The 144,179-nt window shown below is 42.3% G+C and overlaps 1 non-coding gene and 1 pseudogene across 1 annotated transcript; both read right to left on the bottom strand.

The window, feature by feature from the left end:
* Positions 1 to 40,905: 40,905 nt before the first annotated feature.
* On the bottom strand, positions 40,906 to 137,491 carry LOC125344474 (annotated as a pseudogene).
* Positions 41,479 to 41,585, bottom strand: LOC125347500. The gene has a single exon (XR_007210251.1). It is a non-coding gene; the product is annotated as a U6 spliceosomal RNA (small nuclear RNA).
* Positions 137,492 to 144,179: the final 6,688 nt, after the last annotated feature.

The raw sequence follows: 144,179 nt of genomic DNA, 5'->3' as shown, positions 1-144,179 counted from the left end.
TTTTTTCAAATTTATGTCTCTTCTGTTTTGGTGGAGTTTCGGTACATGTTGTTTCTTGGGTTTCAGGGCTTTTATTTGTAGAAGTTTAATATTTGGGGTGGTCTATTCTCTTGTTTCTAGACATTCTATTGGGATATTATGGGATGGAAATATGTAAAAAATAACAGCCCATTTTGATTTAGAATTACGAAATGGAGGGATCTTCAGAACTGAAGTTCAGAACGTTCTGTGGTCCTTCATTTAAGGTCAAGAAGGCATTGTCTCCATGACAGGCTTGAGGAAGCAGAATGAATACACATTTTTGCCAGATGAGATGGATTTAAGGCTTCCATTTTCAGAGAAACTATTTGTACTCAAGAGATGAGTCTGGAAGTAAATGTAAATCTGTCACTTAGGGGAAGGATAACTGACAAAAGAAGGTCATTTCTCTGAGCTGCAGTTCTTTCTTCCATCTACAAAAATAGAGATCATAAAATTAAATTATAAAGCTAGACTCAGAATAGCCAATACAAAATTAAAGAAGAACAAAATGACTGAATTGATAGAACCCACTTGAAGACTTACTATGAACCTCTAGTAGTGAAGACAGTGTAGAGCTGGCAGAAAGAAAGAAAGAAAGAAAGAAAGAAAGAAAGAAAGAAAGAAAGAAAGAAAGAAAGAAAGAAAGAAAGAAAGAAAGGAAGGAAGGAAGAGAAAGAATGAAGAAAGGAAGGAAGGAAGGAAGGAAGGAAGGGAGGGAGGGAAAGAGAGAAAGAAAGAAAGGAAGAAAGAAAGAGAGAGAAAGAAAGAAAGGAAGAAAGAGAAAGAAAGAAGAAAAATGGGTAAGTAGACAGACACTAAATCATGAGAAGATAACCAGTTTGCATATCCTATCTTGTCAGATCTACTGGAAAACTGCTTCCATAGGGACTCAGAGCAGCACTTTGCCCCTGCCAGGTGTGACAAGGGAGTCTCGGGTCCCACTCACTGGGTCTGGACTCTGAGGCCATGCTGGGAGCAGAAGTGCCCCTTGCTACTGCTGGGTGGGGTGGAAGTCAGGTCTTCCAAGGTGACATCCACTGACACTGTGAGGGAGGAAAGTCCTTGTGCTCGCCTTGTCTTTCTCTGCTCCCCATAAAGAAAATGTTGTGCCTCCTGTTTCAGCTTTGCAGGGTTGCAGGTCTAGAGTTCCACTGACCACCTGTGCAGGTGGGGCTGCAGTCAGGCTTTCATTGTGTGAAGACTTCTGGCCTTCTGGGCTTCTGCTTTATATGCCCTTTTAGACACAGGAGGTGTCCACTGCTGTCTATGCCCGCAGCGTTTGCAAGTTCTTCATTTCTGGAGCTCCGAGACCTGCGGGCAGCGTGGAAATCCAAGGAGCTCACCACCACACTGTTCCTGGGCCCTGAGCTTCCTCGGCCTGCTTGTCTACTGTTTCCTGCCATGAGGGGTTTCTCTGCTTAAAAAAAAAGTATATTTATATATTTATATATAATTTATATATTTATAATATATATTTATATAATATACATTTATGTAATATATACTTATAAATATATTATATATAAATTTATATATAATACATATTTATATATACATATATAAATATATATTTATATATATTCTTTATTGTCAAGGTGAAGTACAGAGGGATTACAGTTTCACACGTAAGGCAATGAGTACATTTCTTGTTCAATTTGTTACCCTTCTCATTCCCCCTTTCCCTCTCCCCCCCATGAGTTGTACAGTTGTTTACACCAAATGGTTTTGTGAGTATTGCTTTTGGAATCGTTTGTCTTTTTGTCCTTTGTCTCTCAATTTTGGTATTCCATAACCTGGGATCTTCACTGTATTTAGTGGTAGAAACACAAGAAACCGTGCCTGTTCCATGTATGTAGAAGGCAGAAACCTGCATCTGGCTCCACATGTCAGTGTATCTTTTCATCTTCCCTGAGTGTAGGGTCCATACCCGGGCCCTGAGAGTGATTAGAATCGGGACTCTGGGTGGCTGGAGACTGCATGTGTGAAAGATGGCTGGGCACCCATAAGAGGAAGAGTTGGGTGCTTCTGATAAGTGTGTGAGGCACCCCGTCCAAAGCCTAGGCCAAAGCCTCCAAGAGCAGGGTGCTCCCTACACAGGTGTCTGTGCCTTGGAAGTTCCGTGTTTGAGAAGCATCCTGGGTCAGACGTAGGCTACATGCATGGAGATGGGTAGGGTGAGGTAGTGTGTGTGTGTGTGTGTGTGTGTGTGTGCACATACATGTGCATGCATGCATTCATGGCTTCATGTGTGTGTGCATGTGTAAAGAATAGCTGGGTAAGTAAAAGGATACCCATCCCTGGGTGAATGTGTATGTGCGTGTTTGTGAGGGTTGGTGCATCTGAGCATGTGCAGGCAATATGAGTGATCATGTGGGGTTCAGTGTGAAGCCAGGAGTCTTAGGAAGATGAAAGCAAGAAAAAGGGTTTGAGGGCCTAAGAATTTCTGCCCCTGGTAGAGAAGCTAGCTGGAGGAGCACAGCCTGGGGTGTGTGGGCTGCTGTGAAAGTCCACGAGGGCATTTCAAAGCATGCGGGTATGTGTGCAGACACACAGGGGAACGTGGAGAGTTGGCAGTATGCATAGTGAGTTTAAAATCCATGCCAATACCACAGGAGAGGCTGGAAGAAGGAAAAGGAGAAAGAGGAGAAATGGAGAGAGGGAGACAGAGACTGAGACCGAGACAAAGAGACAGGGAGAGAGAATGTGAGACAATGAGAAGAGTTGAGTCTGTGCCCAGCAGATGGTGGTGACAAGTGTGCCTTGGCTGTGTATTGGGTGTCTTGAGTCAGGTGTCTGTGCCAGCCCATGAGTGATTGTGTATGCCCTGCGGAGCTGTCTACCTGTGAGTATGAGGCTGTTGTGCATGCGGGTGTGGCTGTTGGGAGGATGACCAGTGTGTGTATGTGTGTGTGTGTGTGTGTGTCTCTGCACGCATGCATGCACGCCAAGGCTTGACTAGATGCATGGGGCTGTACCTGTGTGCATAATTATGGAATCAGGGTGCACATACAGGTAAAAATTTACAATATATTATTTTTAACTCACAAGGACTTAGAGTTTCTGCATAGCAGTAATGATGCATATGGGGTCTCTGAGGGTCAGGTGATCTCCATTTATTATCAAAGGTATGTGTGGCACTCCAGGCAAGCCAACAGGTTTCTGTTGATATGTACTCCATCTCCTCTGTTTGTTGCTGTTGTTCCAGTACTAGGGATTGAACTAAAAGTCTCATGCTCATTTTCACTCATGGCTAGAGCTCTACCCCTTGAGTCACACTTCTATCTACTTTCAGCTTTTTTGATAGTTAGTTGGAATTGAGTCTTTTATGAACTTTTCTGTCCAAGCTGGCTTTGAGCCATGCTCCTCAGGTCTCACTCTTCTGGGTAGCTAGAATTACAGGCATGTTCACGTACATTTTCTAGAAATACTCTCAAAGGAATAGCTAGGAACCTGTTGCGTGAACCTTGTTAAAGAACCTCTAGAGCATTTTGAACTTTGAAGGACAGCACTTCTCAGGCTACAAGGACACGTAGCATTGACAGGACACACTGTAGCTGTCACAGCATGTGGAGAAGGACATGAGGTAGCCATTGGTACCTAGTGGGCAGAAGCCATGGATGCTATGACACCATTGACCCCCAGTGTGTGCTGAGATTGAGAAGGAATGCAAGAAAAAGTGGCAAAGCCCATTGCGTGTCTTCTCTTTGTACAATAAAGACAATTAAAATAGAGGAAAGTGAAGCGGGATAAAAGAGACGTTGCACTTGGGTGTGACAGTCAGATGGGGAATGAGACCGAAGTGGAAAAGCCTTTCCGTCCCTGGGCAGGGTGCAGGAAAGATGCTGAGGCAAGAAGGGCACTGGGTGAGCGCTGGGCCTTCTGTCTCCACTACTGAGTGAACCAGCTCTGAGGCACAGAGGCCTTTGCTTCAAATGGAAACAGTGGTAGCCCTTCAGATTGGGGTTCTGAGATTTAGACAAAGTGAGCAAAGGAAAAAGGATTTGCCAAAGCTCAGATTCCTGTATTGTTAACCTCAGATCAGAAGCAAAGTCGAAAGCTGAAAAGGAGTCAAGGAAAGGAAACAAAGAAGAGCAGTCCAGATGAATGTATGATCAGGTAGGGGGTGGGGAAGAGAATGGAAGAGTCAGACATTGAGCAGAATTACAAAGAATGTGGAGACTCACATGACTTAGGGAAGTGGGAGGACTCAGGACAGATTGGACAAGAGGAGAAAAAGCGAAGGACTCCAGAGAGTCTAGGTTCAGAAGACACAGGGAAGGGGGAGCCCAGAAAGAAGAGGACAGAGGCTGGGAATATGGCCTAGTGGTAGAGTGTCTGCTTCGTATACATGAAGCCCTGGGTTCGATTCTTCAGCACCAAATATATACAAAAAGCCAGAAGTAGTGCTTGGCTCAAGTGGTAGAGTGCTAGCCTTGAGCAAAAAGAAGCCAAGGACAGTGCTCAGGCCCTGAGTCTAAGCCCCAGGACTAGCAAGAAGGAAGGAAGGAAGGAAGGAAGGAAGGAAGGAAGGAAGGAAGGAAGGAAGGAAGAAAGGAAGAAAGAAAGAAAGAAAGAAAGAAAGAAAGAGAAAGAGAAAGAGAAAGAGAAAGAAAGAAAGAAAAAAAGAACAGGACATGTGGGTCAATGAAATTCCAAAGCTTAGCTCTGAAACCACACATGGCCAGCAAGACAGGGCTGGCTGCTCTGGAGGAGAGCAATGCCCTTGGAGGGGTACTCAGCACTCAGAAAGAACGGACAAAGAGGGCACTGGTGAGCAGGGAGCTGCAGAGTGGAAGGGCCTATGAATAGGAGAGGCTGTGGGTGGGTGGTTGGCAGGGAACAGGGATGAGCTCAGGCTCCCTGGCACAGAAGACACGCTTTCCCAGAGGAAGAATTACCTAAACAAGTCATTAACTGCTGTGGCGCGGGCCCAGCAGATAGCAGGCCTTCTGTAATTGGCCTTCACACCCGTGAGTAATGATGGGGCCTCATCCTACCATAGCTCATGAGATGGACATTCCGTCACCTTAATCTTTCCGGTTACATCCTTCCAAGAGGAAACTTAAACCAATGGAATCTTCTCTAATCTGTTTTTTTTTTTTTTCCTGAAAGGAAAACATCTCATTACAATGTTTTGTGTTTCCTCCCAATGCCTGCAAAGAACTTACCAGGAGGATGTCAGGGTTGGATTTTGGAGAGCTTTTCCTGTCAGATGGTTTTATCACGTGTCATGTCATTCACAAGCAACATGGAGCATCTTTTCCCTGGCCCAGGAAAATGGGAGTACCCTACAATGGTGAGTCACACAGCCTCGAAGCAGATGCTTTTTCCTAGAAAAAGGATAAGCTTGAAGGGTGTGGTGGGGATGGAAAAATGTTCTGGAAAGTCAGGTGCTTAGGAAAATTCCTGTGGTTCAGATGTAGAATATTTTGGGTAGAGTCTCTTTTCACATGCCTGCATACTTGTTCTAATCATTGGTGTGTCTTCTATCAAAAGTTACCTATAAAAACTTTTGGCGATGTTTAAATTGAATTATTTGTTTTGTTGTTGCCATTGACTTTTATTTTTATGACTTTTCCACACATGTGTACAATGTATCTTGATTTTACTCACCCTCCTGAACACACACACACACACACACACACACACACACACACACACACACACACACCCTTTGACCTCTCTTTCTGGTTTTTCCTTGAATCACATGATTTTTCTTATATCGTTTGAGTGTTAATTTTTCAACCAGATATATAGCTTATAAATATTGTTTTTTATTCTGCAGATGGCCTTAACACTGCAAAATCAGTTTTGCCTGATAAAGTGTCATCTGTCTATTTCTGCACACATGCAGAAATTTCTGTGTATTGGGGTCATTTTAATGAAATTATTTCCAACAAGAAAGCTATAAAGACTTTCCCTGATGTTTTCATTTAGGGAAGTTACAGGGTCAGATCTTATATTTAATTATATAATACACTTTGTATTGTTTTGTATGTATTTTGTTAAGCATGGGTCCAATTTCATTGTGTGTGTGTGTGTGTGTGTGTGTGTGTGTGTGTGTGTGTGTGTACTGAGCTTGAACTCAGGTCTCTCACTCTTCTTGCTTTCCTTTTTCAGGTAAGGCTGGTGCTCTACCACGTCAGCCACAGCTCCACTTCCAGCCTTTTGTTGATTATTTGGATATGACTCTCATGAGTTCCCTTCCCCAAGCTGGCTTCAAATTTCCATCCTCAAGTATAAGCTTCCTGAGTGACTATGGTTACAAGAATGACCCTTTACCTGGCAACCAATCTCATTCTTTTTCATGCAACTATGCAGTTTTGCCAGTACCACTCTTGGAAGAGATTTTGTTTTTCTTACTATTTTTGGCACACTTGTCAAAGACCAGTTAACCAGGTATGCATAGATTGATTTCTGGTCTCTGTTTGGTTCCATTGGTTATATGTCTGCCTTATATTTGAATTACTGTAACTTTGTAATATATTTTGAGATGGCCAAGTGTGATGCCTCTTGCTTTGTTCTTCTTCACAACATTTTTTTGGCTGTTCAGGGTTTTCTGTGGTTTCTATGAGTTTTGTTCCTGTGAGAAATGTCTCTGGAACTCTTGACAAGGATCACATTGAATCTGCGCTGAGGTAACACAACTCAAAACTAAATGGGATGCTACCCAATGCCTGTTAAATAAAGATAAAAAACCAACAACTGTGATGTGGAATTTAAATCTTTGAAAGTAGGATCTTGATGAGATATTTAATTGATAGCAACATTATTCATAATAGATGTGAAAAAAAACCTAAGAGTCTATCAGTGAATGCACAGAGAAGTATGGTATGTGCCTTTATAAAAAGAAATTCTGGGGCTGGGGATATAGCCTAGTGGCAAGAGTGCCTGCCTCGGATACACGAGGCCCTAGGTTCGATTCCCCAGCACCACATATACAGAAAACGGCCAGAAGTGGCGCTGTGGCTCAAGTGGCAGAGTGCTTCCTTGAGCGGGAAGAAGCCAGGGACAGTGCTCAGGCCCTGAGTCCAAGGCTCAGGACTGGCCAAAAAAAAAAAAAAAAAAAAAAAGAAATTCTGCCACTCATCAAAATGCTGATAAACCAGGAGGGCATTATGCCAAGTGAAGCAAGCCAGCCATGGAAGAACAAATGCCACACATGTAAAAATTGAAAATAGTCAAATTCATGATCAGAGAATGGTTGCCAAAGGCTGAAGAGAAGACTGGGAGTTTCTATTTACAAGTCACAAAATTTCAATTAGCAAGATAAGTTCTAAAGATCTGTATACAACATTATATTTGCAGTTAATCATGTCATACTGTGCACCTAAAATGTATTGACAGTCCATCTCCTATCAAATGCTCTGGCCACAATAAAGACACTTGGCATAACTTCAGAGGTGCAGTTTAAATAGGGATATTTTAACCCATGCCAGGCTGGCTCTAATTTTGTTCACAAGTGAGAAATATGGACACTTGCATTAGTTGCTACTATCAGAGACTGCTTGTCATGATCTGTCTCCTCTCATGGGCAGACATGGAAGCCAGCACATATCCTCTAGTACCTTAACTGTGGATGCAGGGCCATAGGCCTCTGAAAGCCAATGTGGGTGTCTGTGAAGGATGCTTCAGGCAGCACATACTTAGAGATCTGGGGAGAGTGCAGGGTAGAGAGAGGGCTGGCTCCCTGATTCACAGACTCACTTGGTCTGACAAGATGGTCAAGGCTGACCTAACATTCTTCATAGGTGTTAGTTTGCGGAACTGTACAACTTACTTGCCATTTGCTAGGCATTTTTCCAGGTTCTAAAGAGAGGTAAAAAATTTACTGAATCTAATGAAGGAAGAAGTTACCGGAGTGTCTTAAGTGGAGAATAGAAGAGAAGTGTGCATCTAACCCAGAGAGAAGCATTGGCTTTCTGACTTGTTGGGTTGGATGGGCTCTCAGGGGGCCATGTTCAGTGACCTGAGTCAATTGGCAAGTACATTCCAGGTGCCCTCCATTAATCATTTAGATCAAATCTCTCTAAACTAGACCATTTATCTCTTGTTTTATTTTATTTTTATCTATTTTTGTCCGTCCAAGGGCTTGAACTCAGGGCCTAGGTGCTGTCTCTCAGCTTTTGTGCTCAAGGCTAACACTCTAACCATAGCTCCACTTCCAGCCTTTTGTGGTTAACTGGAGATCCCTCTCATGGACTTTTCCTGCCTGGGCTGACTTTGAACCAAGATCCTCAGATCTCAGACCCCTGAATAGCTAGGATTACAGATGTGTTCCACCAGCACCTGACTATGTCTCATTTTATTAAAGAGAAGACTACCTTAAGAAAGTTGAGCAACTTATCCACTAGGATGATTCGCATGTATCCCCCCAGCGTTCACCTGTTGGGAATTTAATCTCTGAATTTACATCATAATAATATTTGCAAATGAGGCCATTAGAAGGTGCTAGTGATTAGATGAGATTATGAGGGTGCCCCTCCCTCCAAAGCTCAATAAGAAGAGGAAGGGAGACCTGAGTCAGTACATTTGCCCGTTCAAAGCCTTCTGCCATGTTATGATGTCAAAGAAACTCATGTAAGATGCTGAGACAATGTTGGTGCTATGCACATTGCAGCATCCCAAGCCATAACCAAAGGAACTTCTAGATTTTATCAAGTGCCTACTCTCTGGAAGTTTTTAATAGCAATAACAATCAGACTAAGACCTTACCCTAGATGAAGAGTTGGTGAGTGCCAGGTCTGTGACAAGGACCCAGGCCAGCTGAGGACAATGCTGGCACCTCTTCTTATATGTCCAAAGTCACGCTGATCCACAGAGAACCCTGGCCTAAATAGGGTGAATTCATAAATCCCTGGCTGGCGTCAGAATGCAAATGTGAACCTTTTTGCTTAAAATTGTTTTTTATTTCTTCATTTTAGAAATATTTGTATGATATTTAGTTATACGAAGGAGTTGTTATTCAACATGAGGCAGCTTATGACTGTATATCTCGATCAATATCACTTTGTCCAGCATTCTCACCCATCCCTTCCCTCACTTTTCTTAATTTTGTAGGATATACACTGAATTTTGACTGAATTCACCACCTTCTCTTTATTATCTTTAAGTAGTTGCATCATTTTTATGTATTCCTTATTGTTTATAAAGTTGATATTCATAGGAGTTACAGTTTTGTGAGTCAGGTAAAGAGTACATTTGTTTTTGGACAGTGTTACCCTTCCCTTGCTATCTCCTAGTTTTTCCTTCTTGTATCCATCTACAAGTTGTATAGTTAATTTTCACATAATGTCTAGTGAGTACCACTGCTGTATCTATTTACCTTTTGTCCCTCCATTTCTGTGCCCCCTTCCTCCCATAGGCAAATGAATGAACAAGACAAAAAGAAAAGAATGAAAATGGTGACAAAGAAAAATACCTTTTGTTTCCATTTCCTGGCGTTCATCTTGATAAATATTATTTTATGTGATCAGAGGCATATAGTCATTGTGCCTTCAGGTTCTTCCCCTATGAGCCTCCTCCTCTGGTCTCACCCTGTGTCTAGAGTCTTGTATCATTTATCATGTGCATTTTAGGTTTAGCTTCTGCATATGAGAGAAAACATGTGTCGTTTGTTTCTCTGGGCTTGGCTTACCTCACTTAATATGATTTGTTCTAGGTCCATCCATTTCCCTGCAAATGACATAATGCTATTCTTCCTCATGGCTGTGTACAATTCCATTGTGTATAGGTAGCACACACTTTTGCATCCACTTATCTATTGTTGGGCATCTGGGAACAGTTGCACCTTTGAAGGAGAAAAGTGAACTTGTCTGGGGTGTTGTGTGCTGTTGGTGCAGGAAGGAGTTCCTCCCAGTAATGGAAAAGTGCAGATTTTCCTCAAGGAAGCACAAGGACCTCAGGGTACCTAATGTAAACCTGCTGCTGTGGGGACATGATGGGAGGCTGATGGGAGGGTGTCCACCATTACTATCTGATGCAGTCAGCCTCAGAAGCTTCTTGCTAGACACTGAGTCATGTAGCCGAGACCTTTCTTATGCTAGGGACTGCCCTCCTCACCTCCAAACTGTTATTAAATGGGAGGAAAATGGTAGTGAGCTCTACTCAAATGTTTGATTCATTCATTCACAGAGCCCAGAATCCTTCAGAAGAAAGATCATAAAATTAGTGGACTTTTGAATTGTAGCACATCACCGAAGGACAGGGGCTCAGATGCTGCCCATTTGTAGAATGCAGTGAATTTTCACATGACAGCAGCTATATAAAATCACAAGCCATCAGAAAACTGACTGTTGTAACCACGCCAACCTGAAGATACTATTTTCAGAAAGCACTGATGGTTCTGTATAGGGAAATTACCTCTTCTTAAGGAAGCACTGGCTATTTGTTGACATTGTTCTTTGGGAAGCTTTCATATCCAGCTCCTTGGCAGTCTAGGATAGAATTGGGCATGTGGATCTTCCTGAGACATTGGGTAGATGTGGGAGGGGCTGGAGAAAAGGTCATGGAGGTCATCGGGAGGAATGGGTTCAAGTGCTGCTAGGCATCAAGATTTATGTGGGATATTTTGCAAGAACAAGCTTTCTGCCATTGCTTTCCATGGTAGCAAGGAAACAAGATTCATTTTAGAATTTTATTATTTTTAGTTCTTTTTTTAAAAAGTGAAAATAGAGTGGCAACTTTGATGGAGAAAAATAAAATAGTCTATTCTCTCCACATTTTCTTGTGATTGTCACACTCTCTCTCCTGGAGAAAGAAGGAAAAAAGAAAGAAGGAAAGGGAGAAAGAAAGAAAAGAAGAAAGAAAGAGAGAGAAGGGAGAGTGGGAAGGAGGGAGGAACAAGGAAAGAAAAGGAAAGGTAGGGAGGGAGAAAGGGAGGGAGGGAGGGAGGAAGACAGGCAAGCTTAAAATCCATGAAAGTTTTAGAATCTAGAGAGAGTTTCCATTCTAAAGGCTATAAATGACTTAGAGATCTATTAAGGTTTTGGAACATGTGTGTTGTCTTGCTTATATTTCTAATAGAAAGTTTTAATTCTAAAATGTGTTATAAGATGTAGGGGTGAATGTGTAACATTTTCACCATGCCCTAACACTAAGTATCCCCAGTCCATCCCGTCTTTTTGGCAGAAGAAACTAGGGGATCAGTGAGACAATAGTGGTGCCCATTGGGAGCCAGGTCTCTCCTGGGGGGTTGGGACTCACTACTCCCTGTCGGTGGTCTTATGAGGCAAGCATCAGTCTTCAGCAATATTCGCACTCTTGCTTTGCAGTAAAAAGCTTAAAAAACAACAGGCAATACTTTTCCCCTAAAATAGAGGATACTAATTTTTTCATGGTCCATCTTTTCCTAAATTCAAATTCTGTCCCAATTCTTGCTATCTTAGCAACTGACATCCCCATGGAAAGGAAAGGCCTTTAATAGTCAGATTGGTAGACAGCCCATTCTGTGGAGAAGAACCAGTCTCTTTCCCTAAAGGCCCCGTCACCATCCAATGGGCTTATGTACACAGGTAGACCATAAATAAAGTTTGTATCCATGCTCCTGGAATGCACTGGTCCTACTCTGCCTCCACCATCTGGAAGTAGCTGGCCTTATGGAATGGTGGAACGGCCTTGGGAGGACACCATGATGGCATCAGCTAGGTGGTAGGTGGCAGTACTTTTCAAGGCTGGGCAGGGCTTTCCAGGAGACAGTGTAGTTTGATACAGCATCTAATTTATCATCCAGTATATAGTACCACTTTCCCCACAGCCAAGATTCAAGCATCCAGGCATCAAGGGATAGACATGGCAGTGGCTCTGGTCACATTGCCCCTAGTAGCTCACTTGTGTTTGCTTCCTATTCCCATGATCTGAACTGATGACACAGTGGCATTCATTCCAGGAGGGAGGATGCTCCTTCCCAAATAAATAACCAGGACTCTTTGGAATTGTATATAAAGACTGCCACCCAGCCACTATGGAGTGGTTCAAGCTTAGAAGTGGTGAACCAGCAGGGTGGTTACAGTTACGGCTAGGGTGGCTGATTCAAGGAGACTCGAAATGCTCCCCTGAGTCTGGCTGGCATTGCAACATGTTTGTGACAATATCAAATGTGATGGAAATGGTGCAAACCTTTTGGGAGGAGTCCTGAGTATGCCACATGAGGGGCCAATGCTGAGGAGCCCTAAATGCAGACAGTGCAGGAATGGGTGCTTCTAGTGACAATCTCAGTTTTGAGTTCTTTCTGGTCCAGGCACTGCACATGGTAAATACAGGAGCCTGCAGATGTCTCTGGCTCCCAGCCATTGGTTTCCTCTTAGGTTGGGGTCATCCCATTGAGCCCTCAGCCACAAACCCATCACAGAGCATGGGCCAGTCATGTCGTCTGCTGTTATCTGTGTTCCTGCCTACAAATTCACCTGTGGGAGCAAACCCGCTGTTTCACATATGTAAGCTTTAGATTGATTGTTATACCACAATAGTTATGTGTCATGGACAGAGAAAGCATTTTGAAGCCTTAGAGTCAAGAAATTAGTTTATTTCTGTTTCCTCAAGCGTAGTCTTTGACCACAGCAGACCCTTTTCTCTCATGAAGCATTAATTAATATCCCAGAAAACCATTCATCTTTAAAATCATCTTAGAAAATGTTACTCCCATCTATGGGACATGGTAATTTTCAAGTGTTGAGTAAGAACCTGAATTCAACATGTATTTTCAACTACATACTGGCGGACATTGTGGGTATTTGAAATAGCTAAATATAGTTGAAGCTACTGAGGCAGAAGCCCCAGTAGGTCGAATTAAGGATTATTATGGAGGAATTGCTTGAATTACTTTTTTTGTGTGTGTGGTGTGGGGCTTAAACTGTGGGCCTTGAGCTCTTGCTTGGCTTTTTATGCTCAAGGCTGGCACACCTACTTGAGCCTTTCTTTCACTTTTGTTTTTTTTGGCTAATAGGATGTAAGAGTCTCAGAGACTTCTGCTCTCACTGGCCTCTCCTGAATAGTTCGCATTCTAGCCATGAACTACCAGTGCCTGGCTTGACCTACATTTTTTTTTTTTTATATTTTGCCAGTCCTGGGGCTTGAACTCTGGGCTTAGACACTGTCCCTGAGCTTCTTTTGCTCAAGGTTAGCAGTCTACCACTTGAGCTACACGGTTAGCAGTCTACCACTTGAGCTACACACAGCTCCACTTCCAGCTTTTTCTTAGTATTTCATTGGACCTAAGTATTTCATTTCTGCCCAGGCTGGCTTTGAACCACAATCCTTAGATCTCAGCTTCCTGAATAGGTAGGATTACAGGCATGAGCCACCAACACCCAACCCAGCTTGACTTATATTTTTATATTTAAAGTTTTGCTCCTATTTAGAAGGATGACTTTCAATGCAGTTGGGAATTTAAAAGACCATTTAAATTTCCCCAACTGTGAAATAAGGCTCAGTCCAGATTCTAACTTAAAGAACTCTTATTAAGCCAAGTGCTTAATCACTCATGCCTGTAATCCTAGCTAGACAGCAGGCTGACTGGGTGAACATCTTATCTAGCAAAAGAACGACAAGTGGCCAGGTGCCAGTGGCTCACACCTGTAATCCTAGCTACTCAAGAGGCTGAAATCTGAGGATCACATTTCAAAGCCAGCCCAGGCAGGAAAGTCCATGAGACTCTTGTCACCAATTAATCACCAGAAAACCAGAAGTGGAGCTGTGGTTCAAAGTGGTAGAGCACTAGCCTTGAGCTAAAGAGCCTAGGGACAGCATCCAGGCCCTGAGCAACCAACAAAACAAAAACAAAAACAAAAACAACTCATCAAAATTTAATGCAAAGTTTGCCAAAGAGCTTGACACAATACCTGGTATACAGTGGCCACTGAACACATTATCATTTGCTGTTAGCTGCTAAAGATCAGTGAAAGCCAAACTAGTGATTGTAGTGTCAATTTATTGGGATAATAGCATTGGATGGATGACAGTCATCTTGTGGAAAACAGGATGGAGAAAAGAAAACAAAATAGGGAACAGACAACAAAATAGAGAGCAGAAAACAGAACAGAGAATAGAAAACAAGCACAAGGAATTTTAAAAAATGAACAGAAAAGAGTGAAATCCTGTCATCAGAACTAAAGCAAATTTAGCTCATACTTTCAGAGAGAAATAGGGAGTAGAACAAAATTAGCAAGCATCAGTGCTCTCAAAGTCCAAGCATGAAATATGTGGAGATGTTTTCAAATTGTCTTTATAATTGCTTTTCACATCGACAAGGGTACCATCCAGATGGAGCTCTGGGTTCTGAAGTTTCTAGAAACTGCTTTCCTCTTTAGTATATAAACCAAGGCATCTATGTTTTTGCTTATTTTCAAGTATGACCACGAATAAGAAGGAAGTTTACAATTTCCTTCCAAGCGGTTATAAGCGTCCTTAAGATCAACAGAATGAGCTGCAGCGTCATCTGATTGCAGGGTGCTGTAGACACAGGAACAGACTCCAGGGCCTTGGCTTGATACACTTTTCCTTGTGACATGCAGTGGGGGAAACCCACTTTTTTTTTGGCAATTGTTCACTAAACTTAAATTTGTGGTTCAATAAAGGGTCTTGAAAGATCATTATAATTGCTAGTAAGTAGTGTCACATTGAGGGGCACATCTGGCTTAAATTTCTTTTACTTGGCCATAATTTGGAGAGTGCCAAGTGGTTCCCTCAGAGCTTCAGACAGTGGTCATCACCCACACCTGTCACCTTAGGCATCCATTGGGTGGAGCCCAGAGAGGGAGTGCCCCCCCCTCCCCTCCCCTTCTCCTCCCCTCACCTGGAAGAGCAGTACAACTTTGGTGAATGAAGCTATGGAAGTCTCAGCTCAATCTGAATTTCATTGTAGAATGAATAACTCTTAGTATTTGTATAACCTGCATAAGATATTTAGGAAATATTTGTGTATTTTCCCTGAAATACAACCAAGTGCCCTATGTTTTGTTTAGCAGTCCTATTTTTATGAGTGAGGTGAAACAAATACTAAGGCAAACACAAATCAGAGATTGAGGCTCAGTGTCTGGTTTCCTCATGAGTATCTAGAAAAATGTGAATAATATTGGACCCTATTCTGGGCTCCCAGGAGCCTTCCAGGATAGACTAGTTTGAGTTCTTAAATCCAGAGCTTCTTATCTGTGGTGCATGTGTGTACATACATTTGCATGTCTACAGATGAGAATGGAGCCATGGAGGCTCCACACTCTGTGTGATGCAGCTTGCCCTCACTGAGTCACTCTGGGCCGGGCCCTGCCTGGATCACCATGATGCCATGCTGCAGGACCCAGAGCAGTTCTGGAAGGGAGTTTTGGTAATGAAAACTAAAGAAGCAACCTGAGTGCCAGGGGCACCCACCTGCAAATCCTAGCTACTCAGGCTAAGACATGAAGATCATGGTTCAAAACCAGCTCAGGCAGAATGTTCAGTGAAATTTTGAACCTTCAGTTAACCAGGAAAGAATCAGAAGGGCTGGCTCAAGTAGTAGAGTAGAAAAGCTAAAAATGAGAGTGGGAGGCTCTGAGTTCAAACCCCAGGAACAGCACCGAAAATAAAGGGGTGAGAGTACTAACTGATAGGTTAGAGTCTGCTGCCAAGAATATAAGTGTGCCACAAGCAGTCCCTATAAATGTGTAAATTTCTAAAATACTATTCAGGGTGTAGGAGGCTGGCTAGATTGTACTTTCCCTTTCCCTCCCTGTCCAGGCTGGCAGACACTTACTTAAGAAGGACATGTTTCTATTCTTGTTGCAGATTACCTGACCAGAGGTTTTGCGAATCCTCTGATCTCCAAGGAGCTCAGGCCTTCAGGCATTTTTATCAAGAATCTCACACTTCCATCTTCCCTGTAATATCTCATGAAAGTTATAATGTGCAATGTAGTCGGTGGTTTTAGAGCAGCATAGGCCTGTTGCTTGTGGGTCCTGCTGTGAGCCAGCTCCTTTTCTGCACAATCAGGCCAGATAGCTTTGCCTTCTCCTTCAGTCAGTGTGGGGACTGAGTCACAGTGCTTAGAGCAAGGCCTGATGTCTGGAAAGATCTTTCTGTGAACTGAGATCTCTCTGCCAGACTGCAGAAGACAAGCAAGGCCAATGTCAGGTGCATGTCCTTTGATCCTAGTTCTTTATGTCCTCTGCTGCGGTGCTGTCTGCTGGTGCTGAGAGTGTTTCCAGACTATACAACAATTCTGATTCAATAGTTTTAGCATGGATTGAAAGTTCTGCTGTATTCTTCATGAGAAATACAAGGGTAGAAAATGTTTCTATGTAGGAGCAGCACATTCTGTATGCACACTAAAATAGAAATGATGCTCTCACACTTTTGTATCCACACAATTCGCCCCCTCCTGCCTCCCCCCCCACCCCACTGCCAATCCTTCTCCACCGTGGATCGACCTTTGATTCATCTTTCTCCCAGCTAAGACCCCTAAGGAGATGGTTTTAATGGAAAATTCTTATGAAACGATTTGGAATTTGCCCCCTCATAGTCTCATTAGACTTTGATCTACAAAAGACATATACCCATAAGACCCACTGTGCCAGGTGCCAATGGCTTATGCCTGTAATCCTAGCTACTCAGGAGGACTGAGATCTGAAGATCATGGTTCAAAGCCAGCCAAGGCAGGAAAGTCCATGTGACTCTTATCTTCAATGAACCACCAGAAAACCAGAAGTGAAACTGTAGCTCAAAGTGGTAGAGAGCTAGCCTTGAGAAAATAAAAGAGCTCAGGGACAGCACCTAGGTCCTGAGTTCAAGCCCCATGACTGACAAAAACAAAACAAAACAAAACAAACTCCACTGTGTTTGTCTTGATCTGATCCCAATGAGTGAGCAAGAAGCTTCTGCAATTTGCCTGGCAGAGCTGTTGAGGGATTGCATAGGGTCCTTTGCAGAACCACAGCTTGTCTTCTTCATACAGCAGTAAAGTCCTGGGATAGTTTGACACACAAGGTGCTTTCTAGCTGCAGTTTACCTCTCCCATTCCTGAAGAGCCAAGGTACAGAGAGGCCAGAATGGGATAGAAAGGTCAGAATTAGAGCAATACAATGAAGCAGAGCAGGCCCCAGCAGCTGCTATGGCATGGACAGTGTCTCTCCTACAGAGGTTGTGTGCTCAGTGCAGTGGGGTGAAGGTGCTGGGATTTTTGCCAGTTGCTGCATGGTGGGGTGTGATGAAGTCACCAGAAGGGCTGCCCTTCAAAGGCACCAGTCTAAGTTATGGGACCCAGAGTTAGCACTTAGCAGAGATTGTTATAAAACAGAAAGAGTGACTCCACTTCCCTGGCTCCTGTCGTGCTGTGTGGTCTCCCTGCCTTGGGTGTTCTGCCACTACCATGATGCCATTACCCATGGGTGCCTCACAGAGCAGAGTTTATGGTAGTACCACGATTTTGACCTTCCAGAACTTTGAGCTGAGAGGCCTCTTTATAAAGTTACCCACTTCAGCAATCTCATTACAGTCACAGCAAACAGATGAAGACAGCAGCGTTCCCTGAGAAGGAATTTACCCACGGACACGGGACCGCCTAGCAAGCCCCTTTGTGCTTGCCCAGGCTCCATTCAGGGAACATGGCATATTTAGAGAAGGTTACATTCCTTTTAGTTCCAGCAAATGTTTCCACTAGAAAAGTGGCAGAAGGGATCAATCACTTTTAACTTTTTCACATAAACTTATTTATAGCTAATTAAAAACATATGCTTTAAATAGTTAAGACAAACCCAGCAAAGTAGTTTCAGCAGAAACTATATTAACTAGACAAACACAAAACCAGAGTTTGTTATGACTTACCAAAAAAGAAAGGATGAAAAAAAAACACCTCATAAAAATTAAACTTATTAATCTTTTTTTTGTACTGGGGTTGGAATTCCAGGCCTCATACTTCCTAAGCAAGTTCTGTACAATTTGCATCATACCCCTAGCCCTGCACTTGGCTACTTTTAAATCAACACCACCAACCCAGTATTTGAATTATCAAAGCCAACCCACTTGTTTAGGACTCTATCTTTGTGCTAATGGCTGTGATGCCCCAAGGAAGGAAGTTGGGTACAGGAAGAGGGAAATATTATGGAGGTCTGAATGGGGTGGAGTTAGAGGAGATTATATCCAGAGGGGAGATTTTCAATGATGTCCTGAGACCTAGCCAAGCTGTACATCAGATCTAGATAAGACCCAATATTTTGCGGTCATTTAAAATGCACAAACATTTGGCATGCAATAGACTATACTTTTTTTGTGTGGGAAATTTAGTCTTGATTCTTCCTTGGTTTTTAAAAATGCCATTTCTGAAGGCTCATTAACCCAGGGCTGCTCAAATATTTGCTCTTTCCCTTTCATTTTCAGGACAAGGCTGTACAAGAGAAAGATAACACAGTTTGTCACCCTTCAGTGTGTATGTATGTGTGTGTGTGCGTATGTGCGTATGTGCACACACGCACGTGCCAATACTGGGGCTTGAACTTGAGGCCTGGGTGCTGTCTCTGAGCTCTTTTGTTCAAGGCTAATGCTCTATCACTGCAGCCAGAGCTCCACTTCTAGCTTTATGTGATTAACTGGAGATAAGAGCCTTATGAATTTTCCTGTCAGGGCTGGTTTCAAACTTTGACCCTCAGATCTCAGCCTCCTGAATAACTAGGATTACAGGCATGAGTCACCTTGCCCAGCTTTGAAGTGTCATTTTTGACAGAAAGATTACAATCAGCTGAGGATATAAGGAAGCACATTTGAAGACATTTTCTCATCACAAAGATGCCCGCTGCCCACCCTCTGTGCCAGGAAGGGCAACCCCTGATTACCTGAGACAACTATGTCCTTATCAGCCCAGGGATTCCAGAGGAATCTGCATCAAGAACTTCAGTCAGTAGCTGGCCTTTCCTACAAGTTTCTTATACATTTGTTCTGCAGTTTTCTAGTCCTAGTTCTTTGTGGAAGGTGCCCAAGCTATCTCTTAAGGTCTCTTCCTTGAGTTGTGCTTCTCATTTCTCTCTCTCTCTCTCTCTCTGTGTGTCTCTGTCTGTCTGTCTGTCTGTCTGTCTGTCTGTCTGTCTCTCTCTATATAGGCCTACTTATATCTAGATAGATAGATGTAGGTATATGAACTATGCATTTTAATGGTTGTTTTTTCCCCCCTTACTAGTCTTTCCCTTGTTATAGGAGTTCCAGCTGAGAATGTAGACAGATGGAAGAGAAATTGTTTTTTTCCTTCCTTCTGGTTTCAGGCATTGTGCACAGAGCGCCTCTTGTGTGACCCACATTCATGCATCCTGGGCCAGATGATGAGAATAAAACCCATGGGAGAAATACACAGGTCTATCTAAGAATTCCAGGCAGGTGTAATCCTAGCTACTAAGGAGGCTGAGATCTGAGGATCACGGTTCAAAGCCAGCCCAGTCAAGAAAGTCCATGATACTTTTATCTCCAATTAACCACCAGAAAACCAGAAGTGGTACTGTGGCTCAAGTGGTAGAGCACTAGCCTTGAGCTGAAGAACTCAGGGACAAGGTGAGGCCCAGAGTTCAAACCCCACTACTGACAAAAAAAGTTATAGTCGCAAGCAGGGCCAGAAAATCATCAGAAACACGGAGAAAGACCAGAAGCTGAGCCTTCCTGTGTGTGTCTTTCTGAGGGAATATAGCCCTTCAGATAGCTTGATTTTGGACTTCCAATCTCCAGATTCCCAACACAATAAGCACCTGTATTCATCATGCCTAGTTTGTGGTGTTTTGTCACTGAAGCCCAGGCACATGCATGCATGCAGATGAGGAGACAGTTCTGCCGGAAGCTGGTCACTCACAGCCTGGACTCTGGTCTCCAGTACAGCTTGGACCTCCGTGGTATCACAGTAGCACGGAGCCCATTTGTCTGCTAGTCAGAAGGCAGGGGAGACCCATGGGTGGATGACTTTCACAAATGCAGATAAAGGGGGGCCTTCTTTGATGCCTGCCTGCATATGACATTAAGATTTGCTTTTTCTTTTGTTGGTCATGAGGCTTGAACTCAGGGATTGGGCATGTCCCTGAACTTTTCTGCTGAAAGTTGGTGCTCTATCACTTTGAACCACAGCTCCACTTCTAGTTTTCTGGTGGTTAATTAGGGATAAGAATCTTATGGCCTTTTCTGCCCAGGTTGGCTTTGAGTCCTCAGATCTCAGCCTCCTGAGTAGCTAGGATTAGAGGTGTGAGCCAGGAGTGCACAGCTTCTGGTATGCTTTAGAGCTCTAAGAAGCTGCATATGTGGGCCCTGCACCATCCTCTGCCTCACTGAGTTATAGCTGGATGTGAGGCACTTCTTTAACAATCATCTTTTATACATTTGAAAATTGCCTTTGCATTTGTGATCAAACTTAGGACCTTTGGGAAGGTGTCATATGATAAGTTATCTTTAGAATTAAATTATTCTTTGGGAATTACCACATTGCCCTTTTGTAGATGTTGACATGCCCCACGGCTCTTACTTGAATGCCCTCATCAGAGAAACTATAGCCAAAGTGAACCTTCCCTCATGATAATTGGTGACTTTGCCCCTCTCTGTGCCCTGGTGTGGCTTTTATATGTCCTTCTTGTTGAAAAGCTTTAGGATTGCTATGTGGCTTATTCAAAAGCACCTTGAAGATCACATTTAAACACTGACATTAGTGACTTACTATTTCTAGAATGTACTGAGATGACTTAGCAAACCTTCACTTTTCCATACCTTTCATGTTATGTCATGTCCTAAGAGGATTTGTGACTTTTGTCGCTATCCTAGCTGTCATGCAGATCAGTATTGTCCTTCAGAAGGAACTCAGAACCAACCCTACTTTAAATCCTAGTAAGTTTCTGATTTTTCTCTTTCTGTCCATCTATCCATCCCTTATTCATTCTATATAAATACAGTATAATAGGTAAGTATATTGTGTGATCTTTCATTTTCCTTTTAGGACCCTGTCTAGAAGCATGAGACTAAGCAGCAGTTTGGTAAAACAAGAGAAATTTTAGATTTACACCAAGGGGAGGCTGAGAACAGTCAAGCACAGTCTAAGGTCCTTCTGATCAGCCCAAGATTAATAAAGTAGCAAGAACATACATTTTAATGGATTTATCAACTGTGCACATTTTCCCTTGTAAGCATGTTGCCCAGTTTCTAGTCAGCCAGCTTGGTGAAGCTGTGTGTCCTCAGCTACAACAGTAGTGGGTATGTCTACTAATGGGTGACAAGTCCTTCATTTGGCCGAAGACCCCATGGAGCACTGGGAGAAGAGCAGTGGCTTTGCTGGGGTTCCACAGACCGCCACTCAGTGCTGGCCATTCACTGTGGTGGGTATAGGAGGCCTTGGGGAGCACCTCAAAGGGTCAGATCTCAAATCTCCTGGGATCTGGCCCATGTCCAGGACTTTCCAGACTTGTTTCCAAGTGAGGGTTTTATAAGCACCAGGTGACATGTGGCTGCTCACAACTCCTGTCCCTGCATGACACCCACTCATCACCCTCTGGCCTCCTCTTTCAGCAGTGATGAGCTCCCTTCCATCGGATTGGTGCAAGCCAGGAGCAGGAGCTTCATGTCTGTTTCCTCTGTGGTAAGTGGGAGGCAGGACCCCACTTCTTCAGTCATCACGATCATGCAGGTGTCCATCTGCCTGGCTTGTGAAATGACCCTGCAGGTGTCCATCCACCTGGCTACTGGACCAACCCTGACTTGTTGCTGACCCTGGAACTTTGCAGCATTTTTCTGAAAATGTTCTCCTGTGCCTCCATTCACCCACAAGTGAAGGGAGAGGAACATGAACCTGGTGATTCAGTGACATAGAATCTTGCCTTGTACCTGGCCTCATTCTGCAAACATTTTATAAACACCTTCAGGAAGATTCCTCTCTCTAGGATCTCTACTGCCCACTGAGCAGGGGTGGGGCATCACTAATTGTGTGCAGATTTGACTTTTTTCCACCTGTGTACAGATGCCAAGCCTCTTACTAATATTCTTCTATCCCAGGAGTAGGCATGGCTGGGTTTGTGCCAATGTGCCATCCAAGATCTTCTACATAACAGGAAAAGGCTGGTCCAGGAGGCCTGCCCCCAATGAGCTGTGTTCTGAGACTCATCAGTCTGGCGTGATCACCAATTACCCATTTCTGGAAAACGGTCACTGTGATGTACCTGCTGTCCTACAAGTCACACTTGGCTGCTCTCTGTATTGAGTACAGACAGCTAGCTGTGGAGTGTGTCTCGGGCTTCATTGTCCACCTCAGCATTACCTGTGTGTTTTTGGGAATATTAAACCAAGTTGATTTTCCCCCCCTCCCCTCCCTTCCCCCTCTCCTCCCCTTCCCACACTTATTTCTTTTGCTACTACTGTGGCTTGATCTCAGGCTTTCATGATCAGTCTCTTGTGTTCTCGCCCACCATTTTCCATCACGGCTGGTGCTGTACCACTTGAGCCATGACTCCAATTTTTGTTTTCCAGTTCAGTCTAGCAGTTCAGACCTTTCAGATCTTAGCCTTCTGAGTAGCTAGAATTCCAGTCATGAGCCATCAGTGCCCAGCTCATAAGTAGATCTTAAATAACTTACAGTCTTATCAAGAGTTAGCTCTTCAGAATGGCTCATTTTATTCACTGACTCTCTTTTTTAAGCTTTTCTTTTTGTGACAATTGTAGAATTGTAGGAGATTGAAAAAACAGCACAGAAACATGTAGCCATCCTTCCGCATTTCCCCCATGGCACAACCTCAGAGCTGGAAACTTGACTTGGTGCATTATGTGTGTGCCACTCAAGATCATTGTTAGATGTTGCTGGACCACAAAACCCACATCCTGCTGCCTCTTCAGAATCCTCCATTCCCTTCCCCAGTTGCCTTCCCTCCCTAGAATTGTACTTTCTGGGACTGTTGTATCAAGGAGATCACATCCCATTTAGCCTTTTAAGATCAGCTTCATGTTGACCCAGAAGAATGCTTTTGCGAAGAATAAAGATCAATTGCCTAGACCAACAGTTCACCTGGCTAGTACTGAATGCTAAACATTTACCAACTGAAAAAACAGCTTCTGTCGTTCCCATTTTGTTGACATTACAAATAAAATAGCAGTTAAAGATAAACTTCAGGTTTTTATGTGGGCACAAATTTTATTTCTGTAAGTTAAACATTCAAGAGTGTAGTCAGTGGGTCTCTTGGTAACTACATGTTTAGTTTTGTAAAAGAATGGCAAACTATTTTGCAGGGTATCTTGTTCTGTTTTATATTCCATTCGAGAATTAAATAGTTTCTAGATATTTCTGCTATTCTTTGGCATTGTTGGTAGTTTAAAATGTAGCTGCTCTGTGAGTGTGTGTGTGTGTGTGTGTGTGTGTGTGTGTGTGTCACCAGTATGGGAGTTGGGCTCAGGTTCTCTTGCTCTTACTTGGCTTTTTCACACAGGACTGTCATTCTACCACTTGAGCTATGATGCCAGTTTCCACTTTCTGCTTGTAAATTGGAGATGAAGACTTTCAGACTGGCTTTGAACTGCAGTCCTCAGACCTTAGCCTTGCAAAGTAGCTAAGATTACAGGCATGCGCCTCTGGTGCCTAGCTTAACTTTCGCCTGTCTGATAGATATAGTGTAACATTCTATAGTCATTTTAATTTGCCTTTTCTAATAGTTACTATGTCCAGATATCTTTAATGTGATTATTTACACTCACTTCTACTCATGAAATGCTTTTCACAGAATTTGCACAATTTCCTAAGAGGATTGCTTGTTCATCTGATTTTTTTAAGTCATTAAAATTTGGAGTTTACTTATATAGTCTACACATGAGAAATTTATCAGACATATAGCTTACAAAATACTTTCTCCATATCTATAATTTATCTTTTACAAATTTTTGGAGCAAACTTCAATTTACATAAAAATGATGAAAAACTATAAAGTTCTCATGCATCCAAGCCTAGGTTTGCTTATTATTAATGCTTACAATAGCATAGTACATTCATTATAATAACAGGACATTATTATTATTAAAACTTACTGCATTATGTAGGTTTGCTCAGTTTTTGACAGATGTCTGTCAATCTCATAGCATCCCATTCATTATGTTATGTTGTATTCAACTGTCAGGTTTCCTGAGGCAACTCTGATTTATTATTAATGAATGAATGAATGAATGAATTTATTGTACAAGTACCAGGGCTTGAATTTAGGGCTTAGGTATTCTCCCTTAGTGTTTTCATTCAAGGTTGGTGTGCTACCACTTGAGTCACACTTTTACTTCCAGCTTTTTGGTGGCTAAATAGAGAAGAGTCTCACAGACTTTCTTGCCTGGGCTGGCTTTGAAACAGGAACCTCAGTACTCAGCCTCCTGAGTAGCTAGGATTACAGATGTGAGCCTCTAGTGCCAGCTTCGAGGCATGTCCTATAAAGGTTTCAGACTTTCATCATTTCTTATGTCCTCGATGATTTTGAGAACTGGTCCAGTGTTTTCTAGAAAATGTTTCTGTTGGAATTTCTTCCATTCCTCTGCTGCTTAGGCAGAAGGCACATTTTGGAAAGGAGATTGCCACAGTAAGGAGTCCATGCCAACACTGTCCACAAACAGGACTCAAACTTCACAGATTAGGTGTACAGCTTTCCTCAGGCCTCTGCTTGCTTCAGACACTGTCTTCAAGGTTGGGGGTAAGTTGGGGCAGCCCAGGCTAGCCTTATTGTTGACCTCTTGGCCTACAAATTGAGATTTTGTGAATTCTGTAGTAATTCAGTAGAATGGCTTATAGAACTCAAGAAACTGTTACAGTTCTGCTGTTACAGTTCTGCTGTATGGGCATTGGAGAGGGCCCAGTGAGGAGAAGGGACTCATAATTTTTTGTCAACAGGCTCTTGTGTGGTATTGACTCAGCTATATACTCCCTCTCACCATATCAGCTTAGTTTTTATAATCGCATGTTGGTTTTGTGTGGGTTATTCTTTTCATATGTTAACTCAAAAATATGAAAATAAAGCCATGTGGATTTTCTCCTACATTTTCTGCAAATGTTAAAGATTTACACTTTGCATTGAGGTCAGTGGCCCACTTTGTGCTAATCTATAAAACCTATACATAAGTTTGTCTGTTGATTTACTTAACTAGCAGGTAGACAACCCAGTAGATCTATCAATTTCTATAAGAAATGTTGAAGTCCTCAACTACAACTATAGCTTGACTGTCTTTGAAATGTCACCAGGTTTCCACCCATGTTTTAACATTCTAGGTATACATACATTAAGAACTCAGTCTTTTTGGAGACTTGGCCTTTTTATCATTATATACTGACCTTTAAATGTTTAATAACTTCCTTTTTCTGATTCTTTTTAAATGAATCTACCCATGGGTTCTCTCTTACTCGTGTTAAAACATTAGTGCTAAAATTAGGATAAATATAAATCCAGATTCTTTGGCTTTGGTATCTATTTGTCTCCTTTAACTTGAATATCTATACTCAAAATAGATTTCTTATAGAAAGCATGTAAATATACCTTTTAAAGAATACATGTAATTGGATCTTTCTTTAAAAAAATCACCTCTTGCAATCCTTAAGCTTTAGCTATGGATTTAGATCATTCATATTTAATATGACTTTTGATATGGCTCAACCAGGATGCCCCTTACGGCCCATATCTCTTCTGATACACTTTACCTTTTGCATTTTATCTTTTTCCAAAAAAATCTGTGAAATTTAAGTACCATCACTATACATTTCCTGTCTGATAAAATTTGTGTCGCAGTTAAATTGCCTTCTACATTTTCCTTTGTCCTTTTAGGCTATTTATTTTTGTTTTGGTTTATCTTGTCATTTTTTTGTGTTGAAGCCTAAGGAATTAAGCCAAAGGTTCATGTTTGTCTGCAAGAGCAGGGATGCATATAACATTTACTGCCAGCATTCCCCAATTTACCTAGGGGTATTGGATCTTCTCTTTGTTTGCTTTTACTTTTCTTGCCTTTGTTGTTGTTGTTTTTTTTTCTGGGGGGTGGGTCCTGCCCTCCTTCCAGGGAAACAGTCTTGCAGCTCTAATACTCTTATTACACTGGAGCCCTGCTGGTGGTGTGGTTATTTGTTGGGTGAGGAGGAGCCTTTTATAGCATTACCAGTAAATCTCCATGTTTTCAAGATATGCACTTTGTGCTGGACCCTAGCAAGTATCTGTTAGCTACTGTCCAGTTACATGGGACAGGAAAACTAGAAGAGCTCAGAATCAGGGAAATACCCTTCTCCCCCACTGACAAAGCTATGGCAGGAAGTTTTGTTGTGGACTGCAGGCCTGTGTCATGGAAAATGTTCTGGGTATCTCGTGTCACAGTTTTTCCTGTTTGACAATGCCTATGGGAAATCTTGGCCATTCACAGTGAAGCCTTGCAGGGATCTTGGACTTAAATTCCACAGGAGTTAGGGGTGTAGCTCAGTGGGACAGAACCTGCCTAGCAAGAACATGCCCTGGGTTTGATATCGGTGCTGCAAAAAATAAAGCATAGTGAATACAACCATGAATCTGTTATAAGATCTGCAGAGGTGTGAAGACGGATCAGACTACAGCATCAGAAGCTTCCTGTTTTCAGGTGAAGTCTGACTCAGCCCGCAGGAAATAGGTCAAAATGATCCTGGGGTCCACCTTTCAGCTTGGGGCTCCTCAACGGACCTCCATGGCCTCCATTGCTGGGCCACAGCCACAGTTCCAGCTCTAGGAAGGCACTGCTAATGCTGTCTTTCCTTACCCCCAAAGCAGGACTGCCCTTACTGCCACATGGGTGGCCTTTTCAGACCCTGTGTGTGATGGAGATCCTACCTGAGTCTCCATTAGCCCCTGAGAAAGGACAGCAACAGCTCCTTACCACACAGTGGGAAAGGAATTCTAGTCTCCTTAAGTATCTGGATCTTTGCCTTGGTAGGCAAAGCACAGGAGCAGGGAGCTGATCCTTCCAGACCCTGACCTCCCTATGAGCCTGTCTTCTGGGGCTGAGGACAGGAATGAAATTTGTTCCCTGGTGATGGGTTGGAAGAGAAAGAACATTCTTGCCTATCTGGCTAGGCTGCCCCTTTCTCATACATTTGGGAAGATATAGAAGGCTGGCTAGATCTTTGGGTGTTTTCTATTTGCTTCTGTTGGGGTTTCTCCATTTCCAACACAATCTGGAATAGGTGAGGCAAAAATGAAGCCCAGGGGACTGTTGTGTGTTTCTTTGGTAGAATTTTGTTTCTGTATCTGCTTTTCCTCCCCTATTATACTCTTCTCACAGTACTTACTTTTTTAGAATGTGCTCATGTTTTGTTTTGGTTTTTAGCTCTGCTTTGCAGGAGGAATAGAAAAAGTACAACTACTTCATTTTTCTAGAGGCAGAAAAATACCTTCTGTAACATAACTGTCTTGCTGTATTTACTATGTACAGATAATCTTTCTTTAAGTAGACTTTTTGTCTTCTTTTCACCTTGGGCATTTGTTTTTAGATTTAGGGAGAATTATGTAACAGATTTTGTTTGTTTATCAATTAGTTGGCTGCTTCTTGCAGGATCTTCTGGCTTTTAAAATAAGGGCTTCCTCCAAATAGAGACCATGATAGAGGGAACCAAAAGCAGCCCTCAGCTAATGGGTGGGGGTGCATGGGTGAATACTTCAGCTTGACTCTTAGGAAAAGTTGCTGCAGGAGCCAGCTGGGGCAGGCTCAGAACTGCTTGCAACCTCACCCTAACACACTATTGAGCACCTTGTGCCTTGGTATCATTCCCTTCTGTTATTATTTCCCCCTCTCCTGGGAGATTTTCTTGGGAGTGCATTCTGCAAGACTACTAACCACTTTCCAGTCTGGACTCATACACAGTGGCCTGGGTGGGTGGGAAGCCATGCTGAGGAGGGCAGACCTCTATAACAGGAGGTTATAATAGTCCACTGGTCACTGTGCAGCTTTCCACGCTGAGCAATTGTGGATTGTGGTGATGCGTGTACCTTCACTGAAACTTCTTTCCTGCTTTCTATTGCTTTCCATGTTGGCTAATGCTGTTTGTTAAGTAAATCAAGGAGCCTGTATTGCTTTCAGCATAGCCTCCTTACTCTCCTTTTATTTCTGTTCATTGCATTTCATATTACTAATGCATGCTACATTATAGTACTTGCTCACCAAAAGGACTCATGAGAAAAAGTAAGTAATAATTTCCATGCATTTTTAATATATTTGTTTGAAAACTTTAGGAATTAAATACTTTTTGCCATTTGGTAGAATCTATGTGTATATTTTACTTCCTTTGGCATATTCAACCTATTTCCAGATTATTTCTGCTGAAAAAAGTTGTTGAAATGTCTGGCTTTATTTTCCATTACTTTATGATAGGGTGACCTTTAATTTGTTGTCTAATCTAAGATGTTTGAGAAGGCCAAAGTGAATGCTGTCAATAATAACAATGCGGCAATGGCTTTTTCCCTTGAAATGAATGTATTTTTGTATATAACATGTATAATATATAAATGCAAACACATATATGCGCACACATACATACATGTCATCATTTTACTAGGCTCATTGCATGAAAATTTGTAGAGACACTTGGACTGTCCCTTTGTCTATTGATTTATGTTGATAAGTATTTTTTTCATGAAAACTTTCTTGAGGGCTGGGAATATGGCCTAGTGGAAAGAGTGCTTGCCTCATATACATGAAGCCCTGGATTCGCTTCCTCAGCACCACATATATAGAAAACGGCTAGAAGTGGCACGGTGGCTCAAGTGTCAGAGTGCTAGCCTTGAGCAAAAACAAGCCAGGGACAGTGCTCAGGCCCTGAATCCAAGCCCCAGGACTGGCAAAAAAAAAAAAAAAAAAAAAAAAGCTTTCTTGAATTATAGTTTTGAGCACTTGTTCTATTTCAATGGTTTGGCTTTTCCATTGAGACCACCAAATAAATGTTTCTTAGATGTATCTTTCCAGTCTTCGCTCTCAAGTAGGCTGACATTTCTGTAAACTGCAGATCACAGATTGGTTCTTCTCTTCCACATTATTACCACCCCCCACTCCATTCTCCACCCTCTTTCTCTTAGGCTTTCTTTCCTTATAATTCTTCAAAATGTACAAAATTAGTATATGGTTAGATGACATGCAAAAATAAGTCACAAACTAAAGTTGACCTGTATGTGTAATGTGCTGAGCTCTCTCTTGTACTTATCAATTCTTTGGAAACACTTTTAAACTTTCTCTTTTGTTTAGGGTTACTTTCTTTTCTGTCTTTACTTTGTTGCACTGTGCTCCCCATGGTGTCTTAGTCAGCTGTGGCTGCCATGTTAAATTATAAGAGAATATGAGGCTTAAATCTGGGGAGGCTGAAATAAGGTGCCAGGAAGGTAGATTATCCTAGGGTTTCTGCTTATGGCTGGTAGGTGGCTACCATCTGGCTGGATGCTCACATGCTCTCTTCTTTTCATGCTCACTGAGAGGAAGGGAGGGAGTGGTAGAGAGAAGGAGGGGTGGAGAAAGGAAGGGGAAGGAAGAGAGAGAGAGAGAGAGGGAGGGAGAGAGAGGGAGTCCCTTCTTATAAGGGACCTAGCTCTAGTCCACCGTCATGACCTTATTTAACCTTCATTGTTTTTCAAAAGGCCTGTCTCCAAATACCATGACATTAGATACCGTAATACCCAGGATGAGACTTCAGCATCAAGGAAATTTTGGTGGGAAACAAAAATAAACATTTACTCAATAAGGACTGCTACTTATTTACTCTTGAGATTTTTCTAATTTAATGTTCATTTCTGAACATTGTTTTCCTAGCCAGTGGCATTGCCTGTCAGTTTTCTATGAAATTCATGTCTAAATAATTTTTCTCTTTTGTATCCACAGAATCTCAATTTCAGCTTCTGACTGTCTATCTTCATAGTTTTTATGCAATGTTTGGAAGACCTCCAAATCTTATGTCCCTGTACTGTTGGTTCTCAGTCTTTTTAGGCAGTATTGTGCAGTTGGGTCTTCCTGTTCAAGATGTGATTTTCACAGTTGCTTCTATGGAGGGAGCTCCTAGGACACAAATAAGGCAAACCCTTTGTGCTTTGCATGGGGGAGCAGCCCAGGTTCCCAGGAAGCCTTCATCACATCCAAACTCAAGCTTGGCCTCTTCCTTATTCCATACAGGATTCTTTCTGAGGTTCTCATCTCCCTACTCGAATTCTGGTATCTTTTTCTTGTTTATGTCAAGTTGTTTATCCATTTAGCCTCCTGATTTCCTAAACAGCAAGCACTACCACCCCCAGCTTTTTGAGGGAGGGTTGCAGGGTACAGAGCCAAGGTGAAGGGAAAGAGGTACCTCACCACTAAGTGACATGTCTCCCCATGGTACCTCTGCCAGGGGACTGGAAACACAGGGCCCCAAAGACTATCAAAACCACTGGCACCAAGCCAGGAGACCTAAGGACAAATTCCACTCCATACTGCTACATGGATCCCTTGCAATCACAGAAAGACACCACTGCCTGGTCTCCAGCTACCCCTTCCCTTGCCTATAACAGAAAGAGAAAGATAAATAGTCTGTTGGAAAGAATGGAGTTGCTCCTTCATCTGGTGTGTGTGTGTGTGTGTGTGTGTGTGTGTGTGTGTGTGTGTGTGTGTGTGTCCTAGGCAAGTAGCTTAAGGAGCAATATTCCTTTGCTTTTGTCTTATTTATTTATTTATTTATTTGTTATCATTAATTCACCTGGCAGTACTAGGGATTGAACTCAAGGCCTCATGGTTACATGGAAAGTCCTCTACCACTTTACATTTTTCTTTTTTTGTTTGTTTGCTTGGTTTTCCCTTCAGGATTTTAAAATTTTTAGCATGGGGTCTTCTGCATTTGCCTGGCAGTCTTTGAACCTGGACTCTCCTACCTTAGCGTCCTGAGTAGCTAGGGCTATAGTAATGTACCGCCATGCCTGGCTTCCTTTCCCTTTTAAAAACAAACTTCTATTTAAAAGTGCCTTTTCCAAAAGCATAAAATTAAACTAGAACAACAGTCTTATCGATTTCCCTGCTCAGGGGAGGAGCTGCGGCGCTAAGGATAATCACAGAAAAGCACTCCCATCTCCCAGTGCTGTGTGATGCTTGCTCAGGGCAGTGCGCCTCAGTCCACACCAGCCCCTATCCTTCTCCCTAAAACTCCCACCACTATGAATCACTTCCATCTACAGTGGAGACGCAAAGCGATCATCCTTCGAAGTCAGGCTATAAAAACAAAGTCAACTACTGATAGCAAGGGACACATGTAGAAGGCTTCTTTCTGGCTTGGTCGAAATGCTAACATTTCTTTGGCTGTTTTCAGCTTAGATTCAAGAGATTTCCCAACATCTTGTTTTTTCTTTAAGTCCAGTGTAGTTCGGGCCGCTCACCTTTCTCATTGAATGCATGTGAGCTTTTACCATGTGGATGTGTCAGCAAGGTGATGCTTCTCTCCTCTTCCGCCCCTTGTCTCCGTACATGAGGCACATGAGCTCTGGGTTCCACTTTTTAGAGATGCTCCGGGCTTTTACTAACTGAAGTTTCTGTCATTATCAGGAACACAATGACAACGTGATAGTATGCTCTGTGTGCTGTCTCCACAGAAGCTTAAGTCAGGAGGACAGACCTGCTCTCACCACAGACCTCCTCCCCCTCCTAGTGACTCAGCGCTCATCCTGGGCAAGGGGCTCCAAGGACCACACCATTAATCTGCTCTGTGGATCTGTGCTGTGAGTCAGCCTTAGTCAGGCTGCCTTATGACTTTTAATTAGGGTGAAACTGAATGCAGCCTAAATCCCAGCTCTTCCCACCACAGCCCTCCCTGAACAAAAGGAGAGCTGTGGGTGGTGAGGGGAGAGCTCAGCCCACTTCTCAGTTGGGTTGTCTCCAGCTTCTTTGTTGGGAAGATTTGGGAACCACAGCTGGCCCATCTCTCCCTGCTCTACCTGGGTGATGTCCTCTTCAGTACCCTACATTTCCAGACCAGGTTGATCTCTATTATTAGCATGCCCAAGCTCCCAGCCAACTGGCCTAGTCCCCTTTGTTTTACACTCCCATAAATAGGCTTAATTACTCATGCTCTTTCTGTTGGCTTTCTCAACAAGCAGTTTTATTATCTAACATTCTGGCCGTAGTGGTTTTGAGGCAAGAAATGAGGTGGAGACTGGTGGGTGGGGCAACCACGGCCTTCTCACTGGACAAAGGTGAACAGGACCAGATGGACTCAAGGAGGGAAAGCTGGTTGGCTTATGTGAAGGGATGCTTGCTTACCAGGAGGTCTGACTACATCAGAATTGCAGGCTCTACAGAAAATGGCATCTAGACTCTGAGCTGCCCTGGGTAGGACCACAAGGCATCATTTGACAGCTTTTTCCTGGTAACCTTCCCTACACTACCTAGGCCATGTGGAGTCTCACTCATTCTCATCTCATTCTCCTGTTTTCTCTTAATGCCTCTCTCCCTCCCACCCTCCTTCCCTTCTCCAATCCTTCCTTTTCCCCTCCCTCTTTAGCCAAGAGCTAAGAACAGGATTCCAGGAAACGGCAGAAATTCTTCAGTGTCTGTAGGTACCTATATATGTGGAGAATCAATTTCTCTTATCTAATCTTTGCTCAACCTTTCAAAAAGCGCCTTTGACCACTATTAGGTATGCAATTTTTTTTCAAAAGCAGTATCCAGAAATCCTTGGGGGGAAATCATGGCAGAATTATTTGTTGAAATATGAAAGAGAACCCTTGAAAACTAAATCACCAACTCTGATGGTGATTTTTTTATATTTAGGCCCCATTTCTGGCTACGTGGATCCCTGTGAGGTGTGCCGCATCCTGAAGTCAGACTATAAAATCAAAGTCAACTGCTGATAGCAAGGGACACATGTGGAAGGCTTCCCCACTCCCAGCTGGAGGGGGATTCATCCTGAGGCTGCCTTTCCTCCCAGTGGAGGAATCCAGGACAGGACTGGTGGGATATATCAAGTTGTACAGCCCAAGGGAATGCCGTGTGTGTGTGTGTGTGTGTGTGTGTGTGTGTGTGGTGTGGTGTGTGTGTGTGTGTGTGTGTGTGTGTGTGTGTGTGTGTGTGTGTGTGTGGTGTGCATGTACTGGCTAGTCCTAGGACTAAAACTCTGGGCCTTGGCACTGTCCCTAAGCTTCTTTTGCTCAAGGCTAGTAGCACTCTACCACTTGAGCCACAGCTCCACTTCCAGCTTTTTCTGAGTAGTTCATTGGAGATGATTCTCACAGACTTTCCTGCCTGGGCTGGCTTCAAACCATGATCCTCAGATGTCAGCCTCCAGGGTGGCTAGGATTACAGCATGAGCCACCTGTGCCCAGTTCGGAATGGATTTTGAATGAAAGAAAGATAGTTTTCCCCTCAGGGAATCTTGAAAAGGTTGCTGTCCTTTCAAGTAAGACTATTTTTTCTTGATATAATGTTTCTTGTGTACTGCAGTCACCAGACAAACCGTGAGAAAAAGAAAAACAATAGGTTTGGCTAGGGTGGGAGGTGACAGTATCCGATCACAATGGCTGAGTGAGTCTCTTGGCCTGCAGCATGTGGAGAAGGTGGGGTGTGAGAGTGGATACCAGCAGCCCTGGACACAACATCTTAACATTCCTCACAATGACTTTGTCATTGGTTGCATATGCTACCTAGTATTTCTGTGCCAACTGATTAAAAGATAAATCCTTTTGGGACATCTGGAGAGGTAAAGAGAAAAGGTAAAATGACTGAGACAGACAGAGAGAAAGAGAGACAGAGAGAGGGAGGAGGAGGAGAGAAGGAGGGAGGGAGGGAGAGAGAAATAGGCAGAAGATCATAGAGGGGAAGAAATTGGGGAGAGAAAGGGGAGGCTGAGGGGTAGACTGGGGAAAGAACAAGGGACCAAGTGTCACTGTAGATGATCCTTTCCCTTCCCGTTCACGTGGGAATGGGGGATGGAAGCACTGGCCTTACCCAGTGTGACTCTCGCTGCCTTTATCTCTCTTTGGGCCCCTCCACTGATCTCCACCATGTTTTCCTGCTTACAGCCCTGAGCAGCACTCTGCGTCTCCTTGTCCTTCTACCAGTGAGGACTCAGTAAAGATACCAAACATCTCCCAAGGACATCAACCTAAGCGTTGACTTGACACTGTATTTTGATTATCTTTTGGCTTCCTCCCATCCTCCTCTTCATTGAGAACAAGTTGAGAACAGGGGTAGGTTGTTCCTGCTCTGGCTAGATTCAGTGTCTAGAATATTTCCTGGCTGTCAGAAAATAATCAACAGACACTTTTGGGAAAGAGACTGAAGATGTTATTTAGTAGTTTGATTCTACCATGAACAGTTGGTCCATATTTTACCATGTATAAAATTAAGCTTTTTTTTTTGGCCAGTCCTGGGGCTTGGACTCAGGGCCTGAGCACTGTCCCTGGCTTCTTTTTGCTCAAGGCTAGCACTCTGCCACTTGAGCCACAGCGCCACTTCTGGCCATATTCTGTATATGTGGTGCTGGGGAATTGAACCCAGGGCCTCATGTATACAAGGCAAGCACTCTTGCCACTAGGCCATATCCCCAGCCCCAAAAATTAAGCTGTTTTGAAAGATAATTGTTAGGAATATTTAATGCACATGTGATTCTTTTATTTTTTGAAGAGCTGATGATACTTTGAAATCAATCAACTATAACCCTCTTGTAAAGAAGGCACCAGTGGCTCATGCCTGTAGTCCTAGATATTCAGGAGCCTGAGATCTGAGAATCATGGTTAAAAGCCAGACTGGATAAATTTCTTATTTCTTAACTGACTAGCAAAAAATCACAAAGAGGTATGATGGTAGAGTGACAGCCTTGACTCAAAAAAACTAAGCAAGAGCAGAAGGCCTAGAATTCAAGCCCCAGTACTAACACACACACACACACACACACACACACACACACACACACGAAAATGTCCCAGATAACTGCTTCTCCTGTGAGTACATATAAAATTATATTCATGACCAAGACATTATGACTCATTCTGAATTTCCAGAAAAATAATTAGAATTTTCTTCCCCTTAGGACAAAATTCTAAAATGGATTATTGGCCTTAATCAGACAAAAATATTGTTTCAGGAGATATAAATAATGGAATGAATTGCATGTCCAATAGTCCATTCACAAACTTATTGCTTAATTGAATAAAGAGGATCGCCAATTGTTTTCAAACATGTATAAACACTGAATTGACTTTGAGATTTACAGTGTTAAATGCCCCAGCCTGCTGGTCTGGCATCTGGAAGAAATGATGAAGAAACTGGGACCAATGGGTAAATGTGAAATGAAAGCATTGTTAGGCATTTGGGAAGAGCTAGGAACGAAGGCCAAGGAGCAAGCATACTGCAGAATGGTGAGAAATACTCACTATGGGGACAAAGAAGAAATGTGCTGGGTGGGGCTGGAGGACTGGGGGTGTGGGGTGGGAAGAAACCACAGCAAAATGTGTGATGTAAGAAAAAGAAGTTCAAAACTGGAAGAGGCAGGGAGGCAACAACAATAACCACATGTGTAGAGCTTGACAGGATTTCCAGTACTCATCCAGAAAGAAATAATGATGTCAAGTTGTCCCCAGGGAAAACAGGACAGGAAACAACCCAGGGAGCCAATGTGTGGAGCAAGGTGCCGCAGGGAGTCAGTGTGCTTTGCCCACAAAAACTCAGATGTACTGAAAATGTGAAGTGTTTGCTGTTTAAATACTGGAATTATTTGGCACTCAGTAAATGGCACTCCTAGGAGAATAAAATCGAATGTCCAGTTAAATCTGACTCAGTGTTAACATGGTTTATGTGTACTATCTTAGAATATTCAGTTCATTGTTGAAGCAACTATGCTGATCAGTATTATCCTAGCACTACAACCAGGTAAAGGCATTAAGAGAAAGGCAAACTATATAGACCACTTTTTTCAAGATAAATTAAATAACATTAAGTACACATTTGAAGGAGTATCTTCAAGGCTGATGGATCCCAGAATTGAAGGCAAATTGTAACAAAAAAAATCTAAGTGTAGATGCATAAAATAATTTCGCTGATTATGTTTGGACTTAAGTAACTTTAGTGATGAAGAAAGTTTGCCAGATTGAAGTAAGGAAACCTCTATGGTGCACTGCAATGTAGTTAGTAAACGTGAATCTTAAGCAGCACCAGTGGCTCATGCCTGCAATCCTAGCTACTCAGGGAACAGAGTTTTGAGGATCTCAGTTCAGAGCTAACCTGGGCAGGAAAGTCAGTGAGACTCATCTCCAATGATCAATACCACCACCACCACCACCACCCCCCACCCCCTGCCACCACCTGACAAAAAAGCCAGATGTGGAGGTATGGCTCAAGTGGTAGTGCACTAGCTTTGAACAAAAAAGCTGAGTGACAGTACCTAGGCCCCGAGCTCAAGCCCCAGGACACACACAGACACAGAGTGAATCTCATTGGTGGGGGGAGGAGGGGATGATTAACTCCAAGTCATGTGAGCATGCATCCTAATTAGAACTGGGCAAATAAGTGAGTGGATGGCAGGCACTGGGAGCCAGCCTCAAAGAGAGAGTTCACCTGTTAGCCTGGGAGGAGCATTTAGGTTCCTGTGGCAATGAGTTGGTTGACACTGGGAGAAACTCATGTTTAACTTCAAAGTATATTTTTTACATAGCTTGATCCTTATATGCTTATAAAGGGTAGGCTTCTCACATCTAGTTTTTGCTCCCTTGCCTTAGAGAACATAAATGCTGTGTATGTCCACATGCCCCAGCATCCACCAGCTCTCTAGCTCAGTTCCCACATCCTAACACTTCATCCAGATGCCTGAACAGAGGTGCCCTTGAGGCATGGCTGATGGCAGAACTGGGAGAAGAAATCAATAGGATGAGCCTGGAGCACATCAAGTGCAAAGTAGAGAGACCTGGAAAAAATTAGACTTGCTGAAGTGCATCAGGCCCAGAGAAACAAAGCGTGTGTTTCCTCTCCCATGTGGAAGTTAGATCTAATTTATAGATATTCACGCAGACACATATGGACACAAGGAGAATTCCAATGGTGGGATGACTCAGAACAACAAACTCACAATCTAACAAAATGAATACTAGGAAGCTGGTACTTGAGCAGGGGAAAATACACTTATATTATTTAATGCATATCTATGAAACCAGGAAAATTGAGAGGATGGGTAGTGTTGGGAGGGATGAGGAGAATAATGGAAAGGGTGATTTTGATAAAGATGCATTGTACCCATAAACTGACATGTTGAGATGAAACCCCTTTGTACAACTAAAGATAAAAAAATTTAAAAATTAAAACATTAAAGAAAGTGAAGAAGTGCTCCAAATACAGCTATACCATGACTGGAGGTGTCAAATGTCAGAGGACTAATTACCTAACAGGAGCAAGTTGAACAAGAGAAGGAGATATTCTCTAATAACCCAAAGTGTTAGAAAACAAGAGGATAAAATAAAGATCTATGAGTCCATAGTATTTGAATCCATAGGGGGAAAAAACACCAGTATCAGTAGCACAGAAAGTTCTAGAAATTATCTAGGCACTGGTGGCTCATGCCTGTCATCCTAGCTATTCAGAAGGCAGAGAACTGAGGATGGCAGTTCAAAGCCCATCTGGGCAGGAAAGTATGTGAGACTCATATCTCCAATGAACCACCAGAAAACCAGTAGTGGTGCTGTGGCTCAAGTGGTAGAGCACTGGCCTTGAGAAAAAGAATTCAAAGACAGTGCCCAGTTCAAGCCCCAGAACCACCACCACCAAAAAAATGAAAGTCCTAGAAATTTAGGTAGATTCTCCAGTCTCAAGGACAGATGTATCTTCCATGTCATGAGGCCCCTGGACTGCCTGACACCTTTAGGTCATCCTCACAGTGTTCGTGGTGGACACAGGTTCCCTATAGCCTGTTTTCTTCCAAGTCCCATGCGACCCTGTCTTGTCTTCACCAACCTGGTTTGTGCTTCTTTCCTCTTCTTGGGCTAGCTTTCTTGTGTCTCTTCTTCCATCTTTTAGTATTTGTTCCTATTGAATGAGAATTCAATTCAATCTCTGCAATAAAACCCTTTGATGTTTCTCTTTTACCTAGGTTTAGGGCAATGATTGCCTTGTTTGAATTCTGTCTTCATATCCCATGCCAACAATAAATACATGGATTCCCAAATCAAGATCAAAAAGTCATATCTGGAGATGAGACTCATCCAGAATCTGCACAGGAATTCACAGGCTAAAGCTCGATGGTCAGCTGCATCAGCCAGAATATCCAAAAATCCTGGAAAAAATACTCTTTTTAAATGAACTTATTCCTTGTAATTTTTGTTACCCTTATTTTCACACATAAGAGCAAACATAGGACAGAAAATCAGACCAGAAATCTGTGTAATTAATTGTGCATGTGTGCATGTGCATGAATGTGTGTGTGTGTGTGCATGCGTGCATGTTGCTCTGTACCGTATAATGCTGCAGTTGTTGGCCAGCTGTGCGATTTGTCACATTTGGTCATTTTTTTTTTTTTTGCCAGTCTTGGGGCTTGAACTCAGGGCCTGAGCACCACCCCTGGCTCTTTTTGCTCAAGGCTAGCACTTTGCCACTTGAGCCACAGCACCACTTCCGGCTTTTTCTATACATGTGGTGCTGAGGAATCAAACCCAGGGCTTTATGCATACGAGACGTGCACTTTACCACTAGGCCATATTCCCAGTCCACATTTCGTCTTGTGTTTACTCCAAAGGCTGTTGTCTGTCTGCTGCTTCCTTCTTTCTAGTGGACAAATACCTTGCAGACATCTGTACACATTCACAAGTTGTAGTTTTTAGCAGCATCGAGGTTTGAACTCAGGGCTTTGCATTTGCAAGAGCAGGAACTCTACTGCTTGAGCCAGGCCTCCAGTCCTATTTTCCTCTGGTTATTTTTGTCCTGGCTTGTCTGGACTGGGATATTCTTATTTGTGCTTCTGGCTGTAGCTGGGATAATAGGCACAGACCATTCACACCCAGGTATTGGTTAACATGAGGTCTCATAAAATTTGTTTTTAATTTGAGCAGGCTAGCCTTGAACCATGATTCACCTCATCTCTGGTGTAGCTGGGATTACAGGTGTAAGACCCCACTTTTTAACATTTGCATGAGAACATTAGCAAGTGTGTCATGGATTTCTAATTCTCAGATGGTTGTGGATGATTTAACTGCTGGTTTTGCAACACCAGATTTGTTCTGTGTCTTTGGCTAACCACATTGCTGAGTCAGGCATGTTCCTTCCTGGTTTGTCCTCCCTGTAAAACCTCCTGGTATGGGTAGCAAGAAAGGTTGTTTTCAGATGTGAATATGGCTGGGCACATGACCATTTCTTAGAGCCGGTTAACAGAAACAGAAACGTTTTTATTAGAGATCACCTTTGGGGCTTGCTTTCTTCATGTGGATTGTGAAAACAACAACTACACTGATGTTGGTTGTGGGTTAGGATGAGGATATTCCTAATGTCTCCCACCCCATGTTGCATTGTGAAAATAACCAAACAAGGGAGGCTATTTCTACTGTATTTATTACTAAACAAACAAACATAAAACCCCAGGAAATGTTCATGATCATGTCTCTTTGTAGATTCCAGTTCAATAAAAGGAAATGGTGCAATGCTATAATCTGATAAGCGGGATAAATTCTGGTGTTTTATGCCTTATCTGGGTGAATGTAACTAAAATTATGCATTATATATATCAACATAACTAGAAGAGAGGACTTTGAGCATACTTTCCATAAGGAAATGACTAACAGTAAAAGCAGATGGATATGCTAGTGACCCTCAACTGCTCACTGGTTGGTGACTTCATGAATCAAGTATCCTCTTATATCTCGCAAGGATGTCCAAGTAGCACATGTCAATCAAAAAATTTAAGGAGAGAATGGGAAGAGAACCACTTTATGTGGGCATTGACATACTTATTCTGAGAACTCAACATCTTCTGGCTCAAATCCAGTAGCCAACAAAATTGGTCTTAAGATCATTCAGACCAATGAGAAAAATGTTAGCAGTGGAAGCCATTTTTGCTAGGCCTATGCAAATGCATTGGATAAAATTGCCTTCATGGGGAACTGACTTTAACAATCCTTCAAAATTAGGGTGGTGGGGGGAGTAACAGTGGCATAAAACGTAAAACATTGCTTTGCAGTCTTGTAGCAAATATAATTTATCAGATACTTTTAAATTTTAATTCTTACAACATTCAATTGAGGTGTGTGTCTGTGCATGTGTGTGTGTATGTGTATGTGTGTATGGTTTCATATAGCACAAAAGGCATGTAGACAGGCATGTAGACGTATGAGCTTTGTCAAGGCTACAGCCAATCAGTGAAGAAACCATAATTTAAGCTCAGTTCCGGTCGACTCCAAACTCATGCTCTGAAGCAGGTTATGTTTTCCTTTCCAAGGTCAGTTAACTGCATATGTTTCCAATTATTTTAACGCTTGACGTTCTATGCTTTATGAGATGCCTAGCACAGAACCTGGTGACTGAAATTCTGGCATTTGTCAACCCATGGTGCAAAGTAATCAACTCCCTTGGGGTCAGATTTCAGATTGGGGATGTTCAGGAAACCAAATTCCAAGCTCATTTGCAGGTAACTGGTTCTGGTGAGTAACTCACAGTCACAGGGTTTATAGGATCTGAGTCACACATCCCAAACCAATGCATTACTGGGTAATGAGCAATCTTTCTGCTGTGAGCACAAAATCCCTTTCTTTGTAATAGCACATTTCCTGTAATGTGAGTGTGTGCATGTGTGTGTGTGTGTGCATGCATGTGTGTGCATGTGGTCTGTATCTGTGTGTCTGCGCACCTGTGTATGTCTGTGTGCAAGTATTCATGAGAGAGGTCATGAGTGTTTAAAAGTGTGACTTGAGGGCCTTTAAAAATCTCCTCCCAGCAATTTTCTTTTTTTTTTTTAATAAAAAGATGTAGATATTTATTTTGATGGAAGGTTCTCCGCTTGCTTTACAGTATGCGTCCCTGATCACATGCTGCCACTCAGCCCACCGCAGGGCCTACACAAAAAATGTGAGGTAGGGACAGGGTAAGATCAATTCAAACAACACAGGGCGCTTTTAAGTCCAGTTTTTCTTCTTATTAAGTCTAGTCAAATCTGGCCAGTCAAATATCGAGGTCATCATCTGGGTCTTCTTGGTCCAGATCATCATAAACATCTGGCTCATAGAAGATACGGCAGACTGACTTGGTCCAGATCGAAGCAAGGCCTTCTGCTTTTCAGAGCTGAATTGGAAAGGCAGAGTCAGGTTATCTTTGGCTTCTCTTTCTTTCTTGGACAGGTGAAAGTTAAAAGTCAAGTGAGTTGTGGGATCCATCAGAGGTATGTGGGCACTCTGCTGCTGGTGGGACCCTACAGGCCGCTCTTGTAGCTCCAGGCTGAAGTCAGGAAGGATGGAGAACGGCTGAGACTGGTAAGCAGGGCGATGTTGGGGTCTTCGATAGAGGATGTAGACTGAAGCCTGGCCCATTTTACCATCCATGGTCATCTCTGTTTGAACAAAAAATATGGAATGCTTCACGAATTTGCGTGTCATCCTTGCGCAGGGGCCATGCTAATCTTCTCTGTATCGTTCCAATTTTAGTATATGTGCTGCCGAAGCGAGCACCCTCCCAGCAATTTTCAAGTATCCAATTTATGTCTTTTTCTTATATTCACAATTTCATGCACTATTTCTCATAGATTATTCCTTCTGGATTCTACATAACTGAACATTTGTATCTGTTAGCCAACCCTCCCCATAACTACTCTTCTGTTTTCCGATTGCACCTGTTAGGTGAGTGAGGTCCTGCATGGTAGTTGCCTTTCCTGGGCCTGGCTTGTTGCATGGAGGATGATGTCTTTCAGGTTCATCATTGATGTTAAACGTGGCAGGATTCCCTTCATTTCCATGGCTGAGTGCACCTATATATGCACCCACAGATTCTATATGTGAGTATATGCATTCATCCATTGATAGACGCTTGCACTGATTCTCTACCTTGGCTGCTACAACTGCTGCTGCTTTGGACATGGACAGCCTCTGTCTCTCCCACATATTGCTGCTGTTGCATATCCAGAGTGGGATTTCTGTATCACAGCCCACTTCTATTTCCAACAGTTTGAGGAATCTCTAGCCTATTTCCCATAATGATGGCACATTTGCCTTCCTTTAGCCATAGGAATTACGTTTGGTAGATTCTGTCTTTTTCCTAATAGCCATTCAACTGGGGTAAAGTGGTACTGTATTGTGGTTTTGATTTGTACTTTTATGATAGTTAGGGGTTAAAAGAGGCAAACAAAGATTTATGTGGGAGGAAGTTACATTTTATGAGAAATCATAACATATCACAACATGAAGATACCTAATACACCATCTTGTTTTGCTATGAATGAAGTAAAAGTTGCCTAGATGGTATAGGGCAGTAGAAGGTCAGGAGAGAGTGATTGGAGGAGGTGATTTTTGAGCAACAGATCAGTAGTAACTCCCTGAAATTTGGAGAGATGCATTAAAGGATGAAGCACTTAAAGGGGTGAGCACTTGAGACAAGAGCAGTAGATGATAGGGTTGGCTTGGGGCAGCCTCAGGAAGAAGTGGGGTGGTGGCCTTGACAGGTAAGACCAGAGGTGAGCAGACACTGGCTGTGTGGGCCCAGTGGTCATGGGAGACACTGCTGTCTTGTTCTGTGTCAGTGACATGGAAGGATTTAACAAGAAGAGTAAAGTGACTCGTGTTTTGTTTTAGCAGCACCATGCTGGGCACTGGGACTGTGATCTCCCCGGAAGTTGGGTCCAGCATGTTTTCTCTCATAGTTAGATCTAAAATATAAACATACATGAAAGTTAGACCTAAAACGTACAGAAGTTTGGAAGTTAGATCTAAATTATACACATATATGAAAACACATATAGGGCCACGTGCATATATACACGACCAAAATGAGGAAAGTATAGTGTCTATGCAGGGGCGGCTTTCCACTCTGTAACCCTTTCAAGCAATGAACAGAAATACCAGGAAACTGGGCCTCTAATCTGGAGGGGTGCGGGAAGTAAGGGGCAAGCAGATGAGTGGATATTGGGTGAATACAGTATTGACACACATATGTGCATAGCCCCAGGAAAGCCAGGGGAATTGGTGGGGTTGAGCACAGTGGAAGCAGGGAGAAGAATGGAAGGTGTGACATTGATCAAGATGTATTGTATGTATTGTACACACAAACTGATATTGAATTGAAACCCCTTTGTACAAGTATCTGAATATAATAAAAACTAAATAAGTCTCCCTATTACAAACAAAAGAAAAACCAGTTACACAGGGTGATTTTTCTCTATTATAATAATAGACATTTTGATATTTATTTTTAGTTAATAATCTGCTTACCTTTTACAATTTAAAATGTTTCTATCGTTTAAAAAGTCACATAGATAAATTTTCTTTTTTTGTAATTTATTTATTAATTAAACACAAATTTTTTTGACAAGGTGTTGTGCAAAAAAGGGTACAGTTACATAGTAGGGCAGTGTGTACATTTCTTGTGATATCTTACACCCTGTTTTTCTTTCCCTTCCCTAGGTCAGGTAGACATATGTACAATTCACAATGTACCAAGAACATATACAGTAGCCATGTGGCCTACGCCCAAGAAAATTCGCTTAGGGCTTTAAATGTAATGTTGACATTAGACAATATGTTGACAGTAGTCTTATATGAACGTACATACATGGCTTTTGAGCTATTGTATTCCACTGAGAGGTCAATTTTTGACCTTTATATGTTGAGTAGTTGTTTGGTTTTAGTTACATACTGTTGGGTCTCTGCCCCAATTCTGTGGGAAATACCATTTGACAAGCAGTTGTTTTTTTTCACAGACCTGGTCTCTACTGTCTCTTCGTCACCCCATCTTAGCAGTCATATATCAGGGAGATCATGCTGCTTTGTTTTCTGTGTTCTAGGCTTGTCTCGCTCAACATTATTTGTTCAAGTCATAGACAAATTTTCAAAGAGCAATATTTGAAATAATTACAAGCAAGATATTTCTCTGGTTAGCAGTTTTTCCATAAACATATACTTTTGAAAAAATACCTGCCATAAGGCAAAGACCTAAGTATTGGAAGCTAACTTGTCTTAGGCAGAGGCTCTGCCAAAGATGAAATTAAGGGCAGAGAGATGGCTGGTGGCTGGAAGGTGCTAGATTAGTAGATGGATGAATGGATAGACAGAGTCAAACATACTTGGTGGCAAATGGATGTGGGAGTCAAGAATGTGGAAAGGAAGGATCACCTTTCTAAGTACTTTCTGCCGAACAACTGAACAATAGGCATCCATACTTTGTTACTGAAATAAAATTGATTAATAGAATAGAAATTTCAAGAAGAAATCAAGAACTCAGTGGTGGAAGGATTTGTTTTGAAGTTGGCCTGTCCAGGCTAGCCTCAAACTCAATATTCTCCTGAGTACTGAGATTACAGGCTGTGTCTCTATGTCTGGCTTAGAAGGGTTTGCTGTGAGATGTTTATTGAGTATTTAAGTAGAATGAAGATAATCGTAGAACAGGTATATAATTAGGAGTCACCATTATGGTCTATGTAAAGAACAGTAACTATATATTTCTCACAATAAAATTTCTAAAATTCCAATTCTATGAAATGTTAACCTAAAAAAGAGACTCTCACTGAGGAATAAGTAAGGAAAAGAATTGATTTGAGTCCGAGTGAAGGTGGCCACCGGGGAACCTCAAATTTCAGTTGCCCAGCATAAATACTCTGACACCCCACTGGGGGGGATGTGGGTGGGTGGTTGGTAAGGAGGACTTGCAGGGAGCTGCTGCACTGCTGGCTCAGTTACTTTGACCGACAAGAACAGCACCGGTCTGCTCTCGTGCCTCCCTGGCTTACCATAGCACTGCAGGAGAGACATGGCACTGAGCAAGAGGAAGACGCTCTCCAGGTTACCACGACTCTCTGGGCAACAGGGCATTTGTGGGGAGCCCTGCTGAAACGACTGGAGGATAAACTTCATGGGATCAGGAGATTCCAGAATTCATGAGGACTGCGGTCCCACGTCCATGCCTGCCAGGCTGCGTGGGAACTTGCCCTATTTTATTTTTAATTTAGGTCTTCACAGAGAAACAAGGTTGTTGTTGAAAGTTATGAGATACAGGTACACATCAACAGAAAAGGTAAAGGAGGTAAAATCTGGTTGATATTTTTCAAAGCTCTATGTTTGGAAAAATGACCATCTTGTAATTATTTGGCCTATTATTAATAGTATAAATATCATCTTAAATTTAGCTTATTTCTTTGATTATAGAAAAATTTAAACCTTGAACAGTCAGCTAATTATCAACTAAAATAGGTATAAAAATATCAACTAAATATGTCTTGCCTATTATTATGATTCTTCAAACATGGTTCAGTAATTTTTTAAATTACAGAATATTTGAAACTGCAAAAAGTAAATAGTGTAAGATAATACGATCATATATACTTTTCACCCAGCGTCAACAAGTAGGAACCTTCTCCCAAATTCCCCCTCCTCCCCTTCCTCCTCCTTCTCCTCCCCATCCCTCTCCCCCTCCTCCTCCCCCTCCTCCTCCTCTTCCTCATCCTTCTGTCAGTCATGGGGCTTAAACTCAGGGCCTAGGCACTGTCCCTGAGTTCTGCTCAAGGCTATCCCTCTACCATTTTGAGACACAGCTCTACTTTTGGTTTTCTGGTGGCTTTGGAGATAAGAGTCTCACAGACTTTCATGTCCCAGCTGGCTTTGAACTGTGATCCTCAGCTCTCAGTCTCCTCAAGTAGCTAGGCTGACAGGGGTGAGCCACTGGTGCCTGACCCAAACTCCCTCTTCTTAAGCCTAAATTCTTTTGGGCTTCAAAGACATGAAATGCATACAGTAAAACCTCCCACACTAGGTATATAATTCTGTAAGCTGAAAAATAAATTTGACCTCAGATAATTTATACCATATTCAAGGTATGAATGAATTCCATCCCCGTTCAGGTTTTCTAATGTTTATTTGTGATTAACTCTACACCATCCCCAGGTTCTAGAACGCATTGGTCTGTCTCTCATCACTACAGGGTTTTACACTGTCTCATAAGTCACGAACAAAATCATGTATGATGCAGCTTTGAGACCTGACTTCGTCCACTTCAGAAATATGCCTTTCAACATCATCAGTGCTCATACATGAATGTTGCGTATTAGTTGGTTGTTGTGTTTTGTTTTGCTGTACATTCTGCATTGTGTGGTTGCAGTACAAACTGCTAGCCACCCCCTAGAACAGGGCTATCTGGAAGAGTCCCAATTTTTGTGTGTTATCCTAGGAGCACACAGGTTTAGTTGTTGAGTGTACATTGTTTTTTCTTAGTTAGTAAACTGACTTGTAGTGGAATTGTCTGGTTGCAGTTAACAACGTTAGATATTCCTGAAAAGCAATTTTCCAGCCGTACCGTTTTCCATTCCTGCCCACAATGGAGTTCCAGGGGTCTTGAATTTCAAATTTGTTTCTGTTTTTAGCCTGACCATTGTAGTGGGCATTTAATGATGGCTTATTGTGGTTGTAAGTTCCATTCTCTTCATGTTGATCTGTTTTCATGCACTTTTTTTTTAACCAAATGTGCGTGTCTAAGCTATACAGATTTAGTGAACACTCTTCAAGTCCTTTGCAAAGTGTATTGGTTTCTCATAATTGCATTTTGAGAATTTTTTTAATTTAATCAAGATACAAATGCAGAGATGATTTGGAACATTTTCTTTTAATCTTTTGTTGGTCTTCTAATTTTTTAAATTATGTCTTTTGAGAAGCTGAAATTAATAATTACTACTAGTAATTATTAATAAGTTAATTATCTTTAAGTATTTGTAAAAATGGATTTCAATTCAATGTATCAGTCTATGAGTAAAATCATCTTAATCAGTGTCACCTCTTCCATGAACTAGTTTATCATATTTTTGTTTTATGGATTGTGCTTTGTATTGTATCTTAAAAATATTAGTTTAACCCTAATTCCCAAATATTTCCCTTTGTTTTCTCTTAGATCTTTTTGTTTGTCAGTGTGGGGATTGAACTCAGGGCCTGAGCTCTGTCCCTGAGCTCTTTTGCTCAAGGCTAGTGCTCTACTATTTTGAGCCATAACTCCACTTTTGGTTTTCTTTCCTGCCTGGGCTGGCTTTGAACCATGATCCTCAGATCTCAGCCTCCTGTGTAGCTAGGATTATAGACAAGAGTCATCAGCATCCAGCTGATGTTTTATACTTTTCGGTTTAATATTGAGGTCTAAGATCCACTCTGTGTCAATTCCTGAAGGATTCAGTGGTAAGGATTCAGTGTCTGCACATTTATATTCCATTGTTCAAGTGACATTTGCTTTGTGACAAATGGATTTTTAAACCCCACTTACTCCAAAGAAAACCTTTGCATTTCTGTTGGAAACCAACCAATTATGAATATGTAGGCCTATTAGTTCATTTCTTATTACTTCCATTTTTCCATAGGCCTCTTCTTTATCTAATGCCACAATATAATGATGATTATAATTTATATGCCACTAAGATGATAAAAGCAAATTTGTAAAAGAGTAAAATGGGTAAGACAGAATGAGTTCTTCAACTTTGTTTTTCAGAATTGTTTTGGATAGTTTAGTCCTTTAAAACTTCCACAATGATTTTAGAGTGAGTTGGCTGCTTTCTTGCGAGCTCTCTGTGATGTTGCTTTGTATGACATCCAATCTATAGAACAACTGAGCAAATGAACATTTTTGACAATATTGAGGCTTCCCACCCATAAACAGTATATGTCTCTCCATTTTTCAGGCTTTCTCTATTTTCTTCTATCAGTGATTTGTCATTTTTATGGTCTTTTTAAGTATCACTTATGATTGATTTATTTCTAAAAGCATCTGAGAAAGTCTTTGGATAATTCATTATTTAAACAAAATTGTAAACATTTATTGCATAGCTCAGAGTACAGTTAGTCTATTTTGGTGAAAATTGAATATAATGCATCCAGGATAAAATAATATGTATATGTTAACATTGCTTAGCTGGGTTTTCTAAAAATAAGAGTCAGGCCAAGTTGGCTGTTACTGTGTTCAGTCTTTTTTATGTTTAATGACTTATTTCTTCACTTTTTCCCAATTACTAAGAGATGAGTGTTGAAATCTCCAACTACTATCATGGAGTTATCAATTATTCCTTTAAGTTCTACTATATTATTTAGAATATTTCAAGTTTGTGTTATCAAATGTGTAGACCCTTACAGTTGCTATGTATTCTGAAAAATTTATCCTTTACCACTTAGTAATAATCTTGGATGTATAGTCTACTTTGCTTCCTGTTTATGTGTCTAAATATATGTTTTTACAACATGTATGACAAATTTCCAGAATTTTTAAAATCTATGTAAAATAAGTTAAAAATAAAAAAGTACAAAGTAGGATCATGTGCTTTTATCCAACCTGGAAATTTATTTTTGTGTTGTGGTTGTGCCCATACTGGGGCTTGAGCTCAGGACTTTGTACTCTCATCTGGCTCTTTTTGCTCAAGGTTGGTGTTCTACCATTTGAGCCACAAATACATTTCTGGATTTTTCTGGTTAATTGGATATATATATATATATATATGTATATATATATATATATATATGTCTCATAAACTTTTCTATCTGATCTAGCTTCAAACCTTCTAAGTAGCTAGGATTACAGGTGTGGACCATTATAGCGTGGCTTGGAAAATTCTGAATTTAACCAATTTCATTGCTATTTCATGTAATCATGAAAATACTTGTATTAAATCTATTGTGTTATTATGCTTTCATTTTAGTTACACAGTTTTGACAAATGTGTAGTCCCAATCTATACTCCTAATGTGACAGAACATTTCTAAATCTCCAGAAATTTCCTCAAGTGCTTTGAGTCAGTCTCTCCCTATTCTTCATCAGGCAATGTCTGCTTCATATTACTACAGATTAGTTTGTTCTAAAACTTCAGTTACATGGAATTGTTTTTGGTCTGGCATATTTTCATTTTTCATCTATCTAAATTTTGTTATTTTGAAACAATCTCAAAATTATCCAAAAATAGTAAGAATCATGTATTTTCCCCAAAATCATCTGAGGATACATTTCTGTATGCCTTCCTTTATAGTTCTTCCAAAAAATATTCCTGAACCTACAGGAAATGCCATAATAGAAATGGTGAAAGCACAGCCACCTGACCACCAAACCCTCACATCATTTTCATGAGCTGTCCAATGAAATTGTTCATAACAGAAAGATGTAATTAAAATCATATAGAGAATTAGCTGTCCCACACCTTTGTTCTCCTGTGCCTTAGCCCACTTCCTCCATTGTTCATTGTCTGCGTAACCTCAAGGACCAGAGGCAAGTTGCTTTGTAGAATATTCTCAAAGGTGTCCCTCAGTCCAGAACCAGTGTGTGTATCTTGCAGAAATATTTAAGAAGAATGAGTGTATACTCTCTTCATATCAAATGGTGCTTGAATCAGTTTGCCCAGTAATTGAGAAGTCTAACTTTAATCTTCTATTAGGGTTACACCTGCCCAGAGCTTTCCACTAATTGGTGTGTGTGTGCTCACATGCATGCGTGTATGTGTGTGTGTGTGTGTGTGTGTGTGTGTGCGCTTGTATGGAGGCTTAACTCAGCTTCAAGCTCTTCTTGGCTATTTTGCTCTAGCAAGCCATCTACCACTTGAACCACACCTCCACTTCTGACACTTTTCTGGTTAATTGGAAATAAGAGTTTTGTGGACTTTTCTGCCCAGCCTGGCATTGACCCATGAGCCTCTGATCTCAGACTTCTGAGGAGCTAGGATTGTAGATGTGAGCCACTAGCACCTGGCTGTTGTTACTGTATGAATGTATGAAAATCATAGTTTGGATCTATCGTGTGTGTGTGTGTGTGTGTGTGTGTGTGTGTGTGTGTGTGTGTGTGTGTGTGAATTCTGGGGCTTGCTCTCAGGACCTGGATGTTTTTTGTCCCTGAGCCTTTTTGTTCAATGTTAGCGCTCTACCACTTGAGCCACTGAGCCACTTCCAGCTGTTTTGGTTGTGTCTTACAGACTTTCCTTGCCTGTGTGGCTTTGAACTGTGATCTTCAGGTATGAGCCTCCTGCTTAGTTAGAATCACTGGAGAGAGCTACGGGCACCTAGAGGATGACCATCGTTTCATGTTTTGTTTTGTTTTTAAAATTTAGCTTACATTAATTGTATGGGGGGCAGATATCAATGCCACTATTCCATTGATGATGATCATTTTTCATACAGGCTTCCTAGATGAGACCACTTGTAGACTTCCAGGGCTTATTGGAATTTAAAAAAGGAATTGGGCATACAATAAGAATTTCACAATTTGATAAAAAAAAAAATTAGTCCACTTCAGATGAACACACAATGTAATGAAGTTGCTTTCTGTTAACATGTCAATTTCTGGAACAAACTTAGGACTGACACAATTGAAAAAATGGAAAAAACACAACACCCAAATTTTAGAGTTTGCCAGTGATTGCTCAAAAGAAGAAAAGATCATAATTATGAGAGTGGTTGCTCTTTCATAAACATCCCTGTTTTAGTAGCATCCAGTTAATGCTCACAGAAAATAGAGGATACTGCATGGGAGGAGGGCTCAGGGCCCAGGCAAGCAAATGGCTAGCACATCACACATAGGAACAAGTTGTTCCCTTCTGATGTTTCCAGTAGCTTCTCTTACTCCAGTGAATAAAGGGGAAATAGAACTAGGACAGAGTGTATAGCCAGGGACAGGGAGCTCATTAGCCAGGCAGAAAGAGGAGTTGTGTAATGCAGCGATGACAGTGTGGTTTTATGTCCACCTCGGGATACATCTGTGCAGCCACTCAGAGATCACAAGAGAACCACAGCGTCACAGCCAAGTGAGTGTGTGAGTCTCTGTCAGTGTGAACAACGTGATCAAAAGGTGTAAAACTGCCTGGGGCCCAGAGTCTCGGGAAAGAGCATCGGTGTGGATAAATCATAAATTTAATTATTTTTGCAAATTATTTTTCTTTGTACTTTTTATTGTCCTTATGTTGTAAGTGAGATAGATAAAACAGAGGATTAAAGATGTACCAGGGTTGTATTCTGCTCACTAAAATGAGGATAAAAGACCTATAGAAGTTTTGTATATTTCACTATTGAGAAAAATAAGGGTGTATAAGAACAAATGTGTTCTTTGCACTTTTGTTTCTTCCAGCTATCTTCCAGGGAACTGACATACTTTGAAGTCTTTCATCACCCTTTGGACTGGATTTTTGGATAGATTTATCAGCATAAATATTTGTTACCACAATTCCCCATTGCTCTTGAGCAGACTGTCTCTCTGTTGTCATCTTCAGATACACTGAATGCTGGATTGGTTTGTGCAGAAGCCTCCCCGTGCCCTCTGGAAGTCTCGTCTTGTCTCCTGAGCCTTTCCAGTGGCAGAGCATGTCTGCTGGGCCGATGGCTTTCCTGGGCCTTCAGGAACCTTCTTTGTCCCAGCCACCTCCTAATCTTAAGACCCGTCCTTCAGACATGTCCACTGGTAGCTCTGTTGGTGGGATTGCAGATAGTACAGCCCTTGTGGAAAGCATTGCAAATAGTACAGCCCTTGTGGAAAGCAGAACTACAACTGCCTGAAGGTCCAGCAATCCCACGACTGGGTATACATTCCAAGGGACTGAAATAATCTAGCAAAGATAACATTCACAATTGTCAAGATAGGGATGAACCTAGGAGTTAATGGGTGAATTGATAGCATAAAATATTCTTTTGTGTATATCTACCATACAGCAACATTTTCTAATTTATGGCAATGTGGGTGGGACCAGAAGAGAACATTGTAGTAGGTCAAATAAGCCAGACACAGAAAGACAAGGGCTGCACATTGCTACCCCTGTGTGGAGACTATAAGTAGACCATATGGAAGTAGAGAGGCAAATAGTGATGGTTTGAGTGGAGGGAAGACAATGAGGGGTGAACAATGGGTTCCAGAATATGGCTAGCACTGAGAAGGCATTCTGACGTTCACTAGCAACACAGGACAGCCACCATCTAAAGCAATTAGTCATCCACTTCAGACCAGATAGAGAAGAGCTGGAAGGCTCTCAGCACAGAGAAACAGCTATATCTAGAGACGTCGAAATGCCAATTATCTTAGTTTCACCGCTGAAATTTGTATATGTGAAATGGGAATAACTAAATTATAATATTGAAGTCAGATTGCAACATTGTATCCCATAAATAAGTATGAATGGGATGCCTATTAAATAATTTTTTTAAAATGTCCCCTTCCTCATCCCCATCTACAGCCCCCCCGTAAGGTCAGGTCTGGGGAGGGAGAGGAGAGGCTCACTGGGCTAGGACTCACCTTGTTTCCCTTGACAGTTATGTCAGACATCAAACTCTATGGTCTACATAAAAGTCTTGTTTAGGGATGTCAGGCAACACCAATCCTCTCTGCTTCAGAAACGGGCTTGGAACCAGCAGTAAACTCAAGTGTGCATGAGCCTTTGGGCTACATTGGCTTTGTCCAGGCGTGATCTTGAGTGGTGGGCTCATCCCCCCAAGGCCACACAGACACTGTTCACTGACAGAATTTCCAGCTTTCTGTGCTGTGCTGTGAGCCTGTTTTCACGTGTGAGCTGCGAAATGCACACTGCTCATCCAGGAAGCAATGTCACCACCCCTGGGTATTTCAGTGCAGGGAGACTGAACTGCGCAGTCCACCCAAGGCAGCAAGACACAGTGGAGGCCTTGTCCCCATTGGTTGTCAGTCCTGCAAGGTTCAGGGACACTTCCTGGGTGGGCAGAATCTCCTCCACACATGCTCCCCTTGCCGTGGAGTGTGTGTGTGTGTGTGTGTGTGTGTGTGTGTGTGTGTGTGTGTGTGTGTGTGACTGAGATCTGAATTCAGAGCTTTCTGCTGGCTAGATAAGCCCTCTACCTCTTGAATCATGACCCCAGCCCTTTTGGGTTTTAGTTTACTCTTCAGATAGGGTCTCTGAGGGTTTGTGCTGGGACTTGTCACAGATAGAAACAGCACTACTTTGTTCTCCCAAGTAGCTGTGGTTATAGGCATGAAACACTAGCATGTTTATTGAAATAGGGTCTCACTAAGTTTTACTGGGGCTGACCTCAAACCACTACCTTTCCATCTCCTCTTCCCCTGTAGCTGGCTTTTCCCCACTTAAGCCACGCCTCCAGATCCTCACCCCTCTGTGGCTGAGATTGTGCACATGAGCTACCCTGCCAGGCCCCCACTATGGGTTTGGTGCATGGACAAGTGTTGGGGGAAAAAGTCCATTTCTGGAAGGAGGAGAGAGGGCAGAGTGGGGGCTGTTCTCATCAGCGCCCTCATCTGGATGTTGTCCTACACATCCTACAGCTGTTCATGACAATTGCACATTTGTTCAAGGCAGTTAAAGACCTAGCCCTCAACCACCATTCTTTTTCTTAAAGGTGATGTACAGAGTGGGTACAGTTACATAAGTCAGGTAATGAGTACATTTCCCTTTAAACAGTGTCACCCCTCCCTCATTTTCTCTCAGTTTTTTCCCTCCTGACCCTCATCTCCCCAAGTTGTAAAGTTTGTTTTCAGCATAGTGTCTAGTGAGTATCACTGCTTCATTAGTTCATCCTTTGTGCTTGCCCTTTCCATCCTGATAAACTTACCTACAAGACAAACATCAGATAAATTTACATACAAGACAAAGACAAAGGGTATAGAAATAAAAGAGTGACAAAAGAGGAAAAGACAGAAGAAGAAAAAAGAGGGAAAACAAAAAAAACCACAAAGAGGGCAATTAAAAAAAAACCCTCTTGTTTTCATTTCTTGGAGTTCATTTTGATAGGCATCATTTTATATGATCATAATTGAGCTCTTGTGAGCCTCTCCTAAGAATATTCTCTTTTGAAAACCACCATGCTTTATAACATTCTGTTTTCTCTATCATTTTGAGTAGAAGGGTTGCAAAGTTTTAGAACTTCTCAACTTTCTTTTTTCTCCTCTTCCTTCTCCTCCTCCTTTTCTTCTCCTCCTCCTTTTCTTCTCCTTCTTCCTCCTCTTCCTCCTCTTTCTTCCCAAGGTTGTTGGCATGCTTGCCTAGCTGTCATTCTACCACTTGATTCATGCTTCCGGCCTGGCATTTTGCTGGGTAGTTGCAGATGGGGGTCTCACAGACTTTTCTGCTTGGGCTGCTTTTAAAACCCTCTGGATCCCAGCCTCTTGATTAACGAGAGTTACAGGTGTGAGCCACCAGTGCCGCTAGAACTTCTCAACTTTGAGGGTGGTGATTTTTTCTTCTCAGTATGCATTGCTTCCCTAAACTCTGTATCCTGTGATCCTTAATCTCTGACTGTTATAGTTACCTTCACACACACACACACACACACACACACACACACACACACACACACACACATATATATATATATATATATATATAGCTATTCCAGTTTCCTTAAGAAAGTCCTTTTTAAAATTTACTATGAAATAAAACCTATGTAGTAAAAGATAATAAACACAATTAAAAAACAAACAAATCCAAATAACCCTAAATAGACAGATCAGTGACTCATCCCAGAGAAATGCTCCATCACTGTCACTGAGGTCAAGTCCCAAGGGACAGCCACAGACGGGCCAGCATCATGGTGGGCCCCAGGGCACCCATTCAGTCCTGAGTTCCATCACAGAGCTTCAGTATTTCACTTGAACCATACAGGATGTGTTATTTTCTTGTGGCTTCCTTTACTTAGCTAATATTATGTCTGTGCAACCCCCTCGAAGCCATTCCATGTCAAGGCAGTTTGTTCTTTCATTTGTACTGTGTGCTCTCCCTTTGTATAAATACACCACAACACATTTATTCATCCTATAAATGTCTATAGCCATCTGGTTGATTCTGGGGTTGAGCTGTTACAAATAACACTTCAATTAACCTTTTATTTTTTACATGTCTAAATGCAGATGTGATGTGCTCTACTTGGGCACGTGGTGGCTGGAAATGGAGCTACTGGGTCTGAGGAAACATTAACATGCCAACTTAGTCATGATTGCCAAGGTCTTTTCTAAAGACATTGTTTTGATTTGCTTTACCCTTCCATAACTCAGCCTCCTATTAAAAATCCACTGTTCTCTAATGGATGCTCGTTTCCCATGTTTAATTTTTACAGGGGGAATCTTTTATGGAATCACATGTCTTCAGAGTTTAAAAGAATTGAAAAGAAATTTGCAAATGAAGTAGCCATGGCTTCCTATGCTGCATGTCTGGAACCAAAATTCAAGATGGGAAGGAGAATTCCCAAAGCCTTTGTTTTCTAATGTAAACAGGTTCTCTCTCCTGAGCTAGATTTTATTGCTTCTCTTGCATTTTTTTATAGACCTTAATATTGGTGTGAAATAACACATTGTGTTCAGCACATTATGTGTATTTGAGAACAAGACATTTTCTCTGTGGCTGGAAAGTAAATAAAACAAACACACTTAAGACTGTATTCCCCAGGCTGAGAGACAGTGGCTCACAAAGCCAGCCCAGGCAGAAAAGTGCTCGAGTCTATCTCTAATTAGCCAGCAAGAACGGTGAGCAGGGGGCATGGCTCTCATGGTAGAGTCTTTGGAGTTCATATCCAAGTGCCAGCAAAAAAGACATGTGTGTAATAAAATCAAGACTGTGTTCCTCAGATATCGTCATCACATGCTTACAACTACCTTTCACACAGAAAAGATTAAATTGCTAGACATATAGTTTTGGTGGTCCTTTTTTGGTCATTTTTTCTTACTTATGCATTTCTTTTGTTCTCCTATGGTGGAATATCCAAACTGTGGGGGGAAAAAAAAACATTTGTAATGCCTTTCTTTGGATTTGTTTCTTGTCGATGTTTTTTGTTATGTGGCTATGTGGGCTATGGAAAATTAGTAAAATATTTTTTTTTCAGAAAAAGTAGTTTTAAGACATACTCAATTAAGAGCAGTTGAAATGTGGTTTCAATGCTGAGAATATCTATTAATGAGCTTAAATACAAGCATACTTTAGATTTTATTTTCATGTTAGACTTGGATGTTGCAAAGAAATGGTGTGAACTGTAAAGAAAGACTCTGTGTGTGTGTGAGTGTGTGTGTGTGTGTGTGTGTGTGTGTGTGTGTGTTGGTCCTGGACCTTGAACTTGGGGCCTGGGCACTGTTCCTGAATCTCTTGGTGCTCAAGGCTAACATTTTAACTCTTTTAGCCACAGCATCATTTCTGGTTTTCTGGTGGTTAAGTGGAGATAAAAGTCTTAAAGGCTTTCCTATCTAGGCTGCTTCCAACCATGTTCCTCAGATTTCAACTTCCTGAGTAGCTGGGATTACAGGGGTGAGCCACTTGGCTGGCATTTGGTTTTTATCATGGCATGCTTTCCATGGCATGCTTAGTTCACTCCCATTCTTTGGGCCTCTTGGTTTCTTTGAATTGAAGACAGAGATAAACAACCAATTGAGAGATGGGCTCAAAGATGCTTAATGTCAGAAACATCCCATCCTATCATCGTGATGGAAAACCAAATTTGGAAAGTTATTAATGAGATTTCAGCCCTGATATACAAAGCACTTAGAACTTATCCTTTCATCTTCATACAAGAAAACCCTGGACACATTAAAAATCAGTCACTTTGCTTGGACACATAGGAGAATCGAGGCTACAGGGTGAACTGGAACTTTGAACTCATGAGATACCTGGCAAGAGCTAACCTGGATGCCTCTTCACCCCCAAACTGCTACTTCAGTGGCAAACTAGACAAAGTACTGGAGACTGGTATATTGTGGTCCAAGGCCAGCCTGGCATAAAAGTCTGTGAGACTCTATCTCAATGTCTGAGTATGGTGATACACTCCTATATTCCCAGTTACAGGGGAAGCACAATGGGTCAGAGTCATTCCCAGGGACACAAGGAACCACAGGGAGGGGGTTGCAATCCACACCAGTCTGAGCTTTCAATGAGACCCTACCTTAAACATCACTAATGGCCAAAGAAGCTGGAGGAATGGCTGGAGTGGTAGAGCTTCACTTAGTAAGTATGAGACCCTGAGTTCAGTCCCCAGTACTGCCGAAAGAAGGAAAAATGGACATCAGTACTTATAAGCTCAAGAAGGCTACATACTGTAAGAATGTAGCCGGTCTGGGACTGGACACTCGCAGGCGACACCACCCAATGTGGCAGAGGGCACAGAACAGCAGCCCTCCTCCAGGAGGGTCCAGTCAGCCACTCTAGCTCCCATGTGTAAGCCTCGGGCTGGGCTGGGGAGGGCAAGGCTGGCGCTGGTGGGAGTCTGGTGCCTGAGAGTGGGACGGGAGAACAGAGAACCAGCTGAGGTGGGAGAATGGTTCCAGTGGCAGCTGAGTGAAGCTGGCAATCCCCAGGTAAACTCATGACTGGATTAGATAGGGATTTATATATAAATAGAGCTATAGGTGTGAAAAGGTGGGATGATTTGTCCACAGCATAAATGGAATATTGGATTACAAGAGACATAGAACAAGTGCTCATTGACTGGTAATGGTGGGTTCAATACGAAATTGGATAGAAATCAGTAGTGTGTGTGTGTGTGTGTGTGTGTGTGTGTGTGTGTGTGTGTGTATGTGCTGTACTAGGGCTTGAACTTAGGGCCTCATGCTTTTACTTGGCTTTTCTTGCTCAAGGCTAGTGCTCTACCACTTTAGTCACATCTCTACTTTTGGTTTTTTGCTGGTTAATTGGAAACAAGTGCCTCTATGGTTTGTCTGTCTGGCTCCGAACTACAGTTCTCAAGTCTCAGACTCCTTAGTAGCTAGGACAATAGGTGTGAACCATCAGCCCAGTTAGTTTAGCTAGAATGATCCACAGTGACAGGTGTTGAAGGTTTAGTCTCTCACTGTGGTGCTGTCAGGAGACAGCAGAGCCATTGAGAGGCGAGGCCCACGGGAGGCTGTCCGGCCACTGGGGACGTGGAGCCGGCTCCTTCCGTGTCTGTCTGCCTGTCTGCTGCCATGCAGTGGAATAAAGTCTTCATTCCTTCCTTCCCATCATGATGCACTGCCCAGCCACAGACCATGGACTGAAACCACCAGTGAGTCAGGCTTTCTAATATCTCTGTTATCCCATCTATTTTGTCACAGTGATGGAAGGATATCTTTTCAATGACTGGCAGCATTTCTCCACTGAAAACGTCAGTGCAACTCTATAGACATTCTACCCCCACAAGGGGAAGAATAAACCCCACTCGTGAGTATGGACTGACATCATGATTTCCAAGGCACACAGGGCACAAGAGAGAAAAGGGAAAGAAAAGAGAACCTGAAGAATACTATTTGAGCTGAGTGACCCTGGGCAGTATCAGCCATGATAAATCACCTGGAGAGGTTATGTGAAGAAAATTGTAATTTACCTCTGGTCTTCCTCCCTCAAACTCATCACCCTAGCCTACTTGTAGTAAAACATCAGACACATCCTAATGAAAGAAATGCATGCAATAATTGCCTTTTACTACTCTAAATGGTTAAAGTCTTCAAAAAGAGCAGAGGTATAAAAGAATATCATGGATAAGAGTGCTTAAGGAGGCATAGTGACATAATGACAACTAAGTGTGGGATCCTGGTCAGGAAAAAAGACATTCAGACAGAACTAAGAGAAAAAGAATAAAATGTCAAGTGTCTGGTCATTCACCAGTGTCAATGAATTAATTCCAACAGATGCACCATCAGAATGTTAAGATGTCAATCATTAAGAAAAATAGGTCTAGGGTTAGTGATACATGGAAATGCTCTGTGATTTCTCATTAGACAGGGATGTCTTCTAAAATGAAGTGTTTTGTTTTTTTCAAGTATGTTTTGTTTTTCTTTTGAGGGTCTCATTATGTTACTCTAGTCTAGAAGCCCTAGGCACAAGTGATCCTCATGTTTCAGCCTCCTTTGAATGATAACCTGGAAAAGCAGAAAGAGGAAGAGATGAAGAAAGACAGCAAGAGGAAGAGGAGAGGAGAGGAGGAAGAAAAAGAAGCGGAGGACAAGAGGAGAAGCAAAAGAAGGAGGAGGCAAAGGACCAAAGGAAGAGGGGAAGGAGGAGTTTGGAAAGGAAAAAAGAGTGGGAATAAAGCAATGGGAAACAAAGGAGAACTCTAGAGCTCCACAGGAAAAGTACCATCATCCATTTACTTGGCTTGATTGTATTTGCCAGCTCATTGCCTAGCCCCAGTGATGGAGGATAGGCTGTGATTTAAGACTTAAGCTGGCCAGGTGCCCGTAGCTCACGTCTGTCATCCTAGCTACTCAGGAAGCTGAAATCTGAGGATCACAGTTCAAGCCACTCTGGGAAGGAAAAGTCGGTTAGACTCTTATGTCTAATTAACCAACCACACAATATAGGAATTGAAGGTGTGTCTCAAGTAGTAGAGTGCTAGCCTTGCGCCAAAGAGCTCAGGGATAGAGCCCAGACTTTGATTTCCAGGTCCAGGACTAGCACCAAATAAATAAATAAATAAATAAATAAATAAATAAATAAATAAATAAATAAATAAATAAATACAATAAAGAATCCTTAAGCTGATCTTGCCCAGAAGTCTAAGAGTTTCTGCCATCCCTCAGGCAGGCAGACTGCATGGCAAGGGATAGGAGACCTAAATTCTAGAAAAATTCAGCCAGAAAAAAGAAAAATGACCCTACATTTTATCTTCCTGGACAGCTTTAAACACACACACACACACACACACACACACACACACACACACACACACACACACCTTGTGCACATGCAATGATTCAACATGAAAATGTGTCACCCATCACCTGGGAGCATTTTGGGCAGGAAAAGATGTTTTGTGTTCCGAGGAAGCCCCTCAGCACTGCAGCAGATGGAAGCATTGTGGTTTCCAAATATAGCTGCTATGATTTGCACATGGAGGGGCCGGAGGGGCATTAGGCCCACAGATTTTCTTGGGAAACAATAGATGTTGCCTAAGGCTTGTGAAGTTCATCCACATTTATTTTGCTGTTACAAACTTAGGGGTGGGGGGAAGCCTGAAAATAATCAAATCCCTTGCAAAATGCTTTGGTAAAGTTTAAGATTCCATCGGTTAATATTCCTTATTTGTTCTGCAAAAATTCTAAAAGGCATTTTTTTTTGCCATAAATGAACTTCAGTGTTCATGTTTGATGTGTTCTCTATAAAAAGTAATAAACAGTGAAGGAGAATTTTCTCATTCATTGGTAGGTTTATTTACTCATTGAAAACTCCAGCTAGTGACCCACATCCATAATTAAAACATACGAGTCACATGTGGTAGCTCAAATTTGTAACCCTAGCTTCTTGTGTGGAAGAGATGGGGAGAATCAAGGTTTGAGGCCAGACCGAGTATAAAAGTTTATGAAACTCCATCTCAATGAATGGCTGGTTCTCTCTGTCACCCAGTTTTGGAGGGTGCACAAAGACTGGGCCGTGTGATAGTCCCACCCGCTCTGGTGACACGCAGGAGAATTGCTGTCCAGGCCAGCTCAGTCATACAGCAAGATGCTACTCTGAAAATAAATAATTAGGGCAAAAAGGGGACAGCGGCCTGGCTTAAGAGGTAGAACACCTGTGTAGGCCTTGGGTACAATTTCCAGATTGCTTGGATGTGTGTTTTTTCTCTTTTTTTTTTAACATCTAAATCCAAATACAAAATACCTTTAATTTTTTTCTAAATATTTTATTGTTATAAAGGTGATGTACAGAGGGGTTACAGTTACATAAGTCAGGCACTAAGTACATTTCTTTTTGGACAATGTCATCCCTTCCCTCTCTTTCTCAAAATGCTATTTTAAAAAAATACCTAGAAAATAATTTCACAGCTGCATACTGGTCACAATTTAGAGATTAGTAAAATTATTTTTTGTGCTTTTTCAGGATAAAGAAACCTAATTCTCACTGTGAACAGTAAAACTATGTATTGAAAGCAGATTATAACCTGTGTATGTCTATGAATATTATTTCCAAGCTTAATATAGTTTTTTGCATGATGGAGCTTGAGCTCAGGGCCTGGGTGCTGTTCCGTAGCTTTTTTTGCTCAATGCTAACGCTCTATCTCTTGAACCAATGCACCACCTCTGGCCTTTTGATGGTTAATTGGAGATAAGAGTCTCACAGACTTTCCTGGTTGGTCTGACTTCAAACCAAAATCCTCAGATCTCAGCCTCCTGAGTTTCAAAGACTATAGGTATGAGCCAATGACACCCAGATGTGAGTTTAAAATAATTTTCAGGCCAAATATGTTTGCTACTTTATTCTTTCCTTTTCCTACATGACATATACATTCATGATACACATGAAACAGGTGAAATGTACAAACAAATAGGCTACTTGGTCTTGCTTTGAGCCTCAGGTAGTCCCCAGAGATCTCCAAGGACTTGGCTCCCTCCCCCAGAACTAGCTCCTTATCCCCATGTCCTCAGTGAACCCAGTCTCTCCCTGTCTCCTCTGAGTGCTCTCCATGAATCAAAATTCTGCCTTTGAAATTCTGGTTAGAGAATTTATCATAAAGGAAGGACAAACTCAGAATTCATAGATCATCCATCCTTTGTCCCAGGTGGTAATAGGTGATCGGATTTAAGAACAAAGCCAGCCATGTCCTCTGGAAGAATGGGGGTATATCAGCAAGCACTAGAGCCATCTTGGGAGGGCAAGGAGGTGACTGGGGAGGAACAGGTGTGGTGTGAGTGTGAGGTACAGAGAAGTCTGTTTCTCATGAGAACCGCTGGCCCACAGCCTGGAGGGCACACTGGGGAAGTGGCTCTGTGGTGCTTGCTGGATTGTGTGTGCATTGACCTTGTGGGAGGCTGAGCAGAGGCTCAGCTGCAGTAACAGACACACAGGCATGGGAGATGTCGCTGGAGCATGGCAATCCTGAGAAGTGGGAGGCAGAGTGTACAGAGAATGGCAGCCAGATGTCCCCAGTTGGTCACCATGAGATAGGAAACCAGGAAGACAAAGGCAGAGGGCTGCACTTCTCACAACCCCAGGGGAAACAGGCAGGAAGCTGCACTTCTTGAGGTAGCCAGCTTCGGGAGTGGCAGGCTAGAAGAAGCAGGTACTTGCTGAGCACAATGGCAAAGATCTAACCAGAACTGACCTTGAACCTCATTATGATGCATGAAGGCAGAAAATGCCTGCAGGAGAGTAGGAGAAGAAGGCAGGAGCTCTAACACATATGTGAGCACGCTGTGAGTCTAGCACAGGTGTGGCCAAGAGCCTGGACCCCTTCTAGACAGAAAAAACCAACAGCAACAGCAACAAGAAGCCCCAAACCAAAACAGCAAAAATTAATTAGTTACACTCCTATAGTGACCCCATACACATGTGATATGATCTGCCTCTGGGACAGTCTATTGTGTGATTTTTCTGTAAAACATCACCATCTACTTTGGGTCCAGAACTAGTCAGTGTCTAATTCTAGAAGGAACAAGGGTCCACTCAGCTAGTGACATCATTCACAGACACAAGGCTGAGAGTACCAGGTGTCAGAGTGAGAGATCACTCTGAAACTGAAATCTTCCAGATATACCTCAAGAACCATGTCACAGTGCCTGAGACCCCTGAGCAAGACACACACAGTGACAGAGAGGCCTCAGGACAGCAAAGACCTAAGGAAAATACCAAGAGACTAGTCATGTGAAGAGAGAATGAGGTGTTCACAAACGGGAGTCAAGTAATAAGAATACGAAAGGATGGGGTGGATTAACTGAGTAGAAGATAATTAGCCTCAGAACAATTCAGTTAAATAACGGAGCTCCAAAGTCAGTTTGTCAAAAGAACGAATTCTAGTAGAATGCTTTATTGAAATAAAACATGATAATCATCTTCTGGTATGGTATATTTGAATTCAGTATTTCTTTTATTACTTTTTCTATCAAATGCCTACTTTGTTGTAGGCCCTAGATATCCATGCATAGTAGATAAAATATCCTAAAAATTCTCAAAACTGTGAATTCAAAGCAGGAAGAGATTGCCTAAATTAGAGTTGATGTATACAATGTCTTCCTCAGGTGACTGTGGGAAAAAGAGATTAACAGAAATTAATGTTCATCACATGCCTATTACCAGGAATTGTGACTTATAATGCATATAACATACATTTCTGTGGATACGCAAAGTTATTCTAATGTGGGGACTATTATCCTGATTATATTGTGTGGTGCAGGGAACCTTAAACTAAGGCTCTGGGAAAAATAGTGATCCACAAACCATAGGAATAAAAATGATCAACATATTTAATCAACCGCACCATGAGACACAATTAGGAAGGATAGAACAGAAAGGACACCATATCCAATGAAAACTAAACTAAGGTAACAGAGTGTTTACCAAAACATTATGCAGAAACAAACTAAAGCATTGTTGAAGATACTAAAGAGACCACATTAAGAATGAGATGGACCTTTCTATGAGGGAGGAAGCAGATTTGAAGCTGTTACTGCCAGGTACATTAATCACTGTAACAAAAAACATTGCCAAATGAGCAATAAGAGTTATTTATACATGTGTTTCAGAATGTACTTGGAGGGAAAACTCCAGGAAGAGTTGATGAACTTATGAAAATGGGCTGTCTTGACATCTATTAAGTTTCTTTTAAAATTACTATGCAATGATTTAAACTGATCCATGCCCACAATATTAAAGTAACTCATTGAAATTAGAAAATAAAGAACTTTGTAAATCACCAAAATTCTAAGTAAGAAGCTCATAAAAAAAAATTCCGAATACTCCGGAAACACAAAAGAATCACAGCCTCTCCAATATTCAGACAAAATACACCTTCAGCCAACACTGAGAAACTTCTTGGCCTGAGTCAGATTGGCAAAAATGCTAAATGCTACTGAAAATGTGGATGGATAATTTGCTTGCTTGATGGCACACACATTGGCACAACTTTAGAAAGCAATTTAAAAATAGCCACTGAAGTTGGAAAGGTGCCCCTGCCGAGCTAAGCACCTGTGCACGGGGCACAGATGTGTTCATTAAATCCCACACTCACAGCCACACCGATGTGTCACACCATGTTCATTTTCTCTATGTCATGTATCATATGGAGAGACAGCAGGCTCCCCGAAGATGCTCTGAAGTTCTGTCCAGTGATCCCTGACTCTTTGTGAACAGGGCCATGTGGTTTGTAAGAAATGGAAGCTTCTTGAGACAGCTACAGGGAGTCTGGGGGTGGCACCCAGGGTTCCCTGGCTGAGCAGAATGTGGGGTGCCCTGAGAGCGGGGCTCTGTCTTCTTTTCTACTCGAGGCAGTTTGGGGTTTCGTACTGCAGGAGGAGGGTGAGTTGGGACAGAGAAGACAGAAAACTACTAAAGCCTTCAGTTTTGAACTTGTGTTTTTGGAAGCTGGTGGATCTTAGGGAGACTCTGATGGGCACTTGGACCTGTGGGTTTGGATTTCGAGAGAGAGACAGGAGACTGAAGTTCAGCGTGGCAATGGGCGTTAGGTAAGGGCACAAGATAGATTAGTTGTGGCCATCAGTTTGCCAAGAAAACAAAGGGCAGATGAAGGAACTTCTATGTATATGCCCCAAGGGAAAGCATGTGATATTTCTAATAGGTTTTTCAGGTTTTACTCTTTGGGGCACAAACTATAGACACTTGTTTTCCATCCCCCTCTGTCCATCCCCCACACCCCGGAGGAATGCCTGTTTCGGGAAAGACCAAGGCTCTGTTGCTCCAAGATTTTCAAAGATGGCAACAACAAGGCTCTAAAAAACTCACCACAGAAATGTCCTCACTTTTCTCTCCTTTTCAGACAGACCCACATGCCCCTCACATTCAATTCCAAATTCAGGAGCTTGCTTGGTGACTTCAAGGATGAAGGAGAAAAAGAAGGTACAATCTCATTCTGAAAAAAAACCCCACGATACAAAATTTTAGGCTTCTGCAATTTAAGAATAATAGGTATTGAGGAAAACTTGGAGAAAGAAGTTAATGGGATAGGCAATCTATTTAACAGAATATTAGCTGAGAACTTCCCAAATATCCAGAAGGAAAGGCCTATACAGATACAAGAAGCATTTAGAACCCCAAACTGACCAGACCAGAATAGGACATGCCACCAACACATTGTGATCAAAACAGGATCAGTAGAGTACAAGGAAAGAATCCTTAAAGCTGTTAGGGAGAAGAAAACAATCACATATAAAGGAAAAGCAATCAGAATTACCCCAGACTTCTCAGCAGAGACCATGAAAGCAAGGAGAGCCTGGAATGAAGTACACCAAACACTAAATAAAAATAACTACCAACCAAGAATTCTGTACCCAGCCAAACTCTCATTCATAGCCGAAGGTCAAATAAAAGTCTCCCACAGTAAGGAAAAACTGAAACAATATATCTTCACAAAACCAGCTTTACAGAAAATCTTCAAAGATGTACTACACAGGGAAAATAATCAAGATCCCAATACAGACAGAGAAATGAACCCTAAATAGTAAACATCAGATCAAAAAATGGGAAGACACCACTTTAAACAAGATAGTGATAATGAAAGGAACAAACGATCATCTCTCAATCCTAACTCTCAACATTAATGGACTTAATTCTCCAATCAAACGACAGAGGCTTATAAGTTGGATCAAAAATCAAGATCCATCTTTCTGCTGCCTCCAAGAGACACATCTATCCAGCAAAAGTAAACATCTTCTAAAAGTGAAAGGCTGGAATCAAATCTATCAAGCAAATGGCCCCCATAAGCAGGCTGGAGTTGCAATCCTAGTATCAGACAAAATTGACTTCAAATTAAAAAAGGTAAGAAGAGACAAAGAAGGCTACTACATACTAGTAAAGGGATCTCTCCTACAGGAAGATATAACCATCCTAAATATCTACACACCAAATGCAGGAGCACCCAACTTCATCAAACAAACACTACTGACTCTAAAAACACTCATAGACCCAAACACATTGATAGTTGGGGACTTTAACACTCCACTATCACTTCTGGACAGATCAACACGCCAAAAACTGAACAAAGAAACCACAGATCTTAATAATTGCATAGACCAACTAGACCTAACCAACATCTACAGAATATTCCACCCAGCAACAACAGAATACACATTCTTCTCTGCAGCACATGGAACATTCTCCAAAATAGATCACATCTTAGGGCACAAAGAAAATCTGTACAAATTCAGAAGTATCAAAACCATTCCCTGCATTCTCTCAGACCACAATGGAATAAAATTAGAGCTCATCTCAAACAGCCACCACAGAAAATCCTACACTTCATGGAGACTAAAGAACACACTGCTGAACCATCAGTGGGTCATTGAAGAAATTAAAATGGAAATTCAAATGTTTATGGACTCAACCAAGTTGAGGACACAAAGTATCAGCTCCTTTGGGACACAGCAAAGGCAGTACTCAGAGGAAAATTTATAACTCTGAGTACATACATCAACAAACTGGAGAAACAGCAACTCAGTAATTTAAGGAAGCACCTTAATTTTCTGGAGAGAGAACAGCAAGCCAAACCCCAAGTCAATAGATGGAAGCAAATAATTAAAATCAAATCAGAATTAAATCAATTAGAGATGAAAAAACCATTGAAAGAATCAACAAAACAAAGAGTTGGTTCTTTGAAAAAATCAACAAGATAGACAGACCCCTGGCAAACCTGACCAAAAAACGAAGGCAGCACACTCAAATAAACAAGATAAGAGATGAAACAGGTAACATCACCACAGAAATAACCGAAATTCAGAAAATAAGGGACTATTTTGCAAACCTTTATGCCAACAAATTCGAGAACTTGGAAGAAATGGATGATTTCCTAGAAAAAATTGATATCCCCAAACTCAACCATGAAGATTTAAACCTTCTAAACAGACCCATATCCAGTATTGAAATAGAAATGGCAATAAATGATCTCCCATCCAAGAAAAGCCCAGGTCCAGACGGATTCACTGCAGAATTCTACAAGGCCTTCAAAACAGAACTCACACCAATATTTCTCAAACTCTTCAATGAAATTGAAAGAGAACATTCACTACCAGACTCATTCTATGAAGCCAGTATAACCCTCATCCCAAAACCAGGCAGAGACTCATCACGGAAAGAGGACTACAGACCGATCTCCCTGATGAACATAGATGCAAAAATTCTCAACAAAATTCTGGCCAATCGACTTCAATAGGTCATCAAAAAAATCATGCACCACGATCAAAGTGGTTTCATCCCAGTGATGCAAAGTTGGTTTAATATACGCAAGTCAATTAATGTAATTCACCACATCAACCGGAGCAAGCTAAAGAACCACATGGTTTTATCTCTGGATGTGGAAAAAGCGTTCGATAAAATCCAGCACCCATTTATGCTAAAAGCCCTGGAAAAACTGGGATTCCAGGGAACATTCCTGAATATAATCAAGGCAGTTTATGACAAACCAACAGCTAGCATAACTCTAAATGGTGAAAAACTAAAGCCATTCCCCTTAAAATCAGGAACAAGGCAGGGATGTCCACTCTCTTCCTTGCTCTTCAACGTAGTACTAGAATTCCTAGCCCAAGCAATTAGGCAAGAAGAAAATATAAAGGGGATCCAAATAGGAAAAGATGAAGTTAAACTTTCTCTCTTCGCAGATGACATGATTCTATACCTAAAGAATCCCACAGACTCTACCCCCAAGCTACTAGAGCTGATCCAAAACTTTGGCAAAGTTGCAGGATATAAAATAAACCTTCAAAAATCAACGGCCTTTCTCTATGCTAACGACCCAAAGACCGAGGCTGAAATCAGGAAAGCAACTCCTTTTGCAATAGCCCCCCAAAACATAAAATACCTGGGAATAACCTTAACCAAAGAAGTGAAAGACCTCTTTGAGGAGAACTTTAAAAGCTTGAAAAACGAAATTAAGTCAGAACTATGGAAATGGAAAAACCTCCCATGCTCCTGGATTGGGAGGATTATTATATTCAAAATGGCAATATTGCCAAAGGCTATCTACAAATTCAATGCAATACCCATTAATATCCCAACACCATTCTTTAATGAAATAGAGGAAGCAATCCAGAAATTCATATGGAACAATAAAAGACCTAGAATAGCAAAAACACTCCTAAACAGAAAGAACAGTGCTGGAGGAATTACAATACCCAACTTCAAGCTGTATTATAAAGCTATAGTAATAAAAACAGCTTGGTATTGGCACCGGAACAGGCCTGAAGACCAATGGAACAGAACTGAAGACCCAGAAATGAACCCACAGAACTACGCCTACTTAATCTTTGATAAAGGAGCTAAAACAATAGTATGGAAGAAAGATAGCCTCTTTAACAAGTGGTGCTGGCAAAACTGGCTCAACACATGCAACAAACTAAAACTAGATCCTTATATATCACCCTGCACCAAAATCAATTCCAAATGGATTAAAGACCTCGAAATCAAAACAGACACCCTGAAAACACTAAAGGAAGGAGTAGAAGAAACACTTGGGCTCCTTGGCGCAGGACGGAACTTCCTTAACAAAGACCCAGAAAGGCTACAAATCAAAGAAAGGTTGGACAAATGGGACTGCATCAAACTGCAGAGCTTCTGCACAGCAAAGGACATAGCTCTCAAGATAAACAGAAAGCCCACAGACTGGGAGAAGATCTTTACCGGACATTCAACAAAGGCCTCATCTCTAAAATATATGCAGAACTAAAAAAATTGCCTTTTTCCAAAACAAAACCGCCAAGAACCAATAGCCCCCTCATCAAGTGGGCTAAAGACTTATAAAGAGAATTCTCTGATGAGGAAATGAGAATGGCCAAGAGACATATGAAAAAATGCTCTACATCACTGGCCATAAAAGAAATGCAAATCAAAACAACATTGAGATTCCATCTCACCCCAGTAAGAATGTCATATATCAAGAAAACTAACAATAACAATTGTTGGAGGGGATGTGGCCAAAAGGGAACCCTACTTCATTGTTGGTGGGAATGTAAACTGGTTCAGCCACTCTGGAAAGTGGTATGGAGATTCCTCAGAAGGCTAAATATAGAACTCCCCTATGACCCAGCAGCCCCACTTTTGGGTATCTATACAAAAGACCACAAACAAAATCACAGTAATGCCACCAGCACAACAATGTTCATCGCAGCACAATTTGTCATAGTGAGAATCTGGAGCCAGCCCAGATGCCCCTCAGTAGACGAATGGATCAGGAAAATGTGGTACATATACACAATGGAATTGTATGCCTCTATCAGAAAGAATGACATTGTCCCATTTGTAAGGAAATGGAAGGACTTGGAAAAAATTATACTAAGTGAAGTGAGCCAGACCCAAAGAAACATGGACTCTATGGTCTCCCTTATTGGGAATAATTAGTACAGGTTTAGGCAAGTCATAGCAGAGCATCACAAGGCCCATTAGCTATACCCTTATGAACACATAAGATGATGCTAAGTGAAATGAACTCCATGTTATGGAAACAGTTGTAACTACTTTCAACGTCCTATGTGTATCTGTAGCTTCTATTATTGATGATGTTCTTGTATCACCTTCCTGTGGTTGTACCTACACTATCTCTGTAATCTTATATGAGTATATTGGAAACCGTATATACTGGTATTGGAAGTAGGAAATTGAAAGGGAATACCATATTTGAGAGACACAGGGTAAAAAAAGACAAACAACTACAAAAGCAATACTTGCAAAACCGTTTGGTGTAAGTGAACTGAACACCTCCGTGGGGGGGGGGAAGGGAAAGGGAGAGGAGGGAGGGGGGTATGAGGGACAAGGTAACAAACTGTACAAGAAATGTATCCAGTGCCTAACGTATGAAACTGTAACTTTTCTGTACATCAGTTTGAGAATAAAACTTTGAAAAAAATAAAATAACATCTCATTTAATCCTGAAAAAAAAACAAAAAAACAACAACAAAATTTTAGGCTTCTGATATTGAAAGACAACGTGAAAGATATTGCTTTGTGCATCTGGGTTATGCTGTCTGCATGTGCAGGGCAAATCCCCTGAGAGAAGCGTTCTTGTGGGCTTGTGTCTCTGTGTGGGAAGGGGCGTCTTTGACGTTGCTCCCAGAAGCCCCAGCAACCAAATGTCAGGAATAATGAGTGAGTATGGTCCCAGGGATAGCTGAGCAGTCACTCAGCCGAATCTGCATCTGTGTGGTACCTTGGCCCAGCCACTGAATTCTCCATGTACCCATCCTGGTAAGATTAACTTAATACTGAACACAAACACTTGGAATTTAAACCACTTTTTCCATGTGTTGTCTTAACTTCACCAAAATGCAAAAGAGTTGGGTGCTTTTCTTGTCTGATTTAAAAACAGTTTAGAACAATTTTATCCCCTATCAGAATCCACAGCCCCAGTAAGTGGAGGCACCATCATAACCCTCAAGGCTGATGCCAGACACTTGCCACCAGCTGTGCACACACCTGAGAAAAATCACCCACTGAGCCACTGCTGACAGCTTCCATGGGGAAGGGAGTCCAGAAAATCTTCTGTCACACACCTCAGGTGCACTCCACGTGACCACGTGACCACATGATCATCATGTAATCAGTCCCCACACTGTAAGCCAGTTGTTGGAACGAGCCATTTATCAGTTGTTTCATTCTTCAATATCATTTTTTTTTCTAGAGAAAAAGCACTTTAAATGATGTTTGGATGTCAATAGAGACCTAACTCCATACCTCATCTACTGAAGTGTGTGTGTGTGTGTGTGTGTGTGTGTGTGTGTGTGTGTGTGTGTGTCTGCTAGTACTGGGGCTTGAACTCAGAACCTGGTCACTGTCTCTGAGGTTTGTTTTGTTTTTGATCAAGGCTAGTGCTCTACTACTTGAGACATAGCTCCATGTTCAGCTTTTTGGTGGTTAATTGGAGATAAGAATTGCTGGACTTTCCTGCCTGGTCTGGCTTGAAAATGTGATCCTCAGGTTTCAGTCTCCTGAGTAGCTAGGATTATAGGTGTGAGCCATTGGCACCTGGCTTCATCTACTGTAATTCTGAGGAAGAAAAAGTTTCAGTGGGGATAAAGAGAAGCCATGTTCAACACCTCCCTGGTTCAGAAAACCAGAAGACATGGCTGATGCGATTGAGGAAGATTTCCTTTTTTCTGCTCTAAGGGATTTTTCTGCAGTAGAATTAAGTGGAGATGAAATGGGGTAGAAAGACAAAAATCACCCCTAGAGAAGCCACATTACCAATGATTCTGCTACACAGAGAATCCTGGTGTTTCAGATGAACCATTCCTTAGCATGGTTGCCCCACCTCAAGGAAGATTGGTTCCCTAGCAGGGACTTGCCCGAACCTGCAGGTGAACCAGAGGCCTCATCAGCATCTCATTTAGTATAGTCTCCTGGCAGCTTCCTGACTCAGTTATGTACCCTCATCTTTTCTCAGAAGACCATTGTCTCCACTGGCAGAGTCCATGGATGTAGTGGGAGCTCTCAGGAGGTGGAAGGGCCCAGGTCTAGAAATCAGGAGATGCCAGCTCCCAAGCTGAGCTTTCACTACCACGGAAGCTTACTTTCTCTTAGATTTTGTTAGTTTCTTGTTAGTCCACATGATTCATAAAATCAAGAGCTTGGATTATGCAAACAATCACAGTGACATCTTAAGATGTGCTTGTCATTCATCCTTTTTGTGGCAAATAGTGATATACCTACCATGACAAAGGAAAACAGAACCCCACAATGACAGGTTATGTTCTGCCAGGGATGGTCGTAGATACTCATATCTGTGTCTGCTCACATAATGTCACTCAACAGTTCTCAGTCTCTTTCCTTCCTGCTTCTCACTCTGTTTTGAAAACTTAGGCACCTTAGATGGAAGACTATTCAACCCCTGATGCTCATTTGTTGGGTTATCTGGGTTTTCACAAGCAGCTCACAGAACAAATGCCAATACCAGATGCCAGGCCACAGCTTGTCTGAGGACAGTAAAGGGAAATACACACAGCACCAAGCCCCTCCCTCCCACCATTGCAGGGACGTGTCCCAGGTAAACTGTTTCTGAGTACTGAAGATTTAAAAGCTTAATCCATACACAATTGCACATATTTATGATTCATAATTTGATGAATTTTGTGTTGATAACAAAATCAAGGTCTTAAATCTCCTTGTCACATTCCTCCCTCCTTCCTTCCTTCCTTCCTTCCTTCCTTCCTTCCTTTTTTTCTTCTTTTTTTGTACTAATAGACTCAACAGGAGATCTAGCCTCATACTTTAAAGCATACAGCACTGCATTGTTAACTATCATGATAACCAAAACAGCCTGAGCTACCACGTGATTCAGCAACCCTACTTCTAGGCATAAGTTCTTAAAATGTGAAATCAGTCAAGAAAATGTGGTATATATACACAATGGAATTAATTCTATTCTTTCATAAGAAAGAATGATATTATACCATTTATAAGGAAATGGAAAGACTTGGAAAAATTATATTAAGTAAGGCAGGCCCAAAGAAACATAGGTTGCATGTTTTCCCTAATTTGTGGTGACTAGAATGCACCTATAAAGCTATAAACACACTGAATGGTTGAAGACAAAAAAGAAAAACGAAAAAAAACCCCAAAACACTGGGACATGATAATTGTACAGGTCTCTAGGCATTCACACAGAGTGAGACCAAAGGAGGATATTCTTAGGAGAGGATTACAAAGGCACAATCTCTATATGCATATGATCATATGAAACAATATTTATTGAAATGAACTCCAAGAAATAGAAACAAGAGGTTTTTCCTTTCTTTGTTGCTGTTTTTGTTTTCTTTACCTTTTGTCTTGTTTGTAAGTTTATCTGGTTTTGGAAAATCAAGAAGTGGACACAAAAATGGTGGGATAAAGGTGAGCAAATGCATTCATGGTACTCACTAGACACTGTTGAAAACAAACTATGCAACTTGTGGGTAGTGATGGAAGGGAGAAATTGGGAGAGAGTGAAGGAAGGAGTGACTGTCCAAAAGAAATGTTCTCATTACCTGACTTATGTAACTGTCACCCCTCTTTATATCACCTTCATAATAAAAATAGCACACACACACACACACACACACACACACACACACACACACAGAAATCAGGATCTTAAAGGGCTACCTGCAATGCCCATGTTCATCGCATAATTACTTATGATAGCTAAAATGTGAAAATGACTCATGTGTCTGTCCACAGATGAATGGATTAAAGAAAAGCCACTGTGGTCTAGTAAATACATACCATAGACCATTATCCACTTTCAGAAGAACGGACTCCTACCACTTGTGTTAACATGGATGGACCCTATACACGTTACATCCAGCTGTTCAAATTTAATTCTATTAAAAAAGCATCATGAACTTAAGGGCTTCCTAGGGGTAAACATATTTAATCCCAGCCACTGATTAAACTATATCACATGTTTGGACATGCTTGGGTGGACATCTTGTGTCCCCTTGTCAACTCTTTATGGTGGCCTATTGGGTATATGTGATGTGCATTGATCAGCGCATAGAGATCCTCATGGACAGGCTCAGGATGGAGACCAACAAACTTTGACAACCCAAATACACAGTTTAGGTGTCTTGCTGTACTAGGCATCTTGCGACAACAGATACATATACTTAATTTGTTTATATTTGCCTCACACTGGGTTTTACTATTGATATTATCTCTGATTCTGATTTTGCTTCATATTTTAAAAGAACTGAATTCAAACAGTGCAAGACACCAGATTATCCAGATGTACAACACATGGTTCTTTTGTTCAATTTGAGTAGAATGTAAAGATACTGTTTGGAATATTTTCTAGGTGTCAGTCTCTCTGCTATGTGAAGTACCACTCATATTGCAAGTCAGTCTTTCCTGCTCATGTTGTCAAAGATGAGTGTGCCAGTAAAGGTTATCAGATGCATACCTAAGTACACAGAATGTCCAGTTAAACTTGGATTTCGCAAGAGTGGCAGCTGATGTTTTATGTAAGAGTGTTCCATGAGACATGCTTATACTCACCAACACCTGCTGCTTTCCTGAGATCTCCGTGTCCTGTGTTTTATCTGGCAACCTCGAGCTCACGACTACAAAACATGACTTCTCAAAACACAGCGTGGGTCTGAAATATCAGGGCCTGACCCATGCTTGCCTGTGTCCTAAAGCCTGTGTTCAAAATTTCTCCCAGACTACTTTCTTCTAAAAACAAAGTATCAGTGCATACCAGAGACATAGGTGGATGTAAAAGCCTAGTCTTTAGTGAACATTTCCTTTTTAATGAGTCTCAACAGTTAACATAATTTATGTTTCCAGCCTTTAGTTCCTGATTGAATTTTGCTGGGAGGCTTTTATTCCATTTTTTTTCTTCTATGTTGTCTATGAGGTCAGTATCTTCAAAGTTAATTCCAGATGTCTTTTTCTTTTCCCTTAGACTATGAAATAATATTATTTTTTTCCATTAGCCTTTGATGATTACATCAAAACCAATAGATTTTCTGAAAATGAGAGATGAGTACAAGGGGTGGGTTGGTTCTGGCCACGCTGGGATTGATGTGCTGGAATTGTTTTTCTGTGGGGATGGACTATGCAGCCCCTGGAGGGGATCTGTGAGATCAGCTTCCACGCTGAAGTCACCGGGTCCAGCTGCTGGACAGCGATCAGCCCTGCCTTCTAGAGAAAACAAAAAACTACAAAAAGATCTGCTTTCTTCTTCTAAGCTTGAATGTTGAATCCTTGATTTCTACATTTTGGTGTGATTTTACTTAATTAGATGAAGCCTTCTGAAGTCTGACCAATTTTTGTTGTTGTTGTTGTTGTTCAACCAACCATTTTTTTTCCTGTTGTCCAGAATAGACTTAAGATGGTTATGGGAATCTTCTTGCCCTGGAGGAAGGAAGGGGCTGAGCAGACATTCTGCCTGGTATGTCAACAGAGCCATGTTCTATAGCTGGCACTGAGTACACACAGGAAAACAGACTTCTGGCATTTTTGTCTTATGCATGGCCCACATCCTTGCCAACAGATTTATTCTCACATGTATCTCATTTCAAGATGAAATTGTGGTACTTTTACATTTATTGGTGTTCTTATTTCTTTTGTTCCTTTCCTTTCTCTAAGCCATGAGTTTAAAACCTCTGTTTCCTATGAAGTGTCCTGGTTGACTATGGCTTAAGCCCTTCTCAGGAATAGGAACTGTATCTTTATAAGAGTGGAAGGCACTTTATCTTATTCTTATTTTTATATGATTTTTATTATTATAAAGGTGATATACAGAGGGGTTATAGTTACCTAAGTAAAAAAAAAAAGCATATTTCTTTTTGAACTGTGTCACCCTTCCCCTAACTCTCTTCCAGTTTTTCCCTCCTGCCCCTACCCACAGTTGTATAGTTCACATTCAACACAGTGTCCAGTGGGTACCATGGCTACATGTGCTCACCATTTGTTCCTCTATTTCTATGCCCCACTGATCCTCCCAAAGACAGATAAGCCAATAAACAAGACAGAAAGAAAGAAAACAATGACAGCAACGAAGAGAAAAACCTCTTGTTTCCATTTCCGGGAGTTAATTTTGATAAATATTATTTTGTATGATCAGATGCAAATAGGAACACCACTGAAGCTCTATTGGGAGTAATATGTTACATAAGTATTTAATGCGTTCTTCATGATCATGTAGAAAGCAGTATATGTGTGTCATCATCTCTGCTCATGAGTGATAAAATTGAGGTAATTGTCTCAATAGTCAGGTTTTCCAGAGTCAGCATGAAGAGCGGAGAGGGTGGCTCCTGCTCCTCCTGTGACTGTGAACTGGATGAACAGCTGGATGCAAAACAATACTGTGGAAAGAAGGGGAAGAAAAACAAAACATCAAAAGAGACAGGATTGTCGTAATTCCTTCTTCTATGTCCACCAAACTCTCCATTGACTGACCCAAGTGGAAGACGGGCCAAGAGAAACGCATTTGTTGTCTGTTCTTCCCCTGGATGCTGGGGTTTTCTGAATGGGTTCCACCAGACAGGGCCACAGTAGAGCCTTCAGAGGGCCAGGGCATCAGCCTAAAGTCAGCTTGCCTTGACCGCCTGTAGTCGTACCACTTTCTCTTATGCCCACCTTCCAGTTCTCTCCACTCACTTGACATTTTACACCAATTTAGTGTCTCATCGGCAAGTTCCTCATCTCCCACCTGGAAGATCCATTTCCTTGAAGTTCAGTGTTGTTGCTGACTCCCTCTTAATCTGGACTGAAGACCCAGAAATGCATGGGAATCACTGGTGTGAAGGAGAGCCATGGCAGTGTCAGACTCAGATGGAGGCTGGGGCTGGAGGAGAGTGGCCATTTCTGGCCCATGTGTTGGCTGCTACCATCAGTGTGTCTGCATCTCCCAGGGTTCTACCTGCTGGCCAGACACTGACATTGGTTGAATGCTCCTGCCTCAGCTAGTGCCATCAGAGCTCCCAGGAGATTCTTTTCCCCTTCCGTTGCATAGTTCTTGACCCATGTGTTAGTCCACAATACCACTCCTAACAAGAGGAGGAGAAAAACCAATCTCAATGATATCATACTTGGCTAAAAGTGGTAAATATAGGTAAAATCTCCGGGAATAGTTTTGTACCATCCATTCCTTGTCCCTACACAATTTTAAATGTGTTGTCATATTTAAATTTTTAAACATACTCTGCAATTCAGATCTTTCTTTATTCACACATTATCTACATTGATTTGAGGAAAATGAACAATGATTTTATCCTGCTCGATCACTGGTAGGATTGATAGGATAGTAGAAAGTAAAACAAACAAACAAACAAAAAAAAACCACAAGAAATATAAGGTAGAAAAGATATGCCATTTTTCTTTGTTTTTTAATGGATATTCTTGTTTTTTCTATATATGCTCTTGAGTTAATTGGATGGTAAATCACTGTCTTGCTGATGCAGAGCTGTGGAAGGTCTTCAGGATGTATTTATAATGTGCCTGCATTTCACCAGGGCCTTTTCCCCTTCAAAAGGCCATGCCTACACATAGGGAAGCACATGAAAGGAGACCATCAGGCTCCCCTGACTCCTTCCTGGCACCGTGCCTCCAAGGGGAAAAAACAGAAATTACTGAAAAGTTTCAGTACATTCAATAGACACATCAAACTTTACCTTTTTCCAAAGCTCAATCTAAAGAAGTTTACTAGGTCTTAACACATATCTTTCAGATTTCTATCTAAAAAAACCCAAGTACATTCCATTTAAAGTATTATCATTATAATTAGTGTGTAAGAATGTGGAATGAGCTGTGTGTCCTCAATGAGAGTTGGGGTGGTAAGCACTAAAGACATCATTCAACAAATCTATCTCGCAGTTAGCTCCACAGGAAGAGTTGCTTTAAGAAGGTAACAAGCCAGGTGCTGGTGGCTCATGCCTGTAATCCCAGCTACTCAGGAGGCTGAGATCTGAGGATCATGGTTCGATATAAGCCTTGGCAAGAAAGTATATGAGATTTCTATGTCTAACTAAACATTAGAATGCTGGAAGTGGAGCTTAGGTCAGTTGGTAGAGCATTAGCCTTAAGGGAATGAAAGCGCTTAGGGAGAGTGCCCAGGGCTGAGTCCCAGGACTCTCTCTCTCTCACTCACACACACACAGTTCAGTCATAATGTGAATAAGTTCTGAAGAACTATTGTACAGCTTGCTGACTGTAGTTACTATAGTATATTGTTCACTTGAAATTTGCTAAAAGAGCAGAAGACAAGTGTTTCACCACACAGAAATATGTATATACATGCACACATGCGCACATGTGCACACACACAAGCTAGCTGAAGGACATGATGGTTATGTTAACTGGCTTGATTGTGCAAATCATTTTACCATGTATACATATACCAACTCATCATGGTGCACATCCTAAGTACATTCAATTTTTATTTGTCACCACATATTAATGAGGCTGGAAGAGAAATGAGCTGTGTGATGGAGGGGATCTGAGGGGAGTGAGCTGGACCTAGAAGAACTGAGGCATGCCCAAGGGTACTGGAAAGGCACATTTACCAGCATCCTTTGAACATATAGAAGAAAAAAGCCAAGAATGAGAGCAGTCCTTGAGAAAACAGAAAGAATGTAAAGAAACTAAAGCAAATAAAATTAAGCTCAGACACAAAAGGAATAGTTCTCAGCGATAGAAGGCATGACAAAAAATGGCATAAGTTTATAACATTATTGATGAAACCTTCAATGTCTAGCACATACTTTCTGAAGCCAGAAGTGGTCATGTCTCAAAGGCAAAGTTTCCGGTCCTTAGTGCAGAGCTAGGAAGAACATACAGAAAGCTTGAAAACATTCTGATGAGTAGACATAGGTGTATCATACATGTGCGCACACACACACGTGCGCGTGCGCACACACACATTGTATACACATGTTTGCACACAGCCCAGGCTACTTTTCTGTTGGGCTCGGTAGCCTCTCCCGGCGTAGGGATCGAGACTCAGCTATTCCTTTTCACACTCCCTTTCACGCCCTCTCCCCTAGTCACCCGGCCCGCAGATGAAGCTAGAGTGGGGTGGGGGAGCCAGCACCGTCCTGCCACGCGCGCCTACCAATAGACAAAGTCAGGTGTACGCAAGTCTCGGAGTCAGCTTCAAGAACCAACTAACTTTATTAGGACAAAGACACCGGGGGATGATTCCGAGAGGAGGGGATTGGCCAGGATGCCGATAGGCTGAAAGCTGTCACATGATCTCCCCTTGAGCTAACCTCACTCGAGATCCCCGAGCCAGGGCAGGGCTGGTAGGCGCCGGGCTGGTTAGGCTGGAAGATGCCTGGGCTGGCTGGAGAGTTGGGAGCTGGGTGCAAAGCCGGTTTCTCTGGCTTCGGACCCAGAGAGAGTAGCCTGCTTCCGCATTCCCCAGGGCTGGGGGAGGGGCGCCAAGCCCCCCGCCAAGGCTAAAGGCTAAAGATCCCAACACTTTTCAATACTGAAAGTGAGTGTCAATTTAATCTACCACCATCAGAGTTGACAGCGTTGTGGCTTTTTACCAAATGGGAAAAGATGAACCTATTTCATTTCAAGGCTTGAGAGTGAGTCAGGACATGGCCGAAGCAAAGTCTTCTTGTCTTAGCAGCACAGATAAGACCCTGAAGACAAGACTGGCACAGAGGAAGGGACCATTCTGTGAAGGGTTGGCCTGGGTTAACATCAGAGTCCCAGCAGAAAGAGCGTGGTTGTTAGCAGAACATTCTAGCTGCTCCATGAATTGAGGGTCCACTGTGGACCAGACAGTAGATGAATGGTAGGCTGGGAATGTGGCTCAGTGGTAGAGTGCTTGTCTAGCATGTATGAAACCCTGAGTTTGATTCCTCAGTACCACATAAACAGCAAAAGCCAGAAGTGGTGCTGTGGCTCAAGGGGTAGAGTGCTAGCCTTGAGCAACAGAAGCTCAGGGACAGTGCCCAGGCCCTGAGTTCAAGCCTCAGAACTGGCAAAAGAAAAAAGAAATGATAAAGGAGAAAAAGAAAAAAATGAATGGAGCAAAGGAGTTTACACCTTTTCCACATACATCTCTTGCATGTCCAAATAGTCAGTCCATGAGGTCCCAGAGAGACCTGTCTGGCCCTCACTAGGTGAAGATTTGGGGGAAACGGTATTCCAGTCAGGGAAGAATGAGCAGATTAACACAGAAGGTGAAGGGAGACACATCACCACTTGAGGCTCAGTTTGCATAAACAATAGTTAGCCACCTTCCCTTGGATACCTAGCCTCTGTGGGAAGGACATGGCTCTCACCTTAGCCTTGTCTTTCTCTCGGGGCTGAGACTCTACTAGATTCATGGTTTTGCTTTCTTCTCTCCTACTTTATTAGTCTGCTGTAGCAAGTGTTCTCTTTGGGGATCTTAGGGTGTAATTAAGGAGCATTAAAAATGGTAGAACTGAAAAAATGTATTGGGACAAATTCTGCAATTCCCACAGTTCTGAGCCTGGAGGGAGATGACACAAAAGAGAGGTCCTACTGAAGAACACAAAGGCCTTGTGCCCCAGGGGGAAGTCATTCCGCTGAGGTGCCTGAGGTAGCCTTCTGTCTTTAAGTACCTGGATAAAAGACTGAAACTTTGGCTGGTGGCAAGCTTCCTGAAAGTTTTTCATTGCTGAAAGACTTATCCACAGGAGTCTAGAATAGTGCAGGAGAGTGGACTGTGAAGACATGAAGACCCTGGGTGAATAAATGGTTTGCATCAGCCATAGCTGCAAGGAACACCACTGAACTCTTCCAGGGGCAGAGCTCCACAAGCCATGTGACAGCGAGGTAGACCATCCTACCACCACAACTGGGCCATTTGTCCCCTCCTGCCATGTGACACACTGGGCAGATGCTGCCACCGGGACCCGGCAGGTCTGGAGATGCCTGCGTTGGCTCTGCTCTTCTCTCCTCTGTTTCTTATTCTGTGTCATTATCAGCTATAGTACAGTTAACAAATGGATGTCTAACCTTCCTTCACCCTTTCCACCACAGGGTAGGGCTTCCTTTCATGTATGACTTCAATGCACTGTATTTGTTCTGTATCTTTTTGTGTTCCTTGGTGGTAGAACTAATATGCCCCATTCCCTTCGTGCTCCCGGGGCTCTGTCTCCCGGCCCAGAGCATCATCAGGAGGTGACAGCCTCATGCCCACTTACCTATTTATTTATTTGCTTTTGTGCTGGTCCTGGGTCTTGGACTCAGGGCCTGGGTGCTGTCCCTGATCTTCTATGCTCAAGATTAGAGCTCTACCACTTTGAGCCACAGCATCACTTCTGGCTTTTTGCTGGTTAACTGGAGTTCATCTCATGGACTTTCCTGAACCACAACTCTCAGATCTCAACCTTCTCAGTAGCTAAGACAGCAAATGTGAGCCACTTTTCCCACATTCTTCCTCTGCCTTTAACCACTGAGGGACAGATGTGGCCTCTGAGACAGGGTTTTGCACCCTGATAAAGCTAACTTTCCAGAACATCCCCATTACATCTCTGTCTAAGACAATACCAAGTGTGCTTTTAACATGGAAATGTAAACAATAGGACTTTTATTGTGACCTTGAAGATTATGTCTTCCTCAGGGTTTCCCCTTTCTCCTTTTCCTTTACTGTGCCCTCCCATACTTATGACTTCAGCTCACCCTCAGGGTCAAGTCCAGAAATGATCCTCTCTAGAGGTGAGCTCCATGTCAGCAGAGTATACATCATCCATTTTGGGGTCCAGGTACGCCTGTGAAGAAAAGGAAAACCGTTGTCTTTGGGACGGTACGTGGGGGAAACAGAAATGGAGGGACAAGGGGTGAACAAATGCGGCTGTGGTTCTCACTGGACACTGTTGAAAATGATCCATACAACTTGCGAGTGGAGACAGGAGGGAAAACTGGGAGAGATGGAGGGAACTGATATTGTCCAAAAGGAAATGCACTCTTTACCTGACTTATGTAACTATAACCCCTCTGCACATCACCTTTATACAATTTTAAAAAGCATGGAAAAAAATAAAGTACACTGGGGGGTGGGGGAGAAAAGCTATTTCCTCCTTGATACTTAAATGTCATCTGATAGCTTGTTTCTTATGGCTATCAAATCACCAACACCTTTGTGTGTCTAAGGAAAAAAATAATAGTGGGACACAGGGTCATTTTGTAATGAATCTATTACCCAATTTTAAACCAATCAGAATCTTCACAATAATAACACCAGCTACCAACTCAAGATTGGCTGTTGGCTAGGCACTGATGACATGAGATAAAAACACAGGGTCCCAGGTTTAAAGACAATGGAGCCGTGGCTGTGACATGTGGTTGGTGCTGTGTAGAGTTGCAAGATGAGCCCTGTGGTCATGCCATGTAGCTGCTTTATGCTGCCTGGAGCTGCAAGCTTTGCTTTTTGAGTTTGGCTTCCGTTTTCAGGTGTGAACACACCTGCGAGTGGAAGGCGTTTGGAAGCTAGTGGAGGAGCAGCAGTGCCCTGGAGAGAGCTTGGTGGGAAACAGCAGCCGTGGAGAATGCCTTGGTTAGCATGGGCTTGAGAAACAGACAGAAGCACCTTCATGCAGCTCCATGAAGGGGAGAGGTCCTTTATGTTTATGTTCTGCAGTTCCGGAGGTCACAGCTCTGCATGGGGCTCAGAGGCACTTCCCAGGCCTCTCAGTACTGGCTTAAAGCAGATAAGCAGGAAAGCTTGGGGCCCAACTTGCAGTGGTCATGGAGGAATCAAGTTAAAGCTACCTTTTGCTCAAAGTTTGTGTTCTTCTGCCTCCCTTTACTGTCTGCCTAATGGGATTTGATTCTTTCCTCTGTCCCTCTTTCTTTCTCCCTTCCTTCTCTCTCTCTCTCCCTCCCTCTTTCCCTCTCTCCTTACTTTCCTCTCTTCCTCATCTCTTTTTTATCTTCCTTTTTAGATTGGTACTAGGGCTTGAACTCAGGGACTAATGCTTAGCGGGTGCTCTACCACTTGAGAGCACACCTCTAGCACAATTTTTTGCTGGTCATTTTGGAGGTGGAGTTTCACTGACTTTCCTGACTTTCCTGACTTTTCCTAGCTCTGAAAGGTGATCCTCCAGGTCTCAGCCCCCTGAGTAGATGTGAGTAATGAACACCTGGCTTGATTTTTTTCCTCTTTAAGACAGACTTATTTAGCAATGATAGAGATAAAAGATAGAAGTAGCTACCTTCCAAGATGGATAAGTTTCTTGATCATTTATACTTCCTAGGCAGCTCCTGTCTATTCACCATTTAGCTTGCATTGGAAGACCAGCGAAGCCACATGGTTAGACAGCAGGAAGCTGGGGTTGGCAGTGTTGGCATCCCCACCTCCCATTATAGCCATGCAGTTGCTGCTGGACGTATTTGAGATGGGAGGAATACACTGACTGCTGACTGGATGCCACAAGCCACTCAGTGACAGAACAAAGAGAAAGACAGACCATAAACAATTTACAAAATATCTTGACAGTACAAATCTTAGAGATGGACATATACAGTTTGTTTGGTGATAATAAAAGCTTTGGAAAAAAGCAAAATCAATTTCTGGTGGGGAACTTGTAGCTGCTTTGCTCAGGGTGGCAGAGGTGCCCTTTGCTGAGCTGACTCTGAAACAGACATTGAGAGGAAGAACTTTGCCTTTGGGGGCAAATGTGGCTATGAAAACAGAGTCTAGGGCAGGTACTTCCACAAGAGGTGCTGGCTAAGCCTCCAGCTGAGAGGTACTGCGGGATGAGATAGAGTCCCTAAGGGGATTAAGGCATGCCCCTTGGGCCTTGGGTGAGCTGGGGCCCTCAGTTCTCTTTTCTAGGAATACATACAGCGTCAATAGGAGGTCATACGATTCTCTCCAACTTCACAATTCTAATTTGCTTTTTTCATTTATTATTTATCATCTAACATCAACATACCCATTAAAGCATACTAGCAGCCAGGAGCTGGTGGCTCATTCCAGTAATCTTAGGAGGCTGAGATCTGAAGATTGTGGTTCAAAGCCAGCCTGGGAAAAAAGTCCCTGTGATACTCTTATTGCCAATTAATCACTCAAAAGCCAGAAGTGGTGCTGTGGCTCAAGTGGTGCTGGCCTTGAGCACAAAGAGGCTCGAGGACAGTGCCAAGGCCTGGAGTCCAAGCCCCACAACTGCAAAGAAAAAAAAAACACACTAGATTTTTTTTCCTTGATTATTTAAATATATGATATTTTTCTAAGTCTAGTATGGGGTGTGAAAGAACTAAATTTTTTTCTAGTAGGAAAGAAGGTCATGCAGCCATAGATTTTCCATGCAAATTCACCAGGGCGGATTTGACATTTAATCCTTAAAACCACAATAATCCAACTCAGTTTTATTCACTTTTTCCACGGAAACCATACAAAATTGTATACAAATACTCTTAGTCCAAATGAAAGCTCTGTGTAATAAACTCCACTTGGGGAATTCGGTATGAATCAAGCAATATTTACAAGAAAAAAAGATAAGAGAAGGAAGGTTGTTGGTTTTTTAAAAACCTCCTTGGAAATGTTTTATTTTTCCTTTGATATGTGGGCTCCCAATGTGGTTCAGATTTTTCCGGAACCATTCTTGAAAATGATATATGACTGGAAAAGGTGGGATTTCAGAAAGCCACAGATGTTAGCACTAACTCACCTTGACCCCGACCTTACAGGAAGGAAACAAACACATGAACACTTTAGTAGAAAGGAGACTTTGGTAAAACCCAGCAGCTCCAGCCCTGGCAGTGGCTAGGAGCCAACTAAGTTTGAGTCAGTACTTCGGTGAGCAAGAGATTTCTCCCGAGGTCATGGCTTCCTGGCCTTCTTCTTGGATACAATCCTCCATCAAGATCAAGTTGGTCCTTCAGGAGAGCCACAATGGGTTGTGGGTAAAGCTGAGATTTCATGAGACCGTGGATCCATCAACTTTAATTCACTGAGCCTAGGACTCTGAGAGTCACAGAAAACATACTTAATACACACACACACACACACACACACACACACACACACACACACACACACACACCAATTCTAGTTCTTCCTATTATGAGTTCATAGCCTGCACTCAACAAATGCAATTGACAACTCCTACCAGGGTGGCGCCTTTACCCTCCTCTGTCATGATGAATTTGCATGGAAAATATATGGCTGCATGACCTTCTTTCCTACTAGAAAAACAGTTCTTTCACACCCCATACTAAACTTAGAAAAATATCATATATTTGAATAGTTAAGGAAAAAAAATCTAGTGTGTGTTTTTTTTTCTTTGCAGTTGTGGGGCTTGGACTCCAGGCCTGGGCACTGTCCCTGAGCCTCTTTGTGCTCAAGGCCAGCACTCTACCACTTGAGCCACAGCACCACTTCTGGCTTTTGAGTGGTTAATTGGCGTGGGGACCGCATATGTGTTTTAATAGTCTTTCTGACTGAGAAAGGCCATGTTAGGCAATGTGCCCTAAATCTGGTGCACTTCCTTGTAAAACACTGCCATTTTTATGAGCTAAGTGGTGAACATTGTTAAACTCAACCCATAAAATAATCGCCAAACAGCAAGACCCCACAGCTAACAGCAATTCAAAAACACAAAGCTACAGGATCACTTCAACATCCTGTTGATGAGGAGGATTTGGGTGCTACTCTGTAGCCCATTTGTTTATGTAATTGTGTAAGCCTGCACCCCGTGACACAATGGTGTTGCATTATAGTGAGAAATGACACAGATACCAGTGCCTTTGCCCTAAGGGACTGTGAGGCCTGCTGTCACCTCCTTGTCTGTGACATTTGTGTTGACTCCTGTCACATCAGGTCCTTTCTGGGAGGGCATTACTGACTCCATCTCTTCAGATGAGAACCCTGAAGGCTGCATTTCTAAGTGCAAATATACTTCATCTTTAATTTTGGTTTGAAGGGCCAAGGGAAGAGTCTTCTGTTTGTACCCTGGGATTATTTATGGAGGTAACTGAGTGCCCATACAAACAAGTCACAGAAGAATAATTTGTTATGTCCAGAAAAGTGTATTATCCCGCAGGGTCCCATAACACTATGCCTGGCAAGACTCACTGGCTGCACTGGAGAGTCAGAATGAGGATGGCAAGAGGAAGGCCTTTTGTGGGGTTCAGTGATAGGCAAAGCCTGGGGAGGGTGAACAGCCAGGAGTGGCTCCTGTGAATGCCTCTGGGGGGCTCAGGGCTCTTGGGGTGGCCGTTGTTGACTGTGACCTGACCCTTTGGCAATTCTGTAAAGGAGTAATGCTGCCTTGGTGGAGAAGAGTCAGATGGGACATTTGCGGGGTGAGTCCCAGGCATAATGATTTCAGGAGAGAGGTATGTTTATGATTAATAGATGCCAAAAATGCACCCAGAATCTGAGTAAGTGCAGACCACAGTGTTACAGGGGGAAGAGATGCTTCCGGTTCTGTGTGTGGAGAGCAGGTGTCCTCGGTCATTGGGAGGCTGGCCCACTAGGCGTTTGGACACATGCGATGGAGACAAGTGCAGCTGGAGGTCAGATGGGAGGCACACAGGGCTCACTGGCTCCCGCTGCCATGTGAAAAGAAGTTATATTTGCTCCAGACTCCAACCTTAGTCCCCCCGTGGCTCTTTCCATGGTGCCTTTGTGTGCTCTGTGGTGAATGGGCAAGGCCACACCTAACTTTTTTTAAAAAGCTACACAAAAACTATTTAAGAGACTCGGGAAAAAATATATTATTTGCAGTATCCCCTCAGATGTTCATTCCTCAATTTGAACAAATAAAGCCTATGTTGCCTTTGTACTTCCTTGGGTCTAACTTTCAAGCTAGAATGACTGATGTTACTGTGGAGGAAATATCAACCAGAAAGGAGCCAAAGGAAAACCAGGAAGGTGCCAGAGAGCATGTATGAGATGGGCATTCTCAGGTGAACTTGGACTACCCTCCATCTGACAGTGAGAATTCTTGAAACTGTAGACACAGCCTCTCCTGATGGACACACTGGCTGCATCCGGCCTCATCTCTCATTTTCTGTCTTGCTCTTGCTCATCCTCCTGTCTGTGTGCTGTGTCCCCAAGGATGTTGACCACATACGCCTGCTGCTGTCACACAGAGCATGAAGGACCACAGCACTGTCTTCAGATGGCCTACACATCTTCCTTTAGGAATGTGGTAAATGTCACCCAGAAACCTTGCAAGCTATTCAGTTTTACTTACAATTTCCTCAATCTGCAATCCTCTGCCTCACATTGCAAGAAAAGTATTCGCCCACGATGTATATCTACCAGGAAGTTCTTTCAAAATGTCATCATTACTCTTCATTTGCAACAGTTTTTCTATAGATTCTTCAGCCTACCCATCAGGCTTGGTTTTGTTTTTATATCTTTAATTTGGTGAAGGAGTACTAGATGTTGAACTCAGGGCCTCATACTTCATAGGCTGGAGCTCTCCTATTTAAGTGAAGCCTCTAGCCCCATTTTTGCTGGTCTTTTTTTAAGATAGGGTTTCACTTCCCACACAGGTGTGTGTCTGAGCCACAGTCTACCTACTTTAGGTTTTTTATATTGCTAAGAATCACCAGAGTCTCACCATGAAGATGGAGTTTTATGGACCTCCTGCCCAGGTTGGCCTAGAACTGTGATCCTTCCAATTCTAACTTCTCATGCAGCTTGGTACGACAGGCCCTCCCCACTGAGCCCAGCTTGGAGATGGGACAAACCTTGTGGATTTTTCTGCCCAGCTGGTCCTGAACTGACAGCTTCCCATTCTTAGCTTCCCAAGTAGCAGGCCTAAGCCACTGGACCCAGCTACTTATTCACTCTTAAGAAAAAAGAAAATTTTAACTTTTACCTTTTTATTTCTGCCCTGTTTCTCAGCTAAACTTGTAATCATCCCTTAGGTGCTATTTTTGAGTATTTAAGCATCTTCTTAAGCAATGTTCAGTAAATATACTGAGGTTGTGTGTGTGATGAATGTGTAGAACAATCTAAATTAGTTGTTGGATCTATCTTTCAGGGTTTTAAAGCAGCTATCAAAAATTCTATTAAAAATAAATACAAAAAATGGAAAAAGACATTCATCAAGAATACACAGTCACACACAAAGAGGATCAAATGAAATTATACAACTGAGAAATACAAGAGCATTAGGAGAAAAAAAATCTCCAGATGGGCTCAATAGTGTAGATAAAAGAAATAAAATAAGTGAATTGAAGACAGAAAATTAGAATCCACTCAAACAACAGAGAGGAAATAGAATGTAAAAATATGAAAAGAACCTCAGGGACTCTGAGGCAACAATGAAACATATAATTAACATGCCAGAAAGACAGGAAACAGAGGAGGGGACAGTAAGACTCTGGGGTGAGCTAATTAATGGCTGGAAAATTGCCAGTTTTTGCAAAACACTCAAAAGACCCTAAATTTGGAGCAAACCTCAAACAGGATGAATCTCCTAAATGTAAGAAAAATCATATCATAATCCAAATTCTAAAATCAAAGACAAAAGAATACTAAAATTACCCAGAGATAGCCATCTTATTACATACAAAGGAACATCAATTCATATGATACCAGATTTCTCATTTAAAAAGGAGAGGAGGAAAGAATGGAACACAATACCTATAATATGCTAAAAGGGAAGAGCTTTTGCTGTACTTTTCTGCCCTGTAAAAGTATTCTGCAGAAAAGTGGGAAATGAGAAAAATCTTTGTTAAAGAGAAACTTAAGGAATGTATAGTAAGTACACATATCCTTAAAGATCTACAGAGATCCAGGTGCCGGTGCTCATACCTGTAATCCCAGCTACTCAGGAGGTTAAAAGATTCAATGCAGGACAGTGCTCATACCTGTAATCCCAGCTACTCAGGAGGTTAAAAGATTGAATGCAGGACAGTCCATGAGAAAATTATTTCAAATTAGCTAGCAAAAAGCAACAACAAAACCAGAAGTAGAAATGTGGCTCAAGTAGTAAAGAGTCCGGTTTGATTTAAAAGCCAAGAAAGAGCAAAAGGTCTTGAGTCCAATACCCAGTGCAGGAAGGAAGGGAGGGAGGGAGGGGAGGGGAGGGGAGGGGAGGGGAGGGGAGGGGAGGGGAGGGGAGGGGAGGGGAGGGGAGGGGAGGGGAGGGGAGGGGAGGGAAGGGAAGGGAAGGGAAGGGAAGGGAAGGGAAGGGAAGGGAAGGGAAGGGAAGGGAAGGGAAGGGAAGGGAAGGGAAGGGAAGGGAAAGGAAGGGGAGAGGAAGGAAGCCAGAAAACAATATTAATTCATCTCATTGTTGGCCTCTGTTGGGGGCCTCTTTTTTTCTTGGTTCTTGTGGAAAGAGTAGTTTTCTGTTGGACTCATTTTTATCTACATTGCCATGAGGCTCCAGGTTCTAGGCAACTCTTTCATTTAGCAGATAACACTCTCCTTTATGTTTGGTACATAAAACTTGATCTCTGTTTGTAAACTGTGGTTCCAGAGCCTCTCCTATTTGATTTTTGTCTGTCATATTTACTTAGTGCCATGGGGCTCCCACTCTTTCAGTAAGTATTAATGGAAGGGGCAGAAAGAGTTTCCCCAGGCCCAGTTATCTTTCAGGGAGGAGGGCTGAGGTAGAGACAGGAATATGCCTTTGGAAAGGACAAAAAGTCTCAGATCATTGGAACAAAACCCTCACTTGCCAGACTGTGTGTTCTGATTAAGGGAGAGGGCTGTAGGGATGATGAAGGCAAAGATACTTCCTAGACTGGGTGCTTGCCATGGTTTGGTCTTGCCTGCCACCTGCACGTAGAAACCCCAGTATCTTTTACCTCTACCCTCCCCCAGATCTTAGGCCCAGTAAGAAAGAGGAGCCCCTCCATTGGCTACCTATTTCTAGAAAAGTTCTCAGCCTCTATTCATTTATCAGTCTGGCTGACATGAGAAGCATGAACTCAGTAGATGAGGAGAACAAGCCCACAGGACTAACTTGTGTTGATGTATCAGGGATCAGTAATGCTGAGATGGGGTAGTCTTCCTTCTGGGATATGGTGACATAAGACCCTATCCATAAACTAACATTGAATTTAAACCTCTTTATATAACTACCTGACAATAGATAAGTTAGTACTTGTTTAACAATGAGGATATGAGAAATGTAGACTATTAGAAAATGTTTCTACCATTGCAAAATGAATAAATTTATAATTAAAATTTAATTAGAAATTGTTTAATAATAAAAATTTTTTTAAAGAAAACACAAAGTATATAGTCACTTTTTTATTTGGCATACTTACTTTATTTTTTAAATTTTAATTTTATTGTCAAGGTGATATACAGTTACATACGTAAGGTAGTGAGTACATTTCTTGTCAAACTTGTTACCCCTCCCTCATTTTTCTCCCACTTTTCTTTTCTCCTAACCCTTGCCTCAAATTGTACAGTTCATTTCCAACATATTATATTGTGAGTATTGCTGTTGCATTGGTTTGTCCTTTGTATGATTTTTTGGGTCATGGAGCTTGGGTGTTGTCCCTGAGCTCTTTAGCCCAAGGCTAGTGGTCTACTGTTTGAGCCACAGTGTCATTCCTGGTTTTCTGGTAGTTAATTGGAAATAAGGGTCTCAAGGACTTTTCCTGCCCTGGCTGGCATTGAACGGAGATCCTCAGATCTCAGCCTTCTGAGTATCTTAGGATTATAGTCATGAGCCACCGGCACCCATCTTGCCCTTTGTCATTTGTCTAACCATTTTGATGTTCCCCTTCCCTTCCCTAATTCAGAAAGTAGGTACAATATCCAGGGTACCAAAATCAAATAGAGCAGCAACAGGAGATAAACCATAGAAAAGACAAATGAAAGAAAAAAAGAAAGAATTTCACATAGGGCATTAAAAATAACAACAACAATGAAAAACCTTTTGTTTCCACATCTTGGAGTTCATTTTGTTTAGCATCATATATGTTATAAGGCAGAAAATATCTACCCTAAAATTACCACAGACTTCATAATAAAATAATGTAAGAAATAGTCTAAAACTCTAAAAGAGTTCTTAAACAGAGAACTTTTCCAAACTTGTAATAGAAAATATTCTCCAATGCATTGTACTTAAAAATTAATTTGCGGAGTGATAACTCCTTTGTACAAATATTAAAGGTAAGAAAATACAATTAGAACATTTAAAAATAGAGTATATAGGGGCTGGGGATATAGCCTAGTGGCAAGAGTGCCTGCCTTGTATACACGAGGCCCTAGGTTCGATTCCCCAGCACCACATATACAGAAAACGGCCAGAAGCGGCGTTGTGGCTCAAGTGGCAGAGTGCTAGCCTTGAGCGGGAAGAAGCCAGGGACAGTGCTCAGGCCCTGAGTCCAAGGCCCAGGACTGGCCAAAAAAAAAAAAAATAGAGTATATAGAATTAAATTTATAGGGGCTGGGAATATGGCCCAGTGGTAGAGTGCTTGCCTCATATACATGAGTCCCTGGGTTTGATTCCTCAGCACCACATATATAGAAAAAGCCACAAAGGGTGCTGTGGCTCAAGTGGTAGAATGTTAGCCTTGAGCAAAAAGAAGCCAGGGACAGTGCCCAGGCCCTGAGTTCCAAGCCCCAGCACTGGCAAAAATAAAAAAGAGAGAATTAAATTTATAATTGGTACATCTAAATTATCACATAATCCATAAGCTTTAGTTCTAAATAGATATACAAATGAGATAAAAATTATTATCACTATAAAAAGTGTTCTCTGAATGCTGGGAAAATATGGTTATAATATTCAATGTACATATGTGAAACTGGAACAAGGAAACATGAGAAGATGGGTGGGGTTAGGACAGATGGAAAAGGTGACAGAGATCAGGGTGCAGTGTATTCATAAATTGGCATGTTGAGTTGAAACCCTTCTCTAAAACTACTTTAAGATAATTAAAAGCACAAATTACATAATACAATAAGATGAACATCAAACTCTGACAAAGATTTTTTGTACACATTCATTGACATGCTACATTGAAACCCCTTTGTACAAGTATTTGAAGATAATTTTAAAAATTGATTTAAAATGTTTTCCAAAGAACCTGAGTAATAAATCTACAGAGGAAAATTAATGGCCTAAAGGGTGAAATCAACCCCCCCCCAGTAATTATAAAAATAGAAATTTAAGCAAATTAACAGGGCATTTTATATCTTAATTGGTAGTATGTGTTTGTGTGCACATGTATGTGTAAATGTCTACGGTTATCAGTATTCAATATTTCTATGGGAGTAAGAATGGCTAATTGGCCACGCTGATAACAGGAATAAAAAATGATTGCAATTTGTCTAGGGAATAGTTGAACCACATTTCCCCAACACTTTTGTGGCATGTATTTATTTCAAGTCCTTCAATTTCTGTAGCGAGGAAACAAACTTGGGGCTTGCAGAGCCTGGTGACTAGGAAGACTTACACTGGAGACAGAAGGTCTCAGGGCCTGCTGTGGCTCTCTTGGGACCAGTGAGAACGAGGTGCCTAAGTTTCCCCTATGATGTAGAGATGTCCTCATCCCATCATCACCGGATTACAGAGAAGGCAAATTCACTCATGGAAAGCAACATCAATGGAGTATGTGTTAGCCGTTGTTCTGATAGTTGTAATTCTCTTGACCAAGGCAAGTGATTGTAAATGCCACAAGTATCCAGTAGTGTGAGATGGAACTGGGAACCCAGCGTGCGGAATCCAGTCCAGTTCATGTCACTCAATGCTGCTGCACGATGGTTTTGAATAAAAACATGATTTTAGCCAAAACCAGAAAACTATGGTATCTAGGCTACTTAAGAACAGTGGTTTCAAAGGCATTTTTGTTTCCTTCATTTGCTCTTCCACATTCTGTGCATTTCCCCCAATAAATATGCTTGACTTTCCTAAGTGAGGAATCACATCTTCGACTCCAGTGTATAAATCGGGTGGTATGGAGAGACCAGGCTATGCTGAGGAAACAGACAAGTCAAATGTAAAAGGAAATGTGAGAAGTGGCAAATGCTAGGTTTCATGTCCAGTTCTCAGAAAAGTGCAGCTTGGGTAAGCCCAGCATTTTAACTTCCACTTCTTTAAGTGTGCAGCCTAGAATGACAAAGAAAACTCAGGATCACTGTTATGCCTGCAAACAAAGCCCAACTCTTCCAGTCATTTTCTCTTGCCACTTGGACACAGCTCCCTCATCTCTTAGGTATCCAGTTTCCTGGATGGAGTAGTGACACAGTCAGCAAATGTCTGTTGGTGCCTTGTCCATATCAGGATGTGGGCCAGATGTTGAGCAAGAATTAAATAGTGTTCCATTTTCTAGTCCTAAGGAGTTTGCTGTTTGGTGAAGGCCCTCAGCACACAGTGAGCTTAAATAATGGTAGGATGGAGGAACACACAGTGATGATTTGTGTTTTTTACTTTTTTGGTCGGTTGTGGGGCTTGAACTCAGGACCTAGGCACTGTCCCTGAGCTCTTCTGCTCAGATCTTATGCTCTACCACTTTGAACCACAGTTCCACTTTTGGTTTTTTGGTGGTTAACTAGAGGTAAGAGTCTCACAAATTTTCCTTCCTGAACTGGCTTTGAACCATGATCTTCAGATCTCAGTCTCTTGAGATGGTAGATAGGATTACTAGTATAAGCCATCAGCGCCCAGCTAAAAACTATTTTTAAATGGCCAATTAGGAAGAGAACTGGGGGGGGGGCGTGCAACAGAATGTGAATGTTTATCCTATGTAATTAAGTAAAGTGAGAGAAGATGTGGTTTGGGAGAGATGGAAATGGGTGACATTGATCAAGATGCACTGTATTCATAACTGGCTTTGTTGAATAGCAACTCCTTTGTACATCTACTTAAAGGTGATAAAAATATACACATAATTTTTAATGTCTATTGGATTTAAAAGGATGGTGGAAATAGAAATGCCTCCAGCCTTTCTCAGGGACAATTTGGCAATCTGTTCCACAATTTTCAATAACAGTGCTGTGACTCAACATTAAACTGTGTGTGGTTTACCTGTTTGCAATAAGCATATGTGAAATCAATGCAAACTTTGTGGTCATAGTAAAGAGCAAATGGCTGGCTCTCCTGTCCAGGAGAGTGGGTAGTTCCTCTGGAGTGGACTGTAGTGCTGGGAAGTCCGCATCTGGTTCCAGAATCGAGTGCAGGATGCCACAGCTCATTCCCACAGTAGCTCCAAGGGAATCCTTGTCTGGCAGTTGAACCATTGCCTTGAACTATTGAACCATTGCCTCTGAGGCCTTAATGTCCTGGCCCACTGCATCCTCAATCCCAATGGCCCACTGCAGCCCCTGGATCTGGCCCTTTTCCTCTATCATCTCAAAGAACACAGGAGGAGAAGTAAAGTGGCAAAGGCTTATGGAAGAAAAAGAGAAGTAGAACTTCTGACTGATGGGAGGACTCAAGAGAGCTGGCCTAGAGCGTTGTGCTGTGGGTAATGGGTGTCTCTCTGGGCCAGAGCTAGGTGACTCCATGCAGCCTGCACTCATTCTCCAGGCATCACTCAGCCCCTCCGAACTGGCCCTGATGGAAGGCCCAGGGGCCCAGAGTGGCGCATGCTCACTCCGGAAGGGAGCAGCATTTTGTGGGAGGAACCTTTGCCCTGATTGCCAGCCCAGGCTCTTCTTTTCTACTCCTAGACCCTGCAGGTATAACTGAAATGGTCCTTTCCATTTCTGAGGCCAGCTCTACCTGGTGCCTTGTTGTATCCTTTAGCATGCTCACCCTTCCCTTTTCACACTTTTGTCATGTTTTAGTTCATACCTTTCCACAAAAGACACAGAGGCCTGACCAAAAAAAAAAAAAAAAAAAAAAAAAAGCATTACCCACATACTTAGATAAGGCTAAATTCCTTTCTGGGAAGTGCATTCATTCCTCCTTGCCCATCACCAGGCTTCCTAGAAGGAAACATTGTCTTTTAAGTTTCTAAGTCTTTCCTAAGAACCTTGAAGTGAACATTCCTTCATGCACCATTTCCTTTTAAATCTATAAACATCTCAAAGAAATCTTTCAGCCAGATCTCTGGTGACCTTGGCCTTTTGTTCAGGATTGAAATATGTCACACGCTGTGACAGTAACATTTGAGAAATTATTCTAACATCTCAGTCGCCTATTTCCTTATTTCCTCCATGAGTTTTACTCAATTCCAACCTGGTTTCATCACCGTCACAAAGGAGAAAATTTTGGTGTGCTTTTTCTTCCACCTGATGCTTTATGCCTTTCAGCTCTGCAAATGTTGTGGGAAGAATTCTTTGGCAGAGAAAGTATTATGTCTCTGAAATTTAATGGGAACAAATGGCTTCATTAATTTCACGAACTGAAACTTAGCATTTTATTCCTTTAGAAATAAAGACAAAGGAAACCACAATAGAATCAGAAAGACCTGTGACTTTTTTCCCAACTAAAATTGTAGATTTCCACCCCCTATGTCTATTGTCATGTGGTTTGATCTGTTTTGTTGATAACCATTGTGCTGGGGGTGAGGGGTTGTTTCTGTGTTCCTTCAGATTAACATGGAGTCTTTGGTATGAAAGTTAAAAACTTGGTTTCAATAATATGAAGGGGCTTGGGAGGGAAAATTCAGGCACAGAGCAAATCATCTCAATGCTAGTGGCTCACGCTTGTAAGCTTAGCTACTTAGGAGGCTGAGGTCTTTGGATTGTGGTTGAAAGCCAGCCTGGGCAGAAGAGTTCTGTGAGACGCTTTAATCTCGAATTAACCAGCAAACAGGCTTGAGTGAAAAAGCCAAATGAGGGCAAGAGGATGAGTGCAAGTTCCAGAATTGGTATACACACATCAAAACAAAATCATCTGTAGTTCCATAATCCCAGCTACTTAGGAGGCCAAAGCAAGATGAGTTTACTGGACAACGTTTTGCAAAAAAAAAAAAAAAAAGTCTTTCTATGCAATTTCCCAGGTGATCAACAGAAATTCAGCCCCATCTCAGATGTGTACTTCAGAGGAGCTTTCCAAGTCATGGGATTTTTATGTATACAGAAGGAAGGTGGAAATATACCACTGAATGAAATGTTGTAAAATTTAACATTGTAAAGATGCTTGTGCTTAGTTTCTAGGAAATTCACTTTGACACGTGGAGTTGACTGAATGAGAAAGGGGCCTGGCATGCTTTGTGGCCTTAGCTTGAATTCACACTGCACTCACTGCTCGCCCAAGGACTTGGGCCTGGGTCTGGTCTGCATGTGAGTACTTTGAGTTTCTCCACTTCAAGAAGGAAGCAATCGGGGAGAGGAAAGATGGCGCCGATAGAATAGGGAGGCACCCCGACTCGCTCCAAAGGAATAGTGAGCTGGGAACTCCAACACCCAACACCCCATCAAGAACCCAGCAAAATCAGCAGCCAGAAGCAGTGGAGAAATGCAGGAAAACAAAAAGGAGCAAAAAAGAAGAACCGAAAACCCACACAGAGCCGGAGATTCACCGGGGCACCCTCCCCCCACCAGCCGACCCTGGCCCAAACACGGTCAGGCTGGGAAAGGGGAACCCGGCGATCGGCAGACAGGCTGCCAGGAGCGCAGAATTCATATAATGGGAGACCCCACGGACACAAGGCAGGGTGCGGACCAAGACACACACCGGCAGCGCCGAGAAGTTCGGGTCCACACCGGGTTCGGACAAGGGAACCCAGCGCGGCAGAAATCGGGAACCAGGGAAGCCATCACGACACTTAGCCAACCCCTGGAGGGCCAACGGCTGCGTGGGACACACACACAAAGCAGCAAAAGTGAGTGCCCCATTATCCCCTCCCCCAACAGGAGACCAGCTGAGACCCAAGCCCGACAAAGAAGCTAGATCTCCCTCCCTCCCCCTCCCCCACCCCTGAGGGAACAAAGAACCCCCAAATCAGGCGGGGAAGCTCCCATCAGGCGCTGGGAAGTCAGTTTAGCTGGGGAAGGGTGCAGCAGCACCAACACCCCACAGGTTCCTGAACTGGCAGAACCGGCCCTGTCCCCTTCCCAACAGGGGCCAGGAGACGGCCAGTTGTGCAAACCCCACCCGAGGCGCCTGGACCTCGCAGACTCTTACAACTAAAACCACAGGCGCTGGTGGGCAATACCAGCCCAGCAGGGTCACCGGAGCCTGATCACGTCCCCCCCCCCCCCACAGCGGAGGTGAGGTCTGAAGGTGCCAAGCCACACCCGGACAGTAGATCCCACTGGGCCCCCCACATACCGCCCCCCCCAACGGACTCGCGGGAGGGCGCAAGCACAACCCAACAACCCGGGACTTGCTCTGGGAGGCATATCCCGCCGAAGTGCCTGTTGAAGTGGACGCACAGCGCACAGGAGGGCGGGGCCCCCGGCGACAGCGCCCGCTCTGGTAGGTGTGTACCCTGCACTGGTGGGCGGGGCCACAGCGGCAGCACCTGCTGCCATAGTCACACCTACACAGGAGGGAGGGAAGAGCTACAAACCAAACCTGAGAAGCCATCCAGATCTCCAGATGCGCAAATCACAAAGAAACATAACTCAGTTCATCAAAGGGCAAGCCAACTCACCAGCTCCAAAAAGCAGCACGACTGAAGAGGAGATGGAGACTAAAAAAGCAAATGAGGCCATGTTAACAGGAATGATCGAAAGCGTCAGAAATGAAATCAGAAAACAATTCCAGGAATTTAGAGCTGAAATCTGGAAGGACACCCAGGAAGCCAAGAAAGAAATGGAAGCAAAACTGGATACAATGCAAGCCTGCTTTAAAGAAATGGAAGCAAAAATGGATACAATGCAAGCTGCCTTTAAAGAAAATCTCCACATCCTGAGAATTGAAATGCATGAAAAAATAGATTTAAAATACAACTATTTAAAGGAAGAAATCTCCACGATCAGAGCTGATATGACAACCATAAATAGCTCCCTGACATCCATAAACTCCGCAATTGAAACCATAACACAAAGAGTGGACAATATAGAATCCAGAATCTCTCACCTGGACGATGAAGCAGCTGACAACAACCAGAAAATGACCACACTCCAAGAAAAGGTGAAGCTTGAGGGAAGACTAATCCAGGAACTAATGGACAAAGACAAGAGATATAATCTGTGCATAATTGGAATAGAAGAAAGAGCCAAATACCAGAGCAGAGGGCTTAATCATGTTCTCAATAAAGTTATTGCAGAAAACTTCCCCAATCTCACAGGGGACCCCATCCAGGTAACCGAAGCCTATAGGACACCTGGCAGGCCAGACCCCAGGAAAGCCACCCCAAGGCACATAATATTCAAGACTACAGACCTCAAGATTAAAGAGCAAATTCTGAATTCAGCCAAAGCGAAGAAGGAAACTTTTTTCAATGGGAAGAGGATTCGAATAACATCCGACTTATCCACACAAACTTACCAAGCTCGAAGTGAGTGAAGAACACCATCCAAGTACTCCAGAATAACAATTTTCAACCTCGGATCAAACATCCAGCGAAATTGGAGTTCACATTCGAAGGGAGAACCAGATCTTTCCACACCAAAGAGGAGCTAAAGGAGTATGTGAATAAAAAACCAGCCCTACAGCGATTATTAAGAGGGGAACCCCACCCAACAGAGATCGTAAAAGACACACAGACAGAATCAGAAAGAAACTTCAATAGCCAAAGTCCAGCAGAAACACCAGCTCACTAAAGACAAGAAAAAAAAAAAGAGGAAAAAACAGCCCATCAAGAAAATGGAAGGAGAAAATACACCCTTATCCTTGATCTCTTTAAATATAAATGGTTTAAACTCCCCGATAAAGAGGAACAGACTGGCAGAATGGATTCGCAAACAAAAAGTTGACATCTGCTGTCTACAAGAGACCCACCTTACAGCAAGGGACAAAAACAGGCTTCGAGTGAAAGGATGGAGCAAGATCTACCAAGCAAATGCACCCACCAAAATGGCAGGTATAGCCATTCTGATCTCAGACAAGCTGGACTTCTCTTTAAAGTCCACTCAAAAAGACAAAGAAGGACACTACATATTAATACAAGGAAAAATCCAGAATCAAGACATCATGGTGATAAATGTATACTCACCAAACAAAAGAGGCCCAGCATATGTCAAGCAAATTCTCAAAGAATTACAGAGCAAGATACACGCAAACACAATCATAGTGGGTGACTTTAATACTCCTCTCTCTCCAAGAGACAGATCCAACACCCAGAGGATTAGTAAGGGAGCTGAGGACCTAAATAACACCGTTTCCCAAATGGATCTAACAGACCTATATAGAACCTTTCACCCTACAGAGACCCAATACACCTTCTTTTCAGCAGCCCATGGATCATATTCCAAAATAGACCACGTCATAGCCCACACAAAGAACCTCAGCAAATACAAAAGTATTGACATCATCCCATGTATTATATCTGATCACAGTGGAATAAAGGTAACCCTCAACAACAAAGGATACCACAGAGGCTATACACATTCTTGGAGGCTAACCCCCACGCTGCTATTCAACACTTGGACCACAGATCAAATTAAAGATGAAATCAACGAATTCATAAGCCACAATGACAAAGAAAACACATCACAAAGAAACCTATGGGACACAGCTAAGGCAGTACTGAGGGGCAAGATCATTGCACTCAGCACCCACATTAAAAGAATGGAAGCAGAGCAGGTGAATACCCTCACGATGAAACTAAAACAACTGGAGAAACAAGAAATGACAGAATCTAAAACGACTAGGAGGGGAGAGATCACAAAGATTAAAGAAGAGATAAATCTGATTGAAAATAGAAAGACCATTCAACAGATAAATAAGACTAAAAGCTGGTTCTTTGAGAAAATAAACAAAATTGACAGACCCCTTGCAAGACTTACAAAAAAAAGAAGAGAAGAGACTCATATTCGTAAAATCAGGGACTCCACAGGAAAAATTACAACAAGTACACACGATATTCAAACAATCATAAGGAGCTATTTCCAAAACCTCTACTCAGCAAAAAACAATGATTTTACAGAAATGGATCAATTCTTAGAAAAGTACAAACTGCCCAAACTGAACCAAGAAGAAATAAATCAACTAAATAAACCAATAACTTACGGTGAGATACAGGAGGTAATCAAGAACCTCCCTACAAAGAAAAGCCCAGGCCCAGATGGATTCACCAACGAATTCTACAAAACCTTTAGTGAGGAGCTAATTCCAATACTCCTCAAACTCTTCCGCGAAATAGAAACGGAGGAAGAAATCCCAAACTCATTCTACGAAGCTAATATCATACTCATTCCCAAACCAGGCAAAGATCCAACAAAAAAAGAGAACTACAGACCAATATCACTAATGAACACAGATGCAAAGCTCCTCAATAAAATATTAGCTAATAGGATCCAGAAACTGATCAAGAATATCATACATCATGACCAAGTAGGCTTCATCCCTCAGTCACAAGGATGGTTCAACATCCGTAAATCAATCAATGTAATTCACCACATAAACAGAACTAAAATCAAGAATCACATTGTTATCTCAGTCGATGCCCAAAAAACCTTTGACAAAATACAATATGCATACCAATTAAAAGCTTTGGAGAGAACAGGAATAGATGGAACATTCCTCAAAACAAGAAAAGCCATATACAACAGACCAACTGCTAATATCATATTAAATGGAGAGAAACTTAAATCATTCCCCCTAAACTCAGGAACAAGACAAGGATGCCCACTCTCCCCACTTCTGTTCAACATAGTGCTGGAATCCCTAGCCATAGCAATAAGGCAAGAGGAGGACATCAAAGGGATCCACATCGGCAAGGAAGAAATCAAGTTATCCCTATTCACAGATGACATGATCTTATATCTGATGGACCCAAAAAACTCAGTCCCCAAACTCCTACACCTAATAAACCAATTTGGCAAAGTAGCAGGATACAAAATCAACCCACAAAAGTCAGCAGCTTTTCTGTACACCAGCAATAGACAAACAGAAAAGGAAATTATGGAAACAATTCCATTTACAGTAGCCAAAAAAAGAATGAAGTACCTAGGGATCAACTTAACCAAGGACTTGACGGACCTATTCAATGAAAACTACAAAAATCTAATAAGGGAAATCAAAGAAGACACAAGGAGATGGAAAGACCTCCCATGCTCATGGGTAGGCAGAATCAATATAGTGAAAATGGCCATATTGCCCAAATTGTTATACAAATTCAATGCAATACCTATCAAAATCCCAGCCACATTCTTCACTGAAATAGAGAAACCAATCCATAAATTCATATGGAACAACAAAAAACCTAGAATAGCCAAAGCAATTCTAGGCAAAAAAAGCAGTGCAGGAGGTATCACAATACCAGACTTCAAGTTCTACTACAAGGCCATCATAACAAAAACAGTATGGTATTGGTATAAAAACAGATCGGAAGACCAATGGATTAGAACTGAAGACCTAGAAATAAAACCGCACTCTTACAGCCAACTGATATTCGACAAAGGAGCTAAAGACATACAATGGAATAAACATAACCTCTTCAACTACTGGTGCTGGGAGAACTGGGCAGCCATATGCAGAAAACTCAAAGTGGACCCAAGCCTATCACCATGCACCAAGATCAACTCAAAATGGATCAAGGACCTCAACATCAGACCTGAATCCTTTAAACTACTGAAGGACAGAGTAGGAAAGACACTAGAACTTATAGGCACAGGAAGGAACTTCCTGAATAGAGTCCCAGGGGCACAACAAATAGGGGAAAGACTCGACAAATGGGACTACTACAAATTAAAAAGTTTCTGCACAGCTAAGGACATAGCCACCAAAACAGAAAGACAGCCAACGATATGGGAAAGGATATTTACCAGCACAGTAACAGACAAAGGCCTGATATCGGTCATCTACAGAGAACTCAAAAAACTAAGCCCCTCTAAGCCCAATAAACCTATTAGGAAATGGGCAAAAGAGCTAAAGAGAGACTTCACAAGAGAAGATATAAAAATGGCAAAGAAACATATGAGGAAATGCTCAACATCCCTGCTAGTAAAGGAAATGCAAATAAAAACAACCCTGAGATACCACCTCACCCCAGTTAGAATGGCCTATACTCTGAACTCAGGCAACAACAAATGCTGGAGGGGATGCGGGGAAAGAGGAACCCTTCTCCATTGTTGGTGGGAGTGCAAATTAGTACAACCACTTTGGAGAACAGTATGGAGGTTTCTCAAAAAGCTCAATATAGACCTACCCTATGACCCAGCCATACCACTCCTAGGCATCTATCCTAAACAGCAAAATCCAAGATATCAAAAAGGCATTTGTACTTCCATGTTTATCGCGGCACAATTCACAATAGCCAAAATATGGAAACAACGATGCCCCTCCACAGATGAATGGATCCAAAAAATATGGTACTTATACACAATGGAATACTACATAGCGATTAGGAATGGTGAAATACTGTTATTCGCAGGGAAATGGTCAGAACTTGAACAAATAATGTTGAGTGAGACAAGCCTAGAACACAGAAAACAAAGGGGCATGATCTCCCTGATATATGACTGTTAACAAAGGGAGACGGAGAGACAGTAGAGACCAAGTCTGTGAATACTGTATATGTTCTTGATACATTGTATATTGCATATATGTCAACCTGATCTAGACAAGGGATAGAAAAACAGGTCGTAAGATATCACAAGAAATGTACACACTGCCCTAGTATGTAACTGCACCCTCTTTGCACAACACCTTGTAAAAAAACTTATGTCCAATTAATAAAAAAAAGAAATGTACTCACTACCTTACGTATGTAACTGTAACCCCTCTGTAATCACCTTGATAATAAAATTAAATAAAAAAACTGAAAAAAAAAGAAGAAAGCAATCCAAGAAGTGGCTAAAGTGGTGAGAGCCTAAGCCCATTCGTGTAGGATGTGGACAACGCAGGCACTGGTTGAGCCCCACAGACTTGCTATCAACACAGAGGACATCAACAGAACCATGGGAGAGGCCACTAGGCCCTGCCTCTACTGAGGGGGCTCCAGATGGGATTTAAAGTATGGTTTACTCATGTAGAATTCTTTCCTGTGTGTGTTTAAAGGATTAGAAAAAAAAAAAAAAAGACAGCACATGGCCAAGGGCGCCAGAGCACCCAGGAACAGCAAGAAACAAACACACAGAAAGATAAGTTTCCTAGAAACTCGTGCTTTAGCTGCAGAAGGATGGATGTTGGCCAGCTTGTCAGCCTTTTTCTCTGCTGGGCAGAGGTTGTGGGAAACAGCAATGTGACCTCCATGCAGTGACACAGAATTCACAGCGGCCTGGGCCTCCTACAGCCTACCTTCACCCTGGGTGATGACTGCGGAGGGATGAGGAAGAAGAAATGAGAAACAAAATCAAAGGCAACCCTCTTTTTAAAGAAGTTTGTTGGCTCTCTGTTCAGATGCTTTACCTCGCTCCTCCCCCTCCTTGGCTCTCTCTCTCTCTCTCTCTCTTCTTTCTCCCCCTTTCTCTCTTTCCTCTCTCTCTGTCTGTCTCTGTCTGTCTCTCTCTCTCCATTCAATGTATCACTTCGAGTTCAGTCAGCCAGACTACCCCAGGTCCACTATGGACAGATTCCTATGTTGCCTAGGACAAGAACTCTCCTGTCCTTCGTGCTGAGGTATGTTCTGTGATTTGATACAGCCCTGGTGGTCTCTGTCCATCCTGTCATTCCCACAGGGAACATTTGACCATGGACAATCTTAGATCAGTGTTGTGGCATTTTCTGCAGAGCTCCCAGGGAACCACCGTTTTCTATGAAGCAAGAGGGTGTCTAGGGTTAAATCAGTAGATGAGGTTGATCTATAAACTGCAGTGGGTTCTCAGAGGGCAAACACATCATTCATTACCCAGCTCTTTCATTGCTCCAACTTACTTCTTTTCTTTTTGTCTTTTGGTAGTACTGACTTTGAACTCAGGGTCTCACGTTCACTTGGATTTCTTCCTTGGCTGGTGCTCTACCACTTGGACCATATACCCAGCCTGGCTTTTTGTGGTTACTTTGGAGATGGAGTATAGTGGACTTGGCTGGCTGGGTTGGATCCCAGCTTCCAGACTATTTATGATTTACAGGCACGAGCTACTGAAGACTGACTCTGGCTTATTTCTTCTACTTTCTTTCTTTTTTTTTTTTTTTTTTGGCCAGTCCTGGGGCTTGGACCCAGGGCCTGAGCACTGTCCCTGGCTTCTTTTTGCTCAAGACTAGCACTCTACCACTTGAGTCATAGCACCCCTTTCTGGCTTTTTCTATATATGTGGTGCTGAGGAATTGAACCCAGGGCTTCATGTATACAAGGCACACACTCTTGCCACTTGGCCATATTCCTAGCCCTCTGGCTTATTTGTTAATTTTTATTTATTTACACTGCTTGAGATAAAATCCAGAGCTTCAGAAATGCTAGGCAAGTATTCTTCTGCTGAAATACTCCATCACATCTATATTGCTCCAGTCTCTATTTGAAGAGGTTCCTAAAACTGATCATTTTCTAAATGCCCTCAAATTGGTTTGCAAGAGAGATACACCAAGGGAAAGACCTCGTCTTACTATGGTGCCTGACCGATACACTATCAATAAGTATAATGAAGGCATAATGGGATTGCCCACAACAACCCTGTGAGCCTTTGTCTCTCCATACCTATTCTTGGATTCAAAAAGCACATTAACTTTCCAGTTTTACTCTGCCACTTGTGCCACATCTCTACTTCTGACTTTTGCTAGTTAGCTGGAGATGTCTGTTGTCTTTCTGGGGTGGTCTCTAGCTGTGATTCTCAGATCTCAGCCTCCTGATTAGCTTGGATTATAGATATAAGTCACTGTCATCTGGTGAACTTTCCAGTTTGAAAAGAAATAAATCTCACCAGGAGTCATCTCTGTCTGTCTCTGCTGTTCTCTGTCTCTGTCTCTCTCTCTCTTTCATACACACACTGAAGTGTGATTGAGTTCAATATCACAGCACATATGGACAAGGCTATGTTTCTCTTAGTGGGAGCTTCCACATGGGTAGGAAATGCAGTTGCTCCAACAGCTGGTTATGTGTCTGTTCCAGTGACCTGGCCATGTATATATCCTTTGTGAAAGGCCATATTTGTAATTTGACTCCATTATTAATTACCTAATTAGCACCTCTGTGTTTCTGGGAGATCATCTCTTCAGTGGAAATTACAGCCAACACTTCTGTGGTTCTTGGGAGGGTCACATGGCACCCACAGACAAGTGATCTCCCAAATCCCCAGAGGACACAGGCCCCCTGGAGCTGCAATGACGCAGGCATACTTGTGGATGGTCTTCATCGTCCTGCTGCCATGGTCACATTCAGTCATTCTCAGTCATAGGTGGGAAAAAGGCTTAATTTCACATGTATCTTGGGGACTTCTTAGACCACATCTAGAGTCAATGGCAAAATGATTCCCATTTGTGGAGCTATCTCAACAGAGGGTAAAAGATTTTCTGTTTAGGATTGTTACAGACAGCAAGGCTAGATATCTTCTTTGTAATTTGGAGGCTTTGATTCTACAAATCTAGAGCTTGACCTCAAGAAAGTCCCTGAGCAGCTTTTATTTCAGGGGTAAAGCCTCTTCCTGCTGAAATAATTTTTCTATTTACTCTCTGACTAATTGTCTCTTGGTCTTCTCTCAAGATTCAGTCTACTGTCTCCATGTTGAGGTTAAAAACAAGACTGTAGAAAATTTAGGACACTTTGAGAGAAATGAGTTAATTTTTTCCAGTGCTAGGAATGATCATTTGCCCAAAGGGTGATACAGCAAAACTATTGTGGAAATCTGTCAAAGAAACAGCTACAAGCTGAGTCCTCCAGCTCAGATCGAGTTTTAACCATGCCTGATGATTGTATGTTTGAGTCTGTTAGTGATCAGTAAACAAGATAACGTTCACAAAGTTTAATATTTTTAAACTACTCTCTAAATATTTCCTTTACTTATAACAAGTTACCAAACTGGTCAGGGGCCAGACATTTATTATATAATCCACAGGGTTTAGAAATGTCTGTCACAGCATCGTCTGAGCAAGAGAGCTGCCCAGACTGGATTAGAGAAAAATTGTTCTCTCTGATGTTAAAGAATGCTGAATCAGGAATATTGAAGAGTGGTTTTAGAAGAGTTATGAATGCTGTCAATACCCCAAACTTAGCATTTCTTCCCAAACCCTTTAATTTAGAAACATGATGAACTTGTTTCCTGTTTCTGCGGTGTAATTCCACATTATTGTGAATTATACATGTATACACCTCATTACACTCTCCAAATTGCACAATGACCGTCATTTCTTGCACAATTAAAAGCTATTTCTAAAGTCATTTCACACATCAGTAGGCATTAATCTTCCCCTCTCTGAATACTACCCATAAAATGAAACATTTGAACACCACAATGCCACTGTCAATTCTAACATTTCTCTTCATAGTTCTCATTAAAATTTCTTAATGAAATTTTTACCTTGGAATAGGTATATGGAAAAACCCACAGAAACTGTTCTGGCTGTTCGAAAGATTGGCCAATGTTTTATTAAATTTTATTTTGTTTGAAAATGGCCTAGGAATTAGGAGGAAACAGGCTTTTCTTGGTGCTGAAGATAATGGTAACTTGCATTCACAGTATCTTTTCTCCAAAGTGCTGGCAGGAAGTCCCTCCCACCACCTCGCTGGAGCAGAGAGAATGCCTCCCTGAGCCCTCTCCAAACCCTCACGGGCCTCCTGACATTAACACACACACACACACACACACACACACACACACACTTGCGTGCGCGCAGCTTGAAGACCACCTAGGCAGACTCCCTGCCTTTGTCTTGGGTTCACAAATTCATTCCCTGCTGAGTAAGTGATTACTAAACATTTCTCCAAATCTGATCTTGCCTTCTCCTTTTGCTGCCTTGACTCACAGCAGCCAAATAACCAGGATTATTATTATCATCTTCACACGTCTGACAATTGCTGGACTTCTGAGCAGTTCAAGCTCCAGGATCATTGCCTCCTTGGTTGAGTTATGACAAGAATAAAGTCAGTGGTTAAAGCATGGGTATTTGGGATGCAATTTTGTTATCAATGACTTTATGTTTGTTTTTTGTCACTATTGGGGTTTGAATTAGGAGCTCACGCTTGTTAGGCAGACACTCCCCCATTTGGCCATGCCTTCAATTCTTTTTTTCATTTCTGGATTTAATTTTGTTATGTTTCAGATAGGATCTCTTGCTTTTGTCAAAGTTACAGTCTAATGGTAATCCTCCTATTTCTGCCTTCCATGTAACTGTGATTATAAGTATGGGCTGCCAAACACAGCCTATATATTACTTTTTTGTTTTTCTGATGGTCCTGAGGCACTGTCCCTGAGCCTCTTTGTGTTCAAGGCTAGTGCTTTACCACTTGAGCCACTGTGCTACTTCCACTCTTTTCTGAGTACTTATTTGGAGATAAGAGTCTTACGGACTTTTCTGCCCAGGCTGACTGAGAACTGTGCTCCTCAGATCTCAGCCTCTTGATTAGCTAGGATTACAGGCTTGAGCCATCGGTGCTCTGCCTGTATAGTACTTTTAAGAACATGTATGTAATAAACCTCCACACAATTGTAGGATTGTGAGTGGAGCAGGTCACAGGGTGACAGTGTGAGAATGAAGCTCAAGTTACAGACTCTCCTCCTTCCTCGTGACTGCACTGATTGTCAGTGTGTCTCCATACTGGTACTGACTGGAGTAAGACCATCAGGATGCACCACGAGCACTTGCTCAGGGGATTAGGACTAGAAGCACAGTGTCCTGGCAGACAAAACAGAAGCCAAGGAGCACCTTTCAATGAAATGTAGACTCAAAATGTGGAACTTTCCAACAGACAAGCCCAAAGGAAAAAAAATGTGCTAAATGGTTCTTAAGATTCAGTTGAAATTCTATAGAATGGACTTTTCTCAACAGAAAATAGCTGTAGCAGAAGGTTTCTAGGAAGCACAGCAGTGCCTAGCAAATACTTCTGTCTTTTCCTGTGCCTGAAGGAAAATTGAGAGGACTTCATGCAGAAGTGAAGAAGTGAACAAGACGGTCATTTGGGTAGAGAGGGGATAGAGCACACTTACCCTGATACTGCATTGCTCTGGCTCAAGCAACATTTGGGATGATAACCAATAAATGGAGAAGCCATAAGGATCTAGTATGTAATTTCAATCAGGTGCCAGCTGCTCAGCACAGCCCTACAAATAAGTATGCTTTTCTCTAAGAAGCAAATGTAGCTACTTTACTGGTTCTTGCAGTTCTACCTGCATGCTAGTAACCTGATCCATATATGTGTGTTTACCTGTGTGTTTGCACAGAAGAGAAAGACAGCCAAAGAGCATGCATGTGCATGCTTATGTGTGTATGTAAGTGGTCAGAAATTATGTTGGCAGCATTTGCCCAGTGAATCATCATGAAGTTTAATGTCATCAATTAGATCATTTCCTCAAAGCAAATTAAAATGTGCAGAAATGGCATCTTCAGATTAGAGCTTGAGGAAGGAAATTGGATTTAGACCAATGGTCTTGTTGTCTCACCTCGCTGTAAGGTGAAATGCAGTTCTGGGCACCCAGAAGTGAACACAGATGGAGAGACATCATTGCTACAGGCACTTGTCTGTGGGAGTCCTGTTATCCAAGACAATACTCGGGCACCCTCATGTCTGGTGGGTTCCCATTGAGAAGCTGAGAGCCATTTTCTCTATGCTGAAGCATCAATGCTTTTACTTTGGAGGAGAATAAAAGCCAAAGGAAACAGAGGAGATGTGGGAGGAACTTGCTCCAGGAAAGATAGCAGCAAGTATACAACCTCATGTCTGAGTCTTAAAAAGCCAAGATGTAAGTCTTTTTACTGTGTGTGTGTGCCAGACCTGGGCCTTGAACACTGTGGTGTTCAAGCTTTTGTGTCCCAGGATAGTGCTCTACCACTTGAGCCACAGCTCCACTTCTGACTTTTTGGTGGTTAATTGGAAATAAGAGTCTTATCTGTTAGGAAAATGGAGGAGAACAGAAAAGTAATAGGCCAGACTCGATCATCAATAGGTGAAGACTATTTATTGAGGAACAGCGAAGGGCACAGACCTTCTCCTAGGTTGGAGTGTAATAGGGAGGTCAGATCTGGCCAGTGCCATCATTAACTGTGGAGGGACTTCAGGTTGACTCCAGCTCAGATTAGAGCAGAAGCCAACTCCATCTCCACTAAGCCCTCTCCCACCCTATTCAGGGAAGCTCTCCTTTATTATGATAAGTTATGTAGATTGACCACCTGAGGCCTGGGAGCTTCAAGGGAACCTGCTATGAGTAGGCGTATCCACCTGCATCATGTGAATCCTGCCAAATCCATGTGTCAATTCTAACTAGAATGATAGGTTAGTTCAAGTAGATATTATGAGACAGACTGTAACTCTATTGGCCACCTGCATGCGGCCTAGCATGCTCTAAGTGTTGTATCTTCATTGGTCACCTGCGTGTGGCAAGTTTGTCTGTGATGTTTACCTTATAACCAGGCTGGAAGGCCACACAGACACGTGGTTCCAGCTCCTGAGTCTGGGCTGCACACGTGCGGGCGGTCCCAGCTCCTGAGTCTGGCTGGGCCCTGATCCTGCACTCATGGTCTGCAGTTTCGGCTCCCGAGTCTGGGCTGCGACCAAGGCCGGTTGGTTCACTTTTTGTTCACTTTTTACTTCTCCAATAAATCTGTCTTTTTGTCATCTTGTTGCTGGAAACTGTGTGGTGGACTCTTGGGGGAACCAGGAATCCCCTCCCTTGGGGGGGACCCCGTTTCATTGTAGCGAACCCCCACTCTACTTCATGGAGGTTGTACGAGGGGGTGAATTTAGGACCAGGCTTATATAGGATCTGAGCAAGGAGACAGAAGTTATTTAGTGTCACTAGGTCTAGGAAGTTGGTGGCTTTTCCTTGGACCCACAATGGACTGTTTACAGCTGGCTTAGGTGAATTGCCCTGCCGGCATATCAAAGCAGGTTGCATCTACCTGAGGTTTTTCCTGGTGTCTGCATGTGCCTGGGGCAATAGGTTTGGGGTTAATCCTTCATAGTCCATCTTTGGACTCACAGAAAAAATGGTCCTAGAGGGGAGAGACTAGTCCTTCATATAGGATCTTTGGATACATAAAAAGAATGGGCTGAGAGGGGAGCAACCTGGAGTGTATGAGAACAAAGCAGATTCCCATCCTTTGAAACCCTGAAAGAGTATAAAAAGTTGAGGGATACTGTGGTTGTTTCTGGCTACTTGCTGCTGACCTGGGGGCATCGAGGAATCACTGGGGCTAGGGCCTTCAGGGTGCAGGTCTGTGCTGGGCAGGGCAGGGCAGTGTAAAGGAAGCCTCTGGTTGCTTGCCTACAGTGCTCCCAAGTAGTGTCCTGAGTGAGAACTGTTATCCTGTTAAAGAGAAACTTGAGAAAAGTGAGATCAGGCCAAAAGCTGATAAGGTGGCAGGACTAGTTGATATGAATGATACAGGAAAACATATCCAGGGACATGCCAGAAAAGTTCCATTTGGAGGTAATCTCAGTTTGGCCTATTACAGAGAAGGAGGAATTTCCAAACAATTGGATTATAGATGTCTGGACTATATAGTATGGATGGGAAATAGTAATAGCAGGTAACAAAGGCAAGAAAGAAAGTTCCTGTCCAATTTGAAGGTAGCCAGGTATGGACATTAGATGGGAAAGCAACTATTTCTCATTTGATCTCCTGGCTCTGGTCTGATTTTTTTGTTTGTTTGTTTGTTTTTGGCCAGTCCTGGGCCTTGGACTCAGGGCCTGAGCACTGTCCCTGGCTCCTTTTTGCTCAAGGTTAGCACTCTGCCACTTGAGCCACAGTGCCACTTATGGCCGTTTTCTATATATATGGTGCTGGGGAATTGAACCCAGGGCTTCATGTATATGGGGCAGGCACTCTTGCCACTAGGCCATATTCCCAGCCCTCTGGTCTGATTTTGAAAGGGAAGGCATAAAGTAGGATGGGTTAACATCTCCTCTAACTCCTCTCCAGGGTCCCTCATTGTCAGAACCAGCCTAAAGATGTTGCTGGGATAGCTCATCCCATTTGGAACTCAGTCCTTAAGCACTTCTGCTCAAGGCTAGCACTCTACCACTTTGAGCCACAGTGCCACTTCCAGAGTTTGGCTGGTTAATTCCCTTGAGCCATGCTTCCAGCCTAGCTTTATGCTGGTTAGTTGGGAGATGGAGCTTTAGAGGGATTTCTCTGCCTGTCTGGCTTTGAACTGCAATCAAAGGAGTCTTTGTCACAAAACCCTCTCTATGTCCAATTAAAGCAACAAAGAGATCAAATAGAAATATAGTTCTCCTTAAATGCATATGATACTGTAGGATACTAATTGAAGTTAAGACATTGTAGATGTCACTAAGCATTTGTGATTACAACAAAGAATGCAGGAGCTGGTGTCCTTTTAGCCCTGTATCCAAGGTAGCTTACATATTAAACAGAGAAAATGGGATTTGAGTTAAAAAGATGTTAATTTGAAGGACCTTGACATAAGCAAACACTTAATCGAACTTTGGTTTACACAATTACTTTCATAGATGGGACATAAAGAATGAGATGGTGGTTTTCATTGTAAATCATAGCCAACTTAATTACATTCCAACTTTACTCACGCTCTGTTTTAAGACATAAACAATCTGCTACATACTCCAACTTTCTGGAGTTTGTATTAATTTCTACCTTTTTCCATAGAACACACCTTTAATACAATTGCAACAGCAATTCTTATAAAACTATATGCTGTAAACCAACTTTACAACTCATGGGGGGATGGTGAAGGAAGAAGTTGGGAGAAAAATGAGGGAGGAGGTAACAAGTTTGGTAAGAAATGTACTCAGTGGCTTGCATATGAAATTGTAACCCCTCTGTACATCACTTTGACAATAAGTAAGTTAATGAAAAAATTGAAAAAATTGAAAAAAAAGACAATTGTTACTTTCAAATCCTTTCTCATCCAAAGGGAACTATTTTTGTTTCCTCGACTTCCCTTTCCAAGACTCTCTTTACTAACTTTCCTCTTGGTTTATTGTTGGGGTGCCTTTAAGAGGCCACAGCTGGCTTTGGCCCATCCCCTCTTCTTCTGCCTTTAACAGGAAGAGAAACCCCTGGGGCGAGCATGTGTGCAATGGCGAGGGGACCCCAGAAACCCAATCCTTGGGGGGCTAGGCCTCTGCCCACAAGGGAAGTTCCCTGACATCATTTGATGGACAGCCCCCTGTGGCCAACCAGCGGCCCCTCTCTTGTGCCCACCCTTGGGGGTCGATCTGTGCCTCCTCATTTGAATAAATCAGACGTCCTAGAGGCGGTCTCTGAGACCACCGACTGCCCATGTCTTTCCTTGGGCTGGCGAGCATGGGATTTTACAACCACACGCTAACCGAGGCTCACCCGGACCCTGCTTCCACGTCTAATCACTACCGGCCGGGGGGGACGTGAGAGAGTGAGTATGGATCCCACACAGAAGAGATAGATAAGCCCAGGACCCCTCCCCACATGGATGGGGAGGGGCAGAGCAAAGCCCGGCAGTTTATATTTCTCCTTACTGGTTTTTTTTTATATCACAGCTGGTTGGAGCAGAGCTGGGTCTCTTTCCCTGATAAAGGGGGTTCCTTTGAACAAGCAGCACACTTGATAATTAACCTCTTTAACACAAGGTTCACATATCTCACATGGCTGCTGATCATAAGATAATAGTTACAATTGGGGTCAAAAGGTAAATAATTTTAGGAAATATTAGTATCAAGAATATTACAAAATAGAAGCACTTTAGTTTGACAGAGACTACATTATTTACATCATGACAACAGATTTTAAGCAGTAAAATATCAGATAATTTTGAATATGTTTACATATACACACATATACACATACATACAGATTTGTGCACAGCAAATTTAAGGTGCGCTTAGGCTTTAAAAATGAAAATCAGCTGTAATTATCTTGGAATTCCAGTGGCAATATGTCCAATATGATAGAACTACATGGTCAGTTTTAGACAGACAGGCAAAACCAAGCAAAATATAAGACAAAACTTAGATTTAGCAAACAACAAACAGAATTTAACAGAATCTCCATGTTTAAACAAACATTGATAACAAGAACAGAAAACTTTTAAAACAATTTTAATGCTGAGGCACATTAGTAGATGAATTAGATATTTTAACACCTAGAAGAGTAAGCTTGGTGGAAAAGTACAATGTGGCCTTTGTCTCTTCCTAAGTGTCAGTCTCCAAGGTCTGTAGAGAGAACAAGAAGAGGTGGGGGGGGGGGGTGTGGGCAAACAGGTTTCTAAGGAGAGGAGGCAATTGGATAGAGCTATAGGATAGGGTAGAGGTGAGAGGTAGAGATTTTTTTACTCTGCAGCTTCCTAGAGGAGTTTACCTTAAGGGAGAAATTAAGAACCCAGATTTTGAAGTGAGTAGGCTCAGGAAAGAGAAAAGGAATGGTTTAATGTCTCAGTCCCAAAAGCAAAAAGGAAAGGTTTGTTTTGCATGTGCTATGGGATTTTTGGGGTGGAGGAAAAAGGAGAGAGAAGAGAGGGCAAAGGTCAACAGAAGTTTGCTTGGAGTAGACAGTTTTTACTTAGAGAATCCAGACTGGCTGAAGAGAGGAGGAATGTAGTTACAGGAGCCATGAAGGAGAAAAGGCTTATGGAACCATTGATCCAGGATGGCTAGCCTTTAAGAGGGAACCTAGAGCGGTCCCTGGGACTCTGCCTGCATTTCACTCTCAAGGGCAAAATGGCTATCAGCAGGAATGGAAGTGAGCAAAGCAGGAGAGCAGAGGGGGTGGACTTCAGTGGAGGTCAGAGGAGGACTTGGTGGGCAGGGTAGGAAAAGAAGGGGAGGGTTCTCTGGAGTGGAGGCAGAGAGGGCTTGGGTGTAGGGGACCTGGGACAGCTCGTTGTTTCACTGGAGTAGTGTTTAAATCAGTAAGAGTAAAATCAAAGGTTCAGAATTCAGCCTAATGGTGGCCATGGTCTAGTGAGGCCAGATTGTGGTAGGCAAATAAGTCAGTTTTCTTTGACTATAAATTGCCCAAGAGTCCTAAGGTTAGAATGCAGGCATGCCAATGGAATGTGTCAGGGAGACAACTCAGAAAATTTGGTAGGACTATGGACCCTGTCCTGCTACTTTGGGCATCCCCAAGGCTTTGGGAAGACAAATGGAAGGATCTCAATAATTAGGAGAGGGCATCTCCAAAGGTCCTAATTAAAGGGTGTCAGAGGGTCATCAACAGATGAGACTCCTGGAGTCTCTGGGGACCTCACAGACAGGAAGGTGGGGGACTACTGGAATCCCCAGGTCCGTGTCTGGGCGCCTCTGCCACGAACCTGGCTGGTTGCCTCCTCCTGAAGGCTTTTAGGTGGTGGTGATGGGTGGAGTCGGTCAAATGGCAAAGAGCCTCCTGCCTGGAGATCAGAGTCTGGGACAGCTGAGGGAGAGAGAACAGGGGAGGTGAGGCCTTTTCTGGGTTTATGCAGGGGGCCAATAATACCTCAAGCCACACGGGGTGGCCATCAGCGAGGCATGCATTGATTACAGAGGCAAAGGCCACGAGGTCGGTTCAGGCTGTTTAGCCCAAAGCAAGCTTGACAGGCTCTGCGCTACTGATGGAGAAAGGCCTCGGAAAGACAAGGAAAAAGGCTTAACAAGAGGTGGCCAGGAGGCGGTTGGAGTGACCCAATCACTCCAGGTGCCTTTTCTCTCCCTGGTTTTGGCACCATATGTTAGGAAAATGGAGGAGAAAGGAAAAGGAATAGGCCAGACTCAATCATCAACAGGCGAAGACTGTTTATTGAGTAACAACGAGGAGCACAGACCTGTCTCCTGGGTTTGGAGGTTGTGCGAGGGGGTGAATTTGGGACCAGGCTTATAAGCAAGGAGGCAGAGGTTGATGAAGAAGCCGCTAGGTCTATGAAGTTGGTGGCTTTTCCTTGGGCTAACAAAGGATTGTTTACAGCTGGGTCCAGCTGAATATCCCTGCCTGCATATCAAAGCAGGTTCACAGCCTCCTAGGTTGCTAAGATTACAGGCATGTGCCTCTCCATCAGTCCTTTATAATGTAAGAATCCAGAATAAGAATATTGAACATTTCTGGAATTTTCACACCATTTCCAACTTCACTGGAAGTTATAGATGCAATTGCCATGTTTTCATATCTATGAAAATACAATATTAATGTGATATAGTTGAGGAATGAGTTGGCTGGCTGACTCAATAATCAATTAATTGTTTTTCCCTGCATTTCTAGAATGTTCTTTTCCCATGTCTTTCCCTGGGATGCTATTATTTATTCTCCAAAATTGAAGTAACAATGTATTTCTGAGACAGATTACAGGGGCCCACCTCTCCCTGGGGCACTGGGGCAGAGGTTAAGCATTGTTAGAGTGCTATTTAATAAAGCTAAAGCACTGTTGATGTTAGTAATAAGTTTTTCTTAAGCACCCCTTTTAATGCTAATTTTCCTAAGAGGTATTGAGGTGTTGGGAGCTGGGGCAAATTTAATTTCTTAACTGACAGTTGTAAGACCTTTCCCTTGTCTTGGTTGCCTTGAGTAAAGGGCTGTTAGCCAGCACCAGTCACTCTGAATACTGCACAGACTCCTTGAGCAAGCTACACAATCACCACAGCTTGCTCCTTGAACACCAACTCCTGTAGTACTGTCCTAGGAAACAGCTTGCCATCACAACTTCAGTGAACTCTGGAAGATCCTGCATTCTTCTCCAACTAGGCCAGAAGAGGAGTATTTTCCTTGTATCCAGACAGAAGACCTATCTATGACTGTGAAAACACAGTCTTTCAGTTACATAAGAGATGGACATGAATGATGGCCAATCCTGTGTCGTGATTGGCAACAATACTCCTTCAGTTGCATGAAGGACTGTCATGATTAGTAGGGAACAACTTTGTCCTGCCCACTTTCTGGCTAGATAAGCAGGTTGTTCTGCTCAATAGCAGAGCTGGAAAGATGGCCATGAGAGAGTAACCCTAAGGAGCAGGAGGAGCGGGCACAGATCCAGCCCCAGGAGGGAGGAGAAGCAGCAGAACTGGAGGCTGTGGCCAATGAGGCCTTCACAAACAGGAGACATAGTAGTGGCAGGTCTGTGGTGGTGGAGAAAGCAGAGTGTACAATAAAAGGCAGCCAGAGTGGAAGAAGCTTCCAGAGCTCCTGCCCTGGTGAGAGTAGTGACATCAGCTAAGGATAAAGCAACAGGGGATCAGAAGCAGCAGAGGCTAAGAGGGAGCAGAGATGGAAGAAAACCCTAAGACTGTGAATAGCCAGGAAGAGGAGATGCTACAGGCCCTGGTCACTGGAAGAAAGCAGTTGTAATATTTACTACTGCTCCCAAAGACGGTGGGCTCAACTTCTGAGACTGGAAAGTTATGATGATCCTGCAGGGCTGAGTCTTCAGCACCCAGAGCTCATGAACAAGCTGTAGCACTAGAGGGTGCCACCCGATGCAGCTTCCTCTTGTCTGCTGCAACCACTCTGGGATTACAAAACACTGCCCAGGGCCTGGGTAACTGAAGGTGCTCCTCCTCCCTGTCCATCATCCCCACCATGTAAAGGAAGGACCCAGCCAAAAGGTTGGAAACATCCCAGTGTCCCCTGGGAACACTACCTTTTCCTTTAGAGTTGTGATCCTGTCTCATAATTACCCTTCGGATACCCAGTCTGCTAGCTGGATGGGTGTCGGGGCATCGGCTTGGCATTGAGGGGAGCAGTCCTGAGAGACCACCCCCTTCTTCCGCCCTGGGGCTGCGTGGCTGTTAACCACTCCTACCTTTTCCCTGGATCCGGAACCGGAAAGGTGGCCCAAAACAGCCCCACCTCCTGTCTGGCTCAGAGCACATGGATACCATAATGGCACCGAGCGGAGCTCAAGAGGGCAGTTCTGTGGGCTGTGATCTCTGCTTCTGGGGGAAGTTCTGTGACATCACTGTAATGGACAGCTCATCAGCCTATCGCTAGTATCCAGTTAGTCCCTCCTCTTCCTGCCGTCATTACTGTCATATCAACCCCTCCCCTGAGTAAAACCAGTGGAATTCCCAGAAGTTTTCCCCGAGATGTCCACATGTGTCCTGTGTCGTTCTTTAAGTGTGCGAGGGGAGGAGGGGTGTCTCGTGACGACACACACCCCGAGGCTATCACGTAGACCTCACTCCGGCTTTGCTACCTACTGGTCAGGCGGCTCATGCTTGAGGGTGAAAGGGGACTATACAGGAGGTAATAAGGCCCTGCAGATGGGCTGCCTTTTCATTTTGTTATTTTTCCTCCTACTGTCAAACCTCTCTCCCATCCCTGCACAAGATGAGGCTCAGTTTTGCAGAGATCCTAAAAGGGGAGCAATTGTCTAACGTGACCTTTGACAAGACATGGCCCAAAGCTCTGTGAGACAGACTTCTAAGTGAATAATAAGATGTGAAATATTAAAGTCTGTATATGGTGGTTCATGGTCGTAACCTTGGTTACTAAGGGGGTAGAGGTAGAAGGATCACAATCGGGGCTGGGAATGTGGCTTAATGGTAGAGTGTTTGCCTAGCATGCATGAAGACCTGGGTTCAATTTCTCAGTACCACATAAACAGAAAAAAACTAGAAGCAGTGCTGTGGTTTAAGTGGTAGAGTTCAGGCTCCAGGACTGGCAAAACAAGCTGAGTTTCTCATGAGCAAATGTGCTGTCTTAAAAAATTTTTTTTGAAGAAGGATCAAAATCAGAGGCCAGTCTGATTACATTAAAAAACAAGTAAGATCCTGTCTGAAAATCAAGCACAAAATCATACACAAAAGTGAAAATTCAGAATCCGAAAAATTCAAGCATGCTTAGATCATAGCCATCAGAAATCTGATCAGCTTGGGAACACAGCTGGCTGTTACATTACAGCATGCATAAGTGCAGATTACTATGTAGATTTCTCTCACAATGATTGCTTTTGTTTTAGAATTTAGCAACTACCTGGAAAATATAAGATAACTTCTCTAGATTAAAAATCTTGATTATCTTCTCTAGGACTATCCTAGACATGTACTAATTATTCCCAATGAGGGAAACCATAGAGTCTATGTTTCTTTGGGTCTGGCTCACTTCACTTAATGAGTTTTTCCACGTCTTTCCATTTCCTTATGAATGGGGCAGTGTCATTCTTTCTTATAGAAGCATAGAATTCCATTGTGTATATGTACCACATTTTCTTAATCAGTTCATCTACTGAGGGGCATCTGAGTTGGTTCCATATTTTAGCGATGATAAATTGTGCTGCAATGAACATTGTTGTGCTGGTAGCTTTAGTGTGGTCTTGCTTGTGATCCTTTGGGAAAATGCCCAGAAGAGGGGCATAGAGGATCTCTATGCTTAGCCTTTTGAGGAAACTCCATACTGCTTTCTAGAGTGGTTGAACAAGTTTACACTCCCACCAACAGCATAGTAGGGTCTTCTTTGGGCCACTTCCTAGCTAGCATCTATTGTTATTTGTTTTCTTGATAATGGCCATTTTTACTAGGGTAAAGTGGAATCTCAATACTCAATAGCTATGTACACATGAACACATAAGATGATGCTAAGTGAAATGAACTCCAAGTTATGGAAATAAGTGGTTTATCATTATTGTGTTATTTCCAACATACCATGTGAAATTATGCCTTTTTCCTTTGTCTTCCCCAAGGTTTCACCCCTGATGTCACAGTAACTGATTTTGGTATCCTGTGTGTTGTATATATGTTTATTGCAACTACGGTAGGGAAGGGGATCAACAAAATGGAGAGACAAAGAGTAAAAGGTGAACCAATGCAACAGCAACACTTACAAGACAATATGCTGTAAACCAACTCTACAACTGGGGGTGAGAGGAGGTAGGAGAAAAATGAGGGAAGAGGTAACAAGTTTGATAAGAAATGTACTCACTGCCTTACATATGAAACTGTAACCCCTCTGTACATTACTTTGACAATAAATAAAAATTAAAAAAAATCATGATGAAGCCCAATCTGCAAAAACACCTTTCCTTACAAGGTAAAGTCTATGGGCTCCAAAAATCACTACCTGGTATATTTGGGTGTGGGGCACACCCGCCCAGACGCCTTGCATCCTTACGAGGAGCTTCTGAGGGCTCTGACGTAGATATGAGCTGCCCCTTAGGGAGGTCCCGTGACATCACCCCTGATGGACAGCTCAGGCATCAAATCACACCCCCTATGTAGGTGCACGTATCCCTCCCCGTCCACCGCCCTCCAAACTGTGTAAAAAGAACAGATCTTTTCCTGATTAAAGAAGTTTGGCTCTGACCAGCTTCCAGGCTGCCTGTTTGTCCTCTGTAGAGAAGAGGGCTGGGTGGTGGTCTGTCAGCTCCCATATCCTCTTCCTGGACCCGCCCGCGTGGGGTATGCTTTCCCGTGTCTCCTGCAGGACAGGAGTGCACGGGAGGATAAAAACCTCTGGCATTCTGGCACCCAAATGCGAGGCACGAAGCACGGCGAGGTAAAACTTTCCGGTGGGCCAGGCCAATCAGAATCTGATGGGGGGGCCCCCCGAAAAGATGGGGCATGCTCAAACCCAGCATGATGACCAAATGCTCAAAGCACTGAGCTTCATGCTACAAAACGTAGGTTTGGGGGTCTCAAACTCCCAGACCAGGAGGGTCTCGAAAGCGATGAAACACGCCGCAATCTGGCTGGCAGCTATCGGCCTTTTCAGCCTGGCTGCTTGGGAGGGAGCAGCTCTCCCGCTGCCCTGGAGGGGAGGGAGGGGCCTAGGCCAAGCTCCCCAGGTCCCAAGCCAAGCATCCCTGCGCCGGAACGCGTGGTGGATGGGCAAGATGGAGGATGACCTCTGCCATGCCCCTCCCCTGCTGGAGGCTCCCCGGTGCAAGCCTGGGGCCATGCCTCGCCACTGACACCGAGCCAAAGTGCCGGGGGCGTCCTGCCACCTCCTCACCCCCTCCTCCACTGGAAGAGCCTGGGAAGCATTTGCTCAAAAATGTTTTGGATGGGGGGGAGACAGCCCCCTGGCTTCCCGGGAGGAAAAAGGGCTTACTTGCTTAACATCTGCTTTAAAAGAGACAAAAAAGGCTTTAGGTTTTTGTTGATGATGTTTGCTAAGTTTGGAAGTTCGGTTAACAACAGAATGGGTTTTAACAAGCGCCTCCTGCTCTCACTCCAGGTGGTGGTCGTGCCAAATTCCTGGAGGCTGGGCAGGGACTTGGAGATTCCAGCTCCTGGTAACTCTCTGTAACTGCGGCCTTGCAATTCAATGGTGCCTTGCAATTCAAATGCTGGAAGGTGAAGGTGTCTTGCTGTGATTCTGCAGTGTGTGTTCTGTTTATGTCTGAAAGTTTTTTTTTGTTGTTTGTTTACTAAAATATAGGCAAAATAATATCATTTGCCACTGGAATTCCAGAAAACTTACATGGCCAATTCAGAGATTTTTCTAAGCACACCCAAAAACCTTGTGCACATTCTTTTGTCTACGTATGTCTGTCTGTCCGTTTGTCTGTGGATAAAAGCATATAAAATCTAACTTCATGGTTTAAAAATTACTGCCTTTTAACTACTATATTAACCTGCTTAGGTTCTGTGTTAAACTTTCCCTTGCAGCCCGTAGGTGGAGTTACAGCCAAGAAAAACCCCAGGTTTTTTAAACTCAAGCTGATTATCTGGGTGCAAACAAATATGTCTAAGAAAACCTCCAAAAGAAAAAAAAGCGTTCTAATATACAGCAATGAGTGATTTGACTGGAATTTCTGAAACTTCCCCTTGAGAGATACTAAGAATTGGAAAAGTTTTTTTTTTTTTATGGTTAAAAAGTTTATTTATCTGGTGTGATTTGATTCCTATGCTATTTTTGCAATTTAGATATATTAAGAAAAAAAAAGCTAAGATGCTGTGACCGGATTTCTTGTGTTTGTAATTCTGGTGAACATTGTTAAAAGTACTTTGTTACAATTGTTTTGGATATCAGTCTAATGATTCAGGTACTAAATTCTATGTGTATACTGTAATGTAATAAGTAAGACTCCTAGCTATCGTAAGTTATATATAATCAGGCAAATATTTTAAAGTATGTCTAATAAACTATTGGGGATAAAAGTAAACTCTCATTAACTGCATGTAGAAAAAAAGGGGGGGGCAAAGCAAGCTAATGTTTCTCACTAATTTATTGGAAAGCTGAATGGATAAGTGTTTCCAATTTTGTAATTGTAATTCTTGCATTAAGGAAAAATTGTCATTTGAGTTCAAAGGTCGTGCAGTAGCCAGGACTGAAAAAAAAGATGGTTCTTTTAAAACAGGCAGCCAGGAGGCTAGATGCTCCTAGATTTCAGAGTTTTTTCAGATGCAAATAAGGCTGAGGCAGAGATGTAAAAGCTTTAAAGACTTAAAATACATTTCTAGATAAAGGATTTGAGCAGCCAGAGTACTCAGAGCAACCAACCAGGAAATATTGGGGGATTTCAAATGTCTTTAAACAGTCTGTGTAGAATCTTGCAGGAGGTGTGACAATCTATCCAGAGGATTCTGAGAGATGTTACTACAGCCTTGCCCAGATCCAACCCATCTCCCTGCCTGCCTCCATCACACATGACTAATGAAGCCTGCTGATCTAGGATGAAAGACACACCCACTGCTAAAGCTGAGACTTTTACATTGTCTTAACCCTTTGCTCTCTGATTATTATTCATTTGTGCTCTCTTCCACCTGCCCATAAGATCAAATGGTATGATTTAAATTGATGGCACATAGATCTCATTCAGTCTGCTGTTCTCTAAGTGTTACAGCAGAACTCTGGCCAATTCTCAACAAGTTACAGGTGAGCTCTGTTTCTATTGTTCTCCTTGTTGCTTTAATTGAATATAAAAAGGGCTTTTATGGCTAAAACTCCTCGGATCGCAGTTCAAAGCCAGCCCAGGCAGAAAGTCTCTCTAAAACTCCATCTCCTAACTAACCAGCAAAGAGCCAGACTAGAAGCTTGGCTCAAGAGAACCAGCAAAATGCTGAAAGTGACACCGTGGCTCAAGTGGTAGAGCACTAGCCTCGAGTAGAAGTGCTCAGGGACAGTGCTCAGGCCCTGAGCTCAAACCCCGTGAATACCAATGGGAGCATGCCATCCCAGCAACAAGCATCTAGACCCCTGGGACTCAGCCAGTCCAGGGAACAAGGATCATGGAGAGGAGTAAGAGGAGAATGATGTCACACCCTAAACGGAGTCGCCTTGTCTCACCCTTTCAAAACTAATTGGAGCTGGGAGATCAGGAGGAACAGTTGTACCCACCCAGTGCCCATACCTGTTCCTTTTCCTTTTCCTGCTAGTTGTATATATATATATATATATATATATATATATATATATATATATATATATATATATATATATATTTTAGCCTCTGAATAGCTACTCCAAACTGGCCCATTAGCCCTAAACACTTCCTTCAGCTATTCCTCCTTCCTTGTAATTGGCCACAATTGGGTTTATGTTCTGAATGGAACTTTTCTGGCTTATGCCCAGAGTATGTTCTTCTATGTCATTCATATTAACTAGTCCTGTGAAATTGTCAGCCTTTGCCTGATCCTTTCAAAAGTCTCTTTTAACAGGATAACATCCCTCACTGAGATCACCACCTGCGAACTTGCAGTTCAAGGCCATCATCTTTCTACACTGCTGTGCCCAGCGCAGACCTGGACCCTGGAGGCCCCAGCCCTAGGGACTTCCTGATGTGCCCAAGTTACAGGAGCTGGCCAGAGGAGACCATGACATCCTCTGGCCCTGATAACCATTCTCGTGGAAATGATGAGGGCTTTCACCAACCAAACTGGATGGTACCAGGACAAATGACGAATCAGGGACCCCTGACTACCTCGCCCCCTTTCAGCAGGAAGTAGTTCCAGAAGAGACAACCTCTGCCCATACTCCCAGCCTGGTGCCCTCTTCTATTAATAAAAAACAAAAGGGGGAAATGTGGGGCACACCCGCCCAGACGCCTTGCATCCTTACAAGGCGCTTCTGAGGGCCCTGAAGTAGATATGAGCTGCCCCTTAGGGAGGTCCCATGACATCACCCCGATGGACAGCTCAGGCATCAAATCACACCCCCTACATAGGTACATGTATCCCTCCCCAACCTGTGTAAAATGAACAGATCTTTTCCTGATTAAAGAACTTTGGCTCTGACCGGCTTCCATGCTGCCTGTTTGTCCTCTGTAGAGAAGAGGGCTGGGTGGTGGTCTGTCAGCTCCCATATCCTCTTCCTGGACCCGCCCGCGTGGGGTATGCTTTCCCGTGTCTCCTGCAGGACAGGAGAGCGCGGGAGGCTAAAAACCCCTGGCATTTGGGTAGCATTAATTAGCTTTGTGTAGTTTGTCTGTAGTTTCAAAATTACATGTGTATTCTTGCATCTATGGTCTGTTTCCTGTGAAGAACACAGTTAAAGGAAGTTTCATTGCTTAAAGTTGAGTCTGAAAAATTTGCCATTTCATTGATTGATGTTCAATGCAAACACTGATATGATGAGATGAGATTTATGCTTTCTGGTTTATTGTCTCTTTTCTACAAATCTGCAATTTTCTGTTCCTCAGCTCCTTTTTTCCTTTTGTCTTATTTTCTGTCATATTTACATATAGTGTGACAATTTAATCTGTTTTTAAAATTTCCTAGTTTTAAAATTATTTTCTAAGACACTGTGTCATGACTTCAAAATAATTGGAAAAGTATAATAATTTCTGGTAGAGGGCTGGGAATATGGCCTAGTAGCAAGAGCCTCATATACATGAAGCCCTATGTTTGATTCCTCAGCACCACATATATACAAAAAGCCAGAAGTGTCACTGTGGCTCAAGTTGGCAGAGAGCTAGCCTTGAGCAAAAAGAAGCCAGGAACAGTGCTCAGACCCTGAGTTTATGCCCCAGGATTGGCAAAATAATAATTTCTGTTAGAATCTAAAAGGTTTAATACAACTCTATCCTTCTTTTATGCTATTCTTGTTGTGTGTGTGTGTGTGTGTATGTGTGTGTGTGTATGTGTGTATTTAAATATGATGAAGAATTTGTTTTAGATTTCCTAAACATATCTCCATCATGACTTTGTAAGGTTGTTTGATTTCATTTCATTCTTATTTCTGGCTGGACTTTTGAGATGATAGTTCATCGATCTCATTATACCAAAGTCAATTGTCCTTTTCCTTTTCCAGTTTGTTTATGTGTATGTATATATTAATTTATTTAATCTTCTCGACTTCTAAAATGGTTCCTTCAATGTATTCTTTCTGTTAAGTCTTAACTGTTTTTCTAGAGTTTAATTTTTTCCTTTTTATGTTATTATCTTTAAGTAGTTGTGAAAAAGGGTTTCACTTCAACGTGTTAATTTATGAGTACAATGCATCTTGGTTTTTTCTCTCTTATATTCCTTATATATTATAAAGCTATTTTTGGCTTTCACTCTGAATTTCCTATTTTTGTTGTGCTACCTTTTAAGCCTTTGAGTCTCCAATTACACTTTCTAATGTTGATGTATATTCTCTTTGATTGGCTTATTTTGTAGATTTTTGTGTACTTAGCATCTAACATACCTGCATCATTTTAGCTATGTTATTCTGCTCTACTATGTTTTCCTCATAATAACACGGGCTGGCTTTCACTCTTTTCTTTTACATTTATCATACTCCTACTTTAAACTCTTTTTTCTTCCTTCATTGATTTTACTTCTAAGGTTGGAAGGCCTTACCTAGATAGTCTATTGAAGTAGTACTCTGGGGGAATTCTGTTTCTACCACCCATTGTAGTATGAATCCAATCATATAGATCCAATCATATCATATCCAATCCAATAATATAGAAATATACATGAGATAAGCCAGATGATGGTGGCTCATGTCTGTAATCCTAGCTACTCAGGAGGCTGAGTCTGTGAGACTCTTACCTCTAAAAATCTACTCAGAAAAGGCCAGGACTGGCACACACACGCGCGCGCGCACATACACAAACACACAAGTACACACAGAATCTCTAGGAGACCAAGGATTTTTGGCTTGTGTTACAGGATAACCACAGAAATTTGTAATACCTTTGGGCAATTTCAAATTGTGATTAGTAGATTCTTAATGAAGACTAATAAATACATAGATGTTCTTTCTTTTTTTCTTGGTTATAGGGCTTGAACTCAGTACCTTGGTGCTGTCCTTGAGCTGTTTTGCTCAAGGCTAGTTCTCTACCACTTAGAGCTACAGCGCCACTTCTGGTTTTCTGGTGGTTAAATGAAGATGAGTCACATGGATTTTCCTGCCTGGGCTGGCTTTGAACAGTGATCTTCAGATCTCAGCCTCCTGAGTAGCTAGGATTATAGGCTTGAGCCACCAGTGTCTGGCCTTACATGCTCTTTCTTATATACAAGGTAGGTCTTACTGATTCCAAAATTGGCAACTTGCACTGAAAACACATTTGTGATGCTGACAATGTGCATTTTGATGTCTGTCCTGGTGGTGCTGGGGAAGGGTAGTCAATATTATAGGGTTGGTATTAAAATATCATTGACTATCTCTTTGGAGGACTGATGGACAAAAATAAGAAAGGAGTGTGTCCAAGTACCTCAGCTGTTCAAAAGCACTGGCTTTACTTTATTTTATCAATTTAAATTTTTTAAAAATTATCTTTAGTTGTACAAAGGAGTTGACTTTTAACAAAGCAATTTATGAATACAAAGCATTTTGATCAATGTTATCCCTTTGAACATTCCCACCCACTCCTTCACTCCCCTCCCTACTCTTTTCCTTGGTCTTCTTAATTTTTTAGGATATACATTGGATTTTTGCCTGCATTCTCCTCTTCATTTGTCCACTCCTTTCTCCTTGACCCCATCCCATCCCTTTTGAGTACCTCAAAAGCATGGGGTTTTTAGGTTGCTTCTGCTTCATTGTGGAGCTACAAAGAGCTTAAAATTGTCATGGTTACTAGAAAAATTATCATACCATTGGAGACTCATTAGGCCCATTTTATGTGAAAGGAGTGAGGCTCGAGCTTGGGTTTAGCCACAGGTGAAGAACTTAATGAAGCCAAGTAAAAGCTCTGGACACTGAGCCTTAGGAGGAAGCTGACACATCTGATTTTGGGAGGAGAAACACACCCCCAAGTCCTAGACCTTGCACACCCAAGTCCTCTGCTGCAGACCAGTGCCAGTAACTTCCAATGGGCCACGGGTGATGGTCTAGACTCACTACACTTTGATTCCTGGAAATTGGAAACCAAAATCTGAAGGCAGGGCTCACCAGTGAGTGGCAATGCTCCTCCTTGAAGAGTGTGTTTCTAAAGAATCCCACACGTGCCTGTATGAATTTAGAAATATCAGAGGCAGAAACAGAGTATTGGCTCCTAGCAACCTGCCAAGAGTGAGGTCTTGAGGCTGCTGCTGGCTAGCCCCGGTTGTGTGCATCTTTACCCCTCTTGTGCCCCACTTGCAGTGACAGAATGTAAAGGCAGTGACTTGGGAATCCACCCGGAAGGCTGCTTGCATGAACAGCTTCTAGAAATCCTAACAGTGACAGAGCTCCATGCACATTTATTTATAGCTAGCATGACTTCTCCGGTAGCTTGTAAAGAAACTTAAAATCGAGCAGGTCAGTGGGTGTTTTTTGTTTTTGTATTTTCACCCTCCCAGGTTTTCTAGCCGCCACTTTACTCCTGCTTCTGGCTCCCACATGGTACCTCAAACTACCCTGGAACAAATCCAAGGGTTTGGCGAACCTCAAGGAAGCTCTTCTTAAACCCACATTTCCAAAAGGACACGTTTTACATGGTACTGCTCGAAAATGTGACACACTATTTTAGAAGTGTCACAGTATCAAGTATCATTGGATTTAATTATTCAGGCAAATGTAACACCAAATGTTCATTTGATGCATGGGTCAAAGCAAAAGTTCTCAAATGCTTTCAGTGAAATTGAAACAAAGCTATAACTACCAGGTACCCATGGCTCACACCTATAATCTTAGCTAATCATGAGGTTGAGACGGGAGGACTGTTGTTCAAAGCCATTGTGAGCAGAAAAGATGATGAAACACTTATTTCTAATTAACCAACAAAAAGCTAAAAGCAGAGGTGTGGCTCAAGTGGTAGAGTGCAAGCCTTGAGCAAAAATGCTAAGACAATCATCCATGCTTTGAGTTCAATCTCCAGTAGTGTGAGCATTTGTGCATACACATATACATACACACACATGCCATAACTCCAACAAATCAATTGCATTCATGGATGTGTGTGTGTGTGTGTGTGTGTGTGTGTGTGTGAGAGAGAGAGAGAGAGAGAGAGAGATGGGGGAGGGAGGGAGGAAGGAAGAGAGAGAATACTCTATTTTTAAAAGAGAATACTTTATTTTTAAAACCCAGATTCTGATTTGTCACATGGAGAAAATATTTTTAATCAACTTTCTGGGTTTACATATTTAGAAATTTGTTTATTTGCTAGTGTTTAGGCTTTGCATCCTACCTTTTCATGTTAAGACTGATTTCCATCTAACTGCATCATATTATCATGTAATTTCCTATTGAGAATGTTTCTTCAAAAAGAAAATATTTCTTTTGCACGTATTCTCAAATGATGTTTTAGTTCAGCCACCAGCTGTTTGTTCTCAGCACTTTGAAAGAAACATTCTGTTGTCTTCTGTAATTTATTTCCGCTTGAAGAAAAGTCTGCTGCTATTCTAATAGTTGTTTTGTGGGTAAATGAGGAAGTTTTTGAGGCATTTTTCTTGGTCTGATGTGCAGCTGTTCAAACACACCTATACTTTAGAGCAGCAATGTCATGAGGGAATAGAAATTCACATACTGGGAATGTCCATGTGTCTAAATAGGAATACAATTTTGCTTACGCTTTTGTGTGTGCCACTACTGGGGCTTAAACTCAAGGTCTTTTGCTATCATTCAGTGTTTTATTATTTTATTCACGTAGATAATGGCAGGTGTTCCCGAATGAGCGGTGAGGGCTAGCTTATTCCTGACACGTTTCCTCAGGTTTGATCTGAGGATGCCTTTGCTTTCGCGGGAAGACAGTTTCACTGGATACAGTGGTGTAGGTGGATGGCTGTCTTTAGCATTTTCACTATTCCACTCCACTCCTCAGCTTGCAGAGCTTCCAAGAAAAGCCTAATGTGATTTATAGCCTGTTCCTGTTGAGGCAGGTGGCCTTCCAGCTTAGGTCTCTGTCCTTGATTGACTGTAGCTTGAGCATGATGCACTTACCAGCTTGCTGTGTGCTTAGCAGCCTACATCTAGAGTTTGGTTTGGTCAGGAATTTGGGGCAGTTTACTTTTCAAATTTTAGAGATTTCTCCTTTCCCTTCTAACATTCTTGTTCTGTCTATGCCATACCTTTCTGGGATTTTCTTGTGTGTGTTGGCTAACATGTCCATTTTTCTTGGTGTTTCAGTGTGGGAAATAGTCACTGACATCAAGCTCACTAACGTGTCCCTCAGCCGTGTCAGCCCAGTGCGCTGGGGTTGTGTCTGTGTCTGCCTTTGTGACCTCCAGCATTTCTCTTTGACTTGATTCTTTCATGGAGTTTCCACGTCAGTGTCTGCGTCTGCCTTTGTGATCTCCAGCGTTTCTCTTTGATTCTTTCATAGAGTTTCCACGTCTGTGCTCCTGTGCCCATCTGGTTTCACTTGTTGGCTATTTTTCCAGTGGAATCCTTAGCACGTTACTCAGGGTTATTTTAAACTCCCAGACTAATCATTTTATAATTTCTTCTAGTTATGACTCTGTGTCTTTTTTACTTTGTTTTGAATTGACACATCATAATTACACTAATTGATGGGGTACAAAGTGCTGTTTAAGTACATATAATGAGCAAATAAGAGTAATTAGCAAATCCATCACCTAAGGCATTTAAAGCTTATTTGTGGTGAGGACATTAAAATACTCTTTCCACCTATTTTAAATGAGCCAATACAATATTGTTACCAAGTCCGTTCACTGAAAAATGAATGACAAGAATGTATTCCTCGGTCTCACTGCCTGTCCTTCTATGATCCCAGCCCTCCAGGCCTACCCTTCAGCCTCCCTTCCACATCTCCACATTCCACATATGGACGAGATCTTGTAAGATTTTTCTCCCTGTGTCTGGCTTTTATTTCATTTAGCTTGACATTCTCCAGGCTTGGGTGTGTTGTTACACATGACATGATTTTACTCCTTGTACAGCTAAGTGCTATTCCACTGTGTATATTGAACACATTTAAAAATATTCAGCCATATTTAGATGACTGCATGTGTTGGGCTATTGTGAATAGTGTCAGACATGGGAAGTCAGCTGGCTGGGTGCTGATCTCACCCTCCCTAGATAGAGACTCGGCAGTGGGCTTGTTAGATTTTATTGCACAGTATACAGAGTCTCCATGTTGATTTTCACAATACTTTAAGTTAATTTCATAACAATAGGGCATATACATTGTACTCAATCCATATTTGCAGCAGCATTTATTATTTTTTTCTTTGATAATAGTCATTCTGTAGGATAAGGTAAGCAGCTCACTATAAGTTTGATTTGCAATCCCTGATGATTAGTGATGTTGAGAATTAGTGAGCAGTTGAGAATTTTTTTTTTAATTTGCCAGTTGGTCATTTGTTGGGGATTATTATGGCCTGGGAAAGGCTGCCCTTCCACCAGCCTTGGGACAATAGAAGTCCCTCCCACCTTCTGGCCTCCACCCCTTGGGAGGTGAACACGTGCGTGCCACCATGATGGGGTTGTCCCGCCCACAAAGGGAAGTTTCGTGATGTCACTTGATGGACATGCTCCCTAGCCTATGACTGACCCTTTGGCCAGCCCCCTTTCTTTCCCGCCATTACTTCTATATAAGTGCCCTTCCATATTAAAGTCTTTGAGACGCTTTCCACCACCGCAGCGTGTCCCTGATGCCTTCCTTTTCGCCTCCGCCCTCGGTAACATGTGGGGGGACTGGGGGGAGGGGAAGCTTCAGCAACCCGTCCTCAACTTAGCGCTTGCCCATGTGAGCACGCCTTTGGCCTTCCGCTGGCGGAGGGCCAGGCTGAGTGCTCTTTCATAGAGTTTGTGGTTACCATTCTCCCCGTGGGGGGGAGAAAGGGGGTGTCCAGAACTCCAGCAGTCATTTGTGCATCTTCTTTTGCAAACTATCTACTTAATTCTTCAGTCCACTTTTTTATCAGACTGTTTTTGGTTGGTTGATTTTGTTTGTCCTTATTATTGAGTGGCCTGAGTTCCTTATATATTCTGAATCTGAATCCTATGTCAGATGCATAGTTGGCATTAAGTTGTCCTTTTGCTATGTTGATTGCTTCTTTTATCATTTAGACAGCTTATGGTTTGATGTAATATTATCGCTCTGTTTTTTGTTTTTTTGTCTCTGTGCTGTTGGGATTTCAACCAAAACAAAAGAATCCTGGCCAGCCCAGTACTCTGGGGCGAGAATGTAGTGCTTTGTTTTCTTCTAGCAGATTTGTTGATTTTGATATGTGGTTCCTTTAGCGTTTTTGTATGTGTGAGAAAAAGAGATTACATTCCACTCCTTATCTTCCCAGTTTAGTTATTCAGCATACTTCCTTCCCCATTGTGTTTTTGGCACTTTGGAGCAGGGGAAGGTGATTAGCATGTAAACTTTTGTACGGACCATCTATGGGATTCCACTGGCCTTCATGTCATTTTCATGCCAGTGCCATGAAGTTTGGATGATCATAGCTTTGTAATTATTTCAAGGCCGAGTAGTATATGCTTTCACATCCCCAACTCCTAAGGGATATTTCAGCTATTTAATATCCTTTGTAGTTCCATATAAATTTTAGAATTGCTTTCTCCAACTTCTGTGGAGAATGTCACTTACATTTTAATAAGAATTGCATTGAATTTTTTTGCATAGAATGAACATTTTAATCATGAAATAAGTGTGTATGTATTTACAGTAGTTCTATCTTTTTGTGATTCGACCCCTTTATTATTATGGGCCTTGAACCATGATGCTTCATCTCAAGCTACCAAGTAACAGGGATCACAGTGCCTAGCTTCCATTTGTACTTCTTTTGAGAAGTTCAATTAACGTGAGCTTCTCAAATTGTATTGATTGGATTGCTTGCTCTTACTATGTTTAAATCTTTGGGCTCCTGATGTAATTTAGGTGTTAATCCTTAATCCAATGAATGCTGGGTGATGATTTTCTCCCATTCTGCAAGTTGCTCCGTTTAATTACAGTAATTGTTTCCTTTGTTGTGAAATCCTATTTGTCAATTCTCATTCTTATTTCCCTGAACTAGAATTCTAGTCAGAAAATTGTTGTTTAAGCCTATGTTTTCAAGGGTCTTATCTGTATTTTCTTCTATTAGTTTCAAGTGTTTTTATTTAGGTAATTGGTCCCTTCTTTTCTTTTCTTTTTCTGTGCAGGTACTGGGGTTTGAATTCAGGGCCTGGGTGCTGCCCCTGGTCTTTGTTTTGCTCAAGACTAGAGCTCTACCACTTGGGACAAAGCTCTACTTCCAGCTTTCTTGGGGGGAAAGGGGGCAGTTAATTGGAGATAAGAGTCTCACAGACTTCACTGCCAGGGCTGGCCTCAAACTGGGATCCTCCTATCTCAGCTTCCAGAATGGCTAGGGTTACAGGCATGAGCCACTGGAGTCAGCTTCATTGGTAATTTTCTTTTTTTTTTAACCAGTCCTAGGGATTGAGCTCAGGGCCTGGGCACTTTCCCTGGCTTCTTTTTTGCTCAAGGCCAGCACTCTACCACTTGAGCCACAGCACCACTTCCTCTTTGGTCAATTTGTATTCATTTTCATACAGGATGAGAGGCAGAGCCTGGCTCTCATCTTCCACATGTGAACAGTCAGTTTTCCCAACAACATTTGTTGAAGAGTCTGTCTTCTTGTTGTTGGCACCTTTGTCTAAAATGAGATGATTGTAACTCTATGGGCTTATTTCTGGGCCTTCCAGTTTATTACATTGGTCCTCACGTCTATTTACATGCCATAACCAACCTGTGTGTATGACTATGGCTCTGTAGTGTAATTTGAAGTCAGGAATAATGGAACTTTCATCATTGCTTTTTCTGCTGAAAATTGCTATAGCTATCCAGTGCTTTTTGCACTCTTGTGGGTTTGGGGGTTGATTTTTCTGTTTCTGTAAGAAATGAGATTAAGATTTACATTTTGGTGGGAAAGCCATTTCCACATTAATTCTGCCCATCTGTGAATATGGGAGGTGCTTCCATCTTTACTGTAAATTCGAGATCGTGATCTATTTACTTTACAGAAGGGCTTTGGGAAAACAATGCCAATAGTTCTTCTTTGAGGGCTGGGGATATGGCCTAGTGGCAAGAGTGCTTGCCTCATATACATAAGGCCCTGGGTTCAATTCCCCAGCACCACATATACAGAAAACGACCAGAAGTGGTGCTGTGGCTCAAGTGGCAGAGTGCTAGCCTTGAGCAAAAAGAAGCCAGGGACAGTGCTCAGGTCCTGAGTCCAAGCCCCAAGACTGGCCAAAAAAAAAAAAAATAGTTCTTCTGTGAGATACAAACAGAATTTTGAAGTTGCATCATTTCTTCCCAGTCATGAGCAAATACAATGAAAGAATAGTGATCTCCCACCAAGACCATGGTTTCTTATAGCCCTTTGCTTCCTTCCTCCCCTGATACATAATTTACCCATCTCACCTTCAGGTTCCCCAGAATTTTGGCCATTCACATCTGCTATTGAGCCACTTGAGTAAAACTTCATGTTCACCTGCTATAGTTTTCAGATCTGGATTTTATATTTGGTTCATTTTAAAATAATTTCTGTATATTGATATTTGTGATTTTTCACACAGTATTCTCTTGGTTTTCTGTTTATAGTGTTTTAATTTAGCTTCTAGCTAGATACATCTAAGCAAATTGATTTAGTCTGTCTATGAAGACCCTAGACTTCTTCAAGGATAATTTCCAGTAATTTTATTTTGTTCTTGTCAATAGGCCCACACTTTCCCTATATACATAGCAATCTGGGGATGAAATTTCAGCATTTTGAATGCTAAAGTGTGCTAATGCTGGATATCACATCTACCCTTCCTTAGGATTTGCTGTTGTTTATGTTGAAAGTTTTAGTTATCCATTTCACAGTGACTTTCCCAAATTAGATTTTTTTACAAATACTGTATTTATTGACATTTGTACTCATTAAAATCCTTGTTGATATATAGCTACACTTTGAGAGAATCAGTACAATCTCTAGAGTGTGAAGTAGAAAATAACGAACAGCTTGCCAATCTTGGCAACTGGCTCTGAGCAGGGCACTTCCCAATGAAGCTGACAATATACAGTTCTGCCTTGGCTTTTATTTCTTGTATTCCCACAGAGCAAAGACTAGTCAGATGGACAAACAGGGGCTCTCTGAGACCTTTTCAAGTGTGCCTTGAGTCTTGAGCACGCATATTGCACTTCTGAGCTCCAAGTAGCTGGTGACCCTTCTTCAAAGCTTCCTTTCCCTGCACATTCTCTGCTCCAGCCTCCTTCTCAAGCTTTCAATCATTCTTGCTGTCATTTGCCTCAGAGGCCAAGAAGTATAAAATATCTTTAAATACTTTGATCAGATTGTAAGGTCTGCCCTGGGAGGGCTCCATGCACATGCCCCCAACTGGTTAAGTCTCCACCCAGTTACCTGGGTAACCAGCAGATCTGGAGCAGTTACCTCCCCGTTTCCTGAGGTCACATCCTAATCCACCTGGACACACCTCCCTGCTCCTGCCCTAGATAAGATAGAGCCGGATGGGGGTCGCCCCTTCTCTCCCCATGCATCACCTCTGCCACAGGCCAGCAGTTCCATGACAAACTTTCTCTCTTGCCAGAATACCGTGTGGCATTCTCCTTTATCAGCTACCTATTTTAATAAACCTAACACAGATGCTGCCTGGAATTCTGTCTCCGCCTGAGGCACCGAGAATGACCTCAGGGATGAGGGAAGTTTAGTATGGGAACAAGAATGTTAACTGACATAATTTCGTTTCTCTCCCTTGCCAGTCAACACGGGGCTTGTGCTGGATGCTGTTGTGCCACTGCACGTCAAGGGCAAGGAATGACAAATGGAGGCTCATGGGAACTTCCCAAAAGAAGGCCCTCTGTGCTTTTCTCATGTAAGTCCTGGAAGCTGTGGTCTCAGCAGCATTGGCAGCCGCCTTGTAACCATGAGGGAAAGGCCTGTCTACAGTAGTATCCACCGCAGACAGAAGAGAGGAGTGAAGTTGAGAGGAAGGAGGGCTGGGATCCTAGTCAGCTTTCTGAATTCCTGATCTGGGTTTGATTGAGACCATTTTTATCCTGAGACATTCTGCTTTTTGAATTTTTGGTTTTCCAATTTGTCCCTCATCTCAAGTCATTCTGGCTCCCAGCTCACAGAGCAATAGTCTTGCATTATGACTTGTCTTTATATGCAGATGATATATTAATCTTTTAAGGACTTTTTCATGAATAAGCTTTTTTGATATTTAATTTATATAAAAATGTATTTATATACTTTACGTATATAACTTAATGAGTTTGCGCATACAAATATCTGTCCATCCATCATCAAAGTTAAGGCTGTGCACATATCCACCACCTCCAAAAATGTCCTGCGCTCTGTGTGTATATGTGAACATGTGTGTGTATGCATGTGTATAAGTGTTTGTATATGTGTATGTGTATATGTGTATGTGTCTAAGAACTCATGGGATTCAATTAAGCCTTTTTAATTCACAATTGTTTTCTAACTTTGGGCGCCACAAAGTGCAGCAGAACTGTAGAATTTATTTATAGTGCATAATTGGAACTTTATTCTCATTGGACAATTTCCTTGTCTGCCTAGATTGTGACTGACTTCCTTCCTTTAGTATCACTTTCCCCTTTCATCTACGATGTAAAAATGTCTGAATAATGTTGCGCTATGCACCATTCATCACAGTCAATGCCAATGTAGGTAGCCCTGTATTTGTTTTGTAAATAATGCTGTACTGCACTGGGAACTTCAGACATCTCTACAAGTTCCCAGTTTCAATTCTTCTAGATTTCTACCCAGAAGTGGGATTCCTGGATCATGTGGTAGTTCTTATTTTATTATTACTTTTTCTAACTTTAATCTTTTGAGGAACTTCCATAGTGTTTCTGTAATGGAAGCATCATTTTATATTCCTACCACAAGCATACCAGGGTTACAATTTCTCTGCATTCAACATTTATCTTTTTTTGGTACAATGAGGTAATATCTAATTGTAGTTGTGATTTTCATCTCCCTGATTATTAGGGATGTTAAGCTATTTCCAGCACACCTAAGGCTCTATGTGTGTCACATCTTGTTTTTGTTGACTGTGTTGTATTTTAAAAAATCAAGTCCAGCATGGAGATTTTCTTGTACATTTTCTCCCGGTAATCTTATGGTGTTGGATCTCAATCCTAGACTTTAATTCATTTTTACTTGATTTTTGTATGTGATACAAAAAAAACCATCCTATTTTCTTTCTACTTTATCCAACACCCGGTGCTATGGTCTCTAGTCATCAGAATATTCAAAGCAGATAAACTTGGCCACATTGCCCATAGTCATGTTATAAGGGCTGCCATGTTGGAGCAGACAGGAACATATGTAGGAAATGCATTTTTACAAATTTCCATGAGGGGTAGAGGGAGGTGGCTATTTGAGAAACACTGGTCTCAGGATAATGGCTCTATACTGTGAATGTCTCTCTGGCTGGACAGCCATGGGGCTCCATCACTGTCACTGCAGGCAGGCCTGAGCAGGCCTGGGATAAGGGCTTTGTCTACCACTGGACACTGGACCTCATCTCACAGCTGGACTGGGCCTGCCCTTCCACCATGACTGGCTCCTACACTGGAAATCAAAGTGTTTCAGTTAGTCGGGGCACAAGAGCTGGAACATTTCAATTTTTCTTTACTTAATCATGTTTTTCTGTCTTTAATGTGGCCTGGGAAACTTCAACAAATAACACGTTCCCACAGTGTGGAGATCTATGGATGGCTTTCACAAAAAAGGAGAGAAAAGAACTATTTATTTTTAAATTTCAAAACAGTAAAGGCAACCCAAAGCCTGTCAAGATTTTCTTTTTCTTTTTACTTCCTATAACTACTCAAAAACAAACACAACAGAATCATTTGATCACCTCTCAGCCTGGCACACATTTATAAACATATATTCCTCTGTCCTTCCAAGCTACTCTGCCAAACATTAAAAAAGAAGGAAATAACATTGTCCCATTATGTTTTAATATTTAAATTATAGGCACAAAAGTAAGCTTTAGCAAGTTCATGACCTTTCTTTCTCTCTGCACCACTACAAATAAGCAGATAAGAAAGCATCGCTGGGTGCCAGTGGCTAGTGCCTGTTATCCTAGCTACTCCAGAGGCTGAGATTTAAGGATCTCAGTTCAAAGCTAGCCTAGGCAAGAAAGTCCAAGAGACTCTAATCTCCCAATTAGCTGCAAGAAAGGTGGAAGTGGAGCTGTGGCTCAGGTGGTAGAGTGCTAGCCTTGAGTAAAAGCACTCAGGGATAGTGACTAGGCACAGAGTTCAAGCCTCATTACTGGCACTAAAAAAAGAAAGAAGGAAGGAAAGAAAGGAAAGGAAGAAGGAAATGAAGGAAAGAGGAGGGGAGGGGAAGGATGAGTAGGAGAAGGGAGGGGACAGGAGGAAAAGGAAGTGGAGGGAAGGGGAGAAAACATTGAGCTAGACTACACAAATTCAAGATCAAACAGACATGAGTAGTGCAGTGGAAAGTCTTGGAATGATAAAACATACTTCACTAAGGCCAAATGAGCTGCCATAGCGATTTAGAAGTTGATCTGTGTTGAGGAGCATTGGTGGTCCCTCAATGTCTTTGAACGCCGAGTATATGGTCATAGGGAAGGCTGTGTTCACACTGACCTTGAGGGTCTCAATGAATACGTGGCAAAGTGGAGTCTGTGACACACAGCACTTGTCCATCCCTGAGGGCTGTTTGGTACCTACCTTGCCCACCGGGTGGGGACAGGGCAGGTCTAGTGGACCTAGCAGTGTGTGTGACCTGTGTAGCTGTGGAGAGATGCATGATGGAATTGGGGGCCCTGGCCAGCAAGTACTTGACAGGATGAAGGGGCCCAGCTCACACCTGCATGGGCCTGCACAGTGCAGGCCACAGGCATACCCCATGGGGCTAGCCCATTCACGGGGGTCCCCACTGCCCGGGCAGAACATTGTCTTCATCCCACCCTTCCTTCTGTAACAGTGCTTACAGAGTCTGTTTAAGAGTTAACTTCTCAGGAACAGCCTGGGAGGAAGCCATCTCCATCTCCAGTTCAACTGTGGCATTAGGAGCTCTTGTACCTTGACTCTCTCTCCTGCTTCATGCTTCTCTACATACCAAAGCCAGCCTAGGGGGCCAGAGTCTGCTCTGGTGAGATTTTTGTCTGTAGGAAGGACAAAGATCTCTCCTTCTGTCCTGTAATTTATCCCCAAAGTGCCATTTGGAGGATAGCCCCTGAAAATCATCTATTGGTGGAAGAAAGGTGTCTGGTCATAGAGCTGCCCACACCTGGATAGGCTTCTTTCATATTTTATCATTTCTTTTAATTTTGTTGTTTGGTTTTAATTGTGGCATCCAGAAAAATCATAGAGTAGTTAAGTGTTCCTAGTTCCTTGTCATTACAGAAAAGTTTGGCACATGAGGGCTGGAATGAGCTACACTCCCCCAATGTTAGTACCTTACTTTTCCATTAAGTTCTGGTGAACTCTAGGACACACGTAAAATAGACAGTATCCATCTGTCACGATGAGCAGCTACCGACGTCAGTCACTACAACATTTGTCAAGTCCAGTCTTCAGAACCCATCTTGCATTTAGTTTTTAATACTCTTATTAGTCCTAGGTAAGGAGGAAGCGTTTCTTGGTTCTTTGTCATTTGCAACACTGACATTTCTGTGGGCTAGGTGTTTTGATTTTGGTTGCCAAGTGGTCACTCATGACTTCACTGTGATCACTGGAGGCCAAGGTGGTGGGGGAGTGATGCTCCGTCTCTTCTCTGCTATATCAAGGCCCTGGGTGGCACTCACCTTGCTGCTGGGGACATGATTATGACCCCTGCTAGTTTTCCCCTTTGGGGTGAGTTTGAGACCATACAAGTCCCATTTCTTATAGAAATTTCCCAGCAACAGGAATCTGTTGGTCATTTCCCCTGGCAGAGCCATGACAGTGGTTGTTGTAAGTGATATTTTCCCATCCTGTGTTTCTTCCCACATTTATTAGTTGACATCCTGTCCTGCATAACTTCCCTCTTCCCATTTCTTCTTCCATACACTCCCCTTCCCTCCCCTTCTGGTCTTTAGGTTGGCTTTTCAGATACCTTCTTGCTTTTCCCAGAGCCAATTTCACATGGTCCTCCTCCTTCTCACCTGAGAAGCTGGGATTGTAAGTGTGAATTGGCACAGCCAGCTTGTTTTAAGTCTTCATAACTGTTTTGCTTGGGCTAGCCTCAAATAAAAATCCTCTTTTCTTCACCTTCCAAATAGATATTACAGATATGGCTCTAATAAGTCAGTTCTAAGCTTTATTTCCAAAGAAATTGATTAGTTATAAATGGTTATTTACTCCTTTATGGTGATTTTTATCATCTTTGTAATATGTAGCTACATTTAAAAAGCTATTTAAACATTTTATTTATGATTAAACCATAAGTTTTGCAATTAGTATGTGCTAATAAAAATTTAAAAAATTCTTCTTAGCTTCACTGAAGTATAATTGGCAAATCAAATTTATATAGAATATAGAGTGATTTTTAGAACAAGTACAGTTATCAGAATCTACAAATTCATGTATTTTAATATGTATTTTATATACACTTATTTTATTTATTCATTTAATTAATTAATTATTTTATTGTGATTTGGACCCAGGGCCTCGTACTTTCTGGGAAGATATCCTCCCACATGAGTCATATCTCTAGCTCCTTTTTTGTAAATTTTTACATGAATCTCTCTCTCTCTCTCTCTCTCTCTCTCTCTCTCTCTCTCTCTCTCTCTCTCTCTCCTCTCTCTCTTCTCCCTCCCTCTCTCCCTTGCTTGGGGATGTTTTCTAAACTGTTATTGTAGAGTTGACATACAGAGAGGTGACAATTATATGAATCAGGTGATGAGTAATGAGTACAATTCTTTTTGGACCATGTCTCTCCTTCCATCACTCTCTCCCCATTTTTCCCTCCCTTCTCCTACCCACAAGATATCCAGTTCACTTTCCACACACTGTCCAGTGAGTTTCACTGTTGCATTTGTTCATCCTTGTTCCACCTTTTATGTGCCCTCCCTTGTTCCCCAAATACAAACTAACAAACAAAAGAAAGAAAAAAAAGCCAAAACTAGAAACAATGGCAACTAAAAAATGTCTCTAGTTTTTTTTTTTTCTTGGAGTTCATTCATTTCATAGAATATTATTTTATATGATCATCTGTACATAGCTATCCCAGAGCAATAGACAAATTAAATGTAATACCTATTAAAACCCCAGTAACTTTCTTTAAAGAAATAGAGAAATCAATCCAAAAATTCATATGGAATAGTGAAAGACCCAGAATAGCAAAAACAATCCTCAGCAGGAAGAACAGCACTGGAGGAATATCAATGCCAAACTTCAAGCTTTATTACAAAGCCTTAGTAATAGAAACAGCTTGGTACTGGCATAAGAAAAGGCCTGAGGAACAATCGAACAGAATAGATCCAGAAAGAAGCCCACAAACATATAGCCACCTAATATTTGATAAAGGAGCCAAAAACACAGACTGGAAGAAAGACAGCCTTTTCAACAAATGGTGCTGGCAAAATTTGCTATATACATGCAGAAAACAGAAGCTAAATACTTATATATCACCTTGTACCAGAATCACTTCTAAATGGATCAAAGACCTCAGTGTAAGGCCAGACACTGTGAACATATTACAGGGATAGGGCAACCCTAGGCCTTCTAAGCAGGGGTAGAACATCCTGAACAAGGATCCAGAATCCCAACGAATCAAAAAAAGACTGGAAAAATAGGATTATGTCAAACTGAAGAGCTTCTGCATAGCTAGCAGGATAAAATGTTTTTGTATTTCTAAGGTATTTTTTACATATATAGAGAAGAGTTAAAAAAGAATCTCCATCCAACAGTTGGGCCTAAGGTATCTTTCAAATCATTAAGTAAATGGAAGACAGATGCAGGAAAAACCAAATGGCTCTGGGATAAACACTCTGCATGTACCTCTCCCTTTGGGTTGTTTGGGATTTCCCCAGACAAGAGCTGACCACTTGTGAAACAGCTCGACTTTGAAGTTGCCCAAGGTGGCATGACTCTGGGTTGATGAAAATTGATATGGAGAGGAGAAGGCTTGCCATGGCTGTTCCTGCTCTTTCCCCCCTTCTGTTGTGGTTTTCTGTGACTGTTCTGTACAGGGAGGATGTTCCGTGGTCAGGCCGGCCTGGGCCTGTACCCTGCACACAGTGCAGCCCAGCAGCCATGCAAAGATGCATCTGGAAGTTTGTGTAAAAGGCCTCAGAGCTGCTCTGGTGAGGAAGCATTGCCATCAGTAGGCGGATGGGTGGGAGCCCATGGGATTTTTCCAATAAAGTTTAAACCCACACAAGTTCCCTTTAGCCAGAACATAGAGGGCCTGACTGGTAGGTCATCCGCAGATCTTCCCAGCTTCAGTGGGTGGCCCCAGATCCATCCCCACCCACGGTTGGAATGCTTCCAGAAATAGTTCTGAGCTGGGAGCCAGGTGCCAGTGGCTCACCTCTGCAGTCCTAGCTACTCAGGAGGCTGAGGTGTGAGGATCACAGAAGTCAGTTTGGACAGAAAGTCCATGAGACTCTTACCTCCAATTCTATTATAGAAAAAGTCAGAAGTGGAGCTGTGGCTCGAGTGGTAGAAGACCTTGAGCAAAGGGAGCTTAAGGACAGCGTCCAGGTCCAGAGTTAAAGCACCAGGACTATTGAAAAGAAAAAGAAAAAAAAGCAAACTTTACTTTTGTATACATAACCTGTTAGAGAGCCTTCTGTGTCTCTCAGGAAGCTGTGCAGGGCTCTAGGCCGTGAGGATTGTCTCAGGATCAGAGAGCACGATTCTGCTCAGGAAGAGGATGCAAGGGACATTGGAAAGTGGAAAAGGGGCTCCCATAGTTGACATGCAGCTCTGCTCTGTTGTAGGCCTCAGAAAGCAAGTCTCTGTCCTTCTACCCATATGTGTCCAGAAGCTCCCATGAGGCATATGAAAACTACAACCTTAAATACAGGAAATTGAAACAGACAGATATCTGCTACAATGACCTGTCCTGTCTTTGAGGGACCAATTTCGAAGCCCTAGAGAGGAGGTGGGGAGAGAGAGAGAGAGAGAGAGAGAGAGAGAGAGAGAGAGAGAGAATCAATGTTAGACACAAAATCTTAAAAGCCAAAAACAATCTACCTTCTATTGGTTTTTCTCACTGAGTTAATGGAGTCACAGCATTAATAGAGATGTTTAGAGCAGGGCAGGAACAAAATATTTGGTTGGAACCAAGTATATATTTGATCTTTCCTCTATTTGATCTGAGAAATTAGAATTGCCCTTCTAATGGGCTTTTTGGCAAAGATTTCAGAATATCTTTGAGATAGGCTAAATAAGGAGATGGCTTGTTTTGCTTTCTCTGCACTTGCTACAACAATGGATGTATTTTCAAGACCAAATATTATAATTCAGTGTCTTACAAGGAAATGAGAACTGAGTCTGAGGGTTGGGAGTAAAGGAGAAGGGGCAGCCCCTTGCTCAGGAGAGCCTGGCAGGAATTGGGCTTCTCAACTTCTTTCTGTTCTGCATCCTAGCCAGCATCATATGCAGAGCTCAGTTCTCTCCCTTCCATTTCCAGACCAAATTTCATGCTCTGTTAAGATAGTGATTTCAAGGGTTTCCTTTGGAGATAACATTTCCTTATTAGAATTTTTTGGTCCCAAACTATCACACTTAAATCAGCATTTCAGTTAAATAAAATTCAATGTGAACTAAAAATATGCCAACTACAATATAATTATGTCTATGCCAGCTACAATATGATTAAGTTATGTTTAAATCTTGAAAAACCTTTATAAAACTATATTTGTGGTAATGATTTGATACAGTCATGTATTGCATGCTGACTGCCTCAGTTGTATCATCTATAATTATAATTGTGTTTATATACGGACAGAACACCAAACATTTCTCTATTATTAAGTTTAAGTAAACACAGTGCCGCTGTGGCTGTTGTGCTGACATCAGACCATCAGAACTTGTTTATTGTATGGTTGAAAGTTGGTACCTGTTACCAACACCCCTCCATTTTCCTCACCCACTGTTCTACTCTGCCCTTCTATGAGCCCCACATCTTTAGGTCCTGCATATAAATAAATCATGGTGTACAGATCTTCCCATGTCTAAGGATGTCCATCTTGCTTTCATCAATAGTTTATGAGGAAATACCTGGGCTTCTCATAGCCCAGTCAAGTTAGTATGTAAATTTAACTGTCACATTCCCAAATCATACAATAACCACTCTCCTGAGCCTAGAGGAAAAAAGGCCCTTGCTCTCTGTCAGTCTGAATTTTCCAGGGTCAAGTGGGTAGTGTTATTTAATTTCATATGATTCTTTTCTTTTCTTTTCTCTTATCTCCATCTCTCCTCTCTCATCATATGATCACTTCTGGTACCCATGAGGAATGCTCATTCTTGCCTGCTTTACCCAGCACCCTCCATGTAGAATTCCAGTTGATGTTCTTCTTATATAGCTTCTTGGGCTACTTGTCTTTTTTCTATCATCAAAATAGACTTGTCCATTCCTTACAAGCTAAGTCCCATGGAAGGAAATAATAAACTGTGCCATTTATACTCCATCTCTTATTATGCTGCAAGGTCAAAAAGACCCATTGTAGAGGTTAAAGGTCATTTGACAAGCAATAGAGAGTCTAAAATGTGCACATGTTTATATTGCAAAAGAACCACTTTGCACACCGTCACCTAGGGATGGGGCTGGAGTGGAGTTCAGGAATGATCAGTGTCCAGCAGGTAACTAGAGATGCAGGGAGGTGACCATGGACAGTGATGTGAGGCAGAAGTGAAGGGAGTGGACAGGTCTTTCCTCCTTGGCTCAGGCAGATAAAGCACTGCTGGGTGGGAGGGAGAGAAGTGTGATTGGCAACCAGCAGGGCCCACTGCTCCTTGCTCAGGATGGTCTTTTCTAGAGCCAGGGTCAGATGGCTTCCTTGTTCCTGGTTTTACTGAAGCAATAATAAACACATGTTTTTGGATGAGGAAACATATGTAAAGATCTTGGGAATGGTGATACTCTTGACAGAATAGTAAAGGACTGGGACAAGAAGACTTACATAAATTCAAAGGCTAGTGGCAGAGGCCTGGTGTTCCTATGTAGGAAGCAAAGCTCTTGCTTTCTGTAATTCAAGCATCTGACAGTACAGAGATATTGTGAGTTAAGATGCATATAGACAATGTAATTAAAAACCACTGTCTGCCTGCCACAGATGTGTTTCATGATGTTACTGAGCCCTCACAAAAACCTGGTGGAGGGAAAACTGGCTAAACAGAAGTAAGAGCAGGTAAGCACTTCCTCACTGCCACAGTACCTGCCGACCTAAACCCTGGTGTTCCTCCCACTTGAAGCTTTTACATGAGCAGCATTTTATAAAACCCCAAATAATTTTCTGTGAGCTTCCACTTTGTACCTGAATCATTCACTGGTACTGGAAGTGCCTATGGCTTCAGGTGGATGTGCGCTACAGGAGCATATAAATGCCACGTGTCCATTCCGTTTGGTGAAAAACAAGCAATTTTTACCAGAAGATCTATTTTCAGGACCAAATTGCCAAACATCCAAAGACAGCCAGATGCCCAGTGGGCTTGGAGACTTGCAAAGGGGCAGAAACCCTTTCAAGCATGGCATATGGGAATCAGAGGAGGAATTCAAAGCCCGGTGGTTCCTTCTCATGGCTGAGGACAAGGCAGCACAGATCTGGATTTACCTGCCCAGTTCACTTAACCAGGAAGAATATTTTTTCCAGTCCTAGGGCTTGAACTCAGGGCCTGGGCACTGTGCCTGAGCATTTTTTGCTCAAGGCTAGCGCTCTACCACTTGAGCCACAGCACCACTTCTGGCTTTTTCTATATATGTAGTAATGAAGAGCCGAACCTAGGGCTTCATGTGTGCAAGGCAAACACTCTACCACTAGGCCATATTCCCAGCCCAGGAAGAAATTTTTCAAAGAAACGACATGTAACAATTTGACTGAAGAACCCAGACTCCATAGATCCTATAGAGCTTACAGAGGGGTTAGATTTCTCCAAATGCTATCTATCTCTTTCACTTGCTAAGTACATGAAGAGTGAATTCCATCACTGAACGGTCATAGTAATCCTAGCATATGCCCTGTTGATCTGAGACAGCCACTGGAAAAACAGAAAGTGGTTGTGTCTGTAGAAACCCTTGGATAGGAACAAGGAAGCCTGGACTACCTATCTCTAATTGACAAAGTCCAATAGAACTCTTGGACACCCATCCTCCAGGTGGCAGCTCTTATCCACCTTCCACGTTTTGTTTTCTATAAGTGTCCCCAAATCTTGCAATTCTTAAAGTTGTTTTGACCTTCTCAGAAGGAAATACTGGAAAAAAAAACAACCACAAAAATCTGGCAGAAAGTGTGTTGTTGATGATCTCTGCCCTGCTTCATAATATTGACTTCCTAGAGAGTGTTTTTTCTGACCATAAATTTTACTTGGTTTGGTGTGAATCCCAAGATCAAGGAAATTGTACTCTTGTTTTCTACATGCATTGTATTCACAAAGGGCCGCCTCATGTCTGTGTAAATAAAG

The sequence above is a fragment of the Perognathus longimembris genome, chromosome 2 (genome assembly GCF_023159225.1).
Source record: "Perognathus longimembris pacificus isolate PPM17 chromosome 2, ASM2315922v1, whole genome shotgun sequence".
Classification (NCBI taxonomy): domain Eukaryota; kingdom Metazoa; phylum Chordata; class Mammalia; order Rodentia; family Heteromyidae; genus Perognathus; species Perognathus longimembris.
The sequence above is the reverse complement of the archived record's forward strand: the minus strand, read 5'-3'. Positions and strand labels throughout refer to the sequence as shown.